The 114675-nt window shown below is 46.4% G+C and overlaps 1 protein-coding gene across 9 annotated transcripts; it reads right to left on the reverse strand.

Moving 5' to 3' along the window:
• Positions 1-29657: 29657 nt before the first annotated feature.
• Positions 29658-100335, reverse strand: PXYLP1 (2-phosphoxylose phosphatase 1). Of its 9 annotated transcripts, XM_064587074.1 has the most exons (10): positions 100196-100335; positions 81053-81175; positions 74383-74541; positions 72440-72679; positions 65511-65623; positions 65087-65218; positions 47883-48041; positions 46798-46924; positions 36817-36956; positions 29658-32192 (listed from the first exon to the last, which is right to left on the reverse strand). In XM_064587074.1, exons 6-10 carry the CDS (start codon positions 65163-65165, stop codon positions 31252-31254), a joined length of 1446 nt encoding a protein of 481 aa, XP_064443144.1. In that variant the 5' UTR covers positions 65166-65218; positions 65511-65623; positions 72440-72679; positions 74383-74541; positions 81053-81175; positions 100196-100335; the 3' UTR covers positions 29658-31251. The 9 variants fall into 9 exon arrangements, with proteins under 9 accessions (XP_064443144.1, XP_045759616.1, XP_064443129.1 ...); XM_045903660.3 differs by lacking the exon at positions 65511-65623; XM_064587059.1 differs by lacking the exons at positions 65511-65623; positions 100196-100335 and adding an exon at positions 99602-100100.
• Between the last annotated feature and the right edge of the window lie 14340 nt (positions 100336-114675).

The raw sequence follows: 114675 nt of genomic DNA on the forward strand, positions 1-114675 counted from the left end.
TCAGCATGTTGAAGGAATTTCTCTGACTCCTATTGTTAAAAAAAAGGGGGGGTTGGGTTGGCATGAAGGAGGGGAGGGACAAAATCAGGGGACTTCATTCATGTATTCATCTGTAGTTTTTGAGTACCCAATTATGTGTTAGATACTATGCTAAGCACTTAAGCTGCATATAAAAGCATTTCCTGCCTTCAAAGAGCTCCAAGGGAGAGGCAAGAAAATCAAAGACAGACAGACTAAAAGCTCCAAGGCAGGGTTTTTGAAATTCTGTTTTGTTCACTGCTGTAGTTTTAGTATTTAGTCAAGCCAATTACTGAATGAATGACTGGGTGCAATGCCTGAGTTCTGCACATGGAGGCAGTGTGGGTTGGGGAAGGGGATAGGGACCGGGAGGGGCACCTATAGGAATGCGGAACGAGAGGAAGGAGCCCTGGAGGAACGCGTCGTGCTTGAAGGCTCAGAGGACTTTCCCAAAGAGATCTTGGGTTGAATAGTTAAGTAGGGGGAGGACGTGGGAAGAAACCAGGAAGAGGGGATCCCCAGTAGTACGGCAGAAGCAGGAGGTGAGTTTGGGAAGTGGCAGATGAGGTGAAATGACAGGAGGAGGCAATCTATGAGACTTGTGTGCTGGGCTGACTGCCTGGCCTTTATTCCAGGGTGATAGGGAATCTGGGAGGCCTGTCAGCAGGGCAGTAGCGTGATCAGCTCTGTGCTTTAGAGACATCCCTGTGTGGGCAGGGGCAGGGGCAGATGCGCTGCAAATGGGAGGTCAGCCAGGGGACAGGCTGTCTCTGGGATGAAGCATGCTGAGAAGCTGGACTGAGGCTCTGAGGGTGGAGAAAAGGACTCAGCTCTGAGAAACATTTAGGAGCTAGAATCTGGTCAATTTGGTAATTGAGGGGCTTTGTGGGAGAGCTCACACAGGGTGAGCTCCTGATTTGAATGGCTGATGGGGTGGTGGCATCATTCACAAAAAGAAGGATTAAAAGAAGATCAACGGACTCAGCAAGTTCCCAGGGGCGCTACATACTGCTGCGTGTTGTGTGTGTGGGACATCTAACTGGGGATGTCCTTAGACAGGTGGATCTAATTATACATCAGAGAATTATTGGCAAGTAAGTGGTATATAAAGCCAAGGATAGAGAAATGTAAGATAATAGGTACATGAAAGTATATGAGAAACACCACCTTTAAGGATGGACAGACCCAGAGAAGTCCATGAAGGAGATTGGGAGGAGCTGAATCCAGGGAGAGGGTATCAGTCTTCCAGTGTAGGGGTGTGTGAATGAATGAATGAGTGAATGAATGTGTATATTAAATTATTTATCCCTGCCTTTCCTTCTGGCTTTCCTTCTTGAAGTAACTTCAAACACTAGACTGTACTGTAAGAATCTGTCCCCATAAATCTTAGGGCAAGAACCACCAGAAGCACAACTAACTCTGGATGTGGTTAGAAAGTTTCCCTAGGATTTTCAGGAAATACTGGAAGTCACAAAGAGTCTCAGTAGTTTTCCAAAGAGTGGTTTCTCTGGAAGTTAGTTTTTTGTTTTTTTTTTTAATTTAAATTCAATTAGCCAACATATAGTTCATTAGTTTCAGATGTAGAATTCAGTAATTCATCAGTTGCATATAACACTTTTTTTTTAATACAGACTTTTCATTTTAGTTTTAGGTTTGGAGGAAAGTTGAGAAGATAGAATTCTCATATACCCAACCCTCAGCTTTCCCCTACTGGTAATGCCTTACTTTAGTGTGATTTTCTTGCCTTAACTAGTGAATCAATACTGATACACCAATTTTTTTTTTTTAAGATTTTATTTATTTATTCATGAGAGAGAGAGAGAGGCAGAGGGAGAAGCAGACTTCCCGCAGAGCAGGGAGCCCGATGCGGGACTTGATCCCAGGACTCCGGGATCATGACCTGAGCCGAAGGCAGACGCTTAACCATCTGAGCCACCCAGGCGCCCTGCCAATTTTTTTTTAAGATTTTATTTATTTATTTGACAGAGAGAGAGAGAGAGAGAGCACAAGCAGGGGAGTGGCAGGCAGAGGCAGAGGGAGAAGCAGGCTCCCTGCAGAGCAGGGGGAGCCCGATGTGGGACTCGATCCCAGGACCCTGGGATCATGACCTGAGCCGAAGGCAGTCGCTTAACCGACTGAGCCACCCAGGTGCCAGTGATACACCATTTTTAACTGAAATCCATACTCAGATTTCCTTGTTTTTTTTTTTTTTTTTTTAAAAGATTTTATTTATTTATTCATGAGAGACAGAGAGAGAGAGAGGCAGAGGGAGAAGCAGGCTCCCAAGGAGCAGGGAGCCCGATGCGGGACTCAATCCCAGGACCCTGAGATCATGACCTGAGCCGAAGGCAGACGCTTAACCATCTGAGCCACCCAGGCGCCCCAGATTTCCTTGGTTTTTAAGTCATGTCCCTTTGTTGTTGCTGTTCTAGGATAGCATCAAAGATTAGCACATTACACTTAGTTGTCATATCTCCTTAGGCTCTCCTGGGCTGTGATAGCTTCTTACACTTTCCTTGTTTTTGAGGACTTTGATAGTTTTGAGGAATATTGGTCAATTATTTATAGAATTTCCTTCAATTTTGGTTTGATGTTTTTCTCACAATTAAACTGGGGTTATGTGTTTTGGGGAGGAAGACAAGAGAGGTGAAGTACCATTTTCATCACATCATATCAAGGTACATACTCGACGTGAGCCATCACTGTTGACGCTGACTTGTTCACCTGGTCAAGGTTGTGTTTGTCAGGTTCCGCCTCTGTAAAGTTACCCTTGCCTCCCTAACAAACTGTACTCTTTGAAAAGAAGTCAGTATGTACATCCTACACTTAAGGGGTGGAAAATTATGGTCCCCTTCCTTGAAAGGAGCAGGCAGTTAACTTTTTAAATTCTTATCCTGCCTTTTCATTTGAAGATTTCTCTCCAGCTTCCTTTTCTGCCTTTCAGATACTCTCTCTCTCTCTCTTTTTTTTAAGATTTTATTTGCTTACTTGAGAGACAGAGTGCACAAGTGGGGTGAAGGGCAGAGGGAGAAGCAGACTCCCTGCCAAACAGGGAGCCCAATGCGGGACTCGATCCTGGGACTCTGGGATCATGACCTAAGCTGAAGGCAGATGCTTAACCCCTGGACTGAGCCACCCAGGTGCCCTCAGATACTCTTTTAAGAACCCACAGACGTGTCAAACTATGGAGCCTGACTTTAAATGGACCTTTTATGGGACTGAATATTTCTAAATGTATCTAAACACATGCAATCTCAAAATACCATGTGGCCAGATTTTTTATTTTTATTTTTTTAAGATTTATTTATTTACTTTGGGGGGGTAGGGAGGAGCAGAGGGTGAGGGAGAGAGAGAATCTCAAGCAGTCTCCCCACTGGATGCGGAACTCAGACAGGCGTGACTCGGGGCTCCATCCCACAACCCTGAGATCATAACCTGAGTCAAATCCAGAGTCAGACGCTCAACCAACTGAGCCACCTAGGCGCCCCCAAATGAACAGATTTTAAAATGCAAGTAGTGACTCCTCTCCAGGTAGGCACTGGTTTACTACTGCCTCAGGCATGATGATTCCCTTTGAAGCAAGCCCAGAATGATGTCTTATAAAGGGCCCATCCCTTGTCCACTCTGCTGGTGTTATGTAGGAGGCTGCCCTAACTTAAAAGTCAGGAATGAGTGAAAACCCCTCAACAAAAGGGAAGAATCGGAAAGGAAGTAACTTGAGAAGACTGATGATGTTCATTGTATTGTACAGATAAATAATGTCCCACTTTGTTACAATAACAGCATCTCTTCTATAAACCAACAATATCATGGTAAAGACACACAACATGATCAGAGATTGCATCCCTACAAAAAAGGCGAAGAATTTCACACCAAGGAAAGATTATGATTTAAAGACATAATGAAACTCCACCAAGAATAATATAACATGAGTTAGGAAACACAGCACATGTATCTCAGCATAATAAATTTTTATAACTTAATTAAAAGTTATTGAACTCCGGTAAGATAAGACCCAACCCCCTGCTTTGATTTTCTCCAGTGGCTATGTCCTGCTGCCCCCTTGGGGCCTCACCACAGGGTGAGGAAGAGCAAGGAAGTGACACAAACTGTTTTTCTCACACTCTTTTTTCCCTCCTTATTGCTTGGACTTTGAAGTCCTATGTCATGTAAATATTAACTCACTTCTTAAATAAAGCCTCAAAGAACAAACTGTAATCTGAGCATATGCTATATGCCAACATTCTCCCATGAGCTCTAAGGATTCTGATTCCTTCCCTACTGATATGTCTCTATTTCACAGAATTAGTTTGGAAATAGTCTTAACTTATCATCACTATAATTATTATTATGATTATGTGATCGAAGTATTTTCCAAAAAATGCCTGAGGTGATTTTAGGTGGGAACATCCGCTGAGTTTCCTTTTAAATCTATTTAAGTTAATAAACTAGTTTGACTTGGGGCACCCGGCTCAGTCGGTGGAGCATGCGACTGATTCTTGGTCTCAGGATTGTGGGTTCAAGCCCCACGTTGGGTGGAAAGATTACTTAAAAATAAAATCTTAAAAAACAAACCTAATTTGACTTGAAGAAAAAAAAACACATCTGTAGCAGTACACCTGGTAAAAGGTACGGCAAAAATGATCACTGGCTGAAGTTTGGGACTTACTGAACTCTTGTACTAATCAGTTTCACAGGGGAAATTTATTGCACATGTAAAGCCTGGATCATATTATTATAACTTCGGGAACAACCCCACAGCAACTAAGATGGTGGGCTTGGTTTCTGTTTTTTGTGTCTTGTTTTTGCTAGTCACCTTACCCACAGTTTTCTTTGATAATGCAATTGTGTTGATCATGATGGTCTAAATTACTCCGGCAAACCCTTCAAACCAAATTAGACACCTCATTGACAATCTTTGCAGAGGGGGTCAAGAGAAAGTTTCTCTGAATTTGTCTTAGAGATGTTTTTAGATGTTCTCCTAGGTTATATTTTATTTTCTCCAAATTAAAATAATACAAAAATATAGTGGTTTTTCCTAACATTGAGAACTTTAATGTACGTTGCTATTTGAATTGCTGAAGAAACAATCCCAAGTTATGAGATCTTGATTTTATAAAAATTATATGTCTTGGGGTGCCTGGGTGGCTTAGTCGTTAAGTGTCTGCCTTCGGCTCAGGTCATGATCCCAGGGTCCTGGGATCAAACCCTGCATCGGGCTCCCTGATCGGCGGGAAGCCCTCCCTCTCCCACTCCCCCTGCTTGTGTTCCCTCTCTCGCTGTGTCTCTCTCTGTCAAATAAATAAATAAAATCTTTTTAAAAAAATTATATGTCTTAATTATTCCCCTCTACCCCCGCCACGGTGGTGTGTTCTTGTGCAAGGTACGTGTCATGTAGAGTTGGTTTGCTGGACCTAAACTGTGTAGCCGGTATGAGCTCAAACAAATAAAGACTGATACTTAAAAAAATGCTAATTTCCTTAATCTTTTTTTTCTCCTGCACTGGAGATGTTTTTCCTCGACACATAATTAAATGCTTTTGAGCGTTTGCTGAATTACTGCTTGGTTAAGCCCCCTCAACGGCAGGAAGCTTAGATATTTGTAAATTTCTTCAGCACACCATTTCTAATTAGTTAACCTTTTCTAAATACTAAGCCAACCAGTTGCAGTCAATTCTATCACTCCATGATCAGCCTGCATGTATCCCTTGCATGTATCCATACATAAATTCTTGGTTGTTTTTATTTGTTTTGAGAATTGGGTAGACAGAACAAATGGCTGTTAACATTACAGAGTTTGGAATTTATCTTAAACTATGATACTGCTTTTACCTTTATGCTTAAGCGCCAAAGAGTATATTTGTTGTTTTTCTGGCTGTTACTATTACTTTATCTTTATAAATACATCCTTCATTTTGCAATATGACTTAATTTGTTTTGATTCTAGGCATCAAAGGTAGTACACTTAATTAGCTTTGAAAACACAACTATGTTATCATCACATTATTTCTGAATAATACATTAACATTCTTTCAATTCGTGCCCATTCTCCAATCCCTTCTCTTTTTCCCACCTTCCCTCCTACTGTCCTTTCCTTCCTGCAACAAACATTTATTGAACATTTACGTATCAGGCACTATGCTAGATGTTGGGGAGTCAATGATGGATGAACTTTTGGTTGCCCATGAAGCTTATTCTATCAATTTAAAGTCTTTCCTTCCTGTTATTCCAAAGATCACGTGAGAAAAATACACTTACGAAATTCATGGGAAAGCAAGCAGACATGGACCGCTTTCACTGGACTGGAGAAAAAGCATGTCACCCACCTTTAGCTGCTGCAGAGTAATCTTTCTTTCTTGTGGGCTCTGGCTATATCAACAATCCTTTTTCCCAAGAACTGGCTCCGGGGAGGGCAGTCTTCCTCCTCTAGCAAAAATAACCCTGGGTGGGAATGTTGGGATGGACACCAGTTGGATGAGGCCCAGAGCAGTCAGAGAGTCCTCCTAGAAAATGCAGCTGCCCACGCTCGTTTGGTATGGCTCCTTGAGGCCCCTGGTAGAGAGCTCCTGTAGGAAACCACAAATGCACAGGAAATTGAGGAAAATCAGATAAAGGCAAACCATTAAATGATATATGTACAGAAAGGAAACAGTTAAGAATTAACCCAAATTAATTTAAGGCTATAAGAACAAGTGGTGCAACGGTTTAGTTAATCAGTAGCTAGTTTCCAAAGCTAGGGCATTTGAGCCAAATGACTAAGGACCTTCAGAACTACAAGGGGGCAAGTGGTTGGAGAAATTGACCTATCACAGAGAGTCACAGATCACTGTGGGAAGTAGAAGTAGGCACTGCATAGTGGGCCAATATAGATTCGTACATACATCCATCTATCCGCACCATACATCTATTGATCCATTCAGCAAACGCTTGTTGAGTGCCACTGTCCTAGAGATGGTGTTGAGGATACAGCAGTGAGCATGCCCTCATGGACCCTAACATTCAGCAGCATGCACGAGGCACACTGAACAATAAATTGGAATTTAGGTAAGGAATATACAAAGAAAAGCCAATGTTAAAACTTGGAGTCTGCGGAGTTTGGCTAGTTTCCTTGAAATATCAGGGCCCAAAGAACCTTCCAATAGAGAAAGCTGTCACCTACTCCCTCACCCTTTCCCTAATCTGAGGTTGTCTCCCTGTCTTTTCATTCTCTTAGCTTACTTAGCAAGACCACGTCACCATCCACATCTTTATGCTCAGGCCCATCTATACTCAGACCTCTTGTCCTGCCCTAGTAGGAAACATAAGACCCTTGGCTGTTCTGCACTTGGTCAAGAATCAGTTTCTTGAATTTCTGATTTCTTCCCTGTTTTTGACCTCTAAAAATTGAATTCAAGTTCCTGGACTTCCCAGACTCAATATTTATCTAATGTCCTCTGTTTAACTGATACCTATCAATCTACATGGCCCTACTCAAATCCCTAACCCAACTATGAAGAATTGGAGGAGTGTGACAGCCTCGTCAGAGTGCTAGGGAGTATAGTCCGTGGACAAAGGTGAGCAAACCCAAAAGGGAGATGGGTTAAATGTCTGGAGACCAAGTCAGGAGATGTAGTCCACAAGGATCATAGTCTATAGGGGACATGTTGCTTCTAGACGACTCTCCCAGAGGTAATTCAACCTATGTTGTGGTTTGGAGATAGTTCAGTGGTGAGAATAAGGGGCCTCATAGTAAATAAAATCAGGAAAAAGACCATTTGTAAATTCAAACGAGACAGAAGGGTATAGAAGGGTGACTATCCTTTTTTTTTTTTTTTTTTTTTTTTAAGTAGGCTCCACACTGGGCATGGAACCCAACACGGAGCTTGAAGCACTAAGCATAGAACCACCAGCTTCATACAGCAAAAAGTGCAATCCTTTCTGCCCACCGGTCCTGTCCCCATGCTACTTAAATAAACTTACTACGGCCTCAAAAATTCTCTCTTTTTTTTTAAAGATTTATTTATTTATTTATTTGAGAGAGAGAGTGAGAGAGAGAAAGAGCACAAGAGGGGGGAGCGGGAGAGGGAGAAGCAGACTCCCTGCTGAGCAGGGAGCCCGATGCGGGACTCGATCCCGGGACTCCAGGATCATGACCTGAGCCGAAGGCAGTCGCTTAACCAACTGAGCCACCCAGGCGCCCAGGCCTCAAAAATTCTTTCTTGACCTTTGTGCTCAACAACCTGTAACATTTTTAGCGGCCTGGGTGGGAATTACAGAGTGAATCCAAGAGCTTTTGTGCAACTTGGGAAGTCTCCTTTTATTTCTCCAGCCTCTACTTCTTACTTATTCTTTTCCAGAGATGTCCCGAATAGTATGACCCTTTGGAAAGTGTCTTGCCTGTGTGCTCAGGAGAGAACCTCTTGCTGGTGGCTACAGCATGGAAAGGAATGGACTCCTGCAGCTCCACTAGATACAATTACTTTGGCTGTAACAGCATTGGGCTCAGAAATCAGACTCTCCTTATTTTTCCTGTTCTTTTAATGCATATATTCTTGTCAGGCACAGGACGACCACATAAGTTGTTTGGACAGCCATCAATCTCAAGACTCCCGTGTAAGGTTTCTTCCTAAATAACCCAGTGTGATCCCTCGATTAGCATAAAAACCAAGATACATCTGATCACATGTGCTTCCTGAAAGGGACTAGTCAGAACTATTATCCAGTTGGGGCACTCATCCAACAGGGGACTGCTCCCTTGGGGCTGAATCATGGATAAAGCTCCCAAGAAAGTTGTCCAGATTAGGTAGGAGTTTGTTTTTTTTCATGTCTTTCATTTATCCTTACTCAAGGGCTGATTGGAGTTCTCAGTCCTACTCTCAGATTGAAAGTACTTCCAGCTTAGATACATAATGCTTAATACAATATAAAATAGCTGCCCCTTCTTAACAAAGGCCAGGACCTCTACCCCATCCATTCATACTAGACCTAGGCTTACAAAGGGCATTATTATTGGTTGCCAAATACATTGACTCCCTCAAAATGGAAAGAGACAGCCCCAATCTCTGTGGTGTTTCAGTCCATTCACCAGCACCCACCATAGTCTAGGATGCAATGGGGAAGTGAAGGGAGGTCAACATCCCTTCTCAGGTACTACAAAGGTGACAGAGGGCTGAGAATGAGGGACGCCTCCCACCACTCTGTACCCTAGGAACCTTTGGCAATATTCCTGATGGTACTCCATTCAGAAGTGGAGGGAGATTTTGTTAATGGACTCTTAATTAATGTACTCTCCTCATTTTGTAGGGATTAACTATGAAATCAACTTCTTTAGTCCCAAAGGATTGTCCTCTGAGCTGTCTCCTAGCACACTGGAATCAATTTGGACAACAGGATTTAAAGAAGTGCCTCATCTTTTTCTATAATAATGTTTGGCCTCAATATTCTCTGAAGGATGATGAAAAATGGCCTATTAATGGGTCCTTAAGCTTCAATACTATTTATCAATTAGACCCTTTTTGCAGGTGTCAGGGAAAATGGACTGAAGTGCCCTGCATCCAGGCCTTTATGGCACTGAGTCAGGATCTTAAGCTAAGAGAGACCTGTAGATGTGTCTGGCAAGATTCCAGACCCCCCCACCTTTAGATTTTTCTTACAATGATTGTGTAGGACACCCCAATCAAAGAAACCAACTGAATCAAACAAGAAAATCAATCAGCAGCAGAAAAAGTCAAAATGAGCCCACAAGTGAGTCCAGGTCCCTTAGTAACCCCCCCTCCATATAAACCTTTGGAGCCTTCTGCTCCTAGCCCAGTGGGACATACTAGAAGCAGAACATCATACCTACCCAACACTCAGACTAAGGCAGGATTGTATCCACTTTGGGAAGTAGCAAATGGGGAAATGGGCACAATTAAGGTACATGTCCCATTTTCCATGTCAGATCTGGCTCAAATAAAATAACAATTAGCATGATATTCAGCGGATCCATCCAATTTTATAGATGGATTTCACCAGGTGTCTCTAATGTTTGATTTAACCTGGCAGGATATATATATTATTCTAACACATTGTTGTACCCCAGAAGAAAAGGCCTGATTTGGACTGGGGCACAAGAACTTGCAGAGGAGCTGCCAACTAGGGATAGAAATCATTATTCAGTAGGAGGAGATGCTGTTCCTAATGCCGAGCCTCACTGGAACTCCCAACAGGACAGACCTGGCAGGGAAAGATGAGACCATATGGTCACCTGTTTATTGGAGGGAATGAGAAGAGGATTTTCTAAACCTATCAATTTTGATAAAATTAAGGAAGTGATCCAGGAAAATGTTGAAAATCTAGCTTTATTGCAGGGGCATTTAATACAAGCAATTTGTAAATATACAAATTTAGACCCAACCACATCAGAAGGGATGCTATCCTAAAAATGCATTTTATGAACCAGTCAGCACCAGGCATTCACCAGAAACTGGAAAATATGGCCCTAGGCCCTCAAACTCCAACCCAATGGCTACTGCAAGGGGCCACTGGTGTCTTCAGTAACAGATACGGCTCTAATACAGGAGAAGGACTGCAGGGCTAAAATACAGGCAGAAAGCAAGCTCAAATATTGGTTGTTGCTACTGCAGATCCCCCACAATGCCAGGTTAACCAGGGGCAGCTGAAGAAGCTGGTATCAGACGGCAGTTCAGGTAAGACCCCAAGTTATAGGTGTGGCCAAACTGGACATTGGAGGAAAGAATGTCCTAATAAATGCTCTCAACCAGGGTCATTTCCGGCCTTCAAGGCAGAGAGACATTGGAAAAGAGACAGTCCTGGTCTCCAGAGAGAGAGAGAGAGAAAGAGAGAGAGAGGAAGACAGGAACTCATTTCCCAACCCAGGAGCAACAACCTGAAGAGATGGCATGATGGGGCTGAGGCTGGTTTGGCTCCGCTGAACATCAAGATGGCCAACCCCCAGATTAGCCTGGATGTGGGAGGTGAGTTCATTGGTTTTTTTTATTGATACGGGAGCCACTTACTCTGTCCTTGTTCAGCACTCCAGCCTGACCTGTCTTTCTAAAATTACTGGTATTGAAGCAGAACCTAAATTGTGTTTACAAACTTCTCCTTTAACCTGTAAATATGAAAACCAATTCGTTAGCCACTCTTTTCTGGTTCTCTGTTCCTGTCCCTCTCCCCTACTGGGAAGGGACCCCGTGTTTAAGTTGGAAAGCCAGTTCAAACTAATTGGACAGGAGGATGGTCTCTTCTCCCTGAGGGTTGAAGAAAAACCAGGCATTCATCCTTGAATTCTCCCTAATGTTTAGGAACAAGTAGATGCATAAGCTTGGAACTGTGATATCCCAGGGAAGGCAATATGGGTCCATCCCATCAAAATAGGCCTAAAGGATCTTGCTACTGTTCCACACAAAAAAACCAATATCCTCTTAAGACAAAAGCCAGGACTGGACTCCTACCACTTACAGATAAATTTCTTAAATATATAATTCTTAAACCTTGCCCATCCCCTTATAATACTCCCATTTTGCCTGTTAAGGAGCCCAGTGGAGAGTACAGAATGGTACAAGACCTTAGAGCAATAAATGAAGCTGTAGTCCCTAACCACCCTATAGTGCCAAATCCTTATACTATACTGACTCCAATTCTGGGCAATACAGAATGGTTTACAGTGTCTGGAACAGGACACCTTCTTTTGTATTCCCATAAGCAAAGAGGCCCAGCCCCTATTCGCCTTGGAATGGACTCTGTTAGGAGAACATCAAGCATGCCAGCTTACATGGACAGTCCTAATACAGAGATTTAGAGATAGTCCCCATTTGTTTGGCAATGCACTCAGTAGAGAACTTAGAGATCTTACGTTGCCTCAGGGAAGAATAGCACAATATGTCGATGATATTTTATATGTAGCCCCATGAAACAGGCCTCAGACTATAATTCTATTGTACTAAACTTTCTTGGAGGATACTGAGTATCATCTAAAAAGGTTTGAATTTTGGGTGCCTGGGTGGCTCAGTTGGTTAAGCGACTGCCTTCGGCTCAGGTCATGATCCTGGAGTCCCGGGATCGAGTCCCACATCGGGTTCCCTGCTCAGCGGGGGGTCTGCTTCTCCCTCTGACCCTCCCCCCTCTCAGGTGCTCTCTCTCTCTCATTCTCTCTCTCAAATAAATAAATAAAATCTTTAAAAAAATAAAAATAAAATGGTTTGATTTTCTAAACAGAAGGTACAATACTTAGGATATGAATTAACTCCTGGACATGATTCCCTGTCAATAGAGAGAAAAAGAGCAATAATAGAATGGGGCCTCCTGCCATAAAAAACCAACTCTGAACTTTTTTAGGAATGGCTGCATTTTGCTGCCTATGGATTCCAGGATTCTGAGTCTTAGCCAGTAGGGGCCAAATGAAGAGCCTTTAAAATGGGACAAAGAACAAGAGGACTTTCTTTTTTTTTTTTTTTTTAAGATTTTATTTATTTATTTGACAGAGAGAGACACAGTGAGAGAGGGAACACAAGCAGGGGGAGTGGGAGAGGGAGAAGCAGGCTTCCTGTCGAGCAGGGAGCCCGATGCAGTGCTTGATCCCAGGACCCTGGGATCATGACCTGAGCCGAAGGCAGACGCTTAACTACTGAGCCACCCAGGTGCCCCAACAAGAAGCCTTTCAACAACTAAAAACTAAACTATCCTTGGCCAGGCTCTGGCTCTACCAAACTTAGAAAAGCCATTTACCCTATTTGAGGCTGAAAAACAGGACCAAGCCCCAGGATTACTAACACAAAAACCAGGGCATAAATCGAGACCCCCTAGGGTATTTTTCCAAAGCCATTGACAATGTAGCCCAAAGATGGCCAGCATGCCTCTGAGCAGTAGCAGCTACTGCACTACTAATAGAAGCATCTAAACTTTCAGTGGGACAGCCATTGACAGTGAGGACTCTTTATCGGGTTCAAGGAGTTTTAGAAACTCAAGGACATCATGGATGACAGGGGACGACTGACTAAATATCAAGCTACACTTTTAGACTCCCGTGATACAGTGCTCAAAACCTGTCAAGCCCTAAACCTGGCATACCTCATGCCTGGACCAGACCATGCTGCTATTGTGTCTGAACATGACTGTAAAGAGGTCATAGAATTAGTCTATTCCAGCTATCTGGATCTAAGAGATCAAGCCATAGATAATGCCGCCAATAGTGGGTTTACAGACTGTAGCAGTCTGACAGAAGGAAGACAAGGAACGGCTGGCTACGCAACTGTTAGTTTAATGAAAACTACCGAGGCCAACCCATTACCGATCAATGCTTCAGCTCCAAAGGCAGAACTGATAGCTCTCACTCAAGGTCTTCAGTTAGCTAAAGACCTAAGAGTCAGTATATATACAGATACAAAATACGCCTTCCTTGTGCCTCACGCACATGGTGCCACCTGGAAGAAGGGATTATTAACCAGTCATACTTCCCCTATTAAATATGGACCTGAAATTGTAACTCTATTACAGGCAGTTCATCTCCCTAAAGAAGTTGCTCTAATGCATCGTAGAGGACATCAAAAGGGAAAAAAATTAGAATCTAAAGGAACTAATTTAGATGATTGGGCAGCAAAAATGGCAGCTCAAACTAAACTAGCTATGAGTCTTATACCAGTCTCAAATCCCTTAAGCACTGTTGTTCCCACTTTTACTATGGAGGAAAACAATGGAACACTCGGGGAAGGATATACTAAAACTGCCAAGGGATGGTATAAGAATGATAAAGGAGAAATATTTGTCTCTAATGAAAAACAAAAGAAATTAGCAATAGGCCTGCATGGGCAACTCATATGGGAAGAGAAACTTTATGGAATTTCACCAAACCCTTGTTTGAGGGAATAGGATTAAGAGCCATCTTACAAAAGGCACATAAATCTTGTGCAATACGTGTCCAGGTTAACCCTGAAGATGCACTACGACCACCCCCTCTTTTAACACCTGTCCAAAGATGTGGAACATATCCTGGGGAAGACTGGCAAACTGATTTCACACATATGCCACCTTATAAGGATATAAATATTTATTTGTCTATATAGTTACCTCTACTGGATGGGTGGAAGCCTTCCCATGTAAGACAGAAAAGGCTACTGAAGTAACAAAGACTTTATTAAGGGAAATCATCCCTGGGTTTGGGCTCCTTCAATCTCTTCAAAGTGATAATGGCTCATCCTTTACAGCACAAATAACTCAACAGGCAGCCCAAACCCTTAAAATTAAATATTTTTAACATACAGCCTGACATCCTCAATCATCAGGCAAAGTTGAAATGGCGAACCATAATTTATTTCTTTAAAGTTTTATTTATTTATGTATTTAGAAAGAGAGTGAGCAGGAGCAGGGCAGAGGGAGAGGAAGGAGAAAAGCAGACTCCCTGCTGAGCGTGGAGCCCGAAGCAGGGCTCCATCTCATGACCCTGAGATCATGACCTGAGTCAAAATCAAGAGTCAGAGGCTTAACTGACTGCCACCCAGGTGTCCCAAGCCTCTCAATAATTTAAAAAGACATCTCATTAAGGTGGGCATAGAAACACAAGAAAACTGAGTAACTCTTTTACCAATAGGTCTCTCTTTTTTTTTTTTTTAAAGATTTTATTTATTTATTTGACAGAGACAGAGACAGCGAGAGCAGGAACACAAGCAGGGGGAGTGGGAGAGGGAGAAGCAGGCTTCCCGCTGAGCCGGGAGCCCGATGTGGGACTCGATCCCAGGACCCTGGGATCATGACCTGAGCCGAAGGCAGTCGCTCAACCAACTGAGCCACCCAGGTGCCCACCAATAGGTCTCTTAAGAATAAGAACCACCCCACAGGAAAGATGAGGGGTAAAACCTTTTGAATTAATATATGGTAGGCCCTTCCTTACCATTGACTTATCCTAGGACCCAGATTATAATAATCTGTTACACTTTTCATTAGAAGCTGGATTAATCCATATAACTCTTAACAAGTATGCTAATAAGGTACTGCCAAAACCGGACCCAAAGGAAATTCAAAATTCTTTGCAAGTAAACCCCAGAGAACTAGTCTATTTAAAATACTGGCAGGCAGAGAATTCAGGGGAACTAATTCCTAAATGGAAAGGACCTTACAGGGTCAGTTTAAGCACTCCACTATGGTAAATCCAGAAGGTCACTTGACATGGACTCTTATTTCTAGAATTAAATTTATATCCCCTTCAACACAGAATGACAACAAACTGGACAATGTGTCCTCATAGTCCTGTGACCAACAAAAGATCTCATATTCCTCTACGAACAAGGAAATAAGAAAAAATGACTTACTTGCCATCTCCACACCATACCCAAATGGTAACTATTTTCAACAATAGGCACAACATTATGCTGAGCTACGAAACCAATCTTCATGCTGGATCTGTGGCTTATGGTCCATATCAAACACTTCAGGCCTCCCTTGGTGGGTTTCTCCATTATAAGGTACAGATTGGCATTATTTACATCAATACGTAGCCAATATGATACATCACCCCAATACCAGCACATATGGGGATATTTCTATTACTAAAAAGGATGTTTCTTCCTGACCTATGGTAATTGTTACATGTGACTCTCCAGGCCATAAGAAGCCTTTCTCTTATCCTCAAACTACCAAATTTTAACTGAATATGTCAACCCACAGACAGGCTCACAACAACAAATTCCCTGACCACATAGTCCTTCCTATCGATACACCCGGGAAGGATTATATCAAATATGGAATGAATATATGTGGCTTATTCCCACAGTAAGACAACTAAGCCAAAAGGTCCTTCCATGCTGGGAACAGAAAAAAACATTCCCTTGATTCATGCCCAGTGGTACTCACCAAATTGGATGGCTCCCCACAAAAGCCTGTGACCATACCATTACTTTATAGGCAACTGATTGGTTTGCTACTGACTGGAAAAGGCGACCAGGCATCATATGGTTAGCACCTAATGAAACACAATGGTTATGTGGGCCAAATTTGTGGCCATGGCTTCCACCAGGGTGGACTGGAGGATGTACCATAGGTTATGCTTGGATGCGTGACCATTGCATTACAACTAGCACAAGTCCAGCTCATCTTCCATAACAAAAACAATGATGGACAAGATCTGTGTTCCATCGGCATGACCATTTGATGTCTATTTTTCTTCCATCAGTAGGTTTAGAAGATGTCATATGGCACATGGAGGCCCCTGATAAATACACAATTAAGGCCTTAAATGACTCTTGAAATTGCATTATATTATTAAACACTGAAATAACTCAAGTGTGTAAAGCAGTTCTATAAAACAGAATGGCATTAGATGTCGTAACAGCAGCAAAAGGAGGAACATGTGCCATTTTTAAAGTGGAATGTAGCGTCTGCATTCAAGATAATGACAAAAATATAAAAGGATTACTTACTGATATGAATAATCAAATTGGTGCTCTTGAAGACCCTACATTGTCACTTAATGACTGGCCACATTCCTGGCTCACACTAAAGGGTCTTCTCATTTGCTCTTTTTATTTTCATTATAATAATAATCTTAATGTGTTTTGTCTCTTTCGCTTTGTTCTCTATTGTTGAAATATATGCAAGCAGTTCCTGACTCCTTCACCCAGCTGACAGATGATGCATACTACTCGGAACAAATTTATGCCAATGTCCACTCTGGACTCTACAGCAATGGCCTTCCATAATAGTTACTTGTAGGGACAGATAGTGACCAATTTTGGTCCATCGGTAGGGACATCTCTACAACCTCTGTGAGCTTGAAGAAGTCACAGAAGATGAGGCCTTCACCCTTCAACAACCTTAAAGATTTAAGGACTGAAAACTGGTTAGGGGGGAAATGAAGAGGGATAAAAGCAGAAAAACGTTCACTTTTAGCTCAAAAGGCTGGCCTATAGCCTGCATACTTCCAATAAGGATCAAATATGTGCTGGTTGCTACATTCTTAAAAGGTCTCATGAATGCCTGTATATCCCACTGACAGTTGATATCAAACTGAATCATAACTACCAGAGAAATCTTGCAAAAGTAGTTTTACGAGTAGAAATTTGAAGAAAACATTTATGATCTAATACTCCCTGCACCCTCACCCCCAGCACTAAGCATATAAACACCAGCTTCATACAGCAAAAAGTGCAGTCCTTTCTGCCCATGGGTCCTGTCCCTATGTTACTTAAATAAACTTACTAAGTTGCACCATACAAAGTTCCAAGAATTCTTTCTTGACCCTTGCTTGAAGACCCCATAACACACCTGGGAACTTTTAAGGCCCTGTAAGAGCAAGTTCCACGTTTCCTGAACATAAAGTAAGTATGTGTGTGGGAGTGCAGCTGGGGCTTCTTCCATACTCAAAGGAAGCACTTCCAAATAGTTCCCAGTAATAGTTAACTGGAGGACTTGAATTAATTTTTATTTTCCGAGACCAGTGAAGGCCTCTGTATTAGTTTTCTAGGGATGGCATGACAAAACACCACAGACTAGGTTGTCTAAACAACAAAAATTAATTTTATCACCGTTCTGGAGGATGTTAACCCAGGATCAAGATGTTAGCAAGGGTTGGTGTCCTCTGAGGCCTGTCTCCTTGGTTTGCAGATGGCTGCCCTCCTGCCATGCTCTCACATGGCCTTTTCTCTGTGTGTGCAAATCCCTGGTGGGGTTTTTTTGTGTCCAAATTTACTATTCAAATAAGGAGACCAGTCAGATTGGATTAAGGCCCACCTAAAATGGTCTCATTTTGATTTAAACACCTCTTTAAGGGTCTTATCTCCAAATACAGTCACATGAATTTTTAGGGAGACAAATCAGCCTTTGACAGCCCTCTCCCTTTGTTGATTCTTACTGTCTGGGTTCCCTGTGATTCACTGTGTGGAAAACAGCATGAACCACAGAGAAAGCCAGTGACCACAGGGTCCTCTACTTCCTCAAAGAATGCTTGCCTCAAACCAAGAGAAGTGGAAGAGTCTTGGGATCTGCACCCCTTTATGCATACTTGCACTCCATTAGAGAGAGACCCATTGTTCACGCACTCCCAGGATTTAGGGCATTTCCCTGAGTTTTAGGAATGACGAAGTAAGTTTCCACTTGAAGCAGCTTTAATGCCTATTTTATGCCTGAGGATCACATGAGAGAGATACAAGCCATTCAACCGTCAGAGATTTCAGACTCAGGGGTCTTTAAAGATACCAGGTTGCTTTTAGAAACAAACTACAATGTGCTAACAGAGTCAAGACAAGAGGAAGTAAAAGAACTCTGCAAGGCACAGTTAGTAGCACTCTGAAAGTCAGTGTTTCCTGTTTGCTAACAAACCTCATTCTTCCACGGGGGCCTTGTTCCATGTTGGCAAGTGTTGTAATGCAGTGGCTCTAGGTCAACTCCCTGAAAGGCAGGTGTTTCCATTTTACTTTCCTAATCCCTGCCTGTCCCTCTCATGAAGTTTCTTCCTTTCTAATCCCTCCTAATCCTCCTACTGCCATTTGTTCTCACTTCCTCCCCCATCCTTTCAAGCTCTTAGTTCCTCCAAACCTTAGTCCCTTTCCCAATCAATCCCAGTCCTTTTAAATCACTTCCAGTTCTACAGACCCCTCCCGTCACAACCCAGTCCTTTATGCCCCCGCCCCCCACCGCTTTTACGCCCATGAGGCCAGCCCCAGCCATTACGTCCAGTCCTCTAGCTCCTCCCACTCCGTCTACCCCCTCCCCCGACCCCACCCACTCTTCCTCAGCTGCTCCCCACCTCAGAGGGAATGCAAGACATTTTAATAGTGATAAGCACAGCCCAATTGCCTACGAAAAACAGTGTACCAGTTGAACTCTGTGAACGGGCTTTATGTCAGAAACCCTATTACTCTTTTTAACGATTTGATAGCTTTTTTTGTGTGTGAAAATAAACATCTTACTGCTGTTTTATCTTGTATTTTCTTGATTATTAGTAAATCTTAGTGTGTTTTTTCTGTTGTTGTTAACTGTATTTCTGATTCTGTGAATTGCCTGTTCTTACTCTTTGTCCATTTTTCAATTGAGTTGCCTTTGTCTTCTTGATCTATATTTGGATTATTAGTCTTTTATATATCTCACGAATATTTTCTCTTCGATGTCCCTTGTCTTCTAACTAACTGGGCTGAGAAGGGGCTGCATATTCCTTAAGATGCCGTTATGCAGATATAACGGAATACTGACCAACCAAGATTTTGTAGAAATGTTCAGAGTTGTTAAAAGAATTCCATCCAGTATGAATTCCCAGCGGAAGACAGGCAACGCAGGGAACAAGGGGTACCGGGACTGCATGGCTGCAGGCCTCGATCTTCAGAAACGCCGGGAGGTGGGCAGGGTTTGGAGCAGCCAGGCAAAGCCAGAGTAAGCAGCGGGAGCGGACCGCTGAGCTGGGCGGGCAGAGGGACCGGAACACTGACGGGAGAAGCGCGGAAGGGCTGCGCGCGGCCAGGTCCTTTTCCTCCAAAGTCCCGGTTTCTCTGACTCACCAACGACCTCTGGAGGCAAATACTCTACGACACTTCGTTCCATTCTACCCATTCTGAAACCATCTCCACTGCCAGGCTCGTCCCCCGTTTCGCTTTCAAAAAGAAGCGCAGTTCCGGGGTGGGGACCTCAGGGGCCTCTCTGGGAAATGAAGTCTCTTTCAGAAGGATTCTGGGAGTCGTAGTTCCTAGTTACTTGGCGCACGCGCGTTTCTGTTTTCACGTTGCGGCTCCTGTTCCCCTGCGCGGGGAAGAGACGTGTACGCCTGGGCCACGCTGGCCATGGAACTGCGTCCTCTCTTGGCTGCTCTTTCCACGGAGAGGGGTCCTGGGTTAGAATGGACTTGGGTCTTCTGTCAGTTTTAATTGCAAACTGTATTTGGGCAATTACAGCGGTTTGTGAGAATCTCCAAGATGCCAGATGTAGGGGCAGCGCATTAGGGCCTGGAGGAAGAGGCATCAGAGCCAAAACCTTGAGGTGTGACTTAGGACCAGGCTGAGGCCATGCGTCCAAATTCTGGGGCCTCGAGAGCCCAGAGACCCCAATGATCACGGCAACGGCCTTGAAAGGACCTTTGAGTTACTGAGGAGATGGCGTCGTCCTCTGACAGTCTAAAGGTGGTCTCCCTTTCAGGCAGGGGTGCGCTGCGCCCCTAATTTCATTTTATTTAGGTCACTGTGGCTGTGGTCGGGAAGGGTCGCCAAGGGAGGGCATTGAGGACCCAGCTGTAGTCCAGGGAGATGTGATAAGAGCTCATGGTGGAGGATGCCTGGGTGACTCAGTTAGTTAAGCATCTGGCTTCTCAGGTCATGATCCCAGGGTCCTGGGATCGAGTCCCACATCGGGCTCCCTGCTCAGCGGGGAGCCTGCTTCTCCCTCTGCCTGCCGCTCCCCCTGCTTGTGCTCTCTCTCTCTGTGACAAATAATCTTTGTATATATATAGAGAGAGAGAGCGCTCATGGTGGCAGTGGCAATGTAGACTGAAGTGGATGACGAGGGCTCAGGGTGAGGGAGGAGTTGAGCGTTCCCAGATTTCTGGTGTGGGCTGCTGTCATGGCTGCAGATGATTTCGCTTTGTGAAATTCTTACTCCTAATCTGTCTCAACTCCAAAAAACACTCAAGGGGTCCTCGAGTGAGCACATGTGCGAATTTATTCTCAAAACTTCAGATGCATGCTTTGACCCAAAGGACATTCATTCACCTAGCCATACAGCTCTGTTATACCCACCCTTGTGAGCACAGTTGGTGTGTAAATACAGCCATATAGCTACCCATGATCATATACTCACATATACTACATGCCCCAGACAAGGGCCCTGATAAATGCCCAGAACTGAAGATGCCCTGCCATCTTGGGCTAAGTGTGGCCTCCAGGCCAAAAGGACACATATTGACTCTTTGGGCTTCTCTTTGGAAACTTCACACACTGCTCAGTCTTTATCCTTTCTACTACATCCATGTCCATTATGATTCTGACTTTTCCTAGTTATCTTCCTGCCACCCTGGCCTGTTGGGAGGGATAAGTGGGGTTTGAATTCAGGTAAGGGTTTTGCTTATGTGAATGTTTGCTGAGGGTTTTCCCAGAGCAGTAGTTCTGAACCTGTATGTGTGTGCTGGATCCAATAAAAGCTGTGAACTCTCTTTCAGATAAACACGGCTATATATCCATACTATTTTGAAAACAAAATTGAGACCCATCTATTGGTCCCTGGTTAAGAACCTCACTAGAGGTAGATCAGAAGGTCTGTTTCCCTCTCTGCAGTTTTCAAGTGGCACTAGAGGGGAGAAAAGTAGGGCCCCAAGCTCCTAGAGGAGTCAGGACATGAGGAAGGGGCAGCCTCTCCTTCCATCCTTCTGTTACCTTAGTTCTGGAGTCAGGATGTCAGTCTGCAAGTCCTCTGCTGGGCAGTGATTCAGCTGGTTAGTGGAAGGCTCAGCAGGCAGGTAGTTCAAGCTTATCAGATGTTTAGTTATTTAGTGTTAGTAGGTCATTTAGAAAGCCATTAGGTCAATCAAATGATTTGTGGTTTAGAAACTTAATCAGCAAACCGGCCAGTCATTTAGGGTTAATTTTTCAGATGGACAGTAGTCCATTAGGATCCATCAGTTGAAGGTCGATTTAATGATCAGTCCATCCATCAGGGAGCCAATTGTTGAGAATGCCGAACAGCTGGGTCACCGGTGGGACAAAAGGGCAGCTGGGGTGAAACCATCTGGATACAGAGTGTGTTTCTATTTGCTATATCCTGAAGACAATACAATAACACACACACCCCTGTATTTGCCATTTGCTTTCCAAGGTTTCAGCTACCAGCAGTTGTGGTCCGTGGTTGGGAAGCATATGATCCTCCTTCCGGGTTATAGTCAGAAGGTCCATAGTAGCCTAACGCTACATCACAGTGCCTACGTGGTTCACCTCACTTCGTCTCATCATATAGGCATTTTATCATCTCACATCATCATAAGAAGGAGGGTGAGTGCAGCACAATATTTTGATGGAGGGAGAGGTGAGGGAGAGAGACCTCATTCACAGAAATTTTATTACAGTATATTGTTATAATGGTTCTATTTCATTATTAGTTAATATTGTTAATGTCTTACTGTGCCTAATTTATAAATTAAACTTTATCATAGGTCCGTTTGTATAGGAAAAATCATTGTATATATAGGGTTCAGTACTATCCGCGGTTTGAGGCATCCACTGGGGGTCTCGGAATGTATCCCTCAAGGATAAGCGTGGACTACTATATAGGCAAGCGGAGGGAAGAGTTGGCTCCTAGGCCACCAGAGGGAGCTTCAGTTTGCTGGGAAAGAGGCCTCCTCTGGTGTGGGGAACCAGGAGAGGAAAAACTGTAGAACAAGGGCCAGGCCAAGTTGCCAGTAGAGGGCAGTGTGGCTCCCCATTCACATCCAGTAGAGAGCCAGCATTCACACTGAAGCGCTCAGTGAATGCTGGCTCGTCCTCACAACAAACACACTCCTGCTCCGCTCCCGATCCTCTTGGCCTGGCCCACTCCAAAGCTAAACTTCAGGCTTGTGGGAGCCCAATCTCTGGCCAGCTTGAGGAAAGGCTCCTGAAAGGATTTCTCACTCAGGAAGTGCTTAACCAAGACATGCTTGACTCCCAAGCTAAGAGGAAGCCAGACAGCTGCCAACCGGGAGGACTTGCCCTTCCCGGTCACTGCTGCAAGGAGCCCACCAGCCATGGGGGAGGAGGGAGAATGGAGGAGGAACATCTTACCCTTCTCTCCCAGGACATGGAGGGGAGCAACTCCCTAAAGCTGAGGCACTGAGGGCAGGATCTGTCTTCTGTCCAGGTGCATGTCACTTCCTGGGCTGCTGCTTCAGCTTCTCTAGGGGCCAAGGAGGGGCTAGACCAATGGACCTAAGCCAATGACTCCCATTCCTTTGCTGGACCCTGTGGTCGACTGCTTCTTCTGCAATGGGCAGTAACTCTAAGGCACAAAGATGGAGGTTAGATACAGACAACGAAGGAAACGTGGGGGAAAGGATGAGCTATGAGCTTAATTTCCCTTTGGGAATGGCTGAGATGTTTATATAAGGTGTCAAATATGGCATTGGGCACCAAGGCAGGACTCAGAAGATTCGAGTTCTTTTCTCCCCCAAAGGGAAGCGCATGAGCCCAGGTAGTTGTGTCTCCCAGTTATGCCTGGAGCATGTTATGCCTCCAGATGGGCTTCCTGGCTTAACGGGCAGGGACATATTCTGACTCCAGCTGGTTTGGTTCTCAGAGCAGTTCAAAGAAAGAGTAACTTAGGGGCAGTAGTGATCGTAGAGGTGTCCCATGTGCCTGGTGCTTTATGTACACTCTCATGGGAGGTCTCATCCGCAGTTTACAGATGGGGCATCCGAGGTCTCACAGCTGGGAAGTGATGTGGAACTGGTTTTTAAACTCAGTCTGTGTGGTTCCAAAGCTCTTCCCCTTTCTGTGAAACCCGACTCCAGACACAAATGGGGAAGGAGAAGAAAGTGAAAGACTCGGAGGTTGCTAGGTCCTGAGGAAGATTTGTTGCGGGGGGGGGATGGGCTGTGGACAGGACAGGACTGTCCCCTTCAGAGATTCTGCAAACTTGGCATCCCACATGATGACATTAACCTGTTTCCTCTCCCCCGGGTACACAAAAATGCATCAACAATGGCAGTCTGTGCACAACCCCTTTGGCCTTGCAAGTAACAAAGCTGGAGAGGTAAGTGGGAGTCAGACCATGAAGGGCCTCGTGAGTCACTTTTGGGAGCTTGGATTTAATCTAGAAGGGAGAGGAGGACCAAAGGGTTTTAACAAGGAGGGCATGGTTTGATTTGCGCTGCTGCAACTGTGCAGTCCACATGTTAGAGGGGAATACTGACTGTGGATTTAGCATGTGAGTAAGCCCTCACACATACTTTACATGGGGCCTCGGAGGAATGTTTACTATGATGGGGTCATGATTATGAGCAAGGGCTCGGGAGTCCGAGGCTTTGACTCCCAGTTCTGCCACTTCCCTGCTGTGAGGACTTGGCAGGGGACCTCTCCTCTTGGTTTCCTTCTCCATCTTAAAAATGGGAGACAATAAGGATGATTTCAAGCCACCGAACGGCTATGAGGCTGAAACAAATTTTGCTTCTAAAGCACAGCACGGTGCCCGAGACACTGAAGCACTCAGTGAATGCTGGCTCGTCCTCACAACAAACACACTCCTGCTCCGCTCCCGATCCTCTTGGCCTCATGTCTTTGTGGGCCACTGTTGTGGTGACTGGGCCCAGGACCTGACAGCATCTCATTCTTTTGCTTTCTGCCCCAGGGCTTCTCAGATGCCAGAGTTCCCAGACAAACCCTCTGCCCTGATGCATGTCCAGCCCAGAAGTGCGGGGCAGACAGCGGAGGATGGGAGCCAGGGATAAATGTCCCCCCTACCCCAGTCTTCCTCCAGGTGAACCGTTCGGATGTGTCTCAGGTTTCTCAGGCGGGTCTGGCTACAGCAACCAGTCACCGTATCAGCTCCGTATGCACCTTCCCTGCAGCTTTCCCTCTCCCCTTTCTCCCCTTCCCTGTCCTTCACTTCTGCTCCTTGGAACCACATTCCCTAATAAACATCTACACTAAAGGTTTTTTTCTCAGGCTGCTTTTAGACCCCAGGCTAAAACAACCCTGTAAGGTGATTCTACTTTCTTGGAAATGCTGCATTAGAAAAAAGTGGGAAGAGGAGCACCTGGGTGGCTCAGTCGTTAAGCGTCTGCCTTCGGCTCAGGTCATGATCCCAGGGTCCTGGGATGGAGCCCTGCATCGGGCTCCCTGCTCAGTGGGGAGTCTGCTTCTCCCTATTCCTCTCCCTCTGCCCCTCCCCCTGCTCATGCTCTCTCTCTCTCTAATAAATAAATTAATAAAATCTTTTAAAAAAATGGGAAGAGAAAGGAAAGGAGCTAGAAACATGAATGTAGCAGAGATCATTCCCTGGACTAGGGTCCACTCAGCTATACCCCCGGTTTCAGGTTCTACTAATTCACTTGTATGAGGGTAGTGGAATAAGGTGGCAGAGGACAAGGTGTGCCAAGGGACCTGGAAGAGCTTTGTTGTCTAGGATGACCCATGTTCCAGCCCTGGATCTGCCACTTCCTACTGACTGTGGGATCCTGGGCAGATGTCTACCTCTGAGCCTCAGTCTCCTTACCTATACAATGAAGATAAAAAATGCTTACACATCTTGTGAGACATAAAGGCTATGTCAGTTGAGTGCTTAGCCCAGTGCCCAGCCCCTGGTGTGTGTTCAGTAAATGGGAAATCTTGGTATAACAACTGTCTGTAATCAGCTTTGGGCTGTTCAGGATCAAGTTTCTCCTACTGCTTCTTGTGTGCTTACTTAACTTCCACAATAAAATAAGCCCCTCAAAGGCAGTTATAGAAGAAATTTGTGATCAATAGATACATTATCCCTTTCAAGTAAATGACTCTAGTTTTTCTGCCCAGACTCGCAGAGGCCTCAGGCCTAGGATTTGCTTGCCCTCTGCTGCAAGTTGGTTCCCAGGAGCAGACTCAGACAGGGGTGTATGCGGGAAGTGTACCAGGGAATGTTCTTGGGGCCAATGCTGTGGAGGAAGGGAAGGCAGCAGGAGAGGCAGAAGTGGGCTCTGATGTAGTCAGAAGGCCTCAGCTGACCGTGTGTGGAGCACTGACGCTGGGATGGCCCTTCAGGGTTCTCCCCGGGGTTTTCAATCCCTGCCCTTGCCTTGACATCGGATGTGGCCATCCTGGGAAGGAGGCACTGCCACCTTGCGCGTACACCCAGACCCTGGGGAGAGAGTCCTGAAGCAGGGGTTTGGGTGCGGCAGCACCCACTTGAGTCCCAGTGGTGGCTTTGGGGGATGTGGTAGCTGCTGCGAGTCCTCTACCCAGTATCCACTCCCCCTTCTTCCTTGTTAAGAGGCGCTTGATTGGAGACAGCAAGGTGCCCAACAAAAATACTCACTTTTCTAGATTCCTTTGCAATGGAGGTGGGCCAAGGGACCCTGTTCTGGCCAGTAAGATGTAAACAGCAGTCTGGGATCCTGATGACATGGTAGGGCCACTGGAGAAAATGAAAGGCTTTGTTTGCTTAACCACTGTACTCAGGTTTCTGTTGCATGTAACCCAATAGTCCTAAATAGTTATGAGAGGCACCATCACATCCTGCTTAAGAACATGGTCCTTCAAGTTAAATGGACAGTAGCTTGGAGTCCCACCTCCACTGCACACTAGCTATCTACGGGAAACCTCCGATGAGTCACTCCATCAGACTTAGCTGTCTCTCGAAAGTGGGAATGATGGTACTACCTAAGACGTGTCCCATGTCACACTGGGGTAACCAGCTTGTCCCAGCGTGCCTGGAACCTGCTCAGTTTTAGCAAGGGGAGTCCCGCATCCTGGGAAACTCGTCAGTCCCAGGCAAACCAGGACAGCTGTCCTCCCTATTAAAACACATCCCCAAACTACCCTATCTCCTTTACAGATACAAGCCTGTAGGCTGAAGGCTAAAATGAAGGCTAAAAATATTTGCCGCTATCCCCTAATGGCTGAGTATAATATAGCATTACAGCCAAGATGAGTTTTACATTATATAATAGTTTTTTCTTACCAAAAACGGCAACCACAGATGGTCAGAGGCACAGTTGGAATAGTCTCCTGTTCATTTAGATTTAAATTTATAACAGTTGTAACCCCACTATGTTTTAGTACTCATTGATATTCACCAGCAAATATGGTATAGTGTAGGGCTATTGGGAGGATTAGTCTAGGAAAAGCCTTTTCCATGGTGTGTTACAGAGCACACACACTGTAAAGTTCACATACGCGTGGGTTAGACTCTAGGCTTTCACTCTTCCTTTGGAAAAGTCACTTCATCCCCTGCCCCCAACCCCCAATCCAGCCTCTTTCCTCATTTGTATTGGGGGTAACAGGAACTTCTTGAGAGGGTTGTTTGATTGATAAAGAAATGCTTGTGGGGCCCCTCAAGGGAAGCATGAGCCCACAAAGGCCTCAGGCCACCCCCTGCTGGGGGGCTCTGCAGCTCTGGGAGGAGCCCAGCAGACCCTTCAGGAACACCTGCTCCTCGTCAAGGCCAGGCTCAGCTGGCAGATGGGCTTCAGGGGCCAGGAAAACCTGACCAGACCCTTGGAATTCAGCTGCTTCCTCTTAAGCAGAAGCTATTATTATTCATGAGATGGCCACGGGGTAGGCACTATACAGGGGTACAAGCCCAACATTTAGTTCAGTGGCCTTGAGCAATGGGAGCTAACTGGTGCCCAGGCTGGAACTCTGGCCACCATCCAAGCCAGAACTGCAATGTAAACCCTGGCTGTTCTCTGCTTTTGACTTGCAGCTGGGCTACACCCACACTAGCTGGGTTGCTAAATCTTTTCAGAAGGCTTCCTGAAGATTCACAGAAATGGAAGCATGCATCCCTGCCTCTCCAGTATCAGTCTAGGGGTCCTAGAGAAAGGAATCACTTTCTTTTTCTTTCCAAAGCCTAATTCTTTTTTTTTTTTTTTTGAAAAATTTTATTTATTTGACAGCGAGAGAGACACAGCGAGAGAAGGAACACAAGCAGGGGGAGTGGGAGAGGGAGAAGCAGGTTTCCCGCCAAGCAGGGAGCCCGATGCGGGGCTCGATCCCAGGACCCTGGGATCATGACCTGAGCCAAAGGCAAACGCTTAAAGACTGAGCCACCCAGGTGCCCCCCAAAGCCTAATTCTGCTATAGCTTTGAAGACCCTCCAATAGGCTTAATAGCAGTATTAAGTTCTTCAGTTCTGTTTATAAGTGAAAGTGGAGAATACTCTGGTATATTAATATCTATAGCTATATTGAAAAAAGGGTTAACTATTCAGTTGGGCTACAAAATTAACACATACAATTGCTGGCTTCTGCTTTTTCTGTGTACCTGAAAAGCCTGTGGCCCCATTTTAGTACCTTGGTTTTAAGTTTCAGTCTTGTTCATTTTTTGTTTTTTTTTTAAAGCTTTATTTATTTGAAAGAGAGAGAGTCTTAAGCAGACTCCACCCTAAGCTCAGAGCCTGACGCCAGGCTGGATCTCAAGATCCTAAGATCATGCATGACCTGAGCCAAAACCAAGAGCCGGATGCTTAACCGACTGCACCACCTAGGTGCCATTGTTTGTTTGTTTTTTTAATTTGACAGAGAGAGAGAGAGAGCGCGCCAGAGCACAAGCAGGGGGAGCGGCAGGCAGAGGGATAGGGAGAAGCAGGCTCCCCACTGAGCAGAGAGCCCAACACAGGGCTCAGTCCCAGGATCGGGACTTGAGCCAAAGGCAGACGCTTAGCCGACTGAGCCACCCAGGCGCCCCCAGGTACCATTTTAATGATATTTTAAAATCTTGTGTTATGTGTACCGTTAAATATTATGCACTGGCTATAAAAAGAGCTACCTATCTACCTACCTACCTATCTATCTCAATGTGGAAATATCCCCAAGACATACTGTTAGGGGAAGCAAGTTAATGAGAAATATGTTTAAGACATACTGTTGAAGGAGACAAAATAATAAAATATATTTTAAGGGAAGCAAGTCACAGAACAATATATATAAAAGTGATCTTATTGCTATTTAAAAATTACATATAGTTCTACATCTGCATGGAAAATTTCTGGAAGAATATCTGTCAAACAGCTCAGTGTTCTCTCTGGAGGTGGAACTAGAGGAGAACTTCACTTTTGAAGTTTTCAGTATAGTTTGTTTTCCAGTGTGCATGTATTAATTTTAATCATAAAAACAAGACAGCTGAATTTGCACATGTATACACCCACACCTGCCATGAACTGTCATTAAGACCATTGTCCAGAAACCAAGAACTAAATGCATTAATCTCGGCTCAGTGCTCAGTGTTTGTTTATGGAGTGAGATGTCTCAGAACTTGATACTGAGGAAGATATGTTAATGATGTGCGTACCTTACGTCTTGGGAGGCAAAAGCTTTATCTATGCTTTTAATGTTGGCTCTTATCCAAAATATTTACCTTTACCAACAGATGTTTCAAACTGATTCTTTTTAAAGATTTATTTGAGAGAGCGAGCCAGAGAGAGTGCCCCACCCCAGAATAGGGGGGAGGGGCAGAGGGAGAGGGTGGAGGAGAGACTCTCAAGCAGACTCCCTGCTGACCCCAGAGCCTGAGCCTGACGTGGCGAGGCTCGATCTCACAACCCTGAGATCATGACCTGAGCCAAAATCAAGAGTCAGACGCTTAACCGACTGAGCCACCCAGGTGCCCCTGAAACTGATTTTTAAAATATCTTCTGATCCACTTTTAGTTTTAAGTCTTCAAGCTGTGTTTAGCAGTTCTAATTCAGATATACTGTGAGTGGGAGCAAAAAACAACTGATTAGGCTTTAAATACGCAAGAGACAACACGTGATTTTCAGCAATCAAAGAAGCAATTAAGATAGATTTTAAACCAGTCCAAGGCCACTGGCTGTGCACGTCCCCCCAGCCCCCGGAGCCCAGATGCTGCTGTCAGAGCAGCAAGCCCTGGCCCCTCCAGGCCCAGCACTGCCTGGCCTCCCTTTTCCACGCGTACCTGGGAGTTTTCTAATTTAAACGTTTTTACTTACACCAAAAAAACCCAAAAAACAAAAAACATAAATTTCTAAAATATTGGAACCTACTTGAAAAGAACTAGAGTGACTTGTAGGTACAAACCATGACTTGTATGTATGAGTATTCTTCAAAAATTTATTTATAGAAACAGACGTATCCAAAGGCAACATTAGACAAAAACAAAGAAAAGTTTGGAATGCCAACAACACTGGAGATTCTCACTTGCACTTTACGTTTCTTCACATGGAACTAGCACCATTGTAGTTCAGAAACCACAGATTTAATTACAATTGCTTCTAATATATAAAATATCTTATAAAGATTTTTCAACTATCTAGTAACAAAGTTCTTCCAAAAACTTATTTGAAAATCAATTAGAATTTACCATTTGAAATCGATGAAAACGGTTTAAAAATTGATCCAATTCTATGGCTTGTCAAAGGGAATGAGCCATAATTAGTTTTACTGGAAGAAAATGCCTGAATTCAGCTTCTGGCTTCCTTCTAACCACCAAGCAGGTACGGTAAATTGAATATTACCTACGAATAAGAGCACATCTAAAACCAGTCTTAGAAAATACTTTCCTAGACTATAAAAATACTAAGTGGAATACAAAAATTTCAGCCTATACAGCAAATAGACTACAGCAGACAAATATTTAAAACATACTTAAAACTATCTTCTACCATAATCATCATGAACATCAAGTATTATCCTAATGATTTTTCTATGATTCATTCTGATTTGATGTTTATTTCCCCTCAAGTTTCGTTGTAACACCAGCGACAGACCAAATTCGGTGTTTCTCGCAGAAGTTCCTGGAGGCACCACTGAATAATTCTTTGTATTCAACTGGTTCTCAAAGTGCTGAAAGTGCAAATGTGGTAGAGCCTGTGTTTTTGAGATCGGGGTCAGCAACCCCGGGCCGTGAACACAGCCACACGTTCATTTGTTCACGTTGTCTGTCTATGGTTGCTTTCGTGCCACATGACTGTATGTGGCCTCTGGGTCCCCCGAGTCTAAAACCTTTACTAACTGGCCCCGTACAGAAAAAAATGTGTCAACCCCTATTTTTTTTTTTTTTTTTTAAAGATTTTATTTATTTGAGAGCGAGAATGAGAGACAGCATGAGAGGGAGGAGGGTCAGAGGGAGAAGCAGACTCCCTGCTGAGCAGGGAGCCCGATGCGGGACTCGATCCCAGGACTCCAGGATCATGACCTGAGCCGAAGGCAGTCACTTAACCGACTGAGCCACCCAGGCGCCCAACCCCTATTTTAGATAAATCACTGCAGGAAATGTTTTGCTGAACAGGGACAAGGCAAAATGGTCCCATCTGAAGAAAATTTTGGCGGAGGTTTGCTGGTTCCATCATATAGTCAGATCGAAATAATACACATGTGGATTGGCAACTCTGGGTACTGAAATATTCTTCTGGCATCATAAGCAAAGTCGGGCTATGATGAAAGTACCTTCCTCTCTCTGTGAACTGGCCGTGATGTACCAAGTAACTCACGTACTTGATTCTAACAGTGTACTTCCCGTTCAACCCGACCATCTATGTGGCTCCAACATGATTTCTAGCCTTTGTAAGTCAAAAATCTTAGACCCTTGGCACTGGATAGAACTAGAAGTGCACCCTTCCCATCCGTCTGTATTCGCATAGATTCTATCGGCACCGCACTGCCTTCCTTTTAGAATCCTTCCCCGTGACATGCATCATAGTAATTGGTACTACCGCTACTCCCCAGGGCCACAAACATGTCCCTTTTGACAAATCGGACTAAGTTTTCGAGGGGGCACATAGGCTTGGAAGAATGCTTGTGGTGGTCCTGGCAAAAAGAGGTGTGGAATGTGACATCGACGCCATTATAAAGAATCCGGACAGAATGCTCACTGGGCTTTTCTCTGTCTTGCCAGAGCTCCAAGATCAACCTGGCTGCAAACCTTGGGAATCTGGCTTCCATAAGGCCCAAGGCACTGAGAACTGGTGACAGAGTGACATCGTGAGCAGAGTAGAGGGCAAAGACCTCCTCTCTCCTGCCCTTCGCGGCGCGCTGCATCCGGCTGATGGTCTGGTTGAGGATGGGGTGGGCGCCCAGGAGCGCATAGCTCAGATAAAGCTTCTTCTCCCGCCTCTCTCTCTCGTCTTCTATCTGATGTGTCTTGATCACCTTGAAGTGCTCCATGTCAATACAACCATTCCTAGTGCATGGGAAGCTGACATTGTGGCAGAAGCGGCAGAGCATGGAGTCTATGGGGTTGGCAGCTCGAAGCTGCTTGGTGGGGACGTCCACGATCCTGGCCATGTCCTCGTAGGTCCTCTCCAGCTGGCTGTTTTTCAAACGTAAGAGGTACTGCCGACGCTGCTCCTTTTCCAGATACTGGTTTCTCACGGGGCAATAGCAGTTTCCAGAGCAGAACAGAGCGCTCGGCTGGTGCCTAAAATGAATCTTCTTCCAGTCAAAATCGGGGAGAAAGCCATAAAGCAAGGCCAGCCCACTTTGTAGGGTCCGGCTTTTCCCAGTGGTCTCCAAGTAAAGCTGGTCTGTGGACCAGTCACTCGGTAGGAGTCTGTGTTTCTTTAGATAGATGTCCCTCAGCAGCTGGCCATTCTGCAAATGCTGCACGACTCCTGAAACACAGGGACACAAACCGTCCTCACTACCAGCTCAGCAAAAGAAGGAGCAAAGGGAGGCCGAGTCAGTGGCCAACTCTGCAGTGCTTTCATCAGTGCATGAGAATATAATCAAAACCATTCCCCAGCGTGTGGAAGCTACAAGAATGGGTTTGCAGGAACTCATGAGGGGAGCCCCTTGGGGTTATCCATGAAGGGATGAGCAGAGGAGGGGAGCACCAGGACCATCTGCTCAATCCCTCCCTTCCCTGGGAGGGGGCATTGTGACTGGGGGGTCTGGGAGGGCAGCAGTCAAGCTTCCTGGCAGATGTCAAGGCTGTAATTGGCATGGGCTTAAGGAGAACTTTCTCCCTCCTGCCTAGGGACACAGCATTCTTTAGTGTGCAGGGAGGGACCATGGAAATCAGTCAGGTAAAGAGAAAAAGGTGCGGCTGGCTGCTTAGTCCCCTCACTGTTGGGAGGTTCTCTCCTTCGCCTCATTCTCCCTACTCTCCCAAGTGAAGGCTTGCTGCCAAACTTCTAGGTACATTCCACCTAATCCTCCTGGACATTACTGGCTCATCAAGGACATTCTGTCTGCAGAGAGATGGAATGATCTCTCAGACACCCAGATAGAATATTTGGAAAAAAAAAAAGCAAAGTGCAGAACAGTACATGTATTATACTCCTTTTAAATAAAAATGAGGGAAAAATAAGAATGTGTATTTGCAGTTGTTTGTGTTTTGCATAAAGAAACTTTGGAAAGATGCATAAGAAACCAATAGCAATGGTTACCTGAGGAGATGGGGGCACAGAAATGGGGCAAAAGGAACATGGATAGGAACAAGAATTTTAAATTTACCTGTCAAGTAAAAGCTTAAAAAGTTTTAGTTTTGAACTACCACAGTATGGTAACAAACTATCTTTAAAAAAAAAAAAGAAAGAAAGAAAAGCAAAGCCTTATCTTCAAGCAGGAGAAGACAATCCAAGAAGAAAGCAAGCTCACCCTCCAGGCAACAGGATGGAGGGGGATGGAATCTCAGTAACAGATCTGAATTCTCTGAGGGTCAACCACACTCAGGCCCCCCCAGACCAGTTCATGACCAATGTTGCTTACTCAGATGCACAAACGGTGTGAAAACCTGAGACAACTCGAGGCTGCGATGCATGAGACAGAGGGCACTGCACTGGCCCAGGAAGGGGGAACAGCTCAGGAAAATATCACAAAGGACACCTGTGTCCCCTTCTGAAGGAAAAATATCGAGCGCAGAACTCCCTCAGAGATCTGGGCTGACACAGGTCTTAGGCATTTCCAGAATGGTTTGCAAAAAGAGGCAAACCATGATGACAAACATTAAGAATCTGTGTCTGGCCCCAGTTCACCTCTGGGCCTGCCTTATATTCCTAGGCTGCATGTATTAGGGTTGAGGGCTTCTCGTATGCCAGACCTTTCTCCTTTCATCCTCACAAAACCCCGATAAGGTAGGCATGTTATTATTATTCCCTCTTTTCTTTATTTCATAGCTGAGGAAACTGAGGCCCCGAGCCAATCACTGTGAAGAGTGGCAGAGGTGGCTGGCACTCCAGCCCCTATCTGGGCCCAACCTTGCCCTCCTAGTCCCTGCTCGTAGCACTTCCTCCCGGTCTTTTCAGGCAGAAATACTAAGTTCTAGCCAGTTAAGGCCTCTTAGCCTCTCCAAACACCGCCCATATCTTCATGACCTTGGTCATGCCCTTCCCCTTTCCCAGCCTAGAGAAATCCTCATCCAGTGCCTGGCTCCAATACTGCGGGCTCTGTAGTCTTCCTTCTTCCTCCTCCAGGGCAGACCAAGAATTCCTTCCTGTTCCCGTTCCACTGGATCTCCAGGACTTGAGCTGTGATTGCTGAGCGTCCTGCAGCAGCTGCATGCTCCTTTAGGACAAGGCGTGGAGCATCTATTCATCCAGCCACTCCCCGCCCCCCTACACTCAGCAGCTGCCAAAGCATCTTGAATAGAGTAGGCACTAATTATCGGTCTTATATAGTTACTGTGGGGTGCCAAAAGTGTTTCAGTTATAAATGGTTATTCTAACAGCTGTGCATTTTTAATGAAATTTAAAATAGAAGATAAAAGTGAGCATTAAAAGAAAATTAGGGAACAGGAGCAAACAGTACCGTGAAAATGATTTCTCGAGTAATGCCGATTTAGAAAACGATATAGATAACAGAACAACTGAGAAGAAAGGTAGGCATGAATGAGTGTCTCTAAGTGTGTGAGGGACAGCTCCCCCAACCTCTTCTCGGGGAACAGCCCGTGGATCCAGAGGCTGGGCAGGCCCCCACTGCTCAGTGCACAGTTGCCCTGACCTCCGAGCCGGCTGATGGACACTGACCCTGAAGGACCCCGTCAGATTTTCTCTTTCTTACTCTCTCAAGAATTTGGACTTGCAGTTCATCTCTAGGTGTGGCCAGGACTGTCCCTCTGTGGACAGACACGGAGCAAAACCACAAAGGCTGGGATAGACAGATTTCTTATTCCTGGTTCCAGTTTCTGGAGGCCTGGTCATATTCTTGCCCTCAGAGTCTGGAGTCACCCTGAATCCGTACAATAAATGTCCCTCTTCTGCTGGAGTTGATTTCTGTTACTTGCAACGAGAAGGTCTACTAACCAATCGTTCTCAGCAAGCCTGGCTCTGCTCTCAGGGAGGGCTTGGGGGGTTGAGTTGTCACAATAATATGGGGAGGAACATTCTGGACACCTACTGGGTGGGGGCCACGGAGCCAGGCAGTCTCCCCAAGGAACTGTTCTCTGACCCACATTAACTTTTGAATGTACCACAAGATACTACCATGTGTGAAAAACCTATTTAAATACTTTAGCCTAGAGTCTGTTTTTTTGTATCATAAATACAAAACCATTTTTGCATACCATTAACATGCACTGATTTTTCCAGAAATGCAACAGAAATTAAGGGACATCTGTATTTTATTTTGGTCAGAACTTGTTAAAAAAATCATGTCCCAAAATGTGGTGTTAGAGTTCCCCATATAATATCCCTCGGTCTGCCAATCTACATTTAAGCATTTAAGTGTAAACAATGAACTATGCCATTCTGTTTCCTAGTGAGGGTGTGCTCAGGCTTTTATACTGAGACACACAGCATTATATAATAAATTCATTTCCTTTCGTTTCTCCTTTATATTATAGTTACGGTGCCTGATATAACTGCTCTTCTTTACAATTTTGTATCTAGAAAGGTTATAATTTTATTTGAATTTCACTTCAGGAGAGTGAAGGGAGCACCACAAAATATTTGTTACACAAAGGGGGTGCTTGGTCTGGTCGGAGGCGAACTCCTGTTTTAAACCACGGCAAACCTTGAGCACACAGAACTAATTATCAAAAGCTTTTTTTTTTTTTTAAGATTTTATTTATTTGCGAGAGAGAATGAGAGACAGCATGAGAGGGAGGAGGGTCAGAGGGAGAAGCAGACTCCCTGCTGAGCAGGGAGCCTGATGTGGGACTCGATCCCGGGACTCTAGGATCATGACCTGAGCCGAAGGCAGTCGCCCAACCAACTGAGCCACCCAGGCGCCCTATCAGAAGCTTTTGACAAAACTCCTTATTCAAGGCTAGTCTTCCAGAGCCTTCAGCTTTGCCCACTCTGTCACTATCATTCTCCCCAATAATAATGGCTTCAAAAACATGGCCAAACTCCGCAGGGCCAACCACAGGACAGAGACCTTCCTTCCATCAGAGTTGAGGTCCCACGGTACTTGTGGGATGAGGAAACAACACGGCCGATAGGTCCTCTCAATTCTTCCAAAAAGGCTGGTGACCATGCAAAGGTCCTTTGAGGTCCCAGACTGAAGTAGGAAGAAGCTAGAACCTACTGGGGGGCTCCCAGTTCCTTCTCTTCCTAACAGAGGTAGCCCCCCAGTTAACTCGCCAACCTGCCCTGACATCCGGAAACTGGCTGTGTAATGAATGGTACGAACAGGGCTGCAGAGGGAAAGGTGGGCTTCTGTGAGGGACACACTCGGCCAAACAAACTCTGTGCTCACTGGGGATCTGCCATATGTGTTTGCTCCTGAGATCTCGCACATGAGAACTGATCAGGTCATTTTCTTTGAAGTTTCTAAGAACATGGGATTGGTTACATAAATTATGGCCCAGTAATAGTGGGATAATATGGAGACACCAGAAATGATGCTGTTCATGAATATTTATCGACAGGGAAAGATTATCACAATGTACTGTTAAATGAAAAAGTAGGTTATGAAAGAGTGTGTTTAGTATGTGCACGCACACGGACACATGAAAAAAGATGACTAATGTCTTTTTTTTTTTTAAGATGACTAATTTCTTTGGTGGATTGGGATTATAGGTATGTTAAACTTCTCTTCCTTTTGCTTGACTGTCTTTCCTAATTTCTCTTCCATTGACATATACTGCTCTTGCACTAAGAAAAAGGGTTATTTTTAATTTTTTAGAAATCAGATGTTCATTTAGATACCTTGGTGGACTCAGAGCTCCCCGAGGCGCCCATCCTTACTCATCCCTGTGAGCCCACAGCACCTTGCCCAGGAGCGTTTGCTCCAACATATGCCACACGGAAGAGAGCGCAGGAGAAGGAGGGAGCCGATGGACGTCACACATACCTGTCTGCGTGAGCTCTCCCATCTCACACAGTGGGTGATTGGGGTAAAGAGGCAGGGAGTGTAAGGGGCTTTCGAAAGAGGCTCCGGATCCTTTCGACATGTGACTAACGAAAGCTTCCAGTTTAGGGTGATACGGTTTCCTAAAGAGACGACACAGAGAATTAGTGGTCACTATGCTCCAAACAGTCCACAAGGGTTTCAACTTCAGCCAGCAAAATCCCAGCTGTGTCACGCCCTGCTCACCCATAACAACAGGTCCTGGCTCAATCATTTTGACTTTTTTTTTTTTTTTAAAGATTTTACATATTTATTTTGAGAGAGTGAGTGTGCAGGAGCAAGGGGAGGGACAGAGGGAGAGGAAGAAGGAGAGAAGCAGATCCCCGCTGAGCGCAGAGCCCGACACCGGGCTGGATCTCAGGACCCTGAGGTCATGACCTGAGCCAAAATCAAGAGTTGGATGCTTAACGGACTGAGCCACCCAGGCGCTCTTGGCTCAATCACTTTTTTTTTTTTTAAATAAAGATTTTATTTATTTATTTGTCAGAGAGGGAGAGAGAGAGACAGGGAGCGCACAAGCAGGGGGACCGGCAGGCAGAGGGAGAAGCAGGCTCCCTGCAGAGCAGGGTGCCCGATGCGGGACTCGATCCCAGGACCCTGAGATCATGACCTGAGTGGAAGGCAGATGCTTAAATGACTGAGCCACCCAGGCGTCCCGGCTCAATTACTTTGAAATTCCGGTATCATTACTGCTCGACCCCTGACGTTCCATGAGGTCAGCCTGGGCCCCCAACCTCTGCTGAAGCATCCATCATTCTGGGCACTGTGGGAGTCAGCTTTGCCCTCCCCTTCCCAGATCCCCAACCCGTGCCCCTCCTGTCTCCCTCCTCAGGAGTCTACCAGCTGCTACCAGACAGGCCCAGGCTGGGAGTCCTCCCTGATTTCTCCCTCCCCTGCTCCCATGCATGCCATCTGCTACCCAATCCTGCAGATGTGCCAGTCCTCCTGGGGCTTCTCTGCCCCTCTCTCCTGCATCCCTGCGGCCACTGCCTGGGTTCTGGCTCAGGCAGCTTTTGTCGGTAAGGCCTGGGCTCCTCTTTGGCCTACCTGCGGCCTAAGCTTGCCTTCTGAACAGCCCGAGGTCGACTTAAAAGCAAGGCCGGTTGTCCCACTCCTGTACACTGCTACCTTCCCCCAGGACCCGTGCCCCTGGCCTCGCAGTCTGTCCCGGCCCCGCAGTCTGTCCTGGCCCCACCTCACTTTGAGGCTCAGGGCTCCCCACCCTCTCCGGTCTAATGCTGGGCGCTGGTCCCACACAACCCAGCGCCTTCTGTTCCCCCAACCACCTTGTTCTTTCATGCGTCCAAGACTTTCCACGCACCGCCCCTTCCTCCTAGCAAACCTACCTCAGCCTTCACCTCAGTAATCCTTAACTGACCTCTGGGAAATCTCCTTTGAAGAAAACTAACTGGTTAAGATAACCAAGATCTCTATAGCTCTCTACAATTCACTATGCATTTTGTACATACAAGTATCTCATTTTATGTGGGGTGGTAACGAAAAGCTAAAAAACGTCTCTTTTCTTAGAATACCTGACATTATTTATATTTCTGCCATGAAGTACATGGGGGTAAATCAAGATTTAATTTATCTTTCTGGTTGCTAGTATACAATTTCCCTGAACTATGAAATGACCTACAAATATATACACATTTTCTCTGAATAATGAGATGACCTATGAATATACACACCTTTTCTTTGAAATAATGAAATGGCCTATGAATGTATATACATTCTCCAGCTGAACGGAAGTGAACAGGTAAGACGTGAACAGGTAAGACGAGTTCCCAGCTAAGCTAAATCAGCATGAAAGGAAGCAAGGACTAATTGTTCTAATGGCAGACCTCTCCTGTCTGAAAGCCCAGTTAACTTTGGCTGCTAAAATGCTTTTATTAGGGCACCTGGGTGGCTCAGTTGGTTAAGCGACTGCCTTCGGCTCCGGTCATGATCCTGGAGTCCCGGGATCGAGTCCCACATCGGGCTCCCTGCTCAGCAGGGAGTCTGCTTCTCCCTCTGACCCTCCTCCCTCTCATGCTCTCTGTCTCTCATTCTCTCTCTCGCAAATAAATAAAATCTTAAAAAAATAAAATAAAATAAAATGCTTTTATTATCTTTCAAAAACGTAAAACTAAAAAGGAGCCCATCTTTAAAAAAATGTTCTAAATTTAGAAAATGCTAATCCTGACACGGTATCGTCTAAATCATCCTGGATTGCTGCAGGGCACTCTTTCCATAAAAACAGACGGTATGTTATTATTCCCGAGGCTAAAACACAGAAATATTTGCAAACTGGGGAATAAGAGTTCCAGACTGACAATGAGGCTGCCAATATGAATCCACATACACAAAGGCCATCCATCAACAGGAGTCAAATGTTCTGCTCCAGGCCATTATTTTGGGTTGGTGATTTTTGAGGATCTGAGAAGGTTTTGCTGCCAATTTCAGGAATGAAATTTCACTACTGGAAGTGTTTGCTGAGCTATCCCAGCTTTTCAGGACATCTGACTGCTTAATGATATGCTAATATCTAACTGTATACATGAGAACTTGTTTTTGGTCTGGAAAGATGGTGACTCTTGGAAGAAAAACTTCACTTACAGAAGAGAGAGCAAATGGCTGGATCTTTTTAACAAGACGAGGACCAGGTAACCTGAGTCCCTGGGCCTGTCCTGGATCTAAATGACCAGATCCTGCCTGCGGAGTCCCATGCCCCCACCCCTGGAGCCAAGAGGGTACCGGGCATGTGGCAGATACTCCAAAACATGTGTGAATGAATTTGACTGGGAAGTACCCCATCCTTAGATGCTTTATGGAAAGTCCAGGCCTCCCATAATCTGTAGCAATGAATATGGCAAGTTCCTATACTGGTTTATTAAAATATTCAGATTTCAATGGAAATATGCATGAAACTGCTGTGATAAAGACTCTCTTTGAGTAAACTATAGTTAGGCTCCTCTGAACCCTCTTTCCAACTAGGCCTCAACTTTAGGACTTCCATATTCTTTGGACTTATATCCATCTTTGTATTGCTCCGTTTTAGCAAAAATCCTGCTAAGTTGAGTTAGCCAGAATCTCCCGCTCTTGATATCTGATCAAATTCCTCATCTAAAAAAAAAAAACTTCCTCATCCCCCAGATGGTATCTGCTCACCCTGGCCTGCCTTCAGCAATCTCCTCACCCCTGAGGTCTCCTCTTAGTTTCCATCCACTGACCTCCACCCTGCTCCTTGGCTATAAATTCCCATTGCCCATGTTGTATTTGGAATTGAGCCCAGTTCTACACTGAGATCTCTTTTCCCCTCCCGCTTTAGTTCCTGAATACAATCTGTTTTTACTACTACTAACTACTGTCTGGCTCTGGTTTTTCTTTTAACAGCTGTACACTAAAATCTGTTCTCCTCTAGGGCGCCTGGGTGGCTTATTTGGTTAAGCATCTGACCCTTGATTTTGGCTCAGGTCATGATCTCAGGGTCATGAGATTGAGCCCCATGTTGGGTTGCATGCTCAGTGGGGAATCTGCTGGAGATTCTCTCTCTCCCTCTGCCCCTCCCCCCACTTGCGTGTACTTTCTCGCTCTCTCTCAAATAAATAAAATCTTTAAAAAAACCCAAAAAAACAACTAGGGCGCCTGGGTGGCTCAGTTGGTTAAGCAACTGCCTTCGGCTCAGGTCATGATCCCGGAGTCCCGGTACTGAGTCCCACATTGGGCTCCCTACTCAGCAGGGAATCTGCTTCTCCCTCTGACCCTACCCCCTCTTGTGCTCTCTCTCTCTCTCAAATAAATAAAATAAAATCTTTAAAAAAAAATCTATTCTCCTCCTCTTGGGAAGTTGGTTAGATCCAGTTTCTGAGGTCCCAGTGGCTAGGCAGAGTCACATGGTATTCACTAATGGAATAGAAGGATGTATCCCACTACTGGGTTTAGGTTTTCAGACCATGGGGTGCCCCTTCGCATTCTTTTCCTTCCCACTGGCCACTAGGTAGACATGGCAGCAATCCAGGTTCAATCACGTAGACATCCCTAGGGCATGATGGGAGCCATGACCTGGAAGGGGACCTGGGGCCCTAAATGACCAAGTGGTTCCATGTCATATGACCTGGATCACTCATCTCAGACCTTCACACAAGGCAAAAATCAACTTTGTTATTTGAAGCAATGTATTCTTCAGTCTCTTTGTTATAAAAGGCTAGCCTTACTCTGACTAGCACAGAAATGATTATATTTGCCCTGATGAATTTTTCTTCAGGAAAAACTCATGTTATTGCAGCCTCATTGGAAATCTGTTTTCCTACTAAAAATTGAAAGAATTAAAGGTGCTACTATCTTAAGGCTTCAAACTATTCACTTGCAGAGTTTGTATTTACATTTTTGTATGCATTGTTTACATCTCTCTGTGCCACAAAGCTTGACACAGAACCCTGAGACTAATCTACACACCCATGAGAAAATTTATTGTGTTTTAGCTATAATAGGAGCAATTACTGAGTCTTGCACAGAACATTAAAACAGAGAAGAGATATAATACCAGTGATATTGTTATCAGAAAACACAATTCAAAAAAGCTTACATGGCTGGAAACTGGAAAGAGTTCATACCACAGATTTTTACAATTTATGCAACCGAATTTACTTTATATTATTAATGAAATAAAATTCTAAAAAGATCAGCTCAATATACTTTTCTTGGTCTTTGGCTTTCTGGACCTCTGCGCACTACCTGAGGTGATTAGTTGCCCCTCATCCTTTCTTAAAACTTTCTCCTTTCTTAGCTCTCCTAACACCGCCTCCGGTTTGCAAAGTCACGGTCTCCTCCTGGGATCCTCCTTTCTCTCCGTGCTACGTTCTAGGTTGGTGTTTGCCAGGACTCTGTTTTTAGCCTTCCCTCGCTCCACAGGCTCTGTGATACCAGTCACACCCACGGCATCAGCTGCCATTGGCACGTGAACTCTCAAATGAACCTCCAACTCCCAGCAGGACAATGTGCCAGAGCCCCACACTACACGCCTATACTACCTTCTAGAAATTATCACTGGAATGTCTGATGACAGCTCACGCTTAGCACCGAGACCTGTCCTCAAAACTTCTTTCCCCTTCCTCCCTTCTTCTGTGCTTTCTATTCCGGGCAGGGGAACCATCACCAGCCAGACACCCAATCAGAAATCAGGGCATCATCCTCTCTGTCTCTGTCTCACCCCCATCCTACCTGTCAGCAGGTCCTAAAAACCCTAAAAACCTTGTGACCTCTCAGATCTAAGCCTTCTCTCCAAATCCACTGCCACTCCCTGAGTTTTGGCTCTATCATTTATTCATTCAACAAATATTTAATCGTGCTGCTCCCACGGGCCAGGTACCGTCTTAGACAGTTGGGGTACAGCAGCGATGAACACTGCCCTCAGGGAGCTTACATTCTAGCCTGGGGAAACAGACAACATACAATGAACACTAGAAAGTGTGCGTGAGTGTGTGTGCGCACGTGCGCGAGCACGCACATGTGCGTATGTGTGCATGTTTGCACATTAGAAGGTAACATGCCATGAAGCATGGACTGGTTTCTAAAGAAGGGCAGGGAAAGGGGGACCTGGGAGACTCGGGTGGATGAAGTGCATGGTAATTTTAAGTGAAGCATTCTGAGCAGTCTTACTGAGAAGGTGACATTTAAGCAAAGGCTTGAAGGAGGTGGGAGAGCCCGTGGGCCATAAAGCTGCTGGGGAAAAGCTGTCTGCAGAGAGGACACAGTAGGAAGGAGAGCTAAGGGCAGTGTGGCTGAGGCGGAGTAAGTGAGGGAGAGGAGAGCAGAGCCCCAGGGGAGGGCAAGGGCAGCACATGGGGAGGAGGGAGAGCACTGGAGGCCTTGTAGGTCCAGGACTTGGGCTGGGAGTCTGCAGGAAATCTTTCTTCTGGATCACTATCCCCACAGGAACATAAACATCACCTCCAGCCTCTAATCCATCCCCCCGCATCATGGCAGCCAGAGATCTTCATAATTTCATCCCTCCACTTCCCAGCTCCTTCACCACCTCCATGCCTGGCGTCCACACTCCTTAGCTGGGCATTCGAAGCATCCGATGACCTAGTCCCTCCCTGCCTCTACACTCATGCTCCAGCCTGTGGTTGAGCTGTCCACCTCCCCCCACCTTTGCACAGGTAGGTTTCACCGCCCCAGGTGCCATTTATCATCAGCTGCCACCTGACATGTTCCTGCACACCCTTTAGGTCCCTCTGCCCCGGTGGCCTTCCCTGCCCTGCCATCCCACCTCTTCCTCTGCCCCAGGCTGAGTCAGGCTGCCCTCTCGTGGTGCATGCCCCCAAATATGGTTCCCAAACTACTTGCACTTCTACTTTTTCTAATTCTTCCACTTCTTCTCTAATGCTGCTGCCGCCACCATCAGTACTGACCACCAGATCTGTCTCTCAGAGGGGAGTGGGCCCCCTGGGGGCAGGAACAGCCTTTCTTCTACAAATCTTTAGTAGCCGGCTCTCCCCTTTCCTCCTCCCATCCAGCTACATACTGATCTTACTGTTCTCATACCTGCGCAGATCTTCCGGCCCCAGGACCTTTGAACTTGCTGTTCCCTCTATCTGGAACACTTTTCCCCCAGATCTGCACAGGGCAGACTCCTTCATTTTATTTAGGGGCCTGCCCACATGCCACCTCCTGGTATGTGGGCCAGTCACATGTCACAATACCTGACACATAACAGGTGTTTAAAAATAAAATGTATTGAATAAATACTAATTGAAGCAAATACTCTTTTCTTCCTTGGATGTAGAAAAGAGTATCTGATTCATATTCATGAATGCAAAAAAAAAAAGCATTCAATAAACATTGCGTATCTACGGCTAATAACCTTATTGCTGGCTGAACACTGTCCTAGGAGAGTGAAAATCGCACCTCTGTCATGAGGCACAGGACATTCATGAAGAGGCAGCTTCCACTACAAAGACTTGGGAGAGCCACGACCATGTCCCGTGAAGGGAAACATTGGGGCCACCAACATGCACAGACATCAGCTCCTACATTCCCTGCCTGCTGGCCCAGATCTGCCCTCTCACTAGACTAGAGGAGCGGGCACATTCTAGGACCCACTGCCTTTAAGGCGCCATAAAAATTAATGATTCCTGAAGCTGAGCCAGTACCTGGGAAGGCAGCAGGCACAGCTGGTGACCCAGACCCCACAGTCCCAGGGGACTCAGAAGCCCAAAGTGGGGCCATGTTGCTGGGAGTCCTGCTCACTCTAAGTGTGCATTTATAATGACAAGTCAACTCCATGTTTTTAAAGATGGATTAAATGACAGTAATTAATTAAACATGCATACTCCTCCCTCTTTCCACCAAGGACTTCAAGCAGCTCCTAAAGATACAAAATGTGCAATAAAATAGAAGTAGGTCAAAAGATCAAGGCCAGAGAAAATGAGGGCAGAGATAGCCAGAGCAGCTGGTCCCCCCCTAGGAACTGCGCCTCTCAAATGGGAGCTCCAGAAATGGCCCTGTCAGGGGATCCTGCTGTGGCTGTGACGGAATGAGGGGCCCTGGGGCCTGGCCTGGCCTGACCATGACCTCGCAGAGTAGGAAGGAGGCCGGGCCCAGCAAGCCTGCAGGCCACTGCAGTAAATGAAACACCATCGCGGGTCCACCTCTCAGTATGACCAGCTCAGTGCTTCAGTCCATCCCCTTAGTTAGACTTCACAAGTCTGTGATCAGGGATGGACTACTGTCCCCACATTCCAGGACAGAGCGCTGGGGCTCACAAAGGTGAAGGGTTTTGCCCTCTGTCAAAAAGGTTACAAAGTCCTCAGAGGATTCCACGGCAGAGGATGTAATCTATCATGAGGCGCTGGATGGGCAATTATGACTCATGATTCTAAGGTCCTGAATTCACTCTGCAACCAACTAGTCCAACAACTATTTTATGCCAGGCTCGGTCTGGGCACCAGTGATAAAGGAGCAAGACCCAATGCCCTTGAGGAGCCAGCCAGTGGCGTGGGAAGGGCAGAGACCATCATGCTGGAAGACACGCTGCAAAGCATGAAGGTGCACAGGGGAGGCCCTGCATGCTGGCGGGCAGCTGTGCCCAATGGGCACCCTCTGTAGGAGCAGCTAGGGTAACCTCCAGAGCCTCGAGGTGCTCAGGGGCCCGACTGGTCTGGAGACAGACCCCTGGTCTGAGCCAAGCCACTGAAATTCTCACATCTGGGAGCAGAAGCCACAAGTCACCAGGGCTAAAGCATGGTATTGTCCACGGAGTCCTGGAGGCTGCCCCAAGTCTGGCCAACTGAGAGGCCTGTTGGCCTATCCATTCCTGGGCAGTTCAAAGGGCAGATACCCACAGTCTATGCTGGTGGTGCAAGGCCACTTCTCTGAGCTGCCCTGCCTGCACCCTCTCCATGTCCTCCTGCCATCCCAGACACTCCAGACCATCCCCCGATCCAGACACCACACGGTTAATACCCAGCCCGGCAAGTGGCCTCCAGCCCTGCCCCAATCCTAAGGCCAGTTCAGGACTGGTCGTCACTCTATTCTGAGGCCCTTCCCGTAAGCCCCCTTTTCAGTGGCAGTACTTGGTACAAGCAGAGAAGTCATGCTCACACAGCAGCAGGGGTTGCCCAGACGAGGCAGCATCTCAGGGGAGCCTGTGAGGAGCTGTAGGAGTGGGTCATGCGGGGACGGGGCGAGCAAGCTAAACAGCAGGGGCAAAGGCCTGATGGGCTAGGGGGCCGGCGAGAGGGGGCAGAGCAGGGGTAGAAGGTCCCAGCAGGAAGGCTGGCACAGGCTAGAGACCAGAGGAAGAAAGCCAGTGTCTGCATGGCCCTCGACCCAGGGGCTCTTCCAACCCATGGGACGGACACTGCGACATGCACCCAGGCTTGTTAATGTAGAAGGGACATAAGTACCCAGGCTGCGAGCTCCGTGACCTCTAGTAGGGAAGGAGAGAGTGCATGAAAGCCTACAGCCAGGCACTATTTCAGGATGTGTTTATATCTAAGGGTTCACTTTCTCTTCTCCATATAATCCTGGACGGTGAGAAGCCTGGAGACGCAGAGTCACCCTGAATCCCCCTCCCTGGGGTTCACACCACCATCCACTAGAAGGAACAGGCCTGGCTGCAGGGAGGCAACCCATGGTTCCCCCAGACCAGCCCTGCCCGGGGCAGGCTGGCATCCAGAAGCATTCCATCCGCATGACGTCTTCCTCACTGAGCACTTCCCTCTGTCTCCTCCGCTCATTTGGTCAACACTGCGAGGGATGTTATGCGCCCCCTGACACGGCGCTGAGGCCCTGCCCGTCGTTTCAGCGCTAACCCGGCCTCTCATTTTAGAGCCGTATGCAATCTGTTGGATTATTTTTCATCCTAAGGGCATTCAACCAGGAACATGCTATCCCTAATCCCGTGAAAAATGAAAAGGTGGAAGTCAGGTCTCACATGTATATGGCTCTGCAGCTGGGGGTGCACGTTCTCCTCTATCGTGCGTCACTTCCTCCTGACCCAACGGTCAGCAGCAGCATCCCCACTGCACAGATGGGAGGGGGAGGCTCAGAGACTAAGGGACTTTCCTGCTGCCTCAAACAGCACAGCTGCCCCAGGGTCTGAGGACATCTGGCCCTGCGCTCACTGCACTGTGTCCCAGCTCTTTTTCAAACTGCAGAACATGGGAGGGGAGAGTGGGCCTCACACTGGCCTGAACCCAAATCTCAGTTCATCTGCTGTGTGGCCTTACACAGCTGTCCTTGCCTCTCTGGGCCTGCTCCTTCTCCACTGGGAAATGGCAATTAACACACAGGATTGCTTTTGAAGATCAGGCTCTTGGCAAACAGGACGTGCTCAACAAACGTAGCTTATTCCCCTTTCTGCCATTCTCCAGCCAGCATTTTGATCGGACAGAGAACAGATTCTTGAAAATGACTAGCAGGAAAAGTGCAATTTACCTGTTAGCCACCAGAGTGCAGTCAATTTCTGGTCGCTTCGTTTTGGGAATGACATACAGTGGGTACCTGTCCCCGTGTCGAATGAACACATGCACTGAGACCAGCTTAAAATGATGCGGGGCGTGACCTGTGGGAGAGGAGCATATCGCCTGGTTAGCACTCAGGAGGTGTGGATCCTGTCCACTTCGCACAGGTGGAGGGATGAGCATGGCAGGAGGGTGCTGGTGTAGGGGGTGGTGCTCACAAGGTGGGTGGAGAAACGGAGACAGGGCTGGTTATGTCTCAGACCCCCCAGAAGTAACAGGCTCTGGGGGTGTGGGCTGGGGGCTGGAGGCCAGTGAAATGGGGGCACGATGATTCAGGTGGCCTCACTCACATCCACAGCCTAGAGGGAGGCCTACAGAAGTGCTAGAAACAATGACTTCTGCTTTGAAGCTCCATGGAACAGGGGCTCCCAGCTGGCTCAGTCGTTAGAGCACGTGACTCTTAATCTCAGGGTTGTGAGTTCAAGCCCCACTTGGGTGTGGAGCCTACTTAAAAAAATAAATAAAATAAATAAAGCTCCATGAAACAAATCAGGGCACAAATTGATAAAAATATTCAATATCATTGATTGATACACTTTCAAAAAAGCAAAACTCAACATAGAAATCCTATTTTCCTACACTTTTACCGCAAGATACCAACAGAGCATCCCGCATCCTGTGGATGTCCTAAGCCCCGAGAGAGTTTACTGGAAAGGGGGGGGTAGATGGGGGTGACACCCTAGAGTCCGTCAAGCCTACCTCTGGTATCTCACCGAAAACCATGATGGAGAATATGTACAGAGGGCTTCTCGTGAGCTGTCCAGAGCAGTTACGGAAGCCTCCGGGCAGCCCTGTGAGTAGGGACTGCTTGTTACGCCCATTTCACGATGAGGAAGCTAAGACTTGGGAACTCATTCAGGGGCACGGTCTAGTGGCGGCTGCAGGATTTGAGCCCAGGCTGTCTGGCTCCTTCCTACCATGCTGTGCCACTTGAAGAACAACTAGTCCCCAGAGGGGTGCGGGTCCAGGTGCCACGCTGGGCAGCGCAGGCAGGCCTACCTTCCATGCTGCGCTCAGCCACGCTGGGAATGTTGCAGTACAAGAGAGCTTCGTAAATGGGGTCCGTCACGGGGGGCTCTGTCACTGGCTCAGGCATGACTCTCTTTCGACTCTTGCTACTCACTCCATTCTTAGCTGTGGACACGGGGGTCAGGTGGACTGCAAGGGAAGCAAAGCAGGCCATGACATGTGCAGTCACAGGAGGAACCAGGCCAGCCGCAGGGGCCCAGAGCGCGGCTGGACTTGCACCAAGTAACTCTTCTCTCCCTCGGCACTAGGGTGGGCTTCAGTCCAGCAAGCGGTCAGCTTCTCAACAAGAACTTTCTTGAGCCCTCAGTGTGCCCTGCCTCTTTCTCAATGCCGTTACCTTCTCCTGACCAATAATTAGTTGTGCAAAAGGCAGGTGGGCCACCCCGGAGAAAGGGGCCTCGCTCCGGTGGTAAAGGAAGAACTTCGGGCAGCCTGGTTACCTCATTCCTAACGCCCTTTGAATTCTGGTAAATACCAGAGAGGAAACCCATCACCTTTTGAGTGCCTACGAAGTGCTAGATGTGCTGACAGATCTCATTTGATATCATCTGCTTTGCACTTTGGGGTCCCCAAGAGCCCAATGGCAGGCGTCACTCATTAAGCTTCCCAAGACCACTTTACAGAGGAGAGAGCCTAGTGCCAAGAGGGAGACGGAGGCAGCCACCCAAGGCGGATGTGGTGGATGGAGCCCCATGTCAAGCTCATTCCTCTGCCTCCCGGCCAGGTTCTCCCCACCAGTCTTCTGGATGTCATGCATTCATCCTGCAGTCTGTCTGTCCATCTAGCACCCCTCTTTCTGTGGGTGAACTGCTCCTTCCCAGCGTCCCTGCCCCAGGCTAGGAGGTGGGGGGACATGTGACTGAGTCAATGAGGATAGCGATGGGGCAACTCGTCTCCTTTTCCTTGACAGAGGTCCTGTGCACACACTAGCAAAGGGTCTCTCGTATGCTGATCTCTAGGAATGGAAACCCGGCGCTGCTCCAGCTACCTGTCCCTCCTCGGACAATCTCTGTCTGCAGGGGGAGAAAATGATGCTGAATAGAGACAAGGCAGACCAACACATGCAGAGACCTAATCAGAGAGACAGAGAGAGAGAGAGAAAGACCTGAGGACATCATTCTTGGAGACTCTGGGTTCAGATGTGGCTGAAGCCAGAACCTCTCTTAGATGTCCCAGTAATATACATCATACATAACCCTTCTTGCTTAAGCTAGTTTGAGTTGGGCTTTAGTTACTTTCAACCAAATGAGTCCTGACTAATAGACTTTATGAATTACTTATAAGCAGATGTAAGTCCATCTTCTGGGTCAATGGTCCCCAACTTTTCCATGTATGCGGGACCTCTTTGCAGCATCACAGATTTTCTGGAACTCTCTACACAATGATAGTTGTACTTTTAGCATCCACCAACTGAGGAAATGCACAGAAATAGCTGTGCCCAAGTATCATTTAATTTCTAAAAGGTTTATTAATCACCAGAATATATATACATACATTTGAACAATAGCTAAAACAGGGCCCAACCACCAGCCTAAATCCATTTAAATTCCCTAATTCCTTCTACAGATTTTTCTAAATAAATACTTAAGACTTCCCTTTGGCAAACAGATGTTATAAATAAAGGTAAAAGACAAACAATCCACTGAAAGGAAAATATTTGCAACGTACGTAACAAATTATTAATATCCAAAATGCATATGAGCTCCTACAACTAAAAAATCAGTAAGGGATATGTGCAGGCCAAGTACAGAAAAATAAATACCAACCAAACAGCATCTTTTCATATGTTCAATGTTATTCATACTTAAATGCAAAATAAAACAACAGCCTCTGATCCCGCCTATCAGACTAGAATATCCTGTTTTTATAATAATACCAGTGCTGGCAAGGGTGTAAAAACTCACTTCCACACCGCAGGTGAGAGTGAAAATAGAAACCTTTTGGAAGGATTTGGCAGTATCTGCTAAATGTTATATGTGCCTTATCCCTGATCCCTTGACTCTACGTCTTGGAATCTACTCGTCAGACATCAATTCCAGTCATAAAGATGTACGGCCAAGGAGATTTGTTGCAGTGCTGTTTGTAATAACAAAAAAGGGAAATCGACTAGGTATCCATCATTAACAGAACAGAACGTTACACCCATATTGGGGAATATTCTGCTACAGTTAAAAAGACTGGAAAAGAATCAAAGATAAATGAAGTGAGGTGAATAAATCAAGCTACTGGATAAGGAAAAACAAACTATAAATGTATGAATATACAGGCATTTGTTTATTATGTAAATGCGTAGATGTCTATAAGGACACCCATTATAATGCAGCAGTGGTTTCCTCTGGGGAATGGATGGAATAGGGGGTGAAGAAGTATTTTTACTTGTTTTTCTATAAATGTCTATATTGTTTTACAGTCTACACACATCTATATTTACAGTAAGCATGTGTTACATACTTCCTCTATGTACAAACATATATGTATCTTTCTATAACGTCTACTCATACTTCTTTTATTAGCAGATTTTCATTCATTACTTGTATTACTTGTATTACAACAACCATCACAGAGCTATAGAATTGGTCCTTCACCAATTCAAAATTAGTCCTTTGGTTGGCCCTATATTCACTTTCTTCCCAGCAGCTGGAAATGGCCAGATCTGGTAACATACAAGCTCAGATGTCTAGAGGTAATTTACCATTGGGGGATTGGTGCCAGAGTAAGGGAAGGAGAAAAGTATATGTCTGAAGGCAGCATCTTAATGACCCAGCAATTCTGGCTGTGTGGCAACTCTGAGCCCTTAACTCTGCTCTCTTATGACATGGTGCCAGATTCTGGTCCCTTGGCCATGCCTGTGAAGCTAAGGACACATGAACATATGAGTGACACGGGGACATAGGGGCATAGGTTTGCTAGTTTACCTGTAAGCACATGGGGTAAGGCCTATGGGAACCACCAGCACTTGGGAACTGCTCTAGACTGAATGTGTCCCCTTAAAATCCACATGTTGAAACCCTAACCCCCAATGTGATGGTATTTGGAGGTGTGGCCTTTGGAAGATGATTAGGTCAAGTGGGATTAGCCTCCTTATAAATGAGACCCCAAAGAGTAAACCCCTCCAATTTTAATCTCAGGAAATAAACTGAGGGTTTGCTGGAGTAGTGGGGGGTGGGAGGGATGGGGTGGCTGGGTGATAGACATTGGGGAGGGTATGTGCTATGGTGAGTGCTGTGAATTGTGTAAGACTGTTGAATCACAGATCTGTACCTCTGAAACAAATAATACATTATATGTTAAAAAAAGAAAAAAGAGAAAAGATAGTAAGAAGGGAAAAATGAAGGGGGAGAAATCGGAGGGGGAGACGAACCATGAGAGACGATGGACTCTGAAAAACAAACTGAGGGTTCTAGAGGGGAGGGGGGGTGGGGGATGGTTTAGCCTGGTGATGGGTATTAAAGAGGGCACGTTCTGCATGGAGCACTGGGTGTTATACGCAAACAAGGAATCATGGAGCACTACATCAAAAACTAATGATGTAATGTATGGTGATTAACATAATAAAAAAAAAAAAGAGTAACCCCCTCCCTGCCCCTCCACTATCTGAGTTTACAGAGAAAAGATGCCTTCTCAGAAGTGGGCCTTCACAGACACTGAATCTGCTGGTGCTTTGATCCCGGACTTTCAGTCTCCAGAACTGAAAAAAATAAACTTCTGTTGTTTTATAAGCTAGCCCTTTTATGGTATTTTTATTAAGCGACCCAATGGAATAAAAAGGAATCATGATAGCTGGGCCCAAAGGACCCATTCACAACCCAAGGAAGCAGTGGTTTGAAAGTCACAGATAAAGACTGGGTGATAGAGGCCTTCAGTCCAGAGAGATTTTATGTGCTGCTTCCCGGCATCTGGGCCTGTCAGCCTCACCCACTAGTTACTGAGATCACCCCATGCTGTTTGCACCCTCCTGAGTCACCAGAACGCAGGGCCAGCCCACACAGAGCCCTTCGACGGGTCCTCCAGATGCTAGACATCTGGGGGAGGTTCTGATGCACAGAGGCCATGGGGTAGATGTCCCCCCAGATCCGCCCTCCTACCTCCTCGCCCCCAACTTAGTTCTCACAGTCCCGAACTGCCTGGAGCTGCCCCGACGGCCACAGGGTGTTTCTCCCCCCACCCCTCCTTTTGTGTCTAACCACCCTCATCCCACCCCGACATTCCTCTTCCATTGGCCCCCACCCCCGGTTCTTGCTGCCAGCTTGGCTCACAACACAGTACCCATCAACAGGGGTGTCCACAGTTGGTCAACCAGCCGCCCCAAACATCCGGAGGGTCAGGGCTATGTCTTTTTCATCTTTATATTCCCAGTCTGACCAGCACAGGGCAGGCCCCCTATACCGCCTGTTGAACTGGAAGCTTACTCTGAGCGGCGCTGTGCTCCACGCTTTCGATGAAGTGTTTCACTGGACAGAGGGAAGACAGGCAAGGGCCCAGGGTCAGGATCAGATCATTACTTATCAGCAAAGGCCCCTAGGCCATAAGCCCCTGTGTGGCCTTGGGCCTTAGACCACCTCAGCTACCTCGACTAACTCAGTGATCCACAGGATCAACAGGTGATCCTACAACCAGGCGTCTGTTGCCAGCTCATTACCAGGGAGTCACTTTGACTCACACACGGACAAGCTTAGAGCCCCTCCTCCAGGGCACCAAGCCAATGCCCATGAGCCCAAGCTCACCTCCCCATATCAGGGCCCTGGTATAGGACAGAGAACAAACATCTACCTCACACCTGGCCCTCCTCCACTAGCTCTAGCCTTAAGAACCTCCTACTAGGGGCGCCTGGGTGGCTCAGTCGTTAAGCATCTGCCTTTCGCTCATGTCGTGATCCCAGGGTCCTGGGATCGAGCCCCACATCGGGCTCCCTGCTCCACGGGAAGCCTGCTTCTCCCTCTCCCACTCCCCCTGCTTGTGTTCCCTCTCTCGCTGTGTCTCTCTCTGTCAAATAAATAAATAAAATATTTAAAAAAAATAAAATAAAAAAAAGAACCTCCTACTAGTATGCAAGCCCTTCACAGACGCCTCAAATCTGACTTGACTGAGCATCGTGGGGGCTCCCATCCCGGGGTCAGATCACCACCCCTCCCCACCTTCTCTGGAGTGGCACTTCCCCCCAGGCCAACCCCGTGGCTGGGTGGGGGACTGTCATATTGCTCCTCTAGGATCCCGTCCTTGCCATACTGACTGGTCTAGGGACAGGGACTCGAGTCTAGCCAACTGTGCCAAAAAGGGCCCTTTCCAGGAAAGAACAGCTTCCCCATGTAGAAGAAGCAATTTTATAAGAACAGGGATGCCTGGGTGTCCCCGTGAAGGCAAACACGACGGGGCAAAAGTGCTGGCTCACCTCTCCATCACTGGCTCAGCTGTCTGAGTCACACCACTGACCACACCAGCAAAGACCCTCATGGGGCCAAAGGCGTGGCCCTGCCATCTGCCTTTTACCTTCCTGGCTCCAGGGCGTGCCTCCCCGCCTAGCCCTGGGCTGCTCATCTCCCCAGCGGACGGTAGTCACCTCTTGGGACTTGTCGTTTCCAGGGCCGCTAAGGTCTGTCCTCATTCACCCCTGCTGCCACGGCTGTCCACGGTTCTGAATGCAGGGAGGTGATATGGGGCTGCGGACTACTGAGTCACAAACGTGGGTTCGAGTCCTGACCTTGTTATTTCCCGGCTGCATGACCTTGGGCAAATCCTCCTGCCTCACTATGCCTCATTCCCTTCCCCTACCAGAGTGGTGGCGTGGATGGCCTGAGACGTCCCCTGTGGAGCACCGCACGGGGCCTGCCGTGTGGTAAGGGATAAAGAAGTGCTATTTGCTCATCAGTCCCCTTGAGGGGATTATTCTGGCTACTTCCAGGCTCTTAGAAGGTGCTCCCTTCAACTGGGGATCTGGAAGGGATGCTGACCCTCTGTGTCCACACCTTTCACAGAAGCACAATGAACCAGTCTCCCTTCCCCTCTCAACCACCCAATTTTAGCAGCTTTTCTGACTCCTTTAAATACATCCAGCTGATCCAAGATGGCACCTTCTTTTTTTTTTTTTTTAAGTAAGCTCCACACCCAGTGTGGGGCTTGAACTCACGACCCTGAGATCAAGAGTCACTTGCTCTACTGACTGAGCCAGCCAGACGCCCCCAAGATGTCACCTTCTTATAAGCTAAAATACCCCCAGTTCTAGTATCCCCCAATAATCCAAAGGCTCTCGAGTTCTGTCTCCTGCGCTGGCCTGCCAAAGAATAATGATTTGCTCTACTGGCAGTTCCCACAATTCCCTCAGTGCTCCTCAATCCACCAAGTTGTCTTAAAGGTCCGTTGTGCCTCTACCCTGCACTGAATATAAAAATGACTGTGTGTAATTCTCAAATATAAGCCAGAACCACAACTGGAGACCCATTCTGTTATTTGCCTTTGGCCATTTGCTTTTACAGGCAGGAGTAGAAATCATGCTTAGGGATGCAAGGTGGAAATCAAGTCCACATTTGCATACTTTGAGAAACTTGGTTTTACATGGACAAGATTTTTTTTTTTTTAAGATTTTATTTATTTATTTGACACACTGAGAGAGAGAGTGAGCACAAGCAGGGGGAGCAGCAGGCAGAGGGAGAGGGAGAAGCAGGCTCCCCGCCAAGTGGGGAGCCTAATGAGGGCCTCGATCCCAGGACCCTGGGATCATGACCTGAGCTGAAGGCAGATGCTTAACTGACTGAGCCACCCGGGAGCCCCTGTGTGGACAAGATTGATCAAGCAGCTGAATCTATCCTTTCTGACCTATCTACTTTGGGCCACAATACAATACCAACTTTTCCTGTTCTCCTTATTCTTAACTATTCTTCATCCCTCATTCTTGTTGCCTCATGGTGAACCACTGTTCAGTAAGAATCTAGTAAGTGCTTTTGGTGCCAGTGATAAATAAGCCTGGTCCCATTTAGGGAGCCAGCAAACCACAGGAGGTATGACTCTCGGGGTTGGGACTCAGCAGGCTAGAGGTTTTGCCCTAGGCTGTTCCCAAGCTCTTATCTCTTCCTTGCCTGACCCTCCCTCTGAGGTCAGCCACTGAGCCCTAAGTCCACTGACTGCCAGAGCACAGGGACAGGGTTCCCATGGTGGCCTGAGCTTGAGCCCAGCTGTGGCCTCCCAGCGGGGACAGGAAATCTCACTGTTCTCTGGGGCAACTGATAACTGGCCTGGCCCAAACAGGGTCCTTTGGGTTAGATGACAGAAGCATCACCGACTCCAAATCATGAGAGAGGGCGCCTGGGTGGCTCAGTCGTTAAGTGTCTGCCTTCGGCTCAGGTCATGATCCCAGGGTCCTGGGATCGAGTCCCACATCGGGCTCCCTGCTCGGCAGGAAGCCTGCTTCTCCCTCTCCCACTCCCCCTGCTTGTGTTCCTGCTCTCGCTATCTCTCTCTCTGTCAAATAAAAAAAAAAAAAAAAAAAAAAAAATCATGACAGAAACTAGAAATCAGAAAGCCATCCAAGGACAGGCCCCCAGAAAGAACTGTGAAAAGAACCTCAGTCATTCTTAACCATCTCATAGCCTGAATCCCCCTGCCTCGGCTTTGAGAATCTGATAAAAGTTACTGCTCCTCAACCCTGAAAAAGGACTACATACACAAGCTTCTGAATTTGCCTTCTGAGGGTTCACAGGAAACTTCGAAACCACACGAGATGATGCTGACATCTGTGGACTCAGGCTAACAACCCAATGTGCCTGGAAATAGTTTTCTGATTTCGACACCCTTGATAGATTTTTCTTTTTTCAAAATGAAAAGGGAGCTTTACAACTCACATAAACATTTGTTCATCCTAAAATAGCTGTTCAACACTAAGGTATAAAAAGAAGTGAAAATCACCCATAATCTTATCACCCAGAACAACCCACAGTCTACATTTTAGTGCATATGTGTAGCTGGATGTCCTGCCAGAGGTTATATCTATGCTTCCGTCCCTGCTCTGAGGAGTTTCACTGAGGCTCAAGGACATTGTTTCCCCTCTCCTCAAGAGGAACAAGTAAGGGGCGCGTGGGTGGCTCAGTCACTTAAGCCTCTACCTTTGGCTCAGGTCATGATCCCAGGGTCCTGCGATGGAGTCCCGCATCGGGCTCCCTGCTCTGCAGGAAGCCTGCTTCTTCCTCTGCCTGCCGCTCCCCCTGCTTGTGCCCTCCCTCTCTCTCTCTTTCTGACAACTAACTAACCAACCAACTAACTAACAAGTAAGTTTTCGGTATCTCAAAGGCTTACCTTTTGAGAGCACTAAACCCCACTGAGGCCACCAAACCAACTGCCCAGGAAGGCAGCTGGTCATCTGCCTTCTGTGGAAAGGGTCACAAGGAAGAGATGGCCAGGGGTGGGGGCGGGCTTCAGGGAAGCCCCCTCACTGAGAGACAGTGCTGAGGGAGGGGCCTGCACCCTCAGGTACCTGGACTGACCAGCCAGCCCACCCTCTGCCGGATACCTGGGGCTGGGGAGAGGCAGAGCTCTGGCTGGGTTCCAGGTTCCCCAAGAGACACAGCCCCGGGCAGAGGGGTCCAGCCCCTTCGATGACACAGGAAATCAAGGGAGGGGCATGAGGTGATGCTGCAGCCCAAGCCGCACAGGTCAGAGATGGGCCATGCATCATGGTTGACTCCCTGTGCCTCGCACCCAGGGGGGCAGCCTGGCTCTGCTGGGCGTGTGAGGTGCTGGGTGCTGACATCGAGACAGTCGCACAGCTCTCTCTGGGTGCAGCCTGACTTCATCCTCATATTCTGGATTCAGATTCTGCCCTCAAGACCTCATTCCTGGTCGTTTCCCCCGAACCACCCGGCCACCCTTCCCTCAGGGCCGAGCCGCTATCAAGATCACGGGGCTCCACCGCCGATTACCACTGACCTCAAGTCAAGGTGGACTTTCTCAGTTTTTTTGGTTTTTTTAAATGTCATCCAGCTTGGAGCAGGTGCCCTGATGCCAAGACAACAGGGACTGGGGCCCAAGTTCATCAGTGCAGTTGGCGCAAACTCCTTCCCACTGTGTCCTCAGCTCCCCTCCATCCCACAGTTACTCCAATGCAAACATCCTCCAGCTTTCTCTATTTTGTCCCTCTCCCCACACAGTCTTGGCATAGGGAGGTACCCTCCCTGAGTTTACTGGCTACTTTTACTAACATTCTCTTGTTTTACTAACTAGCCCTGATAGTCTCTTCTCTAAAACGGGAGATCACCTTCTTGCCAATACTGTTGAGTTGACACACACACACGTATTCCCATATAAAACACCGTATGTACTTTCGGTTACTATATTATGGACAACCTTGCACGTGACTACAGACGGATCTGTGCAATCACAGCATAATGGCTGCAAGAGTATTTACTGTTGGACTCTTCGGCTGCCTTCCCCGCCTTTGCCTCCTGTAAGCAATGCTGCAATAAACATCTTTAAATATACATTTCTATTCTCTTATCTAATTCTTAGTAGAAATTCTCTAAGATCAGAAACTGGGAAGGAAGGAAAGAAGGAGGGAGGGAGAGAGAGAGGAAGGGGAAAGAGAGGAGAGAAACAATGTCCTCCCCACCCCCAGAAGAATACTAGAAATGACCCCCACACATAAATGTGTCATTTTTAGCTCATGGAAGGGCATGTCCCCCTGTTATGTAAATACAACATTAACTTAGGACATATGATGAAAGCTGATTTGTCACACATAATTTTGACACCTACAGAATTTTTTCACCCACAGATATTTATTTAACTCTATGGGGTAGTTGGACAGGAAGCATTCAGAGAAAAAGCAAAATTAAAACTCTCAGAAATCAAACAGAAAATAAACCTCCAAGAAAAGAATTGAAATAAAAAAATACTAAATGTAAAACCTAAGTGATAATGATGAACTTCTTAGGTTAAAAATGCAAGCCCTCATATTCAGTTCCTCATTTTTTCTGACTCCAATTCACCAAAATAAAATCCCAGGAGGAATCTTACTGTGGCTTTTAAAATAGAGTACATAGGGGCGTCTGGGTGGCTTAGTTGGTTGGGGATCTGACTCTTGATTTTGGCTCAGGTCATAATCTCAGGGTCCTGAGATGGGGCCCCCCTCATTGTGTTGGGCTCTGCGCTCAGCAGGGAGTCTGCTTGAGATTCTCTCTCCCTCTGCCCCTTCCCCTGCTTGTGCACTGTTTCTCTCTCTAAAAGAAATAAATCTTTTCAAAAAAATAAATAAATAAAATAGAGTACATAGTACATAAGACCCTTGGCATTCTAAGGGTTGCAGCCCCAAACCTTTGCCATGAAAACATTAAAATCTTCATGAATCCCCAGTTCACACACACCCCTGGGGCACATGCTTTTCTCCATAAAACAGACACAGGATGAAGAGCAGGAGTGAGGCCAGCTCAGCAGCCAGGAGCTCACTCCCAGCCATTATTATTCAAATCTGTGCCTCAGCAAAATCCCTGCCACCATCTACCATGGAGCTCAGGGTGCCTGCGAAGAGTGGGAGCCGTGAATGCCAACAGCCGACTACGAAGAGCAGGCTGAAGCCAGGGTCTGAACAACCAAGGCGAATGTGACAAAACCCAGGCACCTTACAGGGGCTCCTCACTCTCCTTCTCAGAGGCAATTTTCTTTTAATTTACACACTGCTCTAGCAAAGCTTGGTTACTCTCCTTCCCAGAGGGCAATGGATCCTCTGGGGAAAGGTGAGGGGTGTGGGGGTTGGAGGCTGCGGGAAAATGATGGCTCTGTGGGAAGAGAGGTACCAGAGAAACCACTGAAGACTCACACATACTGTTCACACACACCGCTCACACACACTCACACACCACATATATACAACTCACACACACTAAGCTGGTTCAGCTGGGGTGCCCACTGAACACACACAGAGCTGATTAAGCGGAGGCTCCTCATCTGCCTACCTGCTTCCCTTGGCTTTGGGGCCCCACCTCTCGGCTGCCATTCTGTCACCTTTATGGCCTCCCTTCCTCTGTCTGCCCAGATCTCATCTTTGCCCTGTCCTCTCTTCCTCCTACCTGTACCACAGGGCGCAAACTCCCAAGGTGCCAGGGTTCTGCAAGTGGAGACCATGGAGAAAGGAAGAGCTTGCACTCCCCACAACGGGGGTGGCCAGAACCCAGCTGTGGGCTCCAGCCACTGTCCCTGCAAGAGACCATGGGTCTCAGCTTGCTAGACAGTTTTTTTTTTGTTTTTTTTTTTTTAAAGAGGGGCTAGAAGTTTATGTGAAATTGCCTAAATTCTAAAACACTGGTAAATAAATGTAAAAATGTGAAAACACTGGTTGAGCCGAACAAAACTGTCAGTCTGGAGTGGCTTCCGCATGCTCCTGGTCTCCCCAGGTCAGGGCTTCAGGAACAGTGAACACAAAGTCCCCCAGCAGGGTCTCTCTAAGGCTCAGATCCTGAAACCACTTTCCGACAAGACATGGTACCCAGCTGGCCCTCAGGTACCTCATCAACACCTCCAACTCCTCGTCCTGCTCCACACCCAGCTTGTCCACTTGCCTGGGCCTTATCTAGACCCGGGGAGCCCCACATGGTTCCCTCCCAGTCCGGACACATTCTGGGCATTTTCTTTAGACTTTGGCATATTTAACCCAGGTGGAGATGAGACGTTCATGTGAATGAACACACAAATGCCTGACTGAATGAGGCATCTACTGAACTACCTGAGCCAGACTCCTGTGTGTCATCGTGGCGTCTTCCCCTTCTCCCCTCACCCTGGCCCACTCTACCACCCAATTAGCTCGACGTCCCACAGCCTCGCCTGCCGCTTTGGCTTTGCTTCTTCTTCCAGGGCCAATACCTTCAAGGTGCCCCCTCAGTCTTTCATGGAGGCAAAATCGCCTGAGTTGCCACCAGGCTTCACCCTCCCATCAGCCCCCGAACAGGGAGTGCCCAGGATTTGTGCTTACTAGACTCACCCAGGGAGCTTGTCAAAAGTGCAGATTTCTGGGTCCCACGCCTGCCAAAATTCTGATTCTGTAGGGAGGGGCACAAAATGTGCTCATTTTCGGTTGTGGAACATGCATTCTTTACAAGTCTCCAGAGCCACTCTGCTCAAGGTGCTCAGGAGACCACACCTGGGCAAACACTATCCTGGACTGTGGTCCTTCCAAGCCCTCAATCTCCTGGTGTGTTCCCTACTTCCAGTGGCTGGCTCCCCACAGCCTTCAGGATATAATGTAGGGATGGAGGTGGCCCCAGCGTTTGTCCAACTTAATAGCTACACATAGGTGACTAACTGGGTCCTACTCTCTTTCACTCTGTCTTTGCACACCCACCTCCATCTGCAGGAATGCCCCTCCCACCTTCCTCCATGGCCAACTCCTACTTACCCCTCAAGGATGAAGCTCAGATGTCACCTCTGCTGGGGAGTCTTCCTGAATTCCCAGACTGGATTAGCTTCTTGTCCTCTATCCTCCCATATCACCCTGCCATAAATGATCTCTAATTCATTTTATTTAACAAACACACATACAGTGATCACTGTGTGTCAGGCACTGTTATAGGTGTCTTAAAATATGAGCTCACTAAATCCTTTACTAACCCTGTGAAATAGGGACTATCGTTATCCCCATTCTACAGATGAGGAAACTGAGGCAGGGAGAGGGTAAATAACATGGCTGAGGTCACCTAGCTGGTAAGTGGCAGGACAGGGATTCAATCTGGGCAGTCTGGCTTTTTCTTAGAGCCGTGCGCTCCACCACTGTCCCCCCTCCCCCCGCCATCACCTTACATGTTATTTATCACCTCTTACCTGTCCTAGCACATCACACACTGTATTCCAAGTGTCTGCTCGTGATTTTCCCCCAGTAGGACACACAGCTGCTGTGGTCCTTGAGGGATTAAGCTCCCAGCCCAGGACCTAACCTAGGGTGGAAACTCAAGGAACATTTGCTGAAGGACAAAGCTGTACACACTCATGGCACTGGATCAACAAGAAAAGATAAAATTCCTAAAACCTCAGAGTTTGAAGAGACTTTAAATGGAATCAGGCCTGATGACCTGCCTAATATCCTCCTCTTCACAGAGCAATGCTCCAGAGTTTGCACCCCATGCATTCTACCTCTGCATGCCACTGACTTTTAGGACGCTCCACTGGAATGTGGCCCCATGGTCACCTGGGCCACACAGAACAAGTCTGACTCCTGCAGAAAGGGCTCTTGAGATACTGAAGACAATCCTGGCTTTCACTGCTGCGGGGTAACCTTCCCTCTTCCGCCTGGGGATCTGAACCTCCAGTCCATCTTCGGTATTTTCCTCAGAAGCTGCTCTGGTCAACTGGGGCGCTGCCCAGGAAAATCACCCCCAGATATACTGCCATGTGCTCAGTGTAGACTGGCCACTATCATGCCAATGAACTCTGATCAAAAACAAAAAGAAGTAGGATATATTTCAGAAGCCTCCTCTCTGACAAGCAGCTGAAGGAACACAAGCCTTGGCAGCCTTTGGGACCCCGAGAGCCCTGGTTTCTGAAGATGGTACCTGGCGATGGGATTCAGTGCTGTTGCTTAAAAGGTTTACATTGGCACGTTCTGCATGGAGCACTGGGTGTTATGCACAATGAATCCTGGAACACTACATCGAAAACTGATGATGTGATGTATGGGGATTAACATAACAATAAAAAATAAAAAAAAAAAAAGGTTTACATTGACTACGCTTCCACAAGCCAAGGGGTTTCCCACAAGGTCTCTGTTCTCACACTGATGCTGCAGCTGCCACAACTCATTCCATTTTACAGAAGAAGAAACAGAGGCTCTGAGAGGTCCGTCTTGCCCAGGGCGCACGGCTGCCACGTGGCAGAGCAGCATCCAAGCCCAAGGCTGTCATTCCAGAGCCTGTGCGTTGCCGCTGCGCTGCCATTTTGGGAATGGCCATTGGAACATGGTGACATGAGCATAAAATAAGAATTAGGTACAGGCTGGGCTGAAGGAGGAAAAATGGATGATTACAAAAAAGAGCAGAAAAGGCAGAAATACAACTAATCAAGTCTTTACATGCTGGCGGTCTTTGCCCTGTTGCAATGAAGAAGTCCCTTAATCTGAGAAGTAATTTTTACACTGGTACACATTTTAACTAGAATAACTAAAGATAGGGCGCGTGGGTGGCTCAGTTGGTTAAGCGACTGCCTTCGGCTCAGGTCATGGTCCCAGGGTCCTGGGATCGAGTCCCGCATCGGGCTCCCTGCTCGGCGGGGAGTCTGCTTCTCCCTCTCCCCCTGCTTGTGTTCCTGCTCTCGCTGTCTCTGTCTCTGTCAAATAAATAAATAAAATCTTTAAAAATAAAAAAAAAAAAAAGAAAAAATAGAATAACTAAAGATAGGTATGTCTTACTTGTTCCCTTCTGCAATTTGGATATCAGGAATTTCAGAGTTTCCCTATTTCCAAACTCAAAAATATCCAGGACTTGAAAAGACAAAATGAATGATTTTCATTAAAGGCTGTTAGCCTACAGCAAGTCATTACTACCATTTAAAGTAAACATATTTTGAGAAACTATGAACTGTATCTTAACCTTTTTTATATCCTTTCCATCCACCTCCACCCGACACTGTAGAAAAATGCCTGACACATATAAGCACTTAATAAATATATCTGGGGTCACAGACCCTACTTTCTGTACCAAGAGGAAGAAATGCTTATTTAAACAACCTGATTTTTAAATTGTAACCCGGGTCGTAACTTTCTCATATTCAAAACATCAGAAAAAGCCAACAGGACAAAATAAAATACATGATCATTGCAGAAAGCAAACTATACTGGTTCACTTAAAGCCTGAGAAAAACCAAGTTATATTTGATCGCCTCACATATATTACCTAAAATAATTATATGTGCTAATCTGGTATTTATTCAAAAATTAGTCAAAAGAAATGATGAAAAAAAAGTCCACATATTTTAGGGTAAGAATGAAAACACAAATGTTAGTTAAAGGTATGCTTTTGTATTACCAAGTAGTGCAGTTCCTTACACCGTAATAACCAGCAAGCCACAACACAATTAAATAAATAAAGCAATTAAACTCCGTATCTACAGAAATGGGTAAGTTTCAAAGTTACAGTTTACCTAGAAGTAGAAGAGCAGTAAGAACATCCATATCTTAATATCCTTCCGAACTCCAACGTATCCAAGAATAAAGAGCTCCAACCCGGGCAGGCTAATTTACCCTGCAAAATTTCCCTTAAAAAAAACTATGACTGAAAATTGGCTCTCCTAAAACAGAAGGTACTTTCAGAAGAGTTATATAAGCAAAACACACTGGCCAATTCAGTGACGTGGAAACCACCTCATGCAAGAGAAACGCAGCAAACACAAGTAACCCACATTCATGTCTCAGATCTTGTCAGCTTCGTAGAATAAAAAGTCAAGGTTGATTGTAACCTCCTACCTCCCCGGCCAAAGGATGGAAAATTTTTAATGAAAAGTTATGAACAATTAAACTACTAAGAGTCCTAACACACTTTTTGGAAAGGATTTGTATTTGATGGTTCATTAACCATCTGGAGTATCTTTAAACTTCCTATGCCCACCTACTCTTGACCTCGTTTCCCATTCTGTTAGGATAAAATGAGTATTTTTAATTGTCTTTAGTATTAGAAACAGCCTGTCGTGGGTACCAGACGTGTGCATGGAGTATGTCACAAATTGGAGGTGTATCAGGGGAAACTTGCTCAAAGCCTCCTCTCTTCAAACCACTTATTCCAAATGCCAAGTCTTTCCCACATTCCTCAGCGCTCTCAGAACATCTCACTTGCTGAGCCACCTGCTCTTCTTCCCATCACTCAAACTGCGACAGAAATGCCACCTCCTCACAGAGCCATCCTAGGCAGTGATGGGTGCCGACCACGTATCTCCCATCCATCAGGGTGCGGTGGTAAGATGGAGGGAAGGCAGGTGACAGCAAAAACGCAATTCCAAGCATAGGACAGACATTCTCAGCTTTGAGTATACGGCACCAGAAGGAGAGGGAATTCGGGTCAGCCTGCTTTTCAGAGCAGGTGTAGATTCATTCATTCGTTTAACAGTCATGAAACACCTACTGTGTGGTTGGCAGTGCAGTTCCTGGGGTATAGAGGGAAACAGGACATGGTCTCTGCTCTCAGAGAACAGTCTTGTAAGAGGAAGAGTCACAAGAACTGAACATTAGAATACCACATGGCTAGTGTGAGGAGGGGAACAGGTTTAGGGCATCCTGGAAGCACACCGAAGAAGCATCAGACCCGGTTGAGGGGGTGGGGGGAAGTCCTGGGAGGTTCCTAGTGGAGAAAAAGATGGAGTGAACCATGTGGGGAAAGGATGGGAGGGGCGTGAGGAGGATGGTGCTCCAGGCAGAGGGGCTGGCGGGATCTGGGCACAGAGAACAGGGTAAATGCGTAGAGAACGCCAAGCAATTCGGCATGAGAGAGGGGCCACTGGAGTACAGAGAGCCTCCCGGACAGCATGGGCCACCCCTGCAGGGTTACAACCAAGGAGGTGCTGGGGCCAGATCTGTGTTTGAGGATGGCCTCTCTTGGCGGGAGCAGTGGGGTATGCAGCTTTGGGGTCGAACCTGAACACAGGCGCCCAGTGAAGGACAAAGTGCTGGGCGGTGAGATCCATGGACTGGCTTCATCGGCCCTGCCCTTGCCTCACCACACGAGATGCCCCGTGTGTGGTCTCTGCTGCCCAGGAAACTGAGTTTGGTACCTAATTCCCCTCCCCTCCCCAACAACTGCAGCCTCACAGCCCACTGAACAGAAAACAGACGCCCAACCCTCAAAGAACCAACCAGCAGGCTAAACACCCCGGCTCACGCTGGGCTGCTCGGTGTCTCCCCCTTGGGGATCTAAGAGTCCGGGAATAACTGGGCAGCTTAGGAATCTATGCAGAAGCCAAAAACGTTTCATGAGGCCTGGTGAGCACTCTAGTTCCTTATGGCCGAAAACGACACTCAGGACAAAGCTCAGCAGTTTAGGATTTGGACTCACAACCATCCACCGTCAGTACTGATAATAAAAAGACTCGGTTGTTTTAAACTGCATTGTTCGTTTGAAAAACAAAGGCTTTGGGGCCTGTTTGTTTCCTCCCCACAAGGGCCCTCTATCTCAGAATGAAGCCCCCTTCGCTCCCACGAGCCGGTGGCACCAGGCGATACTCACAGAACTGCAGGCTGAGGCTCACGAAGGCCAGCAGCCCCGCCAGGGCCAGCCCCAGCAAGAAGCGACTGCGGAAAAGCATTATTGTCTGTTCTATTTTCTCCTCATGGCTTCACCTCCAATCGGGAACACGTCCTGTGAACAAAACAGAGGCAATAAACATGTGCTCCGAGGTGGAAAACCAAGTTTGTCAACTGAAAATAATCCAATTAGCCCAGTCCTCCAGCAGGGAAGCGTGAATCCTAGTCGCAGAACAAGAGCGGGTTATGTCTTTGCCCCCAAATGAGCCCAGCCGAGAATGCACCCTTCAAATTAATAAGAGGAAACCAGTTTGTGAATGCTTCGTTTATCCGACATCAACACAGAATGAGACACTTCCCAGCAGGACCTTTCCAAAGAAAAATGTAAGCTTTTATCGAGCACTTACCGTGTGCCAGACACTGAAGTCTTGACGGACCAGCTCGTGCTCAGCCCATTCGGACAACCAACTTCTAAATCTTCAGCCTTTTTTGGTGAATATTTTGCTGATATGATTCTGGTCTTTTAAAAAACTGTAATCATTAACCTGAACGCCAATCACTGCCACACGTCCCACAGTCACACCTTTAGGGATGGCTGGAGTATGCCAGAGGATTTGTCCCTACACTCAGTGGCCCCATCTGCTAACTGAAGACCTTCTCCCATCTGGATGGGTGACCCTATTTCTGCTGTGTCCACCGGCCTTCTGCAGCCCCACTCTACCCATTCTCATTTCCCCTTATCACGTTAGAGCTGCGCAAAACGACTTTCAAAAATGCTGAATGAGGCCCTTCTGTGAGAAAAGTGAATGGCTGCTCGAGGGTGTAACCCATCAGTCAAGTTTCTCTCCTTGTTCTCTCTGGCATTTGAAACAGAACTTGAAAATCACACTCTCTTCAGAAAAGGTCCAACCTGTTCTAGTAAGAGGACAAAAATAATTTCAAACCTGATTTTAGTGGCAGCACCTTTTCCTCCTTCAAATACAATCTCCTTCAGAGCCCCAATAGACACAATCAGACAAAAGCTCATTTGCTCACATGATGAGGGCTGGGGTTGCACAACTTTGTGAATACATGTACCAAAAGCTATTGAGGGGCACCGAGGTGGCTCAGTCGGGTAAGTGCTTGACTCCTGATTTTGCCTCAGGTCATGATCTCAGGGTCATGAGAGCGAGTTCTACTTTAGGCTCCAAGCTCAGCGTGGTGTCCACTTGGGAGTCTCTCTCCCTTTCCCTCTGCCCCTTCTCCCCTCGTGTGTGTGTGTGCGTATGCGTCCATGCGTGCATGCATGCTCTCATTCTCTCTCAAATAAATAAATAAATCTTTAAAAGCTATTGAATTGTGCACTTTGGGTGAATTGGATGGTTTGTGAATTCTATCTTATATCATCTATTTTTTTTAAAAAAGCGTATCTGTAGGGAATGAAGCAGGATCCAGAGCCCTGGAGTCCCTTGTTTCCCAGACCCTAACCCAGGAAGGACCCTGCAAGGGAGTTTGAGAACCACTCCTTTAAAGGGATTTGTCAGACTGTCTATAAAAAGAGAACATTTGCTAAAAGACTAACAAAAATATACCTGTACCTCACAATGGAGACTGTACTTTGGCAACCAACATCTCTGTTGACAAACAGATCCCAATTTTACACCTTCAAATAACCACTGCTTCTGTCCCTTTAGTCACCACCCCTAAGCAAGGACCAGTGCCTAGTGTCCCAAGATGGCCTGGAACTCCTCCTGCGGACACCCCCTCCTTGACCTGGAGGGCACTCACTAGCCTCGCAAGCTCTCTAGCATCCTGGCTAAGACAGCATACTACCCTGGCTGATCCTACCCAGGACTTAATGTATTTGGGACCCCAAATAAATGTTTTGTTTCCAAAATTCAAATTCCTCATAAACTCCAGTTGAGAGTGTTTAAAAAGACACACACAGATCTGTTAAAAAGAGACACACAGTGTCTCTTAAAAAGACACAAGCAGCTCAGCAGAATCTGTGCTTGGTGAGAAACACTGGCTTCTACATTGAACCCCCAAGGAGGCTGAGGTCACAGTATGAGACAGAGCATGGGTCTCCCTGACTGTGGCACTGCAGGTCGTCCCTTCTGTGCTAACAACGAAGGTGAACCCTTGATGCTGACAAACCCAATCCCAGATACAAAGTGTTAGCCTGGGTGGCTCTGGGCCACCTTGACCTTGGGGGTGTCCCTGCTAATGCTCATCTGAGCAGTTCAACAGTAAACCTCCCCATAGGGACCAAACAACCTAAGTAAAATCCGGGTCACAGTTTCTTTCTTTCCTTTTCCTTTTCCCTTTCCCTTCCCTTTCCTTTCTTTCTTTCAAGATTTTATTCATTTATTTGAGAGAGAGAGAGAGAGAGAGAGAGAGAAAGAAAACAGGAGCGGGGAGGAGAAGGAGAAGCAGACTCCCCGCTGAGCAAGGAGCCCAATGTGGGGCTGGATCCCAGGACCCTGGGATCACAACCTGAGCTGAAGGCAGACGCTTAACCAATTGAGGCCACCCAGGACAGTTTCTGTCCTCCACCCTAGACAACCTCTACTGCCTGGCCCAGCTCCCAGGGGATGTTCATGGAAGGCGACAACATTCACCTGTGAACGCTGGCCACAGTGTTTTCAAAACATACCCCACTTGGGCAGAATAACAATGCTCGGCTACCCTCGCACCTCCCCTTAGAAGGCTTCTACCTTTGCTCTGCTTCTCCAGGGACCAGGAACTTCTAACTGCTCAAAATCGGTGTTCCCTGGGTTTCCATTCACAGAGCACAATATGAACCAGCCACCATGTGGGGCTCTTGACACAACCTCTTTCATACTCTGCAGGGCAGACACATGCGTTTCTAATATGCAGGCAGAAAACCCAAACTCAAGAGTACAGGTTATCAAGTCTCAGTGACAAGATACAAAACAAGATCTCTGTGCCTTTACAGTTCGTTTTACATGTTGTGGTGTCTCCCCAACAGGTGTGCACGCTGACTCTAGCTGCAAGCTGTGGGTCAACACAGAACCAGTTAGCTCTTGACACGTGCCAGCTTCTTAGGCACTTGAAGACGGCTGACAGCTCCTCGCTAAATAGCCTGAGGGTTTCAGAACCCTCTCTTTGTCTTGGTCATTCCTGATTGAATTTATTCTGCTTTATCAATGACCTTCTTATAAGGTGACCCTTTTAATTTGGGGAGGGTGAGTGGGGTGTGCGGGTGGAGACTGGATCACAGAATGGGGAGGAGGTTCTAGAGGATTTGCCTCCTTTGGGGTATCTCTGAACTCCCAACCATAAATATGCTGGGGTTTCTCTTGATGCCTTCCTCACTCTTCTGTCACCATGCCACTTTCTGAGGCCGCCATATTTTCCTTTACATGAGCATCTTCCAGCGTTCCTGCCTGGGAGATGGCCTTTGGGGTCTTCGAGAACTCTCCCGGTAGGAGGGCTCTGCAGCCCTTGCTGCTTGAAGAGGCTCTTTCTTGTGGACCACATCAGCAGCGCAGTGGGGAAAGACAGGAGCAGCCCTATGGAGCCAGACAGACCTGGGCCAGAACACTGAGCTCAGTGACACAGGCCAAGTTCCTTAACCTCTCTGAGACTCAGTTTCCTCATCTGTGAATTGGGGCTAATAACCTCAGGACGTTGTGAGGATTAAAGTCTACGTACAATCCCCAGCATATGACAGACATTCAAAAGACATTGGTTGTTACTAGCATTATTCCCTCTTCCTCTTCTCTCAGTTCACTTTGCTGTTTCTTCCCTCCTCCTGGGAGACAGGAAGAGTTTCTTCACCTGTTTGTTGGTTTGTTGGTATGTGAGTACTGAAGGTTCACACGTTATTGCTCACCTCTCCCTCTGTAGCTCCAGCTCAAATGCTGTCTTCAGCCTCTCTACCCCTGGGCGTGGGAAACAGTCTTGCTGGCCCTGGGAAATCACCCACCTCTGACTTCTAAGCCCAGTGGTTTCTTTTGCTCCAGTTCCTCAGAGACCAGACCTGCCACTTGATTGCCTGCATTTGGGTGTGGGAGGTGAGGGTCTTTCTTCCCATGCTGGGCCAGGTCTGGCTCTTCAACTACTTCTTGCCTACAGCCTCTTGGGGGATTTTCCACCACACTTACTGGCAGGTGAGGCCACCAGAACGATGACTAAGTACTCTGCCTATGGTTTTACTTGACACTGCCTTTTTACACAAGGATGAACCACAAGACTGTTCAGAGTTGTCTTCTGGTGGCATTAGGTGGAAATAACCACTACTTACTGAGTTAGACCTCAGGCTTACAGCATGGTGGATTTGTAGCCTTTCTGTACCCATGGCCTGTGTAGTTTCCTCCCACATGGACTCTAAGCTTGGACAAGGTATTGACTTTGGCCAATGGGGACAACATTAACTGAGCTATAAGCAGAGGCTTGAAAGGTACTTAATGCATTGGGGCCTGTCCTCCTTTGCTGCTTTCGGAACACTGAGACCACCATGGGAAGACACCCGGGCAAGCTGGTGGAGGATAAGAGACCACATGGAGCCAAAGCAAGCAGCTCCAGCTGAGGCTCTCTTCAACCAGCCTGCCCAACACCACACGTGGGAGCAAGGCCATCCCAGACCATTCCAGCCCAGCCACGCCACCTGCGGATGGGGACCAGGAAAGTCAGCCCAGACTTAAAAGAACTGCGCAGCCAATCTACAGATCACAAGCAAGTATAATGGTTGCTCTTTTAAGCCACTAAGTTTAGGGAGCTTGATACAAAACGAAAGCTAACTGATAACAACAAAGAGGAAATGGCTTGCATCTTTACTAGGAATTCCTAAGCCAGGGTCTAGAGCTCTCTACCATCATCTGCAGAAAGCACATGCAAAGCTCTACTTTTCTACATTCCTTAATAAGCTGAGTGCCTTTTCGGAAAGGAGCTATATTTAGTTCCAGATTTAAAATACTGGGGATGTGCTGGGTTAACCAGATGGTGGGGATTGTGTGCCTGCCTGACTGCTTCTAGTTTTTAGGCTACTGACATCTCTACACATTTGCAGCTTTTCATTTGACACAGGCTTCAGTCTGGGAACACCCATCCTTTCCCCCTTAATACTCTCAGGATTTCTGCACCCTCCCCCTTCTGACCCTCCTTTGGCACCACCAAACACCAAATGCCAGGTATGTGGTCATAGTCTCGGTATTTCCACTTATGCTAGTGTGATCATGGCCCTGGAGGTGAGCACACAGCCTGGAGGGGGTGGCGACCTCGACCCCCAGGGAAAACACACACCTTCTTCTGGAAGCCTATTTTCCTAGAAAACTTGGAAAGGAAGGTCATGCTTTGTTCTTAACTTCTTTTTAATGGCTAAATAAACATGGTAGCTAAAATTCACATGGATTTGAATACATTTGTGTTTGCCAGCTGGAGCTAGGACCCCAATGTGTGTGTGTAAGCACCCAAGTGCCAGTCCCATGGTGGGACCTAGGGTGCATGGGTCAGAGAAAAGATGCCTTTGGCAGAGACACTGCCTCAGCACGAGAGACGGAGAGGAGCCCTGACATGGTGGCAAACAGGTGGCTCCAGAGACCGGCAGATCTGGGCCAATTCCCTGCTCTGCTGCTTAGTTTCTGTGTGCCCCTCTGACAACTAACGAACTTCATTTCTCTGAGTCCTGGGTCTCGATCTTTAAATGAGAGTGGGAATAAGAGAATGAGAGAGCAGGATGGCAGGGAAGTGCACAGCAGTGGTAGCAGGCATATGCTGTGTTTGCCCAGCTCTGGAGGAATCATACAGATCCCTTCACCATCATCTAGACACAGACTTGCCCTTTCCCCCGAGCTCCTGCTTCTTCCCCCAGTTGTGGTTCCTCTTCCAAATCCTGGCCACTGGCCACTGGCCACGTCTCTACTCGCCAGCCCCAGCTGTCGGGGCAGGCAGCCACGTTTGCAGCCTCATTCCCGACTCCCCCAGCATGACAAGTCTTCCCTTGGCTGACTCATCTGTGGCGTGCCCCGGCACCACCACAGGTTTTCCAGCCTGGAACATCTGTGTCAGTTTCTTTTGGGATCCTAAGAAGACGAGGATTACCAGCCAATGGGCTCTGTCTCTGTGGCCCGAGCTCTGGCCCATTCTCCACAGAGCCTGTTCTCGTTTCCATCCGTAGGGAGGAGGCTCGTGCAGCCACTCAAGAAGTCATGCAATCCGTGGGTTCCCTCCAGGCATCTTCCCGCATATTCCTTCCATGGGGGCTCTATGCATACGCTCCTGCGGTCTCCGCCGGACACGCCATCACATTTGTTCAAGTCATGCCAAGTGACAGCCAGACCTCTGGGTCCACAGTTGAAACCCCAGAGCCTGCTCACTCACAGCCCCGAAAATAAAGTGCATGGAAAGAGTCACTGCTACAGCAGCAGGGTGAGATGCTGGGATTATGACCTACTTCAGCACGGTCCTCACATCTCCTTGTCCTCTGACATCTCTCAAGTCCCACCACCTTCCAAGGAAAAGACGCTCTAGACTCAATATGGCATCACGACCCAATCCAACTCCTATAAATACTTCTGTAGAAACAACTGCTTTATGTTCCAGGCTGAACATGTAACAGTGACTAGTAGTCATCAGATGTCTACTGGGCACTGCCTTAGCGCCTGTGCTAAACCCACACAGTAAAAATACCTTAAATCCAGAAATAGAATTATTACTCTGAATTCCTGATGAAACAGCAAAAAACAAAGCAAACAGAAAAACCAGACAACTTTAATCTTACAGCAGATTTGAATGGTAAAGGAAATATTTTAGAATATAATTTTGAAAAAAGGACTAGTTGATAGGTACTTCCCTTTATATTATGGTAAGTACTGTTTCTGAATTAAGAGGAAAAAGGAACATGTCAAAGGCATTTTTACAAACTACCATTCTACCCCCAGAAATTTCCAAAGCCCAAGCCCTGGTCTGATTTTTACCTCATAAGAGTGAGAAATGCCACGTCTAATGACTCTGGTCTCAGGGTCCCCTTCAAAGTATACAGAATTTAGGGTTTTAAATATGACCACAACTGCTTGAAAGAAAAATGTGTATTTAATTATCTCTTATTTGTGTAGTTACAATACCATTACCAGAAATAGAAAGATGTTATTAAAAAAAATGCTTTAGATGTATTCTATACTTTGATTTTTTGGGTCTTAATCACTTTGGCCTAAGTAAATACGATATTATAATTAAAAAAAAAAAACCTAAGGCTATAATTGTGAAGATATTCCATCTAAATATGAACCAAGCAAAGGTAAAAGCTACATCTTAATAGTCCTCTCTATCCAATGTCACCTCAACGTAGAGTTTAATTGCAAAACCAAAGATGCTTGGCTAAAAATAAACCCACCTTAAAGTCTGAGGAATGATGGACAGACTTCAGAACCTCCTAGAAACCCCCAGGCCGCAGGGCAGACACCAAGGAAGCTGTGGATTCCTAGCAGTTATTCACATTCCAGTTACTCAAATTCCAGCTAGTGTGCATGCTCAGTTCCAAAGGTTGAAACCAAGTCGCTCATCTGGTCAATCAGTTGATTCAAAACCACCTTATTTCTCAAGATCCAATATGTGTCGGGTATCATCCACAGTGCTGTGGACACAGAACACGGGATTCAGGACACAGTTCCGCCATCTTGAAGCTCACAGCTGAAATGTACAAAAGTATCTATGGCAGAATGATACAAGATCTTGGAATTGCTTTAAAATATTGGGGAGGGGGCAGGTTGAAGAGGCATTAATAAATCAAGAGTGGCAAAATGCTGACAACTCCGGGCAAAACTAACAACTGGTTGATGGATCCTTGAGGATGTATTATATGATCCTCTCTGCTTTTGTGTATGTTTGAAATTAAAAGTTAAAAAAAAGAGAAAGGAAGCTCACAGTCTGGTCAGTGGAACAATGAGTAAAAAGACCATTACACCATATGGAACCAGTGCCGTGAGGCAGAAGCGGGAGTAGGAGGAGGAGACCCAGCAGTCAAACCCCAGGGAGGGAGGATAGCTTTCCTGCAAGAGGCTCAGCTAGAGCTCAGTCTTGAAGAGCAGACTGGAGCTGGTGCGTTTATAATTGCATTTTAAGAAAACAGAAGGAACCAAAGAGACAGCGCCAAGTGAGACTGTATGGACTGTTGGGGGGCAAAGGGGCGGGGTGTGTGGCACTGTTTGTGAGTGTCAGGAGCCACAGAAGGGAGGTGGGTTAGTCCAGGCACCCCACACCAGCTGCACATGCAGTGAGGCTGCTGTGCCCGGGGAAAGCTGGCTCCCCAGGGCCAGGTGAGCTGCAATGGTCTCACTCCCCTTGCCCAGGCCAGCCTGCCTGATGACCCCAGGAGTCCTATCACCAAGGGCACCAGACAGTACATGCACTGATGCCCACTCCCTCCCTAGAGCCCCCTCTTGGCACAAAGCCCCTGACTTCCAGGTCAGAGCAGGGGGAGTGTGATCCCAGGATCCATGCCACCAATTAGTGCCAGCTTAAAGGACAGGCTGACTTCCTGGACTGACCCTCATTTTCTGGGGCCAGGGTCCAGTGTCTTCCCAGCCCCAGCCTCCTTTGGGAATACAGGACAGGAGCAGGCCAGAGGTTTCCGTGTTCCTCTCAGAGGGGCGACAGCTTAAAGGATGCCTATAGGGTGCGTGGTGGTTCTCCCCTTGAGCGTTCTGCACTTTGCCCCACGGCTGACCCTCCCAGGGCTCCTCTCTCACCAGGGTACTCTCCTCCTAAAGAACAGCTGGTCTTCTCCCCTGGAGTAGTGAAAGGTGACGTAACCCATGGCTACGTCACGCACAGATGTGACAGAAGTGACAGGAGCCATCTCCTGGCTCTGAGGTAATGGGGCAGTGGGCCCTTCAACGCTGCAGATTGACCCCCAAACTGGCCCTGGATAAAGGGGAGCATCAGGCCCCACAAATCCCACCTCATGTCCCAGCCCTTCCCACAACACGGAGTTAAGCGTGTGGGCTCAGGGATCAGTTGGCTAGGGCTGGAGCCTTTCTTAAACCCTTAGGGAGCCACAGTTTCCCCACCTATGAAATGGGAACAACCACAGGCTCCACCTCACATACTGTGTTAGGGATAGTGAAGTTAACAGATTTAAGGGACCCAGCACAGTACCTGGCTCCTAATTAAGTGCCAAGTAAGTTAGCAGTGACTTCTCCTACAGTTTTAATACCTACGACCCACGTGTGAGGTACTCACCCTGATTCCCCTTCATCTCTGCCCCCACTCTAGAAATAGAAGGTCTGCAGGACCCTGCCAGAGAAGGTCAGAGTTGGGAGGGGGTTTAAACATCACCTGATTCAAGTCCTTTGGTTGACCAGAAGAGAGGCCAGGACAGATCAGAACTGGCAAAGGCTCCAGGCTGCTCGGGGAGACTGGCTCTAGTAACTCGAATCCTTGCTTCACAATCTGAGCGGCACCCGGCACGCTCTCCTTGTTACGTGCTGCCTCCCCCTGTAGAGGACATACTATGTGTGGCAGATGCTTCTGTCTCCCAGTGTCTGTCTGCTCTTTTTCCTTCCTAAGGGAATCCTCTAGGTTTTAGCTGGATACACGGCCACCCAGCTAGAGATGATATTTTCCTGAGTCCCTTGCAACTAGTTGTTGCCATATGATCAAGTTTGGGCCAATGAGTTGCGATTGGAAGTATTATATGCCATTCTGGGTCAAAAGGAGGCTGTCTGCCCTATCTCATTCTGAACTTCCTTCTTCACCATTTCCCAGGCTCTGAAACACTGGCATGGTGGGAAGCCAGCTTTCTTGATGCCCATGGAGACAATATCCTAGTGGATAACAGAGAAGAACCCGGGATGACCTCATGGGCCAGACTACCCATTTCCTTGACCGTCTACCAGCCCAAACTGTTTTGGGAGAGAAGAAACAATCTCACAACCTTTTAAAATCATTGTTATTTCACTTTTGTCGAAGCAGTCAAACCAATATCCTAACTAGGACCTGCCACTAGCACTAAATGACACTGGTCCTCTTCGTGGGGGCTCCCTCCGTAGGCAGTGATGAATAAACACACAGTCATGACAAATTGCATCCGGCAGAAAAATCTCATCACACATTTTAAAATGTCACTCTTAGGTATGATACACATGAGTCATGGTTGTAATAAACGTTGTTCTTTTTGAGTTTTATTTTTATTTTTTATTTTATTTTTTTAAAGATTTTATTTATTTATTTGAGAGAGAGAATGAGATAGAGTGAGCATGAGGGGGGGAGGGTCAGAGGGAGAAGCAGACTCCCCGCCGAGCAGGGAGCCCAATGTGGGACTCGATCCCGGGACTCCAGGATCATGACCTGAGCCGAAGGCAGTCGCTTAACCAACTGAGCCACCCAGGCGCCCAACCATTTTCTTTTCTTTTTTTTTTTTTTTAAGATTTTATTTATTTATTTGGGAGAGAGAGAATGAGAGAGAGAGCACATGAGACAGGGGAGGGTCAGAGGGAGAAGCAGACTCCCCACTGAGCAGGGGGCCCGATGCGGGACTCGATCCCGGGACTCCAGGATCATGACCTGAGCCCAAGGCAGTCGCTTAACCAACTGAGCCACCCAGGTGCCCTTATTTTTTTATTTTATCTTAAATTATCTATTCATCTACAAAGATGGCTTGGGTGCAGGTAGCAGGAAAACCTCACTAACGCAAAGGGACTCATCCATATTCTCCACGTTAGGAGTCATAGTGTGAGGAACGGCGGCTCCAATGCTAGTTAATTCAGCACCCCAACAGCGTCATTGGGGGGCGAGGCTCTCTCCGTCTCTGGTCTCTCTGCCATCCTGTCTTTGTCCTCTCCCTAGGATGACTTCCCCCCAGGATTTAAAGATGGTGGCCACACTGGCTGGTATCACAGTCACACTGGGCAATCTGTAGGGGGAGAAGGGACAATCCTGCACATTTCTCCTGGAAGCAAGGAAGGCTTTCCCAGAAACCCTCCAGCGGGCTTCCCCTGATGTCCAACTGCCAGAACAGTGTCATGAGCCCACGCGCAAACTCATCACTGGCACGGGGAATGGACCACAGCGATTGAGTGAAACCAACTGGGATTCACCTCCTTCCTGGCAGAGGCCCATGGAGGAAGGGAGAGGGTGGAGGCCTGCACAGAATCAGAGTTCTGTTAGGAACAAGGGAGCAAGGGGATGTCTGCAATAACCCACAACCGGAGAAGATTGGACAACACACACAATTATCCTAAAAAATAATGACAGGACCAGCACTTGTCAGATCTAGCAATCAAAGCACATACAGTCCTAATTATATGTTTAAGGGACATCAGTGCTGGTTTGCTCAGGTATAATTCCGCGGTGACAAACGGGAGGGCAGCATCCCTCACATAGCATGTCCTACCAACAAGACCGTTTATTCTATATTTTACATGTGTTTAAATATGCAACATGAATTATTTACCTACCATTTCTTTCCAGAAAGGATGTGAGGCAGATAATCTACAGATTTAGTATTTTTAATCCCTGAAATATTAGGGTTTTTTTCCCCCCATTTCTGAACTGTACCTTCCTGCCCCTCTCTCCTTTGAGGTTTTTCCCCCCAGCTCTACAAAGGATAAACCTGTCAAGGTGTCTGATCACTTCTCAGGACCGGAACAGACTGAAATAACTAATTCGTCAAGCCAGGATTTCCAATCTTACGTACTCCTCAGAGCTCTCTTTCGGATCCTATGGGAGAAGCCTGCATTCCGTCCAATGTCACCGCTTTGCTCCTTAAAGTTGCACCAGCAGCAACATCTGAAATTGGCATATTCTGACTTTAGAATATCAAGAGCAACTATAAGTACCTCAACAAAAAATGGGAGAACATGCAGTTGGCATGATTTACTCACCACAAAGCCACTTAAAAAAATAGAGCTGATTCTTTTTTATTTTGCAAGCAAACTGTGTCAACTAAAAGTTTGTTTGATGTCAAGGAAAGCACAAAACATTCAATAGGCAGGGTTGTAAAATGAGAAATACAAATGTACAACGAAGGTTTGCGGGGTAAAAGCCAAATTTTACGGGCAAAAAATAAAAAGAGCTTCAGAGGGCCTGAGAATCCCAGCAGTGCAATGTGAATCAGGCCCGTCTGGAAGTGCAGCTTGCCACAGCCCCTTTCTGAAAGCTGTGTTTTTCAGGTTAACAAAACTACACAGAAATGGGATTTTGTTCTAGATGGACGCATGATTGGGGGCACTGATGCATGCTACAGATCAAGGTGTTTTGACCAATGAGGGCTTTTTCAGGCTGGAAGCACACTTACCTACAGAGCTTTGACTAAACCTGGTGCTCAATGCCAGCTCATTCCATGACTCGATCATGATGAGGCACGGAGTACCAGGTCCCCTGTGGACCATCACTGCCTGTGCCCAGGGCAGGAACTCCATGCCCTTAAAATATGTTTTAGAAAACTTCTGGATGGTTCAGTGGGAAGTTGGCAGCCTCAGTGTCAGTACAGAATGAGTCCTCCTGCTCAAGGAGGTGGTCAAGTGTGGGTAGTCACCTGCTGGCGATGCTGCGGGGGACTGACACGTGGGTGACCTCTAGGAGCCCTCCATGTACCTGAGATCCAAGGATTCTCTGGTTCAGATCCCAAAATAAGCTCTCAAAACTTTTTTTTGGAGGGGGGGGCGGCGCCTTTGCACTTACAAACTCTACAAAAACAGAGCTAAGGGCATTGTCACACAGAATCACCGACATTTAGCTTGGGAAGGAATCTGAATTGCTATCTAGTCCAAACTTCCTTCCAGTAAAGTAGGGACTAGCACTGTTATAAGCTCTAAAACTTTGATTTGGCTTACATTAAAGCTGTAATTAAACATAAGCCTCAAAGTCAATGGTACTCATCATACACAATGGTGAAAAGCTGAGAGCTTTTCCTCTTAGATCAGGAATAAGACAAGGATGCCCACTCTCACTTTTACTCAACATAGTACTAGAAACCCTACCCAGAGCAATTAAGTAAGATAATGAAATAAAAGACATCCAAATCTGAATGCAAGAAGTAACACTGTCTCTATTTGCCTCTATTTGCAGGGATGGATATATATATATGTATGATATATATATATATAAACAACCTAACCACCAAAAAGCTGTCAGAGCTAATAAATGAATTCAGTAAAGCTGCAGGATACAAAATCAGTATACGAAAATCAGTTGCACTTCTATACACTAACAACAAATTCTCAGAAAAAGAAATTAAGAAATAATCCCACTTACAATCACATCAAAAAGAATAAAATATCCAAAATATATAAAGAACTCATAAAACTTGATAGCAAAAAAACCCCCCAAACCACAATCCCCCCCAATTTGATTAAAAAAATGTGGAGAGGAACTGCATAAATATTTTTCCAATGAAGATGTACAAATGGCCAACAGGTACATAAAGAGATGCTCAACATTCCTGATCTACAGAGAGATACAAAATACAATTCAAAACCACAGTGAGATATCACTTCACATCTATTAGAATGGCTATTATCAAAACAATGGCTATATTACAAGAGATAGTAAGTGTTGGGGAGAACATGGAGAAAAGGAACCCTTGTGCACTACTTGGGGGATGCAAACTGGGGCAGTCACTGTGGAAAACTGTACGGAGGTCCCTCAAAAAATTAAAAATAGAACTACCCTATGATCCCACAATCCCACTTCTGGGTATACATCTGAAGGAAACAAAGTCAGTATTTTGAAGAGATATCTGTACCCCACATTTATAATAGCTAAGGCATGGAAACAACTTAAGTGTCCATTGACAGATAAACAGATAAAGAAAATGTGGAATATATATATATATAAAATGGCATATTATTCAGTTATTAAAAAAAGAAGGAAATCCTATCATTTGCAACAACATGGATGGACCTTGAAGGCATTATGCTAAGTGAAATGTCCATTACACTAAGTGAAATAAGTTAGACAGGGGAAAACAAATGGTCTCACTTATATGTGGCATCTAAAAAAGCCAAATTCCTAGAAACAGAAGAGTTTGATGGCTGTCAGAGGCAGGGGTGCAGGTTAGGGGAAATGGGTGAAGGTGGTCAAAAGGTACGAACTTCTGGTTATAAGATAAGTAAGTCCTGGGGATATAATGGATAGTACAGTGGCTACAGTTAACAATATTCTATTGCATACTTGAAAGCTGCTGAAAGAGTAAATCTTGAGGGGCGCCTGGGTGGCTCAGATGGTTAAGCGTCTGCCTTCAGCTCAGGTCATGATCCCAGTGTCCTGGGATCCAGCCCCGCACTGGGCTCCCTGTTCAGGGGGAGTCTGCTTCTCCTTCTCCCTCTGCTGCTCCCCCTGCTTGTGCGCTCTCTCTCTCTCTCTCTCTGTCAAATAAATAAATAAAATCTTAAAAAAAAAAAAAATTTAAAAAAGATAAAAACTGGGACGCCTGGGTGGCTCAGTTGGTTAAGCATCTGCCTTCCAGTTGGGTCATGATCCCAGGGTCGTAGGATCGAATTCTGCACTGGGCTCCCTGCTCAATGGGGAGCCTGCTTCTCCCCCTGCCTGCTGCTCCCCCTGCTTATGCTCTCTCTCTCTCTGACAAATAAATAAATAAAATCTTAAAAAAAAAAAAAGTAAATCTTAGAAGTTTTCATCACAAGAAAAAATATTGTAAATGTGTGAGGAGATGGATGTTAACCAAACTTGTGATAATTTCACAATACATACACATATACCCATATCAAATCTTTACGTTGTACACCTTAACACAATGTTATATGTCAACTGTATCTCGATAAAGCTGAAAGGGAAAGAAAATAGGATATAACTTGATGTTGAATAATAGAAATGTACAGTGTTAATAAAATAATCCAAAGGAAAAAAGCACACTTGAGAGCAGCAAATTATAGAAGGCAGAGCTTCCACTAGCCTGGGTCCCCAGATCCCTGTATGGAGCTCATGAACCCCCCTCCTTGATACCACTGTCTTGGAACCAAGCTGGACTGCTTTTATATGGGAAAAATAATCCATGTTAAGCCGCTGAAATTTAGGAATTTGTTACAGCAGCTTAACACAAATCCTTATACTTGTCTATATATATAGGCTTTTGATAAAGATTAAACAAAATAAGGGGCGCCTGGGTGGCTCAGTCGTTAAGTGTCTGCCTTGGGCTCAGGTCATGATCCCAGGATCCTGGGATCGAGCCCCGCATCGGGCTCCCTGCTCCGCGGGAGGCCTGCTTCTCCTTCTCCCACTCCCCCTGCTTGTGTTCCCTCTCTCGCTGTGTCTCTCTCTGTCAAATAAATAAATAAAATCTTTAAAAAAAAATAAAATAAAATAAAAAAGAAGGCAGTAGACTGTATGTATTTACTTGGTTATAAATGCAGTATTTCTGAAAGGATATCCAACGAAGTGGTGTGTGTTGGTTGCTTCTGGGGAGAGGAACCTGGGTTACTGAGGGACATGAGTGGTAGGGATACTTGATTGTATATCCTTGTACTTTTGAATTGCTTTTTGTGCCTTCCCCCCCCCCCTTTTGTACTTTTTAAAAAAATTCTAGTTGAAGGGCGCCTGGGTGGCTCAGTCGTTAAGTGTCTGCCTTCGGCTCAGGTCATGATCCCGGGGTCCTGGGATCGAGCCCCGCATCGGGCTCCCTGCTCCACGGGAAGCCTGCTCCTCCCTCTCCCACTCCCCCTGCTCGTGTTCCCTCTCTCGCTGTGTCTCTGTCAAATAAATAAATAAAATCTTAAAAAAAAAAGAAAAAAAGGTTAAACAAAATAATATATATAAAACACCTGAGTTATGGTTAATTTCTTTTCATTTTTGGTCTGCTACCCACCTGAAAATATACCAATACCCCAATAAAATCAATTTTTTTGCTTTGGAGCAAGGGGAGTTTTCTAGGAATATTCAAATGCAGATTGGGGCAAGCCCCATAAACTTATTATCAAGCAACATTTTCAGGAGAGTTTTGGTCATTTACATCTTTAAAACACTCTGTCATCTGGAATATGATACTTACCTTGAAACCTAACTTGAAGCTGAGGGAGGTAGAGGCCTTGAAACAAAGATGTCACTTGGTAGATGGTAGACCCTTTCAAGTCTTCCAGAGGGGGCCATGCCTACCTGTAAATCACTAGGTGTTCTAAAAAAAAAAAAAAAAAAAAGTCAGTGGTACTTAATTAATGAGAAATGGGGAAGAAGCTGTTCACACAAGTGCTTCTGAGGATGCCAAGCACCGGGGTGGTCATGATCTTTGTTTACACATCAGTTTCACAAACTTAAACTAAATGAAAAAATACTTATTCTGTATTATCATCATAAAATTGAGTTTCTAAATTGAGTTTCTCAGTATGTCTACTAAAAGAGCAAAGAGCTATCCTGTAATATTTAGTCATCTTCCAAGGTTTCCTGGTTATTAATTGGGCACTATTCATTGTTAACTGTTGCACTATTAGTTGGGTGTTACAGGACAGCATGATGGTAGGAATGTTTGCTGCAGGCCATGTTCAGCTAACAGTGTTGTGAGCCCTGTCAGCCACGGAAGATTGCTCTGCCCACCAACTCTGTCATAACTAACCACGACTGCCGAATCACTGACGTTATTATAACGTGTTTAATCAGGATAGAGATCTATGCTTCCTCTTCTGAAATTAGGAACACACCTGAAAAGTCATCTTCTGTAAGCAAAAGAAATCATTCTAACAGGTTAATTTAAAAACATAATGCAAAATCTTGTTCTTCCCAGAGGTTTGTCGTCGTCTTTTCAGTGAGGTATAATTTACATATAACACTGTATTAGTTTCAGATGCATGACATAATGATTCAATATTTGTACATATTGCAAAACAATCACCACAATAAGTCTAGTTAACATTCCTCACCATAGTTAACATTCATCACCACAGTTATTTTTTTCTTATATGAGAACTTTTAAGATCCACTCTTAGCAACTTGCAAATAAACAATACAGTATCACTAACCATAATCACTATGCTATACATTAAATCTCCATAATTTAATTATTTTATAACCGGAAATTTGTACCTTTTGACTCCCTTCACCCATTTTGCCCATCCCCACCTGGCAACCATTAATCTGTTCTCTGTGTCTCTGACCTCATTTATTTTTTTTTTCAGATTCCAAATATTAAATGAGATCGTAGGACTGTCTTCTATAATATCCCTGGCAGGTGGTCATCAAAACTTTGGGCTTTTAGCAGTTTCCTATAATACTCCTGGGATCCTGATCAAACCCTGCCCATGGCCTACAAGGCCCCAGTGTCAGTCCAGGCTCATCTCAGCCCCACACTATAGCCCTCCAGTCATTCTAGCAATCTCTTAGCCCCACAAAAGAGCCTTGCTCTTTGGGGACTTGGTGTCTGTGATCATGTATGTCCTGTGATGACCCAATTAGGAGGTGAGTCAGCTGGGCAGATGCTTGGAGTACCAGTCTGCAAGAGGCATCATCCCCCCTCCCTGCAAGAAAGAGCCAGAGATGAAGAAAACTATGACTGTCTGGAGCCATTTGAGGCAGGGGAAGAAGGTGGGACCCTCCAAGGGGCATGCTGGAGCCAGGACGCAGGCCATAAGACTGTCTCCTCTGGAGAACTCTGGTGAGCAGAGCCAGGCAGGTAGGTTTGTTTTGTTTTTTTTTTTTAAAGATTTTATTTATTTGACAAAGAGAGACACAGTGAGAGAGGGAACACAAGTAGGGAGAGTGGGAGGGGGAGAAGCAGGCTTCCCGCAGAGCAGGGAGCCAGAAGCGGGGCTCGATCCCAGGACCCTGGGATCATGATCTGAGTCGAGGGCAGACGCTTAACAACTGAGCTACCCAGGCGCCCCGGCAGGTAGGTTTAAAGCCAAGGATGAGGGCCACCTGGGTGACTCCGTTGGTTAAGTGTCTGACTCTTGGTCTCAGCTCAGGTCATGATCTCAGGGTTGTGAGATTGAGCCCAGTGTCGGGCTCCCCATTCAGCAGGGAGTCTGCTTGAAGATTCTCTCCCTCTGCCCCTCCCCCCACTCATGTGGGTACTTTCTCTCTCTCTCTCTCAAATAAATAAATAAATCTTAAAAAAAAAAAAAAGCCAAGGATGAAAAGCTAGGGAGAGCAGGGCATGAGTGTGGTGGTTCTAGAGCCTCAGGACTACCTTAATAGAATGGGAGAGAAATGATGCTGTGCGACCTCTGACACCAGGTCAGAAGAGTCCATGAGATTCTACCTGGCTTGGTCTCTCTCAGGTCACTTGCTTTGGAGCCCTGAAGCTATCATATTGGAAATACCACATGAGAGGTCACCCAGAGACAGGAACGCCCAACTGTTTGAGGCTTCCCAGCCCAGGCTTCAGACATGTAAGGGAACGTTCGGGTGATTCCAGACCGGCTGGTGCCTGAATAATTGTGCGAGACCCGAGTGATAAACACAAGCTGGCCCAGTCCACCTCCAGATCATGAGGATAACAGTAAAATGACAGAGGTTTTAAGTCACCAAGTTCTGGGATGATTTGTTCACAGCGGGGTAGTGATGAAGCGAGAGACTCTGTCCGGCTTGCTCCTACTCTTCTGTCCTCAGTACCAAGAACAGTACTGGCCCAGACCAGGTGATCAATCAAGGTTTGTTGGATGACTGAATGAGTGGACAGATGAATGCATGAACGAACAGGGGTGAGGTTCATCACAGCCACCAGCAAGCCATCCTTTCCGCCTTCCCCCCGCCGGCACCCTGCCATCTCTCCTCTATCCCAGTGATGTGGGAAACAAAGGCAGAAGAAAAATGATTAAAATCCCTTACTCACTACAGCCCACTCACAAGTGCTTGAAACTGGCGGAGTGACAGTCCTCTGTGGACTCAACTGCCCCCATGTTAATGCTTTGCTAAGGCAACAGGCAATCCTAGCCCAATACCTCCCCCTCCACAGGATCCTGTAAATCTACTTCAACATATAAAAATTCTTTTGGAAACTTCATATCTACCCCCCAAGATACATGTTGGCAATCGCCTGCCAAGCATATGGCCTACCTCCTCAAGGTCCTGGAAACCCTCCTTCCAAAATTTTAGACTTACGCTATCTCTAACCCCCTCCCAACTTGAGAGTATATAATGGGCCACTCCTCATGACCCCATTGCAGCCCTTTCTGCCCACAGGTCCTGTCCCCGTGCTTTAATAAAATCACGTTTTTGCACCAAAGACATCTCAAGAATTCTTTCTTGGCAGTCAAGGCTTCGAACCCTAACGTTCTTTCCTACATCACCTCCACCTTTCCCACCTAGCTAACTCATGATTGGCCCTCAGCTCCCAGCTCCAAGATTATTTTCTCAGGGAGCTGCCCTTGAACTCCCCTGTCTAGATCAGATCCTGTCTGACACTCTCAAGTCACCCTGTCTTTCTCCTTCAGGACACATCTCAGGACTATCATTACATAATCAATATAGCCACGCTGAAATGCTGGCTGTCCCCTGTGATTGACTATAAGCCACCAGACGGCAGCAGTGGGGTCTGTTCACAAGCATGTCTCTAGTGTGGGACAAAGCCTGGCCCAGAGCTGGCTGTGTGTCAGAACATTTCTGGAGACTGGTAACATACAGCTCAGCTGTTTTTCCTCACAAGGCTTCTGACACCAAATGTGTAGTGTTTTGTCCTCGTGTCAACCAATTTTCCAACTCTGTGGACACCAGCTGGGGGTCCTACAATTCAATTCAATTCTGACACTGACTACCCCGAGTTAGTGTCAGACTCCATGGGTGTAAGGGCTAAGTCCCAAAGACTGCCCCACTTGAGTTGCCAGTTACAAGTACTGGGTCCCCAAATTGCCCACTTTTGTCAGACCTGGCTACAAAGTCAGACGGGGGGGGGGGTCTCGCACAACCCTTTTTCCCCTTTCAGGTTTGATAATTTGCTCCAACAGCTCACAAAACTGGGAAACACTTTACTTGCTCTTACTGTAGATTTATTATAAAGGGTACAACTCAGGAACAGCCAAACGGAAGAAATGCATAGGACAAGGCATGCGGCAAGAGCACAGGGTTTCCATACTCTCTCTAGGCATGTTGCCTTCCTAGCACCCTGATGTGCTGCCAACCTGAAAGCTCTCTGAACCCCTGCTGCTTAGAAGGTTTTGTTTGTTTTGTTTTGTTTTTGAGGTTTCTAGATGTAGTCACAATTGATTAAATTGTTGGCCATTGGTGACTGATCTCAACCTCTGGCCTCTCTCCCCTCCCTGGAGGTCAGAGGGTGGGGTTGAAAGTCCAACCCTCCAATGGTGCTTTGGCCTTTCAGGCAACCAGCTCCCATCCAGAAGCTACCTACCCCCCCACCCCTTGCCAGCAGATATTAGCATATAAAAGACATTCTTAGCACTCTGGAGATTCCCAGGGTTTTAGGAGCTGTATGCCAGGAACTGGGGGAAAATTACCAAATATTTATTTTTATGATACCATCCTGTTTTTAGACGGTGCTCATTTTTACTGTTCTCATCAATATTGAGCTAGAATTGGCCTTTAACTGCTAGCCTACCCTCGACCAGGCTGTCCAAACCCACTCACACCCTGGTCATTCTCACTACACAGACCCCAGGGAACCAAGAAGTTTAGTGTCTTCTTCAGGTTACCCGGCAGTCAGAGGAACAGCTGGGGTCTGAAGCCAACTCTTCAGACTTGCCAGTTCCACCCGGTGTCCATCACATTACACCGCCTCCTGGATGTTCTCACTGCTGTGAAAAGATCTGGGAGAATCATAATCCCTCCCTTCAAACAACAGCCAGCAAACCTGCGCACTTTCCACAATGGAACACAGGAACCCGGCGAAGCTTCTTCATATTTAGCAGACACTCTTCAACGTCTCTATAGAACAAAAGCTCAAGCTGATGTTTACTTTAGGCACCTCCCTGCCAAATACCTAAGGGATGAGCCCCTGGGCAAACATCTAATTCCGATTTTTACTTTGACTCTTTTACTGGACAGAGCCCTGCAGAAGGTGTTCATTCTGCTTTCCTTTCTTTTCTATTACTTGTCATTCCCCAGGTCTTGGAGATTAAGGATTTAAATAAAGGAAGATAAAGAATATTCCAGGTGGGGGTGCCTGGGTGGCTCAGTCGGTTTATGCGTCTGCCTTCGGCTCAGGTTGTGATCCCAGATTCCCCGGATGGAACCCTGTGGCCAGCTCCCCTGCTCAGTGGGGAGTCTGCTTCTCTCTCTGCCCCTCACCCCACCCATGCTCTCTCTCTCTCTCAAATAAATAAATAAAATCTTAAAAAAAAAAAAAAGAATATTCCAGATGATCTGCAATAGTTCAGTGAGATAGCACTCCTGAAACTGAGCTTTTGAAGATAGTGCAATGACCCAGAAAAGAAAATGTGAACATTTTAATGTGACTTAATGTGAAAAACTAAAAAAAGATACAGAGCCATGCATTGCACGACTCTAAATTTTTATTTAAATGTGTGTGTGTGTATATATATATGCTTGGAAAAGCTGGATGGAAAAAAATATAAATTTAAAAATGACATGGCACGTCTCACCCTTTAGATTGGAAAAAAAATAAATAAATAAATAAAAGATCACTCATCTCTAGTGGATGTTAGTCCCAATGGGGACAAATTCTTTCACACACTCTTGCCAGGAGGGTTAAACTGGAACAGAATTTGTTAAGAATTGGTGGTCTAATTAAAACAGTAAACACACATATCCTTTGCCCCTAGAATTTGTATTCTGGGTATCTATTCTCAAAAAATGCTCGTTCACGTGTACAAAGCAGCAATAGGAATAAATATAAATGTCTGAAAACTTAAATATTCACCCATAGGGCAATGGTTAGAAAATTACAGTTTATGGTTCTGCCTTAAAAAAGGAAGAGGGGGGACACTTGGTAGAGCATGTGACTTTTGATCTCAGGGTTGTGAGTTTGAGCCCCACATTGGGTATAGAGATTGCTTAAAAATAAAATCTTAAAAAAAAAAAAAAGGAAGGAAGGAGTAGGCTTAGGTGTGGATGTGGACAAACCTCCAGATTCTACAAGTTACAAATGAATGAGAGAGGGTATGCAAGGGGCAGTGTCATAGATACAGAGCGTATCTACTGTGTAGGTAACTCACGTAGGTAAGACATTTGCACATCTCAACATATACAAGGAAATTTGAAGAAAACATGTAAACTTACAGAATAAGGTCTGGAAAGAGACAGCCTCTGTAGAGAGGAGGTTTGCAGAGACCCAAAACTGATGAAATCCCTTTAAAAAGGGAAGGATTTTGGCAGCAAACTGTCAGACTCTTCAGACCTGACCCCTCTATGTCTGACCACTTAAAAAAGGCAACTGTCGCCGAAGGTTCTGCCCGATGGATTCCCAAACAGAACCGAGTTCCTTCCCTGCTGGAACATCAGAAGCAGTCAGCGCCGAGCTGACCTGGACCAGACCCAGGCCTTATCTCAACTGTGCGCCCCAAGACCGACTTCGCGTTTGGTTTGTTAACGTCCTGCACCCTCTGTTATCTTGTTTGTTGTGTGGCTTGTCTTCTGCCCTGCTCCGTATGCTGTGTAAGAAGCCAGGTTTAATCACACGGTGAATTGCCATTGAGTTTGGAATCCTGAACCTGCTTTAGAATTGTGATTTAACGGGGTGCCTGGGTGGCTCAGTTGGTTAAGCGACTGCCTTCGGCTCGGGTCATGATCCCGGAGTCCTGGGATCGAGTCCCACATCGGGCTCCCTGCTCAGCGGGGAGCCTGCTTCTCCCTCTGACCCTATCCCCTCTCATGCTGTTTCTCTCTCTCTCTCTCTCAAATAAATAAATAAATAAATAAATAAATAAATAAATAAATAAATAAAATCTTAAAAAAAAAAAGAATTGTGATTTAACTTTGCTTTATGATTGAATAAAGCTGACATCGCGGAAAGATACAATCATGTGTGTGCCTTCATAGCGTGCTTATGACGACCACCAAATTGATAGTGGTCATCTCTATTGTGGACTTTTCAAAATTTACTCATATATTTTAATGCTTTGTTTTTACAATGCATTATGTACAAATAACAATATTAGTAATGACAGCAGAAAATGTGATGTTCTTAAGTCAAAAAAGCAAGCTATGATAAAGCATATACAGTTTGAGCTCAATTATGTTATAAAGAAGATATATTACAAAACTGGACCGAGGGGTTTGAAACAGGGCTGGGAGTGGGACTTTTTACTGTTACACTCTTTAGAATTTTGAACCTAGTGCTATTTTTTAAAATCATTAAAAGACAATTTTTAAAGGAATGCTGAAAAAATAAAATGGACCCTTGATGTTATGAGTGGTTATGACTGGGATTTACAAGTAATCCTACTTTTCTTTGAAACAAATTGCAAGGGTGAAAGACTGGTTTACAACTCTGTAAGTAGGTGGTAAGGTCCTGGAAGACTTCTCTCATTTATAGTTTTCTGTATTTTCCAAACTTTCTTAAACAAACATTTATTACTGTCAAAATTAGAAAAAAAGAAAGTTGCAGAACTTCCTTAAATTATTTTTTAAACAATGCAGTCCAGGCGCGCCTGGGTGGCTCAGTTGGTTAAGTGTCTGCCATTGGCTCGGGTCATGATCCCGGGGTCCTGGGATCTGGGCCCCTATGGTTGGGCTCCCTGCTCAATGGGGAGCCTGTTTCTCCCTCTCCCTCTGCCCCTCCCCCACTTCGTGCATGTGGGAAAGGTCACCCAGCTTTCACGTCCTCTCCCAGGGTGCCAGTCTCCCACAATCACTTCGCCCTGGAAACTCTTCGAACCCATCCTTTTGTGTTTTCATGGAGGCTTCATTACATACGCATGGCTGATTAAATCGTTGGCCACTGACAACTGATTTGACCTCCAACCCCTCTCCCCTCCCAGGGTCTGGGGATGGGACTGAGAGTCCCAACCTTCTAAAGGCCTGGCTGGTTCTCCTGTCAACCAGCCCCCCTCCTCAGGTTACCTGGGGGCTTTCAAGAACATCGCCTCATTAACATAACAAAAGACATCTCCATTGGTCCCATCACAGGAAATTCCAAAGATTTTAGGGGGGTCTGTGCCAGAAACAGGGACGAACACATCTCTATTTCTTATTATAAATCACAGTAGAGGTTCTAAGGATCCTCCTTGTCCCATTTTGTTATTATGCACATTCCTTACAGCCCTTAGCACTAAGAAGGCACCCGGTAAACACCAGGGGACTGGTCCAAGTTCCCGTGTGTGGATTGAAATTTCCTTACCTGGAAACAAAGCGCTATCCATTCAGCCCTGGGCTTAGACGAGTAGGAAGGTTCCTCTCTGCACCCCACCCCCCAGCACTGTCAATTCCACCTTAACAAAATTGGCTGGGGACGGAGAAAGAAGGGAACCACCCTGGGGTAATTCATCACCGGAAGGCAGCTGACAGCTCTGCTACACCCAGGCAAAGTCCTCATTTCCTCAGGAGCCGAGCAAACCTGCGGGCTGGTGAGAGCAGGTCCCTTCCCGGGCAGTGCTCACATCTTCCTCGCCTGGACGGAACTCCTCATGGACTGGGGGGCAGCACCTCATGGTGAGACCACAGAGATGACCCGGCCTCTCCCCACAGGCCAGCCCAGGGCAAGGCCAAACCTCACATGGTGGATTTCAATGTGCTCACGGGATGGGTAATAGGCACAACCAGGCCAGGTTCTGAGCCAAGTGGCCAGAAGTATTGGTAGGAGTTGAAAGGAGAGGGAAAAAATTGTAAACCAACTTCAGAACCTCATCCTCGGGGCCCCAGGAAAGTGTTTCATCAAAAATCTAGCTGGCACGTATCTTGATATGTAATGACAGTTTCAACTTTCCTCACCAACTACATGCCGGTGACCTGGTGCCAGCCTCTATTTTTACAGCCTGAGTAATGCCTGGGCAAAGGACCAGACAAGAATCGGAAACAGAGGGGCGCCTGGGTGGCTCAGTCGTTAAGCGTCTGCCTTCGGCTAAGGTCATGATTCCAGGTCTTGGGATTGAGCCCCGCATCGGGCTCCCTGCTCCGCGGGGGGCCTGCTTCTCCCTCTCCCCCCGCTTGTGTTCCCTCTCTCGCTGTGTCTCTCTCTGTCAAATAAATAAAATCTTTAAAAAAAAAAAAAAAGAATCAGAAACAGAGGGGTGGGGCAGGAGAGGTGACGGCGCAAGTAATGGGCCCATATCCTACTCCACCGTCAGCAGCCAAGCCTTCCTCAGATTCCTGCCCACCCTCCCCAACAGCCTCATTCCCTCTTCCGGCCCAGACCCTGTGCTCAGACCCTGCGCTCCCCTGGGGCTAGGACCTTATCTGCTTCGTTCACCGCTGTATTAAATGAGCGAATGACCACACTGCCCTACCGCAAGTCTGGCACATTGGACCTACTCACCGTTCCCCCTGAAGCCCCACATGCCCCTTCTCAGAACTCAGTGGCTGCACCCCTTTCACTCTCTCGGCCCATGTGCCTTCTTGACCTGCTTAACTCCTGCTGAACCTTTTTCTTTTTAAAGATTTTATTTATCTGTCAGAGAAAGAGCACAAGCAGGGGGAGAAGCATGTTCCCCGTTGAGCAAGGAGCCTGATGCAGGGCTCAATCCCAGGACTCTGGGATCATGACCTGAGCAGAAGGCAGATGCTTAACGACTGAGCCACCCAGGTGCCCCATCTCCTGCTCATCCTTAAATTCAGCTCAAAAGCCGGCTCCTCCTGGAAGCTCCCCCTGATCCCAACGCTAGGTGAGCCTCCCCCCAATACTGGGCAACCACAGCCTTCCCAGAACACTCATCAACACAGGGGCTCACTTCAGCTTCCTTGCCTGTCCACCCCCAGGGCTAGGTGGACACGGAGCTGAATAACAGCAGGTGCTCAGTAGGTGTGTGTGGGAAGAAAGGAAGGGAGGGAGGGAGGGAAGAAGGGCACCAAGGAAGAGGGCACCAAGGAAGACGCTGCGGATGGAGAGGCACTTGTCACAGAAACCTACTACAAACTGAACAAGAACACTAACACCCAGTAGATCAATGGATCATTCATCAGACTGAGAAAAAATAGCAGGAAGTGGTTGGGGAAAATATTTCTCAAATCATTGGAGTGGGAAGCAGAGGTCACTCTTTCCCGCATCTTCTCCCTTCCGGACGTGGGCTGGGGTGGGGGCTGAAGAGGAAGAAAAACTTTGGAAGTCTAGGTGAGTGGGGGCACTTGAAAGGCTCACAGGCTCAGAGCTCCTCTGGCCCAGGGGTGCTGAGGGCCATTTCTTCTGGGGGTAATCTTCAACTGCTGAGTGGGATCAATTATGACTCATTCTCATAAAGCTGTTAAGAACATGCCCTGGGTCAAGAAAGAGGGATAATGAGGACCTGCTATTGTCCTGCTAGCCCAGTTCCCAAAGGTAGGGACAAAAGTAGGGATTTAAGACAGATGATCCAGAAATAAAAGACTATTTTTGGTTGGAGCCTTCTTAGCACAGTATTTCCTTGTAAGACAGACACCCCCAGCTGTCCCACAATATTCATTCCTTCTTCCTTGCTAAGAGAATTCTGATTTTGGCGGGGGTGGGGGGTCGGGGGGGAAAAGTGTGGTAGAGATTGCCAGCTAATCATGAAACCCAACTCCTCTTCCTCCTAGGCACTGGACCATGTTCCCCAGCCTCTCTTGCAGGAGGTGTGGCCATGTGTCTGAGCAACTTCCCCTCCCACCCCACTGCCAGAATTAATTCACCACCTCCAAGCTTGGCCCATAAAATTCTCCCACACACCATCCTCCCTGCTCCTTTTTCTTCTGATTGATATAAACAAGCATGGCAGTCTTAAGAGCCTGGGTCCCTTAATCACCCCTTGAAGGAGAACTCCCCACGAATTAGAAACAGCCATTTTGGGATTTCTGTGTGTGAACAAAAAGTAAATGTCTACCATATTTGGGTCATTAAGCCTATTTGGGTTGTTTGTTTAGCAGTAAGCCCACCTAACTATGCTTGGCAACAATGTGCCCTGCCAGATACTCACATGGCCCTTTAAACTGGGAGTGGTCTGCTAGGTGTTTTGGGGAAAATGTCTGCTTTCCTGGGGCGCCTGGGTGGCTCAGTCAGTTAAGCGTCTGCCTTCGGCTGAGGTCATGATCCCAGGGTCCTGGGATCGAGCGCTGCATGGGGCTCCCTGCTCAGTGGGAAGCCTGCTTCTCTCTCTCCCTCTGCCCCTGCTCTCTCTCACTCTCTTAAATAAATGAATAAAGTCTTTAAAAAAATTAAAAAAAGAAAAGAAAATATCTGCTTTCCTGATAAAAAGTACAGATGTTGCTGGCGCCTCCTTCCTGCCCCAGTCATCTTGCCATCATGAAGGACAGGCCAAGAAAAGAAGAGAAGGCTCAGTCCAGACGGACATCAGCTGCTGAAACTAATGCTAGCAACCACCTACCTTCGGACATCTTGTTACAGGAGAAAAATAAACCATTATTTGCCTAAGCCCCTAAAGTAAGGCTTTCTGTTACTTGCAGTCAAAAGCCAACCTGACTGCTTTGCAACCGCCCATGCATTCATTCATGCAGCCTTTACTGAGGCGTATTTCTTGCCAGTCCTTGTGCTAAGGGGTGAAGAGTCAGAGACAAGCTGGATGTGGCTCCCTGGCCTCCAGGAGCCCCCCGGCAAGCCGGGGAGACGGGCCCATGAGCAGACAGCCCTCACGCAGCAGGAACAGATGCTATGATGGTACACAGTGTCCCAAGGGAGTGTGAGCATGGAGTGGTGGGCGGGCACTGGGGCAAGGAGTTCCCAACTCCCTTTCTGGCATTCAGCACACCGAGAAAACACTCCTCAAGCTCAAAAGCAAGTAAAAAGAATGAGCTATGCTCAGCCAAGCCAACTGCAATTACTTACTGTACGTTGAGTTGTTAAACACCATCAATTAATGCAGCTGTTCCAAGATAATCAGCAGTCATGAAAGCAAGATGCACAAGAGGAGAAAATAAAAGTATCATATGCCACTAACTTAGAGATGCCGTAAATGAGAGGAACCAAGAACGAGGCAGCCTTGCCGACATCTTCCCGCCTGCTGATGTTAGTCATCTCCTGAAATACACCTTCTCTTTCTCAAAAAAGACCCAGTGATTTTTCACCTTGAAGACAGAGCCAAAACAGAATCAACTGTCTGTGCCATGACCTTTAACCAGAAATGTCCAAGCTTTGATTTCCAGGTCTGTGTTTCCATTAGGAACTGTGATGGAGACAGACAAATTGTCGACAAAAGATGACCCCATCTGGGAAATCGAGAGGCATCCGAGGCCAGAAAACTTAGAGCACTCTGTTTAACTCAGTTCTGCCTACATACAAATAAATGGTTTTTAAAAAAATGAATGACATTATTTGCCATGTCTTTATCTTCCAAGCATGGGGCAAAAAACCCAACAATACAACAAAACTTCATTTACTTCAAATTCCAGTAGTTTAAAAATGAATAAAAATAAGCAGGCTCCTCATTAAGAGATCTATCAGGTTTCCAGCCTGCCTGCCAACTTATTAACGTAAGTGCTCCAGCGTAGAGCCAAGGGCGTACCAATCACACTCACACAAGCCAGAGAGGCGCTCACGTTCCTGAGGCAGTGATCCCAGGCTCCCTGGTACACGGCCCACGGCTAGGGCCCCTCTCCAGGCCCTGATGGCAGGGGCTAGTCAGCAGGCTTCCAGTGGGAGTTTCTTTGTAAGTCACACAGAGCAAGTGAGGACCTCCCTTCTCCAAGAACGAGTTATTAACCCAAGCCTATCAACACAGTTTCCCAGAGATCTTCCACGTCCAGAAGGTTCTGGCTATGGCAGACTCGGGCAGCACGGGAGTCTGGCCTTCTGCCTCTGGCAAGTCTCCTCCCCAACCTTGGGAGCAGCTGTGCCAGTCCTCACTCAGAACTGGGTCCCTCCTGGTATTGCAGGCTTCTAGGGCTGCTAAAAGACCAGTCCAAAGCAGTGGCCAGGGCAGTATGCTGTCCACCAGGACCAGGAGCAATGCTGGCAAACCAGGTGAGTAAATACTGAGTTTACGGTCTCTTATCACACTTCCCACTAACAACCTGAGGCCAAGAGTTATAGTGAAAACATTACCAACCAGCACCTGTCGGACGCAGACCAATCAATTGAGTGCCTACCTTAAACAGCTGGCAAGGCCAAATCACACCAGTGTGCACCTGCTGAAGATCACCAGCTCCCCCTCCTGCCATGGTCAACCCTTTATAGGTCCACCCTAGGCTCTCATGACCGCAATAGGTGGCCGAGAGCCAGGTGAATGCCTGGGCAACGTCTGTACTACCCTTCGTGTCCTTCGCTGTGAACTTAAGTATAAGTGTCCTCTGTGCCAGAGGGACAGAGACTACGTGTGTCTTAGCCACTCTCCTATATCTATCAACTCCGTGCAGCTGGCTGGCACCAAAAATGTATTTTTAAGGAATGAATGAATAGCAATAACAGCTAACATTTTTATTTTTTTAAAGATTTTATTTATTTGACAGAGAGAGACACAGCGAGAGAGGGAACACAAGCAGGGGGAGTGGGAGAGGGAGAAGCAGGCTTCCCACGGAGCAGGGAGCCTGATGCGGGGCTTGATCCCAGGACCCTGGGATCCTGACCTGAGCCGAAGGCAGACGCTTAAGGACTGCGCCATCCAGGCGCCCCAACAGCTAATATTTTTAAAGCATACCATGTGCTAGGCACCGTTCTAAGTCCTCATCATGATATCTCACTTCAGCCTTACAATAATAGCATCTCATTTTTATCATCATCATTATCATCATCTCAATTTTACAGGGCACAGAGAGGTTAAGTCACTTGCCCAAGTGTACAAGACCAGTAACGGCAGATCCAGGATTCAAAGCTAGCCTGGTTTCAGAGTCTACACTCTTCACTACTGTACTATGCTGAATATACAAACTCAGGTACTCTAGTATTAGGAAGTCATCAGCAGAGAACCTCTGAAATCCACAAGCCCTTAGAAATCCTTCCAGGTGGTTTCTGGTGGTGCTAATCATACAGTTTTTGTCTGTTTGACCTGCAGAACATTTTAAAGAAAGCCTATTTTTACCCCTAAGCAGGAGACTACCTATAATTTTCAAATAACTATGTAGCCACATTTGGTTATCAAGCAACTGTAGCAGGAATATCTAGGTTTACACAGTATTTCCCTGCTCAAGAGTTCTGAGCTCTAGAAGCCTCTGAAACCCCCGGGGTCCCGTCTCCATCCCTAAGATCCCAGACTTGCTGGAAGGATTGAACGAGATCATGGACTCAGTTGCCCATTTATAATGGTAAGGTATTGCATAAGCATAATGTATGATATTAATATATTTCAACAAAATGACCTATTAAAATTTCTATACTCACCAAAATTCTATACCTGCCTACACTTCTATGGAAGTTCCTGTTTATATCTCTGCACATTTTACAATTTCTTTTTTTTTTTTTTTAAGATTTTATTTATTTGAGAGAGAGAGAATGAGAGACAGCATGAGAGAGAGGAGGGTCAGAGGGAGAAGCAGACTCCCTGCTGAGCAGGGAGCCCGATGTGGGACTCGATCCCGGGACTCCAGGATCATGACCTGAGCCGAAGGCAGTCGCTCAACCAACTGAGCCACCCAGGCGCCCCTCTGCACATTTTAATAACAATGTTTAAACCTTAATAACTGTGTCCCTCCATTATTATTTTTGACCTTCCAGACATTTCTACTATAATAATGTTCTTCCACCTTAATCTACCTGCTTCTTTCATTTGAGAAGCATAAAGAGTTAACAAGGCAGTAAATGTTTTATTCTAACTTCAGATTCTTCTATATTAGTTGACAAAATTAGCAAGCAAGAGCTTCATTTTATTTTATAATTTCAAAGCTCAAGATGATATGGCTGTATCTCTGAAGGCCTAATGTTGGATACTGCATCCAAGAATGAGGTGGGCCTAGGAAAATAAGCTGTGGTTTTGTTAGTTGGAAAGACACATGTCTCCCTCTAATTGAGGGGTAGGACAGATAGTATTCAAACTATTTGTAAATTTGGTGTAAATTATGACTCCAACCACAAATGAGCATAGAGAAAGGGAGGGGTGTGTCAAAACCAGGTGCAATAATTTTCACCTTAGTTTGTTTTTTAAAGCTCGGGTTTCCATGCTATTGATTACAGCTCTCTCTAAGGAAGTCGGTTATACGCAGAGGCACACAGTGGTAAGCACATGACAAAAGGATACCCCATAATATGGAAACATGAATGTGTATGTTGCGGAAGTGACTGGGCAAATAGCAACAGAATTTTCAAGTTCCTACAGATGTTTGAGTTCCCCAAATTCTCTTCCACCCCAGGGTACCAGCACACGAGGCAGCTCCACTGCTGTGTGTAGTGCGGAAGGAGAGACTGGGGACTGGGGACGGGACAGAGGAGGGAGGGGCAAAGGAAGGGAGGTAGGGTACCTGGATGAACCAGCCAAGAATACACAGTGAAGGCTGCCTCCTGGTGCAGGAACTCCTCCACGAGGCCCCTCTAAGTTCCTTTTTCAATCATTTTATCTTTTTAATCATTTATCTTCCTCCATGTTCCTGGGACTGCTCCCCTCTTCATTACTGATTGAGCGGTTCCTTTCCAAAAACCAGGGGTTTCCCCAACGGAGGCCCAAAACGTTCAAAACAGCATACTGGTTCTGGAGGTGGAAGCTAGCAGGCCAGAGTCTGTGGCTCGGTTGGATAACCCTGACCCTCCTGCCTTTTGAACTCAGGGCAGACGCTGTGATTCATTCGCGGCTGCCCTGCAGGATCTGCAAGGTTGAGGGGCTTCAGAGGGCCCTAATCCATCTGCCAGGCTGCCCAGCAGGTTCAAGAAGGGTCCCTGGAAGGCTGCTTCTGTCCAAAGGCCCACCATCCTACCAACAAGCAGCTGTTGCCTCTTCTTCCCCCCTAGTGGGGGTGCACAGACTCTGCCAGTTGCTTCATCTTTTCTGCTCCCCTTTGTGCTCTCCCCTCAGCATCTCAGGTGTGAGGTGACTCCCCAGGGCCAGATCCCAGACCAACATCACTCAAGCCATTTCCAAAGGAGCACAACCCTCCCTCAAAAACGTAAAAGAGCTCTGGACTCTCCCACTTTGCTAAGGCCAGCTCTCGGTTGTTCTTCAAGGCCTTCTAGAAACCAGAACAGTGAGCCCAGCAAACCATATTTCAGGTTACCATGGGGCTATTCTTCCTCTCAGTGACTCTGCTCCTCATGGTAACCCCTGGACCAGAATGTGGGCACATGTCCTCATCCACCAACCAAAAGCCTTGACCCAGGGCAAATCCTGGGGCTGAAGTCTACCCCTTCTGTTTTTCCAGAACCCTGGAGAGTCTCCCATCCTTTTCCCTACCCACCTTGAGATAGCAGGCACCACCACCCCTCCCAGTCTCTCTCCCTCTCTGTCTCACTCACAGACTGCAGGCAATAATTAAACTTCTAGAAAACAGATTTTCACCAGCTGCAGGAATTCTCGGTAAGAGCCAGACCCGAAGACAGAGAAAGTCTGTGTAAGAAAGATAAGCCCATGACAACCCTGGACCTGTGGGCAGTGCCGGGAATTCCCACATCCAGGTAACATTCTGAATACCAGCCCTTCCCGGACTCCTGGAAAAAAGTGGTGTGAGGCATACCCACTCCCTCAGCCTCTGGCTGTTCTTCAGGGCTGGCCTTTGCTCAGTCTGTCAGTGGGTCATAGCCACCTCCAACAGACAGAAACATCCTCATAAAACACAGCCTCCCTCCCCCACTCCAGAGCTGCAAACCATATTGCCAGAAATGTCTAAGAGGCGGTACTCCCCACTCTCCATGGGCAAGTGATCTGGAGTGGACAGCAACCACCGGACCGAAGATGGTGCCCCCTGAAGCAGCCGGCAGGGCTCCGCCAATGGCACTCAGTCTCCCTGAGGGCTTCATCCCGTCACACACAGGGATGAGGGATGCCTGAGGTGGGGGGATGCAGCCACAGCTCAGGGCCCTATAGGATAAGCTGTGCAGGACTCGTTCCCTCAGCCAACAGCCTTAGCTCCCCAGAGTGCCCAGCATTTCCTCACTCCAATTCTAGGATGAGGACAACTGATTTCCTTCGTGGAAATTCTGGAGTCCCCACGGAGGTCAGAGACACAGCGATCAGAGCCTGACCCACAAACTGAGCTCTCTGCCCCAAATAAACATGAAAATGAGTTTCTCTCTCTTAAAAAAAAAAAAAAAAAAGTTTGTCTCCAGTGACATTATGTACTTTTAAAAAATTGATGAATTTAAGGATAATATTTTGAAAACAGTGAAGCACAATGGAAAACATAAGTTATGGACTCGGACTAGATTGAAGAGGGGGGATCCATTTCTTTCCTAGATAAACACGGAGTACCTGTCACTTAGAGGGTGCCAGGCTGGGTGCTGAGGCCCTCTAGCTAGTGGGGCATCTGACAGCCAACAACTCAGCACCCAGCAGTATGGTGAGGACTGAGCAGATGCCCGCAGCCATCTATGGGCACTCAGAGGGAGCCCACTGAGCCCCCGTGTGCCCTTGGGCTAATTACTTATTAATTCACTCTTCAATGCTGAAAGAATATTGAGCTAATTACTATTCGGGCCAATCAATAGAAAAAAAAAGTTACTGATCCTGCAGTTTCACAAATGCTCAGAGTGTTGTGCTTCAGAGGCCAAGTGGCCCATCCTGTCCCTGGTGCCCCAAAGCAGCCTCCCAAGCATGAGTGAGGGTGGGCTGGCCAGGAACTAATCCCTGAAAGAGAAGTATCCCCTACATGTCCTTTCTCTGAAATAGGCAATTAATTTAAGTGAAGACTTAATGAAGGCCAGGAGAAGGGATGGGGCAGATTCAAGCACTGGCTTCCAGGCCGTAACCAATACATCTCCACCTCTCTCTAGGGACCACGAGGCTTTTCAAACCATCTGCTTTAAACTCTCTTCCCACAGATGTCCAGAACTGAACACCAACACCTCTAAGGAGAAGGAGTTGTTGCCAAGCCCCGTTTGCAGGCACGTCACGTTTGTAAGGCTGGGCTGGGCACGGTCTGCTTCACACTCGGGTTCACCCGGGGGCCCTCGGCAAACAGCAACAAATGTCCCCAAGTTGGGAAGCCCTCTTGGGGCCCCCGTGGCCATCCACCCCACGCTTCCCCATTCGCACGGATCTAATTCCACATCTCTCCTGATTTTTACTTTTTGAAAGCCTCCAAAGCATCCCAGCCTTCCCAGGAAGGCACTGGCCACCCAGACGGTGAGAGCCTCGCTGAACGCCCAGCGGAGCGGGAAAATATGGCTCCACATCCTTCTGCACCGCTAATCCTTTCACCATCCACAGGTACAACTTGAAAGACCGCTGCTGCCACAAAGAAAGCAACCGGCTCTAAACCAATTCCATTTTTGTGTGTGACAAACAAAGCCGGCTTCTTCAGAAGATCGCGACAGACGAGCAAACGCAACGCCGTGGGGTCTGAACCACGCAGCCCCAACCTGAGCACCCAGGCATGACAGCCCGCGCGCGCAGCGGCCCCTCGGCGGGGTCCCCGGAGGCCCAAAAGCGCGCGGCGCAGGCAGCTGCGGGGGAAGCCAGCCCCACCCCCGGGAAAGGCCGCGAAGTTGCCGCCGCCTTCTCACCTGGAGACCAGCAGGTTCTGAAGTGCCGCGGGATCCCGGATCCCGGGAGCTCGAGAGCCGGCTGGAATTAGGCGCAGAAACGCGGGGGCCCGGCGGGAGCGGGTTGGAGGGGCGGGGAGGCGGTGGAGGCAGGCGGGGCAGGAGAGGCGCGGGGCTGGAGGTGGAGGAGCCAGAGGCAGCGGGATTGGGCGAGGCGCCCGTCGGGAGGTGGGGGCGAGGGCGCGGGAGAGGGCGCCGGAATCGTCGGCAGAGTTGGAGGGTGCTGAGGCTTGGAGATAGGGGAGGGAGGGGCGGAGGGCGGGGTGGCTTGGGGAGAAAGCGCGAGTCGGGGGCTGGGGTTTGGGGGGCTGCGGAGGGAGCGAGAAGGGAGGAGGGAACTCAGGCGCGGGTTCCAGACCCGGTGTTCCGAAGCCCGCCCCAGACCCCAGCACTATTCTCCCACGGGAGACTCTGCCCCATCGTCCCGGCCTCGGAGCTTCCCGAGGACCCCCCTCGGGCTTTCAACCCCGGACCCGGGGACGCCTGTCCGCCTCGAGCCTCCACAGCGCTCAGCCGCAACGGCAGCCAGCCCGACCCCGGCCCGCTCCCACTCACCGTCCAGGGTCCCGGCCCGGCTCCGGCCCCGGCTCCGCTGCTGCGCGCCCGATTCGGCGCTGGCCGCCTGCTCAGCCCGGCGCGGGGGGGCGGCGGGGGGAGGCGAGGGCGGCGCGCGCCGACCGCCTGGCCGCGCGGCATGCCGCAGCGCCCCCTGCTGGCCCCGCCCCGCGCCGGGCTCCCTCGAGCTCCGCCCCGGAGGCGGCGATGCGGGGCGGTCCGGCCGGGGAGAAGGGCGCGGAAGGGTTAGCGGAGAGGACGTTGACCCGGGGAGGCCAAACAGTCCCCAGAGACCCGCCAGCCCGCGGAGTTCCCGGCGTGCCTAAGCCACGGTCACGGGCATCCTGAGTGCACTGGGACCGCGGCCACAGGCGCGCAGGGTCGCCGCGCGCCTCACAAAGCCGGACTTGGGCTGGATCAGGGGCTACGCAGACGCACGCCTTGGCCAGGGTACACGGACCCGGCCCGGGCCCCGGGTCCCAGTGAGGGTGCCTTTGGGCCGTGTGCCCGGCCAGGCGCCGCCCGGATCCCGGTGCTGGGAGGGGCACGCGAGTTTGGGGCCCTCCACCGCCGGGGACTGCTGCCGCGTGGACCCCAACTGCCACGATTCTTGCCACCGTGCCTCCGCCCTCGTTCAGCCTTCCTCACGTTTCTCTTCCGGCACCGACCACACCCGGCCGTGGGTGCCAACTGTAGACCTGCTGCTGCGGGGTCTCGGGGTGGCCTGCAGGCGCCCTGGGCAGGTCGCGGGCCCCAAGGCCTCTCCTTCACCCCTTCCCAGCCGCGGCTTCCTAGGAGCGGGCCGCTGAGGATTCACCCAGCGCTTGAAACGGATTTGTGTTACGTGCTGTTAGCCGTGAGGCTTGCGGTTGAACTTGATACACTTGTGGGTCATTCCTTTCCAATGTTGGGTTCTAGCCGGGGCGAATTCCTACATGACTTCTCTGTGGGAGATGATCTCACCAACTGTGACTGTCGGGCTTTTGGTGTCAGGGACCCCTATGCGCCCTAGCACAGCTGGCCTCGAACAAAATAGACACTAAGTGTTACGATTTACCTTCGAGAAGCACGTTCTGGAGGAGCTCATCACTTGGCCCCTTCTTTCACTCGTGTGTTAATGGCTCCTAAACTACACTACACCCAGATATTTACCCATGTTTCTGCCTGCTCTCTGGTTTTCTGCTTAGAACTGCGTAGAACTTCCCTCCCCAAAGTCTTCTGTTCCCACCTCCCAACCCCATCTACCCATGTAGTCTCATCTTTCCCCCAGCCACCTCGGATGCCTTCCTCCCCTGAAGGTTCAAGGTTCCTCAAACCCTGCTAGCCTGCCCTTCTCGCCTCATTCCTGTGATGCCCTGCCCTCCTGAGCTCCTTCCTGCCCTGACCGACACACAACCCCTTCCAGTCATGAAGCCGGGAACCGTGTATCTCTCACTGTGCCTGTAGCATCACCCCTGACTCTCTCTCCTGGTTCTCAGTCTACCCATCCCACCCAGCACTCCTCCTTCTGACTGTCCTCCCACTGATTCCCGGCTCCAGAGCCCTTGGCGGGTGCTGCCTCCCTCTAACTTACATGGGTTAGAGCACTTTCTGCTGTAAATGATAGACAATGCAATTCCCACTTCCTTAAACAAAGAAAAAAAAATTGTTGACTTATGCAAATGAAAAGCCAGGGCACATCTGCCTCTGGTCTGGATTTGGTTCCAGAGACTGAAGAATCCAGGGATTCTCCATCTCTCAGCTTTGCTTCCTTCCGCGTGATGCCCCAGCAGATCCAGGCTCACAACCTCACAGCAACAAGTCCAGCAGAGAAATAGCTTCTCTTTGTCAACCATTCCACCCGGCCTTGGGCCTGACTCTCCCCAGCAGGAGTGGGTCACCTGTCCATCCTGTTCTCTCAGCCACTGCGACCTCAGGGTAGATTAGTTTCTTCTCTCTCTCAGAACTGCCTTCTCATCCCCCGCAGGGAACATGTGGGTGCTCCTGGATCCCGTCCTTGTCACAGGGCAACTAAAGGTGACTCTGGGGCCCCATCGGGAGCCATTTCCCATTAAATATGCCACATCACCACTTCACTTTACCACAGCCCTCCTGTGTTGGCACATGGCATTCTGGGGCAGAGTTCCAAATAGGAAGTGGGCACAGGCTCTCTCTGCTCTTGTTGTACTATACCCCTTCCTAGGTCAAGACTTGGCAGAGATGTGGCCTCAGGCCCCTCAGGGCACTTGGGCATCATACTCTCCCTAGACTCATCCTCTTCCATCTCTTTCCTCACATTGCCTATTTCCTGAGAGGAGCTGTGCCACCTTCCATTCTGGTGGAAGTATCCCCTTCCTCCTCCCTGTGGGATTTTAGTTCTGACCAGTACCCATGCTGCCCAGCCTCCAGGACAGTAACACCTCATGGCTGAGCTATAAGGAAGAAGCGGCTCTAAGGAAAGAAAAAGAAAAGGTTCCTATGGGAAAAAATATACGGGGAAGTATCTCGAGACCATGATCCCCATTCAACCTCTTTCCTTGGTGGTTGTTGAGGAGGCAGGATGTCATCGGCCCAAAGCAGCCAGTAGTCATCTGGCCGGAACCCGGGACGGCTGTACCAGAGATTGTAGCTGACAAAGAGGGAAGCAGAATCGAGAGGTAGGCAGCTTTCTGGCATGCCTGAAACCAGGACCTGGATTTTTTTCAAGTACACTGTCTAGTAAATCCCCTGTATCCCCCAAACAAGTTAGAATTGGTTTTTCTGTCACTTGCAAGCAAGAGAGTCCTGAGTAGTACCAGCCCACAGCACAGTGCCTGGCACCTTGCTTCCCACAAAATAGGGACCGTCATCAACGTGCAGTGTCATCGGATAGAGGAGCAACTGATGCCCATCAAAGGCGGGAAAACAAATGAAAGTGTGCAGTGTCATCGGCTCACAACCTTGGTCTCCCCTTCTTTTCCCAGCCTGTTCCTTTGTCCTTTCCACTCACATCTTGCCCCCCCCCCCCAGGGAAACTACCAAAATTCAGTGAAAGCTGAACCCATCCATCTTATGAAAACAGTCCCAGGCTCACCCAAGTTATGAATATTCTGCTAGGCAGCTGCCATTTGCTGAATGAATATTCTGCTGAGCTTTGCTGCCATTTCACACAAGCAGTCCCTGCCTAGACCAAGAGCAGCTAGGAGCAGATGCCCATCTTCAATTCAGTTTCAATTCATTAAGCAAAAACTGAACAAATATTTGTACAGCCTCCTTTGTCTTGCACTGTAGACTCAGAGAAACAATGGGCTACTGCCTCACCCTTAAGGGAACTTCACTGCAGGGGAAGACAAGCAGTCTAGGACAGAAACTGACAGTGACCTAACGATACTGGGGAGTCCTCTAGAGGAGGGGGTGGGGTGGTTTATTTGCACCAGATTCTAAGTTCCAAAGGTCTGCTGCCTGCAATCCTGCCTTACGACAGAAGTATACGTCCACACAAAATATTTCTTTTGTGCCCACCACAATATCTAGGTTACAAATATTATTTTTAAAATTCCACTTACCGTGGGTTTTGTTTCTCTGATTATTAATGGAGTGCACATTCACTGTAGAAACTTGGAAGAATATACAGTACACAAAAATAAACAGGAAAATAAAAATTCTCCATCATAAATTTCTGTCGATTAATATAGTACAGAATATCAAACTAAACCATCAAGAGAGAAGTTCGTCCCATGCAATCTTCCACCTCACTGCTGACAACACCAGGCCTCAGGAGATAAATATCTTACAAAAGGCAAAAGGTCATTTCAGAGGTTCTTGCAAAAATGTTGTACTCTCCCTAACACTTGCATATTTAAAAAAAATGCAATGAGAGTCTCTCAGCTTCGGGGTGGTCTGTTCTCTATTATTTATGTATGCATGATTCATTTTACCAGCTGCAATCTTTTCTCGCTGCCGCAGGCTTATTATATAAGCCCCTTCCCCTCCTGAGAGCAACTAGGGAAGGCAAATTCATTTTACCATCTATCAGGGTGAAATTTAATTAGAAAGACAAATCTGGAAGAACAGAACACAAGATAACCACGTTAAATAAAAATAAAAGATGGCTCTGAACCTGACCTAGAGCCAAAAAAGATCACAAAGAACTGAAGTAATTTGCTGAATCAGAGATCTAAATATTCATTTTGGTCCTCTAAACTCTGAGCTCAACTGAAAGATGTTTCTAAGAAAAAAGAAACAAATAAGCACTAGATGAACTCGCACGAATCTCATTTAGAAATCATAAAGGGACAACAAAGATTCTGGCAATCTATTTCATCTGCCACAGTACTTGGCACATACTTTATAAAAATTGGATGAATGGATGAATGGATGAAGAGTCCCTCCCTCTCAGTTAGAAGCCAATCAGAAAGGGGACAAGAGAAAGTGGGAACATGGTGGAGCTTTCTGCAGTCTCATGGGGTTCACGTTCATGAACGTAATACCCCAGACTTCCAGTTAGGACCCAAAACAGGAAAGATGGAAGCTAGAAAACAGCTTTAAAATGCCAAAGGAGGGGCACCTGGGTGGCTCAGTTGGTTGACTGAGGCTTGGTTTTGGCTCAGGGTTGTGATCTTGGGGTTGTGGGATCAAGCCCCATGTCAGGCTTTGTGCTCAGATGGAGATTCTCTCCCTCTCCCTCCTCTTCTTCTTACCGCTACCCCCCACTGCCACTCTCTCTCACTCAAATTTTAAAAAATGCCAAAAGGAAGTCATTGCCAATGCAGAATTCTGTGCCAGAGAAAACCGGGGACACAGAACAGTCAGCTTGTCCAAAATCAATCAGAGAAAAGGAGAGATCTGGGACACCCTGAACATTTCAGGATGAAATGTTGATTTCATTGGATGGTATTGATTTACCATCCTGAAACATTTCACTGAACCAAGATGTTTTCTTTGCTTCATATATATGTTTTAAGCCACTGAATGAAAAGAAAATGAAACATCTCAGTACTATCCAGAGAGGAGCTGAACAAATTTATCTTCTAGTCAGCTTGAAACTTTTTTGGAAATTGCATTCCAAAGCCAGCTGGGGTCACCCATACTCTCAGTGTACTCAGGTTACTTATATTTTTTAACACTGGCTGAGTTGACTTGGGTTCTGAGATCCTTTACCTCTAGCCCAGGCCTCTCTGTTGAGCAACAGACAAGAACATCCAATTACTTGCTCAGTGATGCCCCCTGAACCTCCGCGAACTCCACCATGTTAAAACTGAACGCTCTATCTGATGTCCTACCTGGTGTTTCCTACCTTAGGGAATAACACAGCAACTAGCTTCCCTAACCTGGAAACTAGAGACTGGGAGGTCTTCCTCTCTCCCTCATCCCCTGCATCTACCTTTCTCAGCTCTTGTTAATCATACCCTGTTTAAATATTTCCCCAATTTGCCCACCTTGGTTCTCCCCATCACTGCCATAGTCCAAACCACAGATCTGCCTTCTATCACTAGAGAGTACTTTGCATTTTCTAGAATTTTATATAAGTGAAATCACACAGAATGCATGCTTTTTGTTTTGTTGCTGGCTTTTTTCACTTACTTAGCATAATTATTTTGACATTCATCCATGCGAATGTGTGTATTAAATATTTGTTCTTTTTCTTGTTGAATATTATTCCATTTTAAAGATATACCATAATTTGTTTATCAATTCACTGTTGATGGACATTTGGGTTGTTCCCAGTTTGGGCTGTTACAAATAAACCTGCTATGAACACTTGTGTACAAGTATTGGTACTTGTATTAGTGGGCTCATGTTTTCATTGCTTTTAGGTAACTATTTAGATATGGCATGGCTGGGTCATATGGTAGGCATATGTTTAACTTTTTTTTTTTAAAGTAATCTCTGCACCCAACACGGGACTCAAACTTACAACCCCGAGATCAAGAGCCCCATCCTCTGCTGACTGAGCCAGCCAGGCATCCCTATGTTTAACCTTTAAGAAGCTGCCAAATTGTTTTCTAGGGTGCTTATATCATTTTACATTCTCTCCAGCAGTGTATGATAATTCCTGTTGCTCCACATCCTTACCAACACTTGATACATATGGTCAGCACTTTAAATTTTAGCCATTTTGGTGGGTGTGTCGTAGTATCTCACTGCAGTTTAAATTTGCATTTCAGCACTGTTTAATGATGTTGAGCATCTTTTCATGGGCTTATCTGCCATCTGTATATCTTCCTTGGTGAAGTGTCTGTTCAAACCTTTTAACTATTTAATTGGGTTTTTTTTTTTTTGTTCTTATTATTGATCATGAGTGTTCTTTATATATTTTAGACACAAGTCTTTGTCAGACATACATTTTATAAATAATTTCTCCCAGCCTATTGTTTGCATTTTTATTTTCATAACAATGTTTTTGAAGAGCAAAAATTTTTAATTTTGGTGAAGCTTAATTTGTTGATTTTTTACTTCTACAGTTCCTGATTTTTGTGTTTTCTTTAAGAAATCTTTGCCAAACCCCATGCCAGTAGGATTTTCTCCTAACTTCTTCAGAAGTTTTAGCTCTTACATTTATGTCTATGATCCATTTCAAGTTAATTTTAGAGAGAGTGTGAGGTTAGGGTGGAGGTTCAAGTTTTTGCATATGATTTCCAATTGTTTTGTGTAATGTTGAGGCGTAAATATTATCCTTTCCCTATTGATTTGCCTGAACACCTTTGTTGAAAATCAATTGCTTTATTCATGTTTGTCTATTTGTGACCTCTCTATTCTGTTCCATTAAAATCTATGTATCTATCTTTATGGCAATGCCACATGGTCTTGATTATAGTAGCTTTATAATAAGTTGTAATAACAGGTAGCACAATCCTCTGATTTTGTTCTTCTTTTTCAGAATTGTTTTGTTTTAGGTCTTTTCCATTTCCACATAAATTTTAGAATCAGCTTGTGATTTCTACAAATTTCTACAAAACACTTGCTGGACATTTGATTGGGATTGCATCAAATCTATAGATCACTTTGAGGAGGTTAGCAAACTTAACAATAGTAAGTCTTCTGAAATATGTACACCATATATGTCTATTTGTTTAGGTCTTCCTTACTTTCTGTTACAATGTTTTATTGTTTTCATTGTACAGGTGTTACACACTTTTTGTTGAATTAGCCTCAGTAGTTCCATATTTTTGATGCTGTTATAAATGATGCTGTTTTCAAAATGTGCAATTGTTCATTGATACTAGGTATAAATACAGTTGATTTTTGTATATTGCTCTTGTATCCTGCAAACTTGCTAACCTCATTTATTAGTTCTAGTAGCTTTTGGTAGATTCCTTTAAGACTTTCTATGGAGATGATTATGCCATGTGTGATAAAGAGTTCTTCCTTTCCAACTGGGTGCTTTTTATCTCTTGTTCTTACTGTACTGGTTTAAACTTCTAGTAAAATGCTAAACAAGAGAGGTGAGAATGTTTATGATTTTAAAGGGGCTTTGAGTCTTTCAACATTTAAGTATGGTGTTAGCTGTAGGCTTTTCATTGGTCCCTTTTATCAGGGTGAAGATGTTCTTTTCTATTTCTAATTTGCTGAGAGTTTTTAGCAATAGTGGTGTTGGATTCTGTCAGATGCTTTTTATCCATCTATTGAGATGACGAAACAATTTTTTCTCTTATCTCTGTTAATATGGTATATTATACTCATTATTTTTAAATGTTAAGCCAACCTTGGATTCCTGAGATAAATTCCACTTGGTCATGATACATTATCTTTTTAATACATTGCTGCATTTGATTTGCTAAAATTTTGTTTAAAATGTTTGCATCTATATTCATGAGTGATATTAATCTATAGTTTTCTTGTAAAGTAATTTTCTGTTTCTGGTGTCAGGGCAAGACTGGCTTCATAGAATGAAACCATTTCTATTTTAGTTTCTGGAAAATTTTGTGTAGAACAGGTGTTATTCCTTCTTTCAGTATTTGGTAGATATCACCATAGAAGCCATCTAGACCTGGAGTTTCCTTTAGGGGAATTTTTAAACCATGAATTTGATTACACAAATGGATGTGACTGTCCAAAATATCTATTTCTTTTCCAGTGAGATTTGGTAGTTTGTGTCTTTGAAGTAATTTGTCAACTTCATGTAAGTTTTCGAACATATTAGCATAAAGTTGTTCACAATATTCCCTTATCTTTTTAATATCTGTAGAATCTGTAGTGATTTCTCCTCTCTCATTGCTGTTATTGGTAGTCTGTGTGTTTTATCTGTCTCTTCTCTCTGCTAGAGTTTATACATTTTATTCAGCATTTCAAAAATTTTGATTTCATTGGTTTTCTCTGTTGGTTTTTTATTTCCTATTTCATTCATGTCTGCTCTTATACTTATTATTTACTTTCTTCTATTTACTTTCCCCCTTTTCCCCCCTGATTTCTTAAGGTAAAATTTTAGGTCATTGATTTCAGACCTTCCTTATTTTCTAATACAGGCTTTTAGTGCTATATAAATTTCCTTTTTAATTATTGCTTTAACTTCATCTCACAAATTATGATATGTTGTTTTCATTTACATTCAGTTCAAAATTCTTTCTGATTGCTCTTTGAGCCATGAGTTATTTAATTGTCTGTTTAGCTTATGAATATGTGGGGATTATCCAGCTATATTTCTGTTACTGATTTTTAATTTTACTCCATTGTTCAGAGAACATGCTTTGTATGATTTGATTCTTTTAAAATTTATTGAGACTTATTTATGGCCCACAATATAGTTTAATTTGATAATGTTCTGAAAAAGAATGTACATTCTGCTGTTGTTGTGTAGAGTGTCATATAAATATGAATTAAATCAAGCTGGTTGATAGTATTTTTCAACTTTTCCAATCCTCACTGATTTTCTATTTGTTCTATCAATTATTGAATGAGAGGTTGACATCTACCGTAATTACATATTTATTTCTCCTTTCAGTTCTATTAATTTTTGCTTCATGTATTTTTAAGCTGTTACTAGATGCACACATATTTTGGATTGTTATGTGTAACCGATAGGTTGTCCCTTTATCATTGTGAAAAGACCTTCTCTATCCCTTCAAATATTCTTTGATCTGAAATATACTTCATATGATATTAACACAGCCACTTCAGTTTTCTTTTGGTTAGTATGGTACATCCTTTTCTATCCCTTTTCCTTTAATCTATTGATGTCTTTATATTTAAAGTAGTTTTTTGGTAAGCATCGTAAAGTTGTATGTTGCTTTTTTTAAAGGTGTAATTTTATTTATTTGAGAGAGAGTGTGTGTGTAAAAGAGAGCACAAGCGGGGTGGAGGGGCAGAGGGAGAGGGAGAAGCAGACTCCCCTGCTGAGCAGGGAGCCCCACTCGAGGCTCCATCCCTGGACCCCGAGATCGTGATCTGAGCTGAAGGCAGACACTTAACTGACTGAGCCACCCAGGCACCCCTGTGTATTGCTTTTTTATTCAATCTGACAATCTGCCTTTTATTTGAAGTATTTAAACTATTTTCATTTAATAAGATTAGTAATTTGGTTGGGTGTGACGCTACCATTTTACTATTTGCTTTTTATTTGTCCCATTCTGGTTTTTGTTTGTTCATTTTGCTAATTGAGTACGGCACTGCTCCCTCACTGCACAGAGCACCCAACATATTCTCACACATTTTATAGGGCGCAAGAAGCTAAACAACCCTGACTTGTACCTCCTCTGCTCCCTTCTCCCTCTCCATCAGACCTGGCTTCAACATCCTATCTCATTCCTTTAGACCCTTCCTGGGTTGCAAAATGATCCAAAATAGAAAAGTTGAGTTGAGCCATAGGTTGGGGTGGGGTGGGGTGGGAAGCAGGCCTGGGACAACTGGGGTGCTTTCTGTTGTCCCAGAGAACCAAAGGTGTACCAACCCAAGTCCCTTTGAAAAGGTGACAGGCCAGCATAATGGCAGCATGGAGGGGTGGGCAAAGAATGGAGTGGTTACAAGAAGTCTCCAATTCTCATTCATTCATTTTTTGAGTGCCAGGATATGCCCTGTGCCCAGTGCCTAGCACTGTGTTGGGCATCACTGAAGCAAGACAACACTGAATCATCACTGCCTGAGTAGTTTCAAAGGCCTGTCTGGGGAGATAGTATGGTCAAACAAGCAACAGAGCACAATGTGATCACTTTGGGTTCAGTAGGAAGAAACATAATCCTATTTCATGTAAGGGACAAAAGTAATGGCTAGAGAGGTCCAGTGACATGCCCAAAGTGACCCAGCAATTTGGTGTTGGAGTTTGTATAAAATTAAGGCCCACGGTGGGTTTTCACCCACTATCTCAGGCCTCTCATGCATGCAACCCTACCCCACAGACCAAGAACGCCCTCACAGGTCAGAACTGTCCAGTGTTCAAAACATGACATCACGATTCTTCACCAGGGTCCTTTGTGCAGGTCCCAAGTCCTTGAGCAGGGTCTGTACCACCCAGAGCTCACCCTACATGGCTCCTGCTACCTCGAGGGGCTGCAACTTGTCACGCGGTAGACATGTCAGTTCGTAAGACGGCAATGTCTCTGGATCCTCCCAAGTGCCTTGCACATGCCTGGTGATCGATAAATGTCTGCTGATCAAATCTCTGTTAATGAATGGCGACGACGTCATCAGTGAATATTGATGGATTTGAGACTCCTGTTCACTCTGGACAATAAGCCAGGGCTTTTGCCAAAGGAGACAGACAGAAAAGAATTCTCAATAAGCTGGATGTCTTCCAGTCCCCTACATGGACAAATCTGTAATCAATTCAGGGGAAGTGGGGCTCTCTCTGTTGTCATGGTGACTCTTAAAAAAAACTTCTTTAACAGCATCCCAGACATCAAGACTCTGAAGTAATGGCCCTTTTAAAATGGAATCATATTAATAATATCTACCTGACTGAACAATGTATTTCTTTCTTTCTTTTTATTTGATGCATTATTAACTTGGCTAGGCAAGACCTCGTATATGCAAAGTGCCCATTCAAGAACACCACTTCCAGTTTGTAAGATATAAAGATGCAACCCACCTATTCCAGGGATCCTCATGGAGAAGAAATAAGCTCTATGAATGGTGATCTTCAGATTGTCGATTCTTGAAGGGTCTGGGTTGTGTGTGGTTCTCTTCTCTTAGGTGAACCCTCAAAACCTGGGGTAGCTCATGCAGACAGGCAGACCAGGCTGGTCACAGAACATCAGAGGGAAGTTGGGAAAAGAATAAGTAAATTTCACAGAAGTTCTACATTGTACAAGAAATAAATTACAAGAATCTTGAATCTTACTGCTTTCCTTCCCATGTCAACTTTGGACATCGGATTAAAAATATTCAGTGTTTATTGAGCAAGTAATAATCGCTCTCGGCCTTTTGGCTAAGATCAAGTGTATTGAGCAATTAATGTGGCAGCTAAACTCTAAAATAGCCTCCAGTGTTCTCCACCTCCTGGTATTCAAACCCTGTGTAACTCCCTCACTTTGAATGTGAGCAGGACCTGTGAGTTGCTTTTAACCAATATGGCTAAGGTGATAAGATGACACTTCTGTGATTAAATTACATAAGATGTAATTTGTTTTGTTAACTGACTCTCTCCCTTGCTGGTTTTGATGAAGCAAGGTACCATATTGTGAGCTAAGCTATGGAGAGGCCCACTGGCAAGCAACTGAGGGCAGACTCTAGCCAATAGCCAGAAAGGAACTGAGACCCTAAGTCCAACAACCCCAAGGAACTGAATCCTCCCAACAACCATATGAGCTTGGAGGTAGATTCTTTCCCAATCAGATCTTCAGGTAAGACTCTAGCCCTAGCTAACTCCTTAATTGCAGCCTCATGAGAAATCCTGAAGCAGAGGACTCAGCTAAGCCATATCTGGATTTTTGATTCATAAAAACTCTGAGATAACAAATGTGTGTGGTTTTTAAGCCACTACCTTTGTGTATACAATAATAGATAACTAATACAAACACCTGCTAATGTTCTTTTTCTTCTTTTTTCTTTTGATTTCTTTTTTTTAAATTTAAATTCAATTAATTAACATATAATGTATTATTAGTGTCAGAGGTAGAGTTCAGTGATTCAGGAGTTGCATATAACACGCAGTGCTCATTACATCACCTGTCCTCCTTAATGCCCATCACCCAGTTCCCCACTCCCTATCCACCTCCCCTCCAGCAACCCTCAGTTTGTTTCCTATAGTTAAGAATCTCTTATGGTTTGTTTCCCTCTCTGATTTCATCTTATTTTATTTTTTCCTCCATTACCCTATGATCCTGTGTTTTGTTTCTTAAATTCCACATATGAGTGAAATCATATGATAATTGTCTTTCTCTGATTGACTTATTTCACTTAGCATAATACCCTCTAGTTCCATCCACATCGTCGCAAATGGTAAGATTTCATTTTTTTTAAAGATTTTATTTATTTATTTGAGAGAGAGAGAGAGAGAGAGAGAGAGCACATGAGAGGGGGGGAGGGTCAGAGGGAGAAGCAGACTCCCTGCTGAGCAGGGAGCCCGATGCGGGACTCGATCCCGGGACTCCAGGATCATGACCTAAGCCGAAGGCAGTCGCTTAACCAACTGAGCCACCCAGGCGCCCAGATTTCATTTTTTTAATGGGTGAGTAATATTCCATTGTATATATATACACCACATCTTCTTTATCCATTCATCTGTCGATGGACATCTGGGCTCTTTCCATAGTTTGGCTATTATGGACATTGCTGCTATAAACATTGGGGTGCACGTGCCCCTTTGGATCATTATGTTTGTATCCTTTGGGTAAATACCCAGTAGTGCAATTGCTGGGTCGTGGGGTAGCTCTATTTTCAACTTTTGAGGAACCTCCATACTGTTTTCCAGAGTGGCTGCACCAGCTTGCATTCCCACCAACAGTGTAGGAGGGTTCCCCTTTCTCCGTATCCCTGCCAACATCTGTCATTCCCTGACTTGTTAATTTTAGCCATTCTGACTGAACACCTGTAATGTTCTAAGTGCCTTGCAGACACATGGCAGACAATTCCCTGCCTTTGTGTATATTCCCTCCTAGTTGAGGAGACAGAAAACAAATAGATCAAATAAATTAATTATTGCCATGAAGAAGAAGAAATCAGGGCAAGGAAATAGAACAGGAGGTGGATGGTATTTTAAAAGATTTTTTTAAAGTAATCTCTGTACCCAGTGTGAGGCTCAAACTCACAACTTCGAGATCAAGAGCCACACACTCTACCAACTGAGCCTCCATAGATGGTATTTTAGATACGGTTGGTGAGGAAACTTCTCTGTGCAGAGGAAACATTTGAACAGAGAACTGAGGAAGTGGGAATATCAGAAGCAAGAGCAGTCCAGGCAGAGGGAATGGTAAATCCAAAGGTCCTGGGGTGGGATCAAATTTGGCAAGTCAAATCCCTTGGTAGGGGTAGTTTTGTAAGAGCTGAGCTCAGAGAGTTGGTGGGTTTGGATCACAGATGGCCCTGCAGGCTGTGGGTAGGGCTTGCTTATTATGTGCCATGTGAGAGGAGGTACCAGAGCCTTCTGAGCAGGTGAGTGACATGATCTGACCTATGAGAGTCTCCCTGGAAGGATGATCCTCTTCTAATACATTCAACATGAATTGCACGAAGCTACACAGAGCCTGAAAAGTTGCAAAGAGCCTCTCATCTATTTTTTTTTCAGGGATTCTCCCAGAAATCCTGTGAAGTAGATGGGGCAGGTACAGGAATTCCTCCCCAGCTCTGCCTCTAGTTTTCCCCCCCCTCTAGTTGAAAATACTGGTGTATGTGGTTGGACTGCTGGGTCCTTTTTTTCCACACTCAGGATCCATTATAATGGAGGTAGGATGAATGGTGAATCACTCCAGTCATGACTTAGAAACCCAGATCATAATGTCAGAAAGGCTTTGAACATTTGCATGGAGATGAAAAATAGTGCTTCTTAGATGCACAGCATTTACAGCAAGGAAAGTGGACATACAGGAACCCCCCCACCCCCACTTTTTATTTTTATTTTTTTTGAAATTCTAGAGAAGGAAGATCCTGAAAATATTTTTTGTGAATTAATTATTTAGGGCACATTATTGCTAATCTAAAATGTTTTCAATGCCAGTAAGATTGTAGTTTTTTTTTGAATGGTACTCTATGTATTGTGTTTTTGTAGAGGTCACTTAAATATAATAGAAGTTTTATATATTCACATTATTAATTCCTCAACCTTATTTTCTGGTAAGATTTGAGTCCACATTTACAACATTTTTGTTAAACAAACATAAACCTCAGGTTTGAAAGAGAAATCTATTACTATCGCTGAAGTTGGAGAGATTAAGTAAAAGACTTCTGTGTTTTCTTAGAGGGGTCCTGCTGGCTTGGGCCATGGGAGAGGGGGAGGGCAGCAACCCTAACAATATTGGGAAAGAGGTGACTGAAACCTCACCCTACTCTCCATTCATCCACCATCCATCCATTCCCTCATCCATTCATCTACTCATCCACCCACCCATGCATTTATCTATCCACCCATACATCCATTCAACAAATACTTATGG

Source organism: Mirounga angustirostris, unplaced genomic scaffold (assembly GCF_029215605.1).
Source record: "Mirounga angustirostris isolate CCGP_5_RB_7025 unplaced genomic scaffold, mMirAng1.0.hap1 SCAF_1, whole genome shotgun sequence".
NCBI lineage: Eukaryota > Metazoa > Chordata > Mammalia > Carnivora > Phocidae > Mirounga > Mirounga angustirostris.

Coding starts and splice junctions, on each gene's coding strand:
- PXYLP1 (XM_045903658.3), bottom strand. CDS start 65,165: ATGCTTTTCCGCAGTCGCTTCTTGCTGGGGCTGGCCCTGGCGGGGCTG. Junction 48,042..65,086: donor GAGCCTCAGCCTGCAGTTCT/GTGAGTATCGCC, acceptor CTTCCCTTGCAG/TCCACCTGACCCCCGTGTCC. Junction 32,193..36,816: donor GGGAGAGCTCACGCAGACAG/GTATGTGTGACG, acceptor CCTGTGTTTCAG/GAGTCGTGCAGCATTTGCAG.